Here is a 128261-nt window from a genome sequence, read left to right as displayed (position 1 = left end):
TAAAGAAACATTTTCTCTGGATAGGTGTATTACAGGAAAAATATTTTAAGATCCCATACAAGAACCATTTTTGTCCAAATGTAACCAAGGATATCGAAACAGTCCAACATGTGTTAATTTGGTATCTATATGGACATTTATAACACCCACATTTTATCCCTGCTTTGTAAGTACCCTGGAAGAACAGACCTTTTTTATATGATTGTATGTATAAAATCAATTATTTCTTCAGATTTCAATCTCTGTACAAGTTGAATTGTAGCAAAATACTGTCCAGCAGCAGTGAAAATAAGCACCAACTGATGCAAGGTCTCCCATAGTTATAAATCAGTTTACTTGCTGAGCACCTTGACGTTATTCAATCTTTTGTTTTATTGTACTGTTTTTAGTAGTATTTTCTGTTTCTGCCCCTTAACTGTACAGTAATGAAGTATGTATTTCTATATGTGATTACATGTATTAATGTATATTAATGATATTTTAGATTGGGCAGTAGTGCTACATAACGTCATGACTGTCCTTTGTTTGGTTGTTTCACAGCATAATGGCCAGCAGAAAGAAGGAATTAGCCCTGCAGGTTAGTATGAGAGATTAGTCTCCCAGAACAATTGCTCTGTATTTTATGCTTGTGTGGAGAAGAAAAAACTGGCCCACTGCTGCATTCTATTTTGCCAGTGAAACCAACATATAAAACAGTAGCTGTAAAATAGAAAGCTAAAGATTTCTAAATTAGCAATCTCCCCAACAAGCTATTAATTTTTAACCTCATTTGATGATTCAGAAAAGAAATGCAAGAACTAATGTTAATCGTGGCAGTGCACAAATTGCTGACAAACTACTGCTTAATTTTCAAATCAAAAGTAGATATTATTTTAAACAGAGCATTGTAGTTTAGCCAGTCTTAGCATTTCAGTGCAAGCATAATCTCTTGCTCAGTTTAACCCTCATGAAAAATAAATTGTCCTTCAAACTAGTTCTGCTGTTGTGCTGAATATTTACAAACTCTTATTTAGAGAGTTGTGTCAGGTATACACAGCTTGTTAAGCCATGGCTTGCTTGGCCATGGTGTACTGAATAAACCATACTTGGCTAGGTTCACACAACTTGCTAAGCCAAACCCAAACAAGCCATATTATGTTTAGCACAAATGGGTGAACCCGGCCCATGTGTCAATATTGAGGATCAATATTGAGGATACATGCATTCTGACATCAAATTGAGCTATTCATGAAAATAATGTGAGCCAAGATATTATAGCTACTTTTGAACAAAATGCTGGTTTGTTCTAGATATTGCAAGTCCTTTGAGTAAGATGCCCTTAATATGGGTCCTTGTCCAAGTATATACCCCATTCCTCCTCCCCACAAATATTATGGCTTTTTCCAAGCCCAGTCCTCCAAATCCTCCCCAACGAGAGCTCAGATACAGTATATTTGCTGTGCCACCTCCTAATATGAGGTATCATCAGTATGCCAATGATACCCAATTATACATCTCCATCCCAGGTGAGGTAAGTGATGCAGTGACTGCCCTTTCTCAGTGCTGTGGGGGTCTGGATGGGGAACAACAGGCTTCGGCTGAACCCTGGTAAGACAGAGTGGCTGTGGATTGATGGTTCCTCTGTATCCGGGAAGTTATCATCTTTAGTTCTGGATGGAGTTGCACTGCCCCATTCAGACCCGGTGCATAATCTGAGGGTTCTCCTGGACTCACAACTCCTACTCAAAGAGCAGGTGGCAGTTGTGGCCAGGAGGGCCTTTGCGCAACTTCGTGTTGTGCGCCAGTTACGCCCGTTCCTGGAACAAGAGGCCCTCCGAACAGTCACTCACGCCCTGGTCATCTCCCATATAAACTACTGCAATGCGCTCTACATGGGGCTACCCTTGAAGAGTATCCAGAAGCTTCAGCTGGTCCAGAATGCAGCTGCGCCAGCCATTTTGGGTGCCCTTAGGTCGGCACATATAACACCGTTGCTGTGTGAGCTGCACTGGGTGCCAGTTTGCTTCCAGGTCCAATTCAAGGTGTTGGTTATCACCTTTAAAGCCCTACATGGCATGGGGCCAGGTTACCTGAGGGACCGTCTCATCCCCATTACATCGCCCCCCCCACCTGATCATCCAGAGAGGGCATGTTGCGGACCCCGTCCATAAGAAAATTTCATCTGGCGGGGTCCAGGAAACGGGCCTTCTCTGTAGTGGCCCCCGCCCTTTGGAACATCTTGCCCCTGGAGGTGAGGCAGGCCCCTTCACTCCTGACCTTCCGGAAGGCCCTGAAGACTTGGTTCTGCCGTCTCGCCTGGGGCGGGAAAGTGTCATGAGTAAGGATGGCGAGCAGGGGGCTCCCATCCAGACTGTTAAGCGCATGCGTAGCACTGAGGAATTGGGCAGCCATTCAAAGAGACACAGATCAGGACCGCCTTAACCCTTTGGGGTTTATATGTCTGGGTTTTTCCCACGCTTCTTCAGTTTGTTAGGATTCCTGTTATGTACAAGCAATAAAACATTAGAGACCAGTTCCTTGTCTCAGCGTGGTTCCTGGCTGTTAGGACAGAAAGTGAGCAACCATTTTTGGGGGTGGCTTGCACCCTAGAGCCCCTCCCACCAGCTTGGATTTTTATACCCTCTTGGATTTTATATTTATTATTGCATTTTATAATAAGTGTAATGTGTCTGATTTTATGAGATTTTAATGTTTATGATCAGAGTTTGATTTTATTGTAAACCGCCCAGAGTCCCTCTCTTCTGGGAGATGGGCGGTAATTAAATTTGAATAATAAATAAATATCTCTTGTTATCAAGTTCAGGCCAGGTGAACAGTAAGAGAAGGCTAAGAAAAGGAACAAACCTTTCAGGGTGTTGGTGTGTGGGGTAGTGTAGTGGTGCCAAGGAGTGGCTTTTAGAGAATGTTAAATAACGCAAAAACTGATGGGATCTGTTTAGTCTGTGTGGCATTTTAATTATGTTTTATAGGTGTTTTGCCATCAATAGGCATCCATTTACATTTATTGACAAAACCTCTGAGTGATTTAACCCACTTCATTTCCATTTCAAAACTGTGGGAGAATAACTTCCAGGTGATTTGGAAATTTCTATTACAGGTCATACCTGCATAATACTGTTGTTAACTCTACATGCGCGTTTCCACAGATACCACAGTGTATTTGAAACAAGCTGGTGGGATTTAGTAAATTTGTATCTGGAGCAATATACATTATGGCTGAGCAGTGCTTCAAGCAAAAGATGCATTGGAATAAATGGGGGCACTCTTGTTGCACCAGTCAGGAGCTCCTTGAAGCAGCTATGTCCTTTCCCAGGGCTGCGCAACTGCTTAAAAATTGATATAAAAACCATCTTTAAATTACCACATAGAATCTTGTGTCATCTTGAAAGTTGGTTATGGCATAAAGATCCATAGGCTACAGTCCACTTATTCTGATAAACTATAGTCATTAAAAGTTATGATATGAAGTACTAGTTTTTAAGGTCCATGTGTCTCTTTATTGATTTTGCTTCAGCAGAATAACAGGGCTACTCTTCTGGAAATATTTAAGTATGGATTTATAGGAATATATTTGTGATTTCTTTATTTATATAAATGATTCCATAAGGGATATAATCTCTATAAATCCTGCCATCAAGTGGCCAGAAGAAGAAATTGATTATTTTTCAACTCTGCCAACTATTTCTATCTGAGAAGACCTGTTGGTTTTACTGGAATTTTTCCCAAGTGACTCTGAGCCAGCTACTTAGAAACTGACCGTAAAGTGATCTGCCATATATAAACTGCAATATTCAGATTGTCAAAGCTTTGAGAACTGAAGTTCAGAGCCTGAACATTTTTATTCAGAACAAAATGAGTTGAACAAAAATTCCTTCCTAAGTGAGGCACGGAGCTATAGCTCGATGGCCTAGCAACGTCATACAGTAATATAACTGCACATGTATTCTTTGCTTTTGATGCTTCACACATAGTTTTGGAACACTAAATCCTGATTGCTCAGTTCTTGGATGTGTCATTGTGTCTGTTCTGTGGGTCAGTTTGTAAACATGTTTCCATCATGTTCTTAACCCACATTTCCTTAGTGGTGTTTGGCAGCATACAATAATATTAACTTGCTCAAAACCCTCAGTTTTTTGGAACACAGAGCCACCACTCACTTTTTAGTTTTTATGTGCCTACTATCACATAATTCCTGCTGGCAGGCTTCCTAATCTCCTCAGGCAGGCAGGCAGCAGGGGAAGACGGTTTAACTGCTGCAGTGGGAAGCAGTGCTTTTGGGAAGCGGAAGTGTATTCTATGCTTGCTTTTTCAGTCACTCTTTCTGTCCTCTTTTTCTAGGAGGACAGGTTATTGAAAACTGGCTAGTTGAATTGTTTTGCTCTTTCCACGACATGCTTAGCTTACTCTTGTCAACGACTGGGTCTGTTGAAAAAAAGTAAGAGTCTTTCAGTATAGGATTAAATCTCCAAGACAATGAGGATTCTCGTATGACTCTATCCTGCATGTTGTGTTTCAAATATCAACATAAGTTAATGTATAATTCCTTTTAAATTATTAGTGATAATTTCATATGTGATATAAATTTAGGTATCGTACAATTTCATTAGCATGTTCTAATTTTGGATTTTTCCTATTATTTGAGTTTGCTAAACATCTTCTAAGTAATGTTTATACTTCAGAGATAGAAATTATTTCATCGATTTAGTGCTGCTTCATTGAAAAACAAGCATTTTGTAAAAGTCCCATAGACAGAGCCATGCATCTGACTGTGCAATTTAAAACTTTGTAACACAATAAATGTTTTATTATGTTATAGAGACCATTATATTCCATGTGGTGGCTCTGAAATCTTTTGTGGTTTTACAGATTAAATTTTTTTTTTAATATTTTAATTGTTAAGTTGCTGTCTTAATATAATAGAAATACTTGTTCTGAAAACAAAATTTTATAAAGTCAGATGTAATATTTGCTAGTTAAGACGTGGATTGATTCAGCACTAATCTCCTGCTTTTGCAATAGAGGTATGGCTATTGATATCTTTCATCAGTTTATCAGCAGCCTAGTAGTAGGCTTCAGTATATTCATTTTCTTCTAACAGCCTGGCCACTCAGCAAGAAAATTGTTCACGGATATTCTTGCTATGTACCCTATAATTTCCAATGATTTTTTTTTCTTCCTTACCAGTTTGTATTTTTGTCCAAAGAAAACTTTTTAATGTAATATAACTAAATTATGACTTGATCTTCTACAAGTAGTTTTTAGTAACACAAAATGCAAATTATTCTTGTATTAACCCATCAAATATTTTTTCAGGAAGCTATACTCTAAAAGGCTATTTTGCTTATTGCCGGGTTTCTTAGTAATATTGTTTAATTTTCATACAGATGGTTCTCAGTAATCAGGAACACTGGGAAGAACTGCTGGGGTCCAAAGGATTGATTGGTAAGATCTTTAATTACAATTATTTTATGGGGTTCATTTTCTCTATTGCTGTTCAGTAATATAAGTACACAGTACATTGACAATTTATATAAGGAAGGGAAAAGAAATTAAGGGGTATAGTATCTGCTTTCATTTGTTTTGTTCTGATTATATAGTATTGTAAAACATTCTCCTTACCTTATAAAAAACTCTTTTTGGCACATTTTTTCCTTCTACAAATCTAAATAAAAATGCTTCTATAGCAATAAAACTCAAGGTAGGAAGTAGCAAAAGAATTCTCTAACCCTGCACTAAGAGCACTTGCTAAAGAATCTCAACACCTATATCCTACATTGATAAATAATACCAGTAACTACACAGAATCTTTTCATTTCATTGACATCTTTTCCTCTCAGTGCTATTGCAGCACATTCATGTAAGTCTACTCCAACCAAGTTTCTCCAGATGTTTTGGACTTGACTTTTCATAAAGCAACTGAGACCACCATTTTAGAAGAGACTCATATAGATAATTGATATTAGTATTCAGCTCATCACAGCAGTATGAATCATCATTTTCCTAAGTGATACTACACATTAATGTCTCTGAATGGATGTGCTGTCGAATGGAAGAACTTCTTCAGCAACAGCTGCTGCTTCATGAAAGTCTATAATGTGCAGCCAAGTCTGGATGGCAATTGCCCAACTCTATTAGTACTTTGAGGACATCCATTTGAAGGCAGGAATATCAGCAAGAAAAGCTGCTTTGGGTTAATGCAGAATTTGTAGGTATTTTGTGTTGTATCTCCCAAACCATTAAAGCAACCTCCTATCTAAAAATTGTAGCAAATAGAAAACAGCATTTGTAGGCATTTATTAGTTCTATCAGATTATTATAATAATTAACTCTTTTCATTTCTAGATGTGTGATTAATTACTGGAGTTATTCTGACATGCCACAATTCTGCTGACATAGGTTAATCTCTTTATAGTAGTAGATGCTTATCAAGGCTGGTGTGGACCATGTAAAACAGTTGTTAATCTCTTCAAGAAAATCAGAAATGAACTTGGTGGTGACCTGCTGCATTTTGCTGTGGTAAGAGATAGCTTCAAATCTATTAAAACAGTCAGCTAGTTATAATCTTATGCTTATGCAATAAGGTTGCCATAATTTTATTTTATTTTTATTTCATTTAGTCAATTTCCAAGGCTACCCACTCACCAGTTACTTTAGTCCATTTATAGAGGATAAGAAAACAGGTAAAAACAAGCAAAAAGAATAATAATAAAAAGCAACCATTACTAGGGAGGCAAAACAACCTTTTGTAAGGAATGCCTTTCCCAATAAATGGCACAGACTCAAAAGCTAAGTTTAAGTTCTGGTTTTATTTAGGAATAGGTGCAAACACAAAGAAAGCTGAGAATGAGAAAAGCATGCCCAAAATCAAACTAAATAGCCCCGTTACAAACGAAGTCCCACCCCCCCCCTCAATCATCTCAAATTCACATTCCCAGGTGCTCCTAACGAGTTCTGCTGATCAACGGGTAAAAAGACCTTGACACAAAAAGATAACCCAAACACATTCCTGCTTAGCACAAAGAGATATAGCACTCGGTGCAAGGTTTATCAGAAGCTCCCTCCCAGCTAGGAACGCGCGTCAGCGCTCTGGCATGTGAACCGTTACGATGTACAGACACATCGAAACAATGAACATGACACCTTTACTACATCAGAATTTGCAGGTTCATATGTTATCCCTAACTCAATGCCTGTGGGAAGAACCAGGTCCTTGATGCCCTCTTAAAAATCAGCAGGGTCAGGTCCATACAGACTTTGGGGCCAACTGTTCCAAAAGGCAGGTGTGGCTGCAGAAAAGGCATGCCTCCTGGGTCCAATAAGATAACATTACTTTATAGATGGGATCAAGAGCCTTACCAAACCTTTGTATAGCATTGTACAATATAGCATTGTAGAGTATTATATTGTACTGTATTGTATTATAGATTGTATAGGACAGGCAGAAGCAATTAGAGAAAGGTGCTACTACAAAAGTTAAGGCCCTGTGCCACGAAGGCTTAATAGAGGACCACCTGCACTTCAAATTGCATCCAGAAGTCCACTGGTAATTGAGCCATTCAGTGTGTTTGTATGACGTGCTTACACATTATTAATTTAATCAAATTTTCTGGGTTCACAAGACGGTGAGCCATAAATGAAACGAACACACTGCGTTTGCACAATACACTAAGCTTAAATATGGTTGGCTTATTTGTGGTTCAATATGTTGTGCAAACACAGTCAACATATTGGTGGAACAGTATACTTAGTAGAAGAGTATTGAAAAGTACTTTCATGATACACTGATGCATTGGTAGCATGCTACACGATCATGGTTTTACTTATTAAGGGATATGTATTCACTAAACTTTGCTTGCAGTAGTTGGCAAATCTTGGGTGTCGTGGAGTTGTGAACATTTATTTTACTCTGTTTTCTGGTCTACTTTTCATTTAGGCTGAGGTAGATTCAATTGATGCTCTAGAGAAATATCGTGGAAAATGTGAGCCAACATTTCTGTTTTATGGTGTAAGTTTTATGGTGAAAAGCCAATTTCATTAGAAAATATTCCTATCAGTATTTTTTTCCTAATAAACTTTGCCAGATTTGTTTAAAAGGCAGTACATTTGCTCCAGAAATTTCTATGTAACATGCTAGTTTGATTATTCCCCATGAGCTCTTATGTAGAGATGCATATTATAACTTGAAAGTGTAGTATCTTATATGTATTATCCTGACAAGCAACTTGTATTTCATTATTATAGAGCTCCCAGTGCCAGGAATATTGTATTAATTGTAATTTCAACCTATATTATATTAGTACATATTTTATTGTTGCTGCATTGGCTGTTGCTGTTGCTTTTGTATACCATTAGGAGTTGCCTTGACTAAAGTGGTTAATAAATTCATAAAAATAATAAATAAAATATGTATATATAATGTAGGCTAACATAATTTTCACAGTTTTAAATTTTATGGACTATAATTTTATATTATTTTGATTATAATATTGAACAAGACAGATGTTAGGATGCTAGGAAGATTTGAGAGGATTGCATTTGTTATGTAATGTTTACTTCAAGTAATTTAGGTAAAGTCAATAAGGGAAAGAAACCTTAAAAATAGATGAGCAAGCCTTTGATTAGCACATCTAGACTAGGTTCACATAACACAGAAACTCATGATTTATTTAAATATTATTTTTTTGATTAAATGACAGTTGGCCGAGTTTGCATGCAACATGCAAACTTAACTACTGTTACTTAACTAACAAGTATTACAGAAGCAATATATTATGGTCATCAATACTCAGTGCTTATGCAACTGTTTCTGAGTACACTATATGACTCATACAACTAAATTAATCCAATATTAATAATACTGAAACCTTGATTTTACCATTGAGGTTTTTTGCCTGCTTTCTTGAGCTACGAATGGAATTTTGTTCAAAATTATACAGCTTGTAATCCCTTCTTAGAATATGGTATCATATACCACCGCTAGGGTCATCCATTATGTTGCCAACCCATGCTTTGTTGAATAAACTACAGTTGATTTGATTTGCACCTATGGTTACAAAACACAGTGAAGTGGATCACATTGGCTTGGGTCATACAGCACAGTAAGCTAAAACAAATCATATTATAACTTAGTGTGGTGTATGAACTCAGTCTACTGCATATGTTAAATGTCATGAACATAAGCAAATAATCCTTCTTTGCATCATTTATGTCTCCTACAATATGCATATAAAATTCTGAGTGCTCCGCTAAGCATGTCCTGGAAAGTTAAGGGAACACAGCCAAATATTGGTGATTGCTTCCTATAAGGCAGGAAATATGAAAATTGAGTAACATAATTTTTCTTAAGAGTGATGCTAGGTAATAAATTGTAAAATTGTGGAATGAAGCATTTGGTTTTTCTGAGAAAAACAGTCTAGATCTGAGAGATGAGGGAAGAAAGCATTCGAAGGAACTCCATCTTAATTCACTGTATGTGGCTGGGAATTTACTCTTACAGTTTTCATGATTCTGTTTTTACCCCAGGCTAAGAATAAAGTCACTTTTCTGAAATCCATTTCATTCTTGCTATCTTGATTTTTTGTCAGCTTGAGAAGAGTTTCCTGTATAGAATTGCACCCCTATTTGTTTATTTATTTGATTTACTGTATATCCCACCTTTATTTTTGTACAACTCCAGGTGGTATACATAATATTCCCACCTCTTTTTTTCCCTTACAACAGCAACCTTGTGAAATGGATTGGACTGAGAGATAGTGACTGGCCCAAAGTTACCCAGCTGGTTTCCATGCCCAAGGGAGGTCTAGAACTCCTGGTCTCACAGTTTCTAGTCCAGCACTTTAACCATTACACTGAACTGGCTCAAATCAATTTGCTTAATTTATTATGAGATTGTCAATTAGTTTATCACTGGTTAAATTTGAAGACATTTATATATCAGTAATTTTTTTAAAAATGTAGGAAAAAGATTTACATTCTTGTTTTCTTTCCATGCCTTATTTTTCTCAATCTGTTGCTAAATTTAAGACTTCTTTTCTCACTTGATGTCTGTACATGTTGAGAATGCAACTCTGTCAATATTTATAATACTATGTTTTCAACAGTAAAATAGAAAGTCTTCTAATGACAATAGCAGTGTATGTGTGTTGGCATGAACTGTGTTTGTAAAATAAAGTAACTCTTTTCTGTTTTGATTCAGGGTGGAGAATTGGTAGCTGTTGTAAGAGGAGCAAATGCACCATTGTTACAGAAAACCATTCTGGAGCAGCTACAAGCAGAAAAGAGAGTCTTGGATCATGGAGCGGCCAGAGTGGTGGTAATAACAAGTCTTGCCATTTAATTACAATTAGAATAAGAGAGTTGGGAGAGTCCTTAGCCCCCTCAAGTCCTGCCCTGCTATTCTATCATGGTGGTGTGGTGTTCCCAAAAGGAAGGAGCAAAGAATGCCAGGAGTGTATGCCAAGAGTATGTATACCCAGCAGGGTCACCCACGTTTGAAAGTTATCTCAGCTGTCCAGATAAAGCAAGCAGACACCTATACTGGGCAACAGTGATATAGGAAGATGCTGGAGTAGGATGATCACTTAAGTGATAGTAGCAAAGGCATCATTTCATACTGCATAGAAGACAATGGTAAACCACTCCTGTGTTTTACCAAGAAAATAACACGGTAAGAACAGATGGACTATATCATTCTGGTGATGGGTCCTTCAGGTTGGATGGCACACAACATGCTACTGAGAAATTGCTGAGGATCTCTCAGAGTATTAATGATGTTATGATGCAGCTAGATTAAAGACTTTGGGATGTTTAGTTGCTAATGTTCCCATGCAGGAAAAAAAATCCAAAGCTACAAAGAAATGTAAGAAGTATGAACATGAAAAAGCTCAACACAGTGAAATATGAAATGAATTGGCTACACATTGATATCTTAGGCATCAGTAAAGTGAAATAGACCAAAATTAAAAACATTTTCAGTCAAAAGATCATGTTGTTTACCATTCAGGATAGAACAACAAAGAAGGAACAGTATTGCTTTTATGGTTAGGAAGGGTATTTACTTGGCTACAATGAAATCAATGACTGAATTATATCAATTAGATTTCACAGACAAATCTTTAATATGATGATTATCCAAGTTTATGCTCCAACTACTGATACAGATGAAAAGGAGGTTGACAAGTTTTATGGTCAAATTCAATCTGAAATCAACAGAACATGAAAGCAAGATATGCTGCTTGTTGTTGGAATGTAAAAGTTAGAAATAGTAAGGAGGAAAACATAGTTGGACTGCATGGCCTAAGAAGCCAAAATAAAGCAGAAGAATGGTATATCAACTTCTGCCACTCCAGTGATTTCTTTATTACTAATAGAGTCTTCAAACAACCAAACAATGCCTATATATCAACAACACTAGAGGGAGTACACAGGAATTAAACAGACTATATTATTGGTACAAGGCAGTGGAAGAGCTCAATTATAACAGTAAAGGCTTGACCAGGGACTGACTGTGAAACTGATCACAAACTGCTCATGTACAAGTTCTGAGTCAAACTAAAGCAAAGGAAGAAAGCCAACCAGTTCTACAATATGATCTTGAGCATATGCCCACCATTTTCAAGGAGATCATTAGGAATTGTTTTGAAGTTGTGAACCTCATTGAGAGAGAGCCAGAGGAACTGCGGGATAAAATCAAAGATGTGAAAAGAGACTACCAAAGAACAGAGAAAAAGCAAACTAGATATCAGAACATATGGTAAAAATTGCCAAGGAGGTGAGGGAAGCCAAACAGATAAAGATCTCAGGAAGTGTCATGGGGATCTTGGAGTCCAAGTTGGAGGCCAAGGAAGGGCAGTCGGGCTCTGGGTTGGCCTCAGAGGGTGAGCAGGCAGCGACGGAGGCACTGGACGAATGGCTGCCTGGCCAGGCAGAGGAGACGGGGCTGACCAATGAGCAGCAGGGGCAGGTACCGCTGCTCAGTGAGGATGAGGATGCGGGGTTGCCACCCCCTCCCAGCCGAGAGCAAGGAGAGCAGAAAGGAGAGAGGAACAGCAAAGGTCGGCAAGGTTTGGTGCGAGAATGCGGCCCCGCCCTCCTAATGAAGCTTCACCCAGGTCTACCCCTATTTAAGGGGAGCCGCAAGCCCAGACCGTTCATTGGGAACAACAGTTTGTTACCCAGACTTCATGTACATTGGCTCCTGTCAGAAACCTTGTGACTTGACTCTGGACTGGCTGTCAGACCTAGGATCCCTGGACTCTGCTTGAATAATTCTTGTTTGAACTTGGAAACTCTAAGGCAAGCTTGTTGGACTTTTGGGAAGGGCTTGTTTCTCGTAGTGTGGGTGTGCTAACACTCACACTTCCTTTGCTGCTTGTGTGTTTGTTTCATAAGTTCCCAGTAAAGTTTGTTCTTTTTACAACTGCCTTCTTGGTGTATTGTGTGAAACTGGCCTGGGTCAGGACAGGAAGGAATTTAACAAATAAATTCAGACAGCTGTTAGAAAAGACAAGAAGCAGTATTACAGCAGCATCAGTAAAGACACTGAAGATAGAAACAGATAAAGAAAAACAAGGAAAGTCTTCCAAAATATTTCCAACTCAGAAGACCTTTCCAACCTTGAATTGGTATACTAAAGGATGCCAATGAACTTACAGTAACTGATTTAAAGAATATCAAACAAAGAGTAAACTGAAATTCTCTATAGTAGAGATATCAATGTCCACAATACTTATTTATAAGAATCTCTAGTAATAGAAGATGAAGTTAAATTGGCATTCTGGTCATTAGCAAGTCAGAAGGCTACAAGCATTGGTGGAATATCTACAGAAGTATGTCAAGCAACAGAAGAAGTATCTGTGCAGGTTCTAACCAAACTATGCCAGCAAATCTGGAGAAATATACAATGGCCAACAGATTGGAAGAGATCAGTCTACATAACACATGTGCTGGCAATTCTGACTGGGAATTCTGTGGAAAGACAGCAGACTTGAAAAACCTCAACTGTTACTTCCAAATAGACACACTGTGTAGCATTATTTTTCTCCTACCCTGGGGAAGCATGGATTTAGTACTTCTACAAGTTTTTCCTGAGACTATGGTGGCCTGTTCTGCTGAGGCCTTAGTCACTTTCTGGAATATGGAGGCAACATCTCCATTACTGCCCTCCTATGGAATAGTATCCTCCTGGAGATCAGATTGTCTCCTATGTTTCCGCAAGCCATTGGGGGCTGAAGAATTGGACAATTACATTCTGTAGGGAAATGCTTGTTGACGAAATAATTTCCTGGTACTAAGTTTTTTTCTTTTTGGATTATTTATTATTGGAATGTTGTTGTTATGGTGTTGTATTTTTAACTTTATCACTTAATGAGTAGGTCTATAAGCTGGTCAGAGACAGTTATTGATTTGAACAACATATCAACCAAATATATAAATAACAGAGGAATGGAGGTCCTTGAAAAAGTATTCTTCTGGTCTAGAACCCAGAACTTAATTACATCTTCATTAGTTTTTGTTTAGTATGTATCCTTAATTGTGAGCAGTTTGAAATATTAAGCCTTGGAGATAAACATGCCAGTTTTTTAATACTGGTCAGTATTGGAGCTGCAGTTCCTAGGGATCATGGGATAGAGATTCTTGAATTCTGGTAGTTCAGAATGTTGGATTGAACCCTGTCTCAGAGCATTAATTTAGTGCATCCCTGGGTAGAGATGGTGCTACTGACCCTATCAAATCTCCAAGTCACTGCTGTTATTCCAGGTTAAACGTTTTGCAGCCCTATAACAGGGATGGAAATCCATCCCAAGACCCAAGTGAGGTAATTACTTAAGCTTGTCAATAAAGCCAGTGCATTTTACAATAAGCATATGAAACACTCATATATCACATTCTGTAGGAGAAAAAAAGTAACTTATTACTAAAAAATAGCTACAGTAGATTGCTAAAAAAAACAATGTTTGCTTTCTAATACAGTCTATAATTTGCAATATCTTATATTATGAGGCTAGATCCATGATGAAGCCCTACCTAAGCAAGAAGAAAATACTATTGTTGGAGAAGGGCTGGAAGAAGACAGTGAGAATGAAGAAGCAGGTATGCTGTTCTAACATATACAGAGACATAACCAGCACTGTCATTAAAATTCTCCTGAGCTGAGGTGGTAAGCTCTTTCAGATACTTCAGGTTCCAGCAATGTTCTTGCTACTTAAGCTTTCCCCAGCCCAGTATCCTCCAGATGTGTGTTACATGCTGGCTGGAAATCATGGGTGTTGAAGTCTAAGACATTTATAAAATATGGAAAAAGCCATTTTTCTACACAGCAGTATTATTTCTGCCAGGGATCATATATGCAAAGAAATTAGTTTTGCATTGTCAGATAAGTATTTAGAGCTTTGAATGTTTTCTGCCAATTTTTCATTTAATTGTTTGTTCTGACTGAAAAGCTAAAACAATAGTTTCATAACTTTTAAAAAAAGGAAGTACCCTGTTTTTTGATATTGCTCTTAAGATTAACTTTTCTTTTTTCGTGTGTTGATTTCCTTTCATTCATCCTGGATTAATTAGAGTCATTTTGGGATGGGCAATATAAAAATACAATAAACAAACAAACAAACAAACAACCTGTTAGTTCCTACGACTTTTTCTATATATTGTGTGGAGGATTATGAACAAAATTATGGATTATTTTCTCCTTTGGAGAAAATAAATTGGGTCATATACAGTTCTCTTTAGTATAAGTTATCAAGGCATATAGATAACCTTTAAACAAGTATATTTCAGAAGTCATGTTATCAATCAGGCAAGTAGTGCATATACTGCAGCTGCTGTATTAGAATCCAGTCATTCACTGCTTAAAAGAGAAACAAATCTAGACTGAATTATTGGTTCTCTTAGGTGGGTTCTCTGGTAAGCATGATTGGATGTCACTGCCATAAAACACAAGAACCATGAAACAACCATTTAAAAAGCCAGCAGTGGCGATTAGTAAGTTGAGTTAGGCTGCCAGGAAAAACCAGCTGGAACCATATTCACAATCATAACATAAGAATCATCTGAATAGATCTTTAATTTGTGGAAGACATTGCCATTAAAATACTGTATGTTCTGTACAGGATAAACTGCTTAGAGCAGTGTTTCTCAACCTTGGCAACTTTAAGATGTGTAGATCTCAACTCCCAGAATCCCCTAGCCAGCCAAGGGGAATTCTGCGAGTTGAAGTTCACACATCTTAAAATTGCCAAGGTTGAGAAACACTGGCTTAGAGTGTCATCCCATGTAGCTTTAAAACAAAGGGTACAAATCTCCAGGGAGATTTGTATAAAGAATGGGGCACCCATTGTTTCCAGCAACCTTTGATTAATATTGAAAAAGCTGGAAAAAGCCACGAACTTTGAAGCAGAGACTCATTTTCTGCAAGAATTTTATTTCTTTGAAATAGGTAAAGGTTTAGCCAGAAATTTGCACTAGGTTTTTTATTTGTTTTCCCTGTTCTCGTGTGCTTTATGTCCCTGTAGAAGTTATGGAAATTGAATGTTTAAATATCAGGAGTTGGTGGGTGTGAGCACTTTGAAATAGGCAAAACAAGCACAGCAGGGATTCTAGGAATGCTCTTTATCGTTGCAGAATTTTAAGTCTGTCAGAGTTTCTCTCTATTCCATTTTATATTAAACAAAACCAAGATAGGGTTATTCTGAATTTCTTTCTCACCCTTCCTTCTTTCTCAGGACTGAATAATCTTTTCTGAAACTCTCTCCTTAATAGTTTGCTCGTTCCTTCCCCATTCCCAATATCTACATTCCTTCACAAAGAGACACATATTTTCTTTTCTCTTTTTCTCTCCTTTCTCTTTTCATAAATTTTGATGTTGTTTATTGCCTGTGAGGTTGGTTTATTTCCCAAGAGGAGGAAGCCTAAATACTGTACTCTATTCACCACACTTCTGTGCTATATGGCCAGGAGGTGGCACGTAGAAATGATTTCAACTTTCATGTTTTAACTTTTTAATCACCAGAAAGGCAGCACAAGATGTCAGAGTCCTATTTTTCCCACACACTGAGGTTTGGTGGTAGATGCCAGGAGACGTATCCCTGAAAGATAGATAGTGGCAGCAGAAACTAATAAGCTACTACCCCAATGCAGGGGCAAAATCAGATGTGAAGACCCAGAAGTCTTCTGGAAGAGTAGGTTTGAGTCCTCCTGTTCTATCTTTCACCCTGTGGGCCTTAGCAGTTTACTACACTTTCTAGCAATTTACTACAGTTACTAGCAGAATATATACAATATTAAGTGATTTGTATAAGCCAATTATCTCCTTAATGGTATTTTCTTGATAGCGTTTCCTTTCTTACTGATTGTCTGCTAGTGTGGACAATCATTTTTGTCTACTGAGAATGTATAAAACAACAACCATGTTGCTCCATAAAAATAAAATAAAAATCCATACTTGGAGAATATCCAAGCAACGGAATGTAGAAACAGAAGTTTTGTAGATCTACAAAAACAGAGCATAGGAAAGAAATAAAAAGTTATATTTATACATTGTGCTAGTGATTAAGCAAACCATGATATGTGAACACAATCAAAAAGTTAAAAAATCAGATCAAGTATTAGAGCAATGAGATATGCATTTTAATGCCAGCCTCATGATAGAAATAATGAACTGAATGCATTTGTTATCATTGAGAAAAGAGGTATTTGTAGATTTTGGAATACTGGTGTACAGATAGTCTTTCAGAAACACTACTATGATATTTTAATTCAGTTGCTGTCTTAATTCAGCAACTATTCTTTACTGAAAGTATGTCTTAGATTTTAATCACAATTCTAGCAAGTTATATACGGATATGTACCTGCTACAAGAAATTTATTCATTTTATAAATACTGAATTGTATCTACTATAACTTTTGGAAGGTCAGCTTATTTTATTGTCTATATTGTGCAACTCTCTTACAGACAACCAGGATCAAAGATTTTCAGCAGAACAGAAGTGATGTTGCAGTTTTGCAGACCTAATAGATATCCATTAATGAATCAAATTTGCTTTGCAGAACATAATTGTTATAACTAATCTCATATCATGTTGACTTTGTCAGTGGAACTAATTTTCTAACTAATTTTCTAGTATTACTCTCATAGGGACTAAAATATTGATCAAAATATAAATTCACAATATTCAACTATCATAATGGTTGTGGAGTCCTTGGTGCTCTCTGAGCTTGAGTGATTGCTTGCAAACATTTCATTACCTGACTAGGTAACATCATCAATGCTAGTGAGTGTGGGGTTTGCTCCCTGTTTATACACAGTAGCTTGCCCTGCCAGTGTTGGTGGGGGATGGTTTTTCCCCTTGGTATTTCCTTGATTAGGGTATGTTTTCTGCTTGATTGCTCATCTGGTGTTAATCCCTGCTTATCTGGGTGTTGGCTGCTGGAGGGGATGTGCAAGGACTCCACAGTTCAACCCTGAGCCACATATATTCTCTTTTATTGGTATCATAATTGTTTCATGCTCATCTGGACCTATATATATATATATTATTATTATCTATTCTCACAAATGTTTGGTGAGAGGCAGGTGTGGTCAAGGGGAGTTGGGGGGGTCAATTCCCTGGTGGAGTGAGGTAGATTGTTGGGAGAGGTTTGGGTATGTGTGGGATAAGTGGGGGTGTGGTTGGGTATGTGTGCCTGGCCTGGGAAGAGGGAGTGAAAGTGGGAGGAGGTGAAGGGAAGGTGAAAGGGCAGGCAGGAACATCCCAACAGTGACAGACAGAGGAAGGTATAGCAGGAATTCCAGGGCAGGCTACACTGGATATTGGGTTCACTGGCTGGCTTTGGTTTCTACCCTCAATGCATGGTTATTGGATCCTCAGTGGCCCTGGCTCCAGCTGCTGCTGCTGAATACCAGTCAGTGTGTAACAAAGCTGTTGTCATTCATGACCTTATCCTGGTGTGTCTAACCTGTGTGGGCCCAAGGGAAGGGGAATACCTCTCACGGAATTATATCCATACAAGTTTCTGGTTTTGCATTGGCCAAGACTCAAGGCGGAGGGAAAGCTGTTGTTATCTGTGAGTCCTTGCAGGCTCTCAGAGGCACTGCTTCTCAGATAACTGGATGTGAGATGCTCTGGTTAAAGTTGAGCTAAAGTAGGGAACAGTTGGGATTATTGCTGGTGTACTGCCCTTCCTGCTGCCCACCATCATTTTTGCCTGTGCTAGGCTGGGCTGGCAATAGAGTCCCCAGGGCTGTTAGTGCTCAGGAATTTCAATCTACCACCTGGTGGCATAAAGTCCAGGGTGGTGCAGGAATTCATGTCCTCCATGGCAACCATGGACTTCTCCCAAGATGCTGATGGCCCGACATATACCAGGAGTCTCATGTTATATCTAGTTTTTGTCTCAGGGCAGTTGCAATGTGATTTGTACTAGAGGACATTAACATCACTCCATTGCCATAGACAGATCACTTTCTGATTGCTTTCAAGCTCACCAGTGCCACCTTGCCCTGCAGGGATAGGATCTGTTCAGTTGGCTTGCCCTGGACAACCAACATACCTTATAGGATCTGGTGAATGGTTCAGCTGAGGTCTTGGTCACTGCCAGGAATGGTTGGGTGGCTGGGGCATTGGACCATGCCCCTAAGCAGCCCCTCCCTGTATGCCAATCCCAGGGCACACCTTGGTTTACTGAGGATCTTTGCAAGGTGAAGCACCAGGAGATGCCTGGAGCATCATTGGAAGAAGACAGAGTGAGTCTGACTGACATGGGTAAAAGCCCATACTAGGGATTACCTTGTGGCAATAAGGGCAGTGAAATGTCAATATTTCTCTGCCCTTATTGTATCCACCAATAACCATCCAGCAGCCCTGTTTAGGGTGACCTGGTCCTTATTGGGTAGTGATGGGCCACAGGATTGCCTGCAGGGCTGCTGTGAGGAATATTCTGATTATCTGGTGAATAAAGTTGCTCAGGTCCACTCTGACTTGGATTCTGAGCAACTTTATTATTTAGTAAGCCCAAGGTGCCTGTGCTTAATCTTGTGTGATGAGTTTGATCCTGTAACTCCTGAAGAAGTGGATAGGATTCTCTGCACTGTTATCACAGCACCTGTATGTTGGATCCAAGTCCCTCCTGTGTTGTTAATGTGGTCAGGGGTAATCAGTGTTTGGGTCCATGCTGTGGTATTGGCCATTTGAGTGAGGGGGAGGTGACTCTCCTCAAGAGGCTGTCCTTGGAACCCAACAATTTTAGATAGTTACCATCCTGTCCCCTGTTGAGAAGGTGGTTGGAATACAGCTGCAGAGAACCCTGGATGAAGTGGATTATCTAGACCTGTTTTAGCTGGTATACAGCCTAGGATTTAGTATGGAGACAGACTTGGTCATGCTTGTAGATTACCTGTGGTAGACCCAGGATAAAGGTGATGCATCTTTTTTGTGCTCCATGATCTGTTGGAGGCTTTTGAAACCATCCAGCACAATATTCTTCAGGACTGGCTCCAGGGATTGGGGACACTGTTTTAAAGTAATTCTTTTTCTTCCTTCAGGTCTAGTTCCAATTGGTGTTGGTTTGTAAGGGAGAGGTCACTCACTGGGCTCCTCCTCTCTGGGGTGTCACAGGGCTTGACTCTCCCCTCCAATTCAACATCTACATGAAACTGCTCGGTAAGATCATCCACTGGGTTGAGGTTATCTTTCAACCCAAAGTTGGTCAAGTGAGGCCGTCAAAGTCCCATCCCAGTGCCTGGAGGCTGTGTGGGCCTGGATGGAGAAAAATCGTCTTCAACTCAATCCTATCAAGACTGAGTGGCTGCAGGTATTGGAACTACCTTGTTTCAGGGATATTCTATCTTTGACCGTTCAAAGATGTTGTATAATCTGGGGGACTTCATGAACTCACAGTTCCTGTTTGATGAGCAGATGGCAGCTGTGGAAAGGAAGGCCTTTGTACAGCTTCATCTAGTGTGCCAGCTGTGCCTTTTCCTGGATCAAGAGGCCCAATCAAATAGTCACTCATGTCCTAGTCACCTCATGGCTCAGCTATGGCAATGTACTCTACATGGGACTGCCCTTGAAGACCATTCAGAAGCTTCAACTGGTCCAGAATGCAGTACCATGGGCAGTGATGGGCATATATTGGTTTGCCAATGTGACACCTCTGCTCCATAAGCTGCACTGGTTGCTAGTTTGCAATTCAAGGTGCTGGTTATGACTTATAAAGCCTTACATGGAATAGGGCCTGGTTACCACTGCTTATTTTCTAAGATATCTATCTGGCCAATTTGACCTGTAAGGCTTGGCATGCTCCAGGTTTCTTTGAACAAATAATGCAATCAGTCAGGACCCAGGAAACACACCTTCTCTGTCACAGGTTCTGCTCCTTCCACCCTGCTGGCATTCAAGAAGATCAAACACTTTGCTGTCTTCCTAGGCTTTGGGCTAGGGTGGCTAGCACCCTCTCCCCTGGATGTTAGATATTGGTGGAATGTTTTGGAGCGTCCACAAGATCTGCCATCCTGTTCTTCTTTTTTAAAAATATAGTTTGGTTTTGTTGTATGTGGTTTCTTATTATACTGTTTTTTTCTTGTTTTATATATTTTTAGTTGCCCACAGTCACTTGGAGTTGGGCAGCAACAAAATAAACAAATAAATAAATAAATTCATGTTTTTAGAGTTGTTTTTTCTTTGATACTTCTTCCGGTAAACAATAAACAAGTGCAAATATTTTATGTATGTGTTTTTCTTTTCTACATTTTTCATTTATTGTTATGCTACAATGACATAATTGTAGGGATCTTCCTATTATGGATCTTTATTAAGCAACACTCCCATAGTCAAGTGAACAATCAGGCCATAACAGAAAGGAAATACGATACCTCAGTACAGAAAAAAAAAGATGTTCTCCATTAGAAAGTTGGTAATGATTCCTGAATTTCTTTTATTCTCTCTAGTTAAGACTGTATTAAATGCTTGGATTTGTGGGAAACTCATTCCAAGATTACCAACAACTGGAGGGGATCCAAATGATCATTTTATTAATTCCAAAGCTAGCAGATAACAGTCACTGGTCTCCTGCATCCAGAATGCCTAGTATAAGAGCCACAAGGTTACATTGCTCTTATATAGAAGGTTGATCAAATATAGTTTGAGCATGCCTCAAATATCAGCAGAAGATCCTCACTACAGAAAGAATTGCTCTATAGCTGATAAGAAAACAAGATAACCAGAAAGAGAGACATGGATATCCTTCATGGTGTAAAATCGTTACATGCAGATTCCTAAAAAGGAAAGATAATAGCTCTGATTTTTGAGATGAGCCAAGGCTCCAAACATGGTTCTAACAGACTGACCCTGTGTTTACAGCAGAACAGGAAAGAGATAAGGCATAGCAGCCTGTATCCTTGAATCATGCCTTCTTTCAAGGCATGAACTCTGTCTAGTCACCACCCTGCTGAGATTCACACATTCTTAAAATGCTACATGAGAGACACAACAGATACGTACACACACACACACACACACACACACACACACACACACCCTAATAAATGTGTGTATATAACCATGCTTAAGCATGGTTATATAACTGATTCAACTTATGTTCTTAATCTAATGCAAATCCAAGATGTATTTGTCATGATCGCCGTTGCGATGTTTGCGACATCATAACGGCTCGCATGACAAAGCGCGGAGGCGTGTCAATGACTGGAGAGGTGCGGGCAATAAACCGGACAAAGAAGGTAATGGGTTTGGGAGATCTACAAGGTCTCATCACCCGGTAATCGACCATTGACACCATTGTCAAGGAAATGATCAGGGCGAGGTTCGGAAGGGCCCGTCTGGGCTTTTGAGGAATCTCGAAGCCTAATCGCCCGGCAATGGACCATTACCTCGCAGGAAGATAAACGGGACAATACCCAGGGTGAATGGGGCTGGACAACCTCTCACCTATCAAGTATTGATGACCTGTCACTCCGTGGAACTCATGGGGCACACCTGGGGAGTGTGGGGGTGGAGTGCTGTTTGGCGTGAGACTATTTAATTCAACTTTTGGCGCACTTCCCTCACTCTCAGCTTTCTACTGGTGTGCATTCTATTCTAAATAAAAGCCAGAGCTTAAACCTGATTTAGAGTCTGAGTCTTTTATCTAGTCTTAGGCATTCCTTACAGTATTCTTCAAACAAGAATTCTGCATAAAGAATAAGTGCTGTCCAACTATAACCCTAACACCTTTCTTAACAGATTGATCTGTACTATTATATCCATTATTTCTGTACAAAAGAGAAGGAACTACTCCATGTTTGAAAGACAGTAAAAATACCAGGTTTTTTAATCAAGAAAGGTTATCTAGCTCTATGGAGCATACTTCAAGTTCATACCTGCATATGAGATTTTAATTTCAATCGAACTTTTAAAGTTTAAAAGCATACATTTTAATTACACTTTTTAACCAGCAATCCTATCTAATAAAACCACTTATTATGTCACAATGTCAGCATAATTTAGAACACCAGCACAAAATTGCCTCCAGTTCAGAGGATGTATTTTAATTTCGTGTCGTTCAGATTTGAATGAAGGAGGTCTGGTCTTACAGAGTTCAGTGAAAGTGCTAGAATATGTTAGAAAATATGAGTTGGTGCCATCTATGTATTTATGAGTGCATACGAAAATAGGAATTCATAGGCTGGTGATAATTGCATGCTGCACTTCAGTGAATGGTGATAATGAAGAACCAGGGATGAGTTTAGGGAATATTGAATATGATCTGAGGGAAAGCGCTATTCTATTTGTTGCAATGAATGGGTGGGAAGGAAACAAGAAGTAGGAAAAAATGATTGGGTCATATGGAGGCCCAAGAGTGAAAGAGAATAGTGATTGTTTGGTTAGCATACATTTTTTAAAAAGTCTGTTTGGAATACCATGGTTTAAGCATATGTCTATTAACATGTACACGTGGCAATGGAAAAAATCTAAAAGCATAGTTGTTCATAATAAAAGATTTAGAGAATTGCTAAAGGTGAAAGGGTGATGGGAGGTGCTGAATGTGGAAATGCTCCTTAAGAAAAAAGAAACATATAAGAAAAGGAGAGAAGTGAAAGAAAATAGAATAACGGCAAACAGAAAAGGTATGAGAATGAAAAAAAATGCTGAGAAGATAGATCAATCTCCAAACCACATGACTGAAAGTGGATGTTAGAAAAGGTGGAAGATGCTTAAAAAAAAGTATGTTAGAAAGTATAGAGAAAGTAATAGGAAATATGAAAAGAGATGCTTTGTAGAATGATGAATTGAAAGGTTATGGATGATATTTAATACCATCTACCACAATATCCTTCTGGATCGGCTCTGAGAGTTGTGTTTGGGCAGCACGGTTCTCTTCCTTCCTCAGGGGCTGGTTCTAGTCAAAGTTGATCAGAAGGGAGAGGTTCCATACTTGGGTTTGGTATTTTCTCCATTCCTGTTTAACATCTTCAGGAAGTTGCTGGGTGATGTATCATCGGTACACTGATGATACCTGGCTTTATAGCTCCACCTCAGACCAACTAAATGATGCTGTGGAGATCCTGTCTTGGTGCCTGGAAGATGTTGGGGTATGAATGGGCAACCACAGGTTTCAGCTCAACCCAAGCAAGACTGAGTGGCTTTGGGTATTGGATCTCCTTAGTTAAGGCAATTTCCATCTCTTGTTCTGGATAGGGTTGCACTACCCCAAACAGAGTGTTTTGATTAATGTGATTACCTTGGCTGTGAGTTTTATGTATGTTATATTTTTAATACCCTTTTTATATGGTCTTTTCTTGTTTTTAAATTGTTGTATTGTTTCTTTTTTGCTGTTTTTATATTTGTTTTAATTCTCTGTAAGCTTCCCAGATTCATATATATGAGGTGGGTGACTACATAAATTTGAAGAATAAATGAGCAAATAAACAATAAATGAATGTGTATGAGAGAAGAGGAAAGGATTGTTGCTAAGAGCCAAAGAGCACAAAAACTGGTTAATTATTAAGAACTAGTAAGAGTGATTTGAATGAAAATAAAAAGCTGTTTTGCAAGTGGATGAAGAGGACCAAACAAGAAGCCTCCAGGAGAGTGAATAGAATTAAAAATAGAATCATGAAATGATTTGGGATGAGACCAAAGTGAAATAATGCTGGAAGGGATATTTTAGTGAATCATAGGGGAATAATAGTGATATGTTGAATAGTGGAATTAAAATTAATGAACACTATAAATCCAATTAAAAATTATGAAGTCATAAATCTGCTGAGGAATATTAAAAATGGCAAGGCTGCATGAATGGAAGAATTGGGTATGCCAGGAGAAACATAAAAGGTGAATGTGGTGGGAATGAGGTATTCAAGCAGTGTGTGTGATAAAACGAGAGATGAAGTCAAGAATGGTCAAGAATGAATGGGTGCTGAATGAATGTGGATTAAATCCCAAAGTGAGTGACCAACACAAAAGAAATACAGTATGTTAAGATGGTTTGGTGAAGATCTGAATCACAAAACAAACATATGCAGGAGGAGTGAATAGGTTGAGAAGGAGATCCTCAGATGACAGCAGTGTGCAATTTAAAGAACAAAATGCAATGTATGAAGTGATGAAAGCAAGGATGGTTTGTAAGATAGAAAGTTTGTAGTGGTATAGTAAATGGTGTTGGTGTAAACTAGATTGGTAACATTACTTTTCTTTTTCCTTATCACCTGCCTTTGACTAGTTTTGTAACCTATGGTCATCTGGACTTTTGGAGGCCAGAGCAGTTAGTCCTAGTCAGAAAATAACTCCCCCTATTATCTATTTATTAATATATTATTATACCATTTTGTGTTCCTAATAAGGATTCCTAAAGCACTTTATATACTGCAAAAAATTGAATAGAAGGAATAGAAGGAAAAGGAGGATTGCCTATTTTAAAATGTTGTTTGCTGTCTGAAATTGTTATAAACATTTGTATTAATAATGATTTATGTTTATGTACATGAATACATAATTTCAAAATGTGCCAATATATTAATTATGGCATTCTTTCAGTCCATTCCCATACTGAAAAATAACTGAAATTGAAATCCATTGAAAACAATGGGATATTCTAAGGCAATTTTAAGTATAGGATGGCATCCTGAAATGATTTTACGTTATCACTAAGATAAACAGAATAAGTTATGCAGCCCGAGGTGCGCCCCTTCCATTGCATACATTTTTAGGTACCCTATTACTGTATTACAAAAACTCTTTCGATGTCTTAGCGATGCTAGATTGACAACAGTTAAGTTTCACGCAAACACTTGCATCCTTCGTTGATGCCAGAAGAGGGTGGTATTTAAACGAGGCTCGGTTGATAGGAGCCTGGGTGGATGCTTTAAAAACGCGCCGGGGAAACAGGCTCTTCAGCTTTGGGCGGAAGTGAAGGCTGGAAAGGGGGAAGTGAAGGCTGGAAAGAGGGGCAGGGGGTGTGGCAGCCGCCGCCGCCGCCGCCACCACCACCACCACCACAACAACCCAGTGTTAAAAGGGGTTCCTGGAAAGTCGTTTGGTGAGTCTGCTTTCTTCTCTGCTCACTAAGGGTCAGGGAACGAAATGGCTCCTTGTCGTGGCAGGGAGCTTTGGCAGGAAGGAACCGTGAGTCCTTCTCCCGAGGACTCGATAGCAGTAGCTCTCTGTCGCTGGCCGGGGCACCCAGGAAACTAAGCCTTTCATGTAAAGCAGCGGACAGTCCTTTAAAGCGGCTGGAAATTCCAAGTCTTGCGTCGCTCTTTGTTTTATAGCGTAGTTATTACTTATTTTCTTGTAGCCTTTTCATCCTGCCTTTTCCTGGATGGCTCAAGCTGGCTTAGGCGTTGTTGATGCTGCAATAGTGGGTTCCTGCAGTGGGCATGTGGTTGGACCGAATGACCTCTAAGCTCCCTTCCGAGTCTTTATATTCTGTGATGAAATGATTCTGTAAAATGTGATATTTTTAAAACATGGTGAAGGATATCTGTTTATTTGAATGTGTTTAAATCTTTAAGGCCATATGAGTTGCATCCTAAGGTACTGAAAAACTTGCTAATGATCTGGCTGAACCTTTATGAACTACCTCTGGAAAATGGAGGAAGTACCAGGCAGATTGATGGGGGGGGGTTAATTTTTGTATCTTTAGAAAGGGGAAAAAGAAGGAACTGGGGAACTACAGACTTGTCAGTCTGATATCAGTACTTGGGAAGGTATTAATACGGTAGCTTCCTACAGAGATTGTGAAGATGTTGTGGACATAACATATATTGATTTTAACAAAACATTTAACAAAGTATCCATGACATTCTGATTTGTAAGCTATTGAAATGTAGGCCTGATGGTGGGATGTTTAAGTGAGTTCACAATACTGTAGTACTCAAAAGAGTAGTCATTCATGGTTCTTTATCAAACTGGAATGAATTATGGAGTGCAATCACACAAGGTTCAGTACTGGTACACTTTAGTGTTCCTTTATTTATGACCTAGGTAAAGAGATGAAGGAAAATGTGCAGATGATACAAAGTTGAGTGGCAAAGCTAGAAGATAGCAATACATTCAAAAATAACCATGAGAAGTTAGATAAACAGGGGAACAATTACAAAAAGAAATTTAACAGGAGTAAAATACAACAGTCTTCACTTAAAGAACAGCTATCAAATGCACAGCACTATAAGGTGTCTGCAATGTAGACTAAAGCAGTTTTAGGCTGCATCAGCAGAAGTATAGATTCAGAATCATGAGAAGCAGTTTTGTTTTATCCATAGTTAATCAGACCCTATCTTGAAAAATGTGACCAGTTCTGGATGCATTCAGGAAGGATTCAGACAAACTGGTATAGGTTCAGAGAAAGGCAACAAGCTTAATAAAGGGACTGGAAACAATCTAGAAGACGGATTGAACTGGGAGTGTTTAGTCTTGAGAAGAGACAATGAAGGGGGATGTGATAGCATTCTTCAAGTACCAAGGATGGCATACAGAAAGAGGTCAAGACATGTCCTTGCTTATTCTAAAGTGCATGATATAAAAGAATGGGAAGAATGGATTTATAGAGGCAAATTCTGACTGATACTACAAAAACCTTCATAAAAGCAAGAGTAGTTGGACAATGAAATCAATTATCAGAGAAACAGTTGGCTCAAGTAGAGCACTGTTTATCAAATTATGCAATCATGGATCACTAAATGAACATTCAGAAAATGAGACCAACGAGTTAAGCAAACACCTCCTCCTCATGTTTTTATCTAAGAGCAAAGGAATTGATGCTTTTCAGCAAATACAATATTTATAGTTGCATTTGTGCGGTCCTTCCCCTCCATTTTAAAATACATTTTAAAACTAAATTTTGTACCAAGAAAAACTATTTATTTAATTTATTGTATTGTATGCATCCCATGACATAAGCACAACAACTTGTAGCACAAACTTGCTAGTTAAGAATGTTCTTCAGTAAAAGGCTCTGAATATTAAGGGCCTGCAGGTGAGTGGATCTCAACCATTTTTAAGATATTAATCAGTGTATTTCCTATTCATACTTTTTGGCTGGGACAGGGTTGTTATGTATCACAGTTCCATTTAGCACAGCACTTGTAGTCTCAGTCAGTAACTGCACTTGAGACCTTTATTTCAAGACTCATGTTGCTACTTGTATCATCACTTTTTACTTCAGTGAACCACTTTTTGATCATGTAAACTTTGTGATGATGTAAACTAGCAGACTGATGGTGAAGGTCAAGAGGCAGGGGTTGAACTAGTGAGTGAGTTTTGACTAGCTGACTTGCTGTGAACATGGGGAGGAGGTGCTGAGGCACTGAGTAGGTGCTGACCAGTTTACTGGTACTGAGCACAGAGAGGTTGTGCTAGACTACCTGGGAGACCTCCATAGACTAGGCCACAGTTTAAGAATCACTGAAGAATCAGATATCATCAGTGGAGGATGTTCTGAGGAGAGAGAGGCCACAGAGTTGAAAGATATTAGCCAATCTGGCCCTTCCTATTGTAGGATTCTATTATTCTTTGTAGTAGGCATGATGTATGTGGGGATTTGAGGTAAAAAGGAAATTTTAGTTGAATGTCCAATTTGAACCCTAACTACCCAGGCATGATATAGTATTGATCTCTTTAGGGACCTGGATGAGGGGAAGACACCCCTCCTCGTCCTTTGTGAGTTTTGGGGATTGGAGTCACTATTCTGTAGCAGCTCCACTCCTTTAAAAAAAATGGTTTTAATTAGTTCTGGAGGGAAGGAGAGTTCATCCCAGTGGTGCTCCCTTGTGTTGTGTCTCAGGGTTAGCTTCTCTCTCCCTAGTGTTCAACATTTACATTACCTGCTGGGAGAGGTCATCCATCAGTTCAAGGCATAATATTAATATATTGATGATATCCAATGTTATAGCGCTACCTCAGGCTATGCTGGAGATGCTGTTGATGTTGTGTCATAGTGCCTGGAGTCTGTTAGGGTCTGTGTCAGCCCTTCAAGATAGGCCAGGTCAAGAAACAGAAATTGCAAGGATTCCAGAAATGCTACTCTGTTGTTGTAGGATATAGTAACAGGACCTTGAAAACCTGTCCAAGTTTCTTTCTGTCCCATCTTATGCTAAACAAAATCAAGATGGGGTTATTATGAATTACTTTCTCACACTTGCCTCAATCTTTGGACTGTGAAATCTCTTCTCTTTAACAGCTCATTCCTTCTGTCTGCTCCAAGTGGGTCTTTCGTATCTTCCCCAAGGCCATCTCTAAATGCCTTTGCAGTCTCTGTCAGCTCCACTGTTCTCTTGACAGGGAAGCACTATTCCTCAAGAAACAGGTTTGTGGTTTAGTCCTCCTGGACTCATTACTTTTGTTAATGGACCCGTTCTTTGGAGCTGCTTCTGTTGTAGGCAGACTAGGTCCTGCTTTAATTTCATTACAGAAGATGCTCAAAACTGGGTTCTTCCCAGTCGATTTGTTGATTGACCAGATGCCATTTGGGTTTGAAGGCTTAAGTGAATAAAGATTTTGCTATGCTTTTCATTGCTTCATATTTTTATTTTTACTGTGGATGTTTTATTGTTTATTATCTTGTCTATCATGGATATTTTATTGTTTAATTTACTGTAGATGTTTTATATGCTACAACATTGCTAATCACTAAGAGTCTTATAGGATTTGGTGATATAAAAGTTGAATGAATGAACGAAATACTCCATTTTTGCCTATGCATGCTGGTATTTCACCTGAGACCACTGCTGTGGGTGTAGTCTCACAGCTGACTTCTGGATATTAGTGCATGTCTGAATCACAATAATATGTATCAACTATTTGTTTGCATATTGTAGAAGTACTGATATTCACTTTTATGTTAGTTAAGGATGCCATAAATTATAAATTAAGTTGTTGTTTCAATATTGTTAATTGCAGGCTGTGTCAGTTACAGATTGTTGGGGAGAAACCCTTTAAACCTTCTATCAACTGGCTGATTATTATTGCTGGAAGCAGGAAAGATGGAAGAAGCTTTCAAAACTGGAACTCAAAGCCTCGATCCAGATCAAGGCTGTTTCTCTATGATAGATGAATCAAGTCAACAAGAGGCCCCTTCTCCCAAATTATCTATTACTGAATTGAGCAAAGAGTTAGAATCAAAGAGCGAGCTGGTAAGTTGTAGGTATCCATTTCCATTTGCAGAACAAATCTTAATTAGGGACCACTGTGCATTGGGTGTGTGTATGTGGGTGTGTGTATGTGTATCTATTCTTTCTGCTTTCAGATTATTAAGTGTTCATAATAATGGTCAGAATAATTTTTATTTGTTTGAGTAACTCAAGTTTCTGCAATTAATTACTTTTTAATGTTGCTGATTCTTTAAACATCTGAATCAAACCATAAATACACACATACACACATGTACAGTGCCGTGCATATAAAGGAGCTTTCCTGCCATGGCTCTCTAGAAGAATTTGAAATGTGATATTGCATATACATACTGCTTGTATGAGATTCATATAACAGATCAGAAAGAAGCTGATAAGTAGCTATAGATGTGAAAAGAAGTCTTAATAACCAGGGAATTAAAAAAAATAATGTGTGTTCATATGACATGCTACACCATGGTTTGTTTAAGCAGTTTGTTGCCTAAACTACAATCTCTTCAGAGAATTTTGTTTTCTTTTTTGGGGCCTTTGAGTCATTCTTGACATCTGGCAACTCCCTGGACTAGCCCCTGCAGTTTTCTTGGCTAGATTTTGGAAGTGGTTTGCCATTGTGTTTTTCCTAGGGCTGAGAGTGACTGGCCCAAAGTCACCCAGCTGGCTTTGTGCCTAAGGTAGGACTAGAACTCGTGGTCTCCTAGTTTCTAGCCTGGTGCCTTAACCACTGCATCAACTGGCTCTCTTAGAGAATGTCTTGAACCATAAGTCATTGTTTACTAACCAGAGTGCTGAATTCACACAAGACATGTCTAAACCAAGCAGCAAAATGACTTTGAATGATGTTTGAACCCACCCTTAAAAAGGCAAGCTGACAGTGCTTCAGGGTGCTATATGATCAGAAACAACCTATACCTAGTTCAGATTGTTTATTTTTTTTTAACTTTCCTTTAGGAAGTATCAGTTTTTAGGAAAAGTCATCTCCAGAATGAGAACAGTAAGGAACATGATAGATTGCATTACGGAAAGCTGATGGCTTATATCATGATAATAAAGTTTAAAGATACTGCTTTTCATTTCTTCATCTAGATTGATGACAAGGAATTTGATATTCCTCAAGTTGATACTCCTCCAACACTAGAAAGTATTTTAAATGAAGTAAGTTGCAAAGTGTGGTATCCATTTCCCCTTCACAAACATTCCCAGACCTGGTCTAACAATACTAGCTTAAATGATACTATTACTGTCTTGTGAGTATAGATATAGATTTACTAGAAAATTATATATATATATATATATGTGTGTGTGTATCATTTCATTTAGACTGATGATGAGGAAGAGCCATTTGTTCTTGAGGATCCTTCTCTTCTGAACATTGATAACATTGACACTCATTCATACGATACTTCTTCAGTAGCCAGCTCTGATAGTGGAGATAAATCACACCTAAAACGGTAACTGTTGGCAGATTAATTCAGATCTTTTGAGTATCAGAATTGTGCATATGTGGAACCAATGGACAGTGATTCTGGATTAGATTATTAGCAACTATTGAATCATAATTATTAACCTTTTAAACACTGTGGAAGTGCCTGAATATTGCACCATCATATTTGTCACTGTGATTATGTAGATGCAATTTCAGGGGTATGGCAGAGATTTTGTGATTTCTGCATGATTTTTTTTTAAAAAAACTTAGTCTCTGTCAAACTGTTGAAACCTGCTGCATTACTTGGTTTATTTTGAAAATAGAATAAAATACTATTCTGATTTTATTGCTTACATAGGAAGAAAAAACTTCGTGATTCTTTCTCCATCCATGGCTCAGTTATACGACTGTCACTTTTGAAGGGCATTTCTACCCAAATAGCATCTGCAGCAGTAAGTTCCTTTTGTCTTTTCCTTCATGCTTGCCCATTGTGGCAAATAAACAATATCAACAATACACTAATTTGGAGTAAAATAATTTTCTTTTTACTGCAAGTCCTGGGATTTTGTAGTCTTGCTGTTGTGGCAAAATGGAGCTGCTGTCTGTGCAATAAGCAACACTTTGCAAAAAAACAATAAAAGGCAGCTTCATTTATATCATTAATGTTTTTGTTTGAATGGTTTCCATAATAGAAGTTATTCCTACAGTTTTTGGCAGAGATACTTTATTGCTGTACAACATATTAGGTAAACTATGTTTGGATAAACTTATTTCTTCTGTACATTTTATTGTCCTGAAGGTGATGGGACTGGAGAGGAGGAATAACTGAACAACAGTGTAATTAAAAGAAGCAACATATTTTAATTGGGAGGACACTAATTTACTTCTGTACAGAATAGCTGTGGTTAGATCATGATTCTTGGAAAAGAGGCTAATTGAGCATCTTCTAGCTGCTAGCTGCATGACTATAGCAATAATTTTGACATCTATACAGCCTGCTGTAACCATTGAAGATGGTCCATCCTGTACAGTATGTTCAGCTCTAAATAAAAAATTGAACAGTTACATGGCCAGAGAGAGTAGATTTCAGAAAGCAAATTGGTAAACCTCAGATAAATTACTTGATATGAAGATAACATTTTATTTTCATGATAAGCCTCGTGATCCCCTAATCCATGTATGGACAGAAAATTAATTGGGTGTATTGATTAATACCTCAATAGTCAATGATTTTTTATTTCTAATTAGATAATAATTGCATCAAATATATTCTACACTGTCCTTATTTATGTTGCTAAAATAAAGGCTGGTATCAGGGATGGATGTTTATGTGAGAGCCTTGTTCAGCTTTGATACTAAGTTTTTTTCTTAGCCTCAGGATTCTTCAGGTATGTATATTTTGTTCCAGACTATGATTGGTAGATTTGGGAATTCAGATTTAAAAAAATGAAGTGGATCCCATAAGTCCAAAGTTATACCACTTTACTTATTCTGTATTTTGAAAACAATTGCTAATATTTTCATTCGCTCTCTATTTTTTGTTGTTGTCATTGTAGGCCAAAGTGGATGCAGGTTTACCCACTGCAATTGTAAGTTTGAAAAGAATTATAGAATTCTTTGTGGTTGATATTTGTTTAATACTAATTTCCAAATGCTATGTACACTCATTTTATAGTATTTGGAATTCATGTTACTAAGATATATCTGCTTTTCTCTTTGACAGAATATTTTGGTATACCTAATATAAATCAAAACCTTTAATCTGTATTCATAAATACAGGTTATAATTAAACTATATACAAAGCAAAGAATCTAAATGCTGAATTCAATTAATTTGTAGTATTCAAGTAATGTCATGTTGCTTATGACAAACAACAGAGGCCTTGTTTGGGGCATAACAATAATTTATGTTTTAGCAATATGTGAAGAAGTCTTGGGCTTATATACTCCTCTCTCCTCTAGCAACATGTCGGTGAAGAGGTCAGAAGCTTTCATTTCCATTTTTAAGTTGATGATCAACCCTGGACAAATTTTGGTTACAAATTTTTGTTTAGTTACAGCCAACTTCAAAATATGATTTATTATATAATCCATAATAGAATTAAATATGGTTCAGGATTTATATGAAAACAATTCTTAATTGACAGAATTAGTGAAAGCTTCTAGTAGAAATTCCTGCATTCCACAAAAGGAGATGTACATTCTCAAAGCTCATTTATATAATGGCAAATCATAGCTCAGCATTACATCCAAGTTAGTGAGCAGGTTTTCATAAAACAATTGTAACATGGTTACAATTATAAATTCTTTTGAGTCCGGTCTGCTTTTATAAGTTTAGTTCCTGCATACTTAAGTATCTTTGATTTAGCTGATGCTGAATCTTTATCATTCCCCCAGATTTGTAGGTTCTAGAATCAGTTCCTGCTTGTGGTTTTTAGTACTCATACACTGCTTGAAATCTCAATAAATTTTGCTTGGTTTAGGCAGCATCAAGTCTCATAGCAGTAGGAACATCCCATGGTCTAGCTTTGATATTTGGTAAGTATGAGTACCTGCTGATCTCTTACATACTAGAAGCTCACTCTTGTTCTGTTTACACAGCACACTGAAGCACAAATAAAAATCCTTGCTTTAGCCTTGAGTATTGTCTGCATCCAATCTTTAAGGTATTGAGTGTTTTATTGAGTGTTTTATTTATTGAGTGGTATATCATGCAACTACAGACATTTGAGATAAGTGAGCAAAATATGGTGCAGTTAACTATGTGTATGGTGTCATGTGAACACAACCTTTGGGAATCTAATCTCTGTGGAAGTCTTTGAATAACAATATCAGCAAAAATACATCTGAGCATATAAATTAGTATGCTCAGTTATCTGGAACTTCAGTTTAATAGGAAATGCTACATGGAAGTAATACAATATCTTATTGAATTATTTCTTGGTTTCCAGGAGTAAAAATAGACGTAAGTTGAAATAAGAGGTAGCTTTGGGCCATTGCTTCCATTAGTGACTCTGAAGATACCTTGTTTGGATGCATTATTTTCCTTACCTTACAAATACATTGATGTCTCCATGCCTCAGAGAAACTGATTTCAACAGACCTGTTACCGAACAGAGATATTTTACTGGAAATAACAGTATATGGATTCTGTCTATTTTTTTCCATATTTATTTTTGGCATTTCTCTTTCAATCTTTTTCCTCATGGACTGAGAAGGCAAAGGTATAGTATGATGCATTTTGCATGTAATCTGCATGAACGGCTGCACACATTAAACTGTGCTACAATAATGCTCTGAAATGCAGAGATAATAGGCTACAAAGGCCTTATATTCATTGCAAGCAGTAGATTCTGGCCTGGGGTGTAGCACTTTAAGGCAAAATCTATATGTAAGAATTGGAAACTATTCTGCTACTGGTAAAAATATGTCTTGCAGCCTTCAGTTCTGGAATTATAACTTAATTTCAGTTTTAGAAAAAGAATCAATAAGTAAAATACCAATTTTGTGCAGAGAGGGCATGTTGCGGACCTCGTCTGTAAGAGAATTCCATCTGGCAGGGTCCAGGAGGCGGGCCTTCTCTGCAACAGCTCCCGCCCTTTGGAACACCCTTCCCCCAGAAGTGAGGTTAGCCCCCTCCCTCCTGGACTTCAGAAAACAGCTGGAATAGTGAGGGGAAGAGCCATTCTTGGGGCTGGCTGATTCCCTAGTTCTGTGGGAACAGTTTATGCCCTTATGGTTTGAATTAGATCCACCGTGGCTTGGATTTTATTGCATTTTATTCTGATTGATTAATGGCTGTATTTATGATTTTATGGAATTTTAGTTGTTTTTATTGTGAACTGCCCAGGGTCCCCCATGTGGGGGAGATGGGCGGTGATAAAAATTTGATAAATAAAATAAAATAAAATAAATAAATAAAATACCAATTTTCACAGATTTCTATAGATATATTAGTGCCTTCTGGAAGTATATGAAATTCATTCCAATTAATTGAGCAATCTGATGATTTACCCAACTTTCTACTACATCAATACTTTTTGGTATGGAATATACATAATTATCCAGAAGACATAATGTATCTTTGGCATATAATAATTTGTGTTCAGTACTAGATGCTTCTGTGCTCAGAATGTCGCCTGATATGGTTCCAATGTTAAATATAAGATAATAAAGGACATCTTTTGAAGAGTTCTGATAGATGAAGAAATAATTCCACTTCTAATAAAATGGCAGTGGGATTGGACTACCACATAATTCAATTAATAATAAAAAATAAGGAAATCCATATTTTGTCAAAACTTGCATTACTGTATATTAAAGAGTTTTTCTGCATCCAGTAAAACTATCACTGCTGATCCAGTTTTTTAACTGTATTTCCAAATTATTGGCTAGTAATCTGATATCCAAAGCTTGTTGCATTTTTATAAAAGCAGATCATACAGAATAGATAATCAAAAATAGTGTCATCTGTAGTCTGTGTGCCAGAGCCACTAGGAAATATTTGGCAACATATTTAACAAAGAAATCAAGCCATAGTGTGCAGTATCAACAGATTTTTTCCAGTTGGAAAACAGCAAAATAAAAATCACAATGAAAGAAAAACCTATGAAAGAAAAACAACTTTTAGTATAGGGTCTTCCAGAAAGGATGTCCTGGAAGGGGTATATTACAGAAATTCCCCAAGCCATGTGGCCCATCTTCTTCTCAAGAATATGAAAAATATCTTAAGGGGAAAAAAAAGATTGCTAAATTGGTCCAAGACCAATCCAATTTTCTTCAGCCTCTGAATCAAAACATTTCTTCACCCCTTGAATTCGGGACAAACAAACAAAAAATTGTTTGAAAAAGAAAATAAAAATTAATTGCAGTCAAATGAGCCTTATTATTTCTACAAAGAGTGATCGTTTCCATCCTAAATATCTTCATTTGTTTTCAACATTGTTTCAACACCTGCAATACATTGTTGGTCAGAATCTTCAAACTGAATAATTCTTTTTTTCATGAGATCAGTAACTAAGGCTTTTAAGTCTACCATTTTCTGATTCAGAGAGTCAAGTATCTGCTTCTTTCCTATCGAGTCTGTTTCACTTGATCAACTGCAGTTTTCATCTCCTGAGATTCAGTTCTAAAAGGCTAAATCAGAAAAGCGAGATCTTTTAAAGTAAGAAGCAACTCTACAGAATTTTCTTTCTGCTTTCCTAGTGGCTCTCCTGTAGATCAGGAATACATTCAGCTTTTTCAACAGCAGCCTTTGTGGCTTCAGGAGCAGCTATTATCCCTTGGACATAGAGGAAGGAGTGAGAATTCCTGCTTTTGCCTGTCTTCTCAACTTTGTATCTATAAGTTATCACCACAGAATTATAATTTAAACCAAGAAAAATAAAATAAATAAAAAGGAGTAAAAAGTTGAGGAGATAACCTCTTGTGGAGAATCTGGAATTGTAAATCAGAACATCTCCATAGCAAACCAGAGGTCATTGTGATGGCTAAACTTGTTCTTTGTAGCCTTTTTATTGTGACTTCCCCACAGACTTCCCTGATGTAGATGTAAGTATTGGCATTTTAATAGCTTTTTTCTGGAAAACCTAAAAAAACTTCTAACATATACTTTATAAAGCAAGTGGTGATTAGGGACTAAAATGTATGCCTTGTGTGATGATTATGGACCTGTAAGGTTTGTGTGTTGTGTATTTAATTTTTGGTGGTGGCAATGTTTTGGTCTTTTAACAGTGTAAATTGAACACAACTCTTTTAGTTACCTTTGGTGTTAGCATACGCAAAGTCAAAACTTATTTTTGCATTTGAGGCTTCATGTACTTGCAGAGGAGCTGACTGAGAAGTAGTACCTGCAGTGTTCCTGTTCAATCAGCTTGTATTCCCCGGTGGATTTCTTTTAGTCTGATGGTGCTGTTAAGATGGTGGTGTCATTTTGAGTTAAAATATTAAGCCGTATGATTATATGCATCTTTGATCTATACTGAGTCTAAAATACATAGCATTTGCACATAAATAATATATTACTGAATTTTTATGATACTTCACCTTTGATGCAGTTTCATAGATACAGTTGGGTATATCTGATAAGGTTTCTAGGTCAATGGCAAGTTTAAAAAGATGCTGTGACTTTATAAAGATTGAAAAAGAGTAGACATTAGAAGAACTTATCTGAGGGACACTATAATTAATGGTTTTAAAAAATCTGCAGCAGGTCCAGGAAGAAAAAGTCCCTCTCCACCCCCTTCCCCATCTCTGTCCCAACAGAGTTTGTCCCACAGGGTGACTGGAACAGTTGTCATCCAAAATTGTCCTTGAAGCTTGACTGAAATGTATTTAAAAAGCAATTTCATGCAAAACTGTCAAGAGCTGATCATCTACTGATGGCTACTGATTTGCAGCTGTTAACTAACCTAATACCAGAAGATGTATTTTCGAAAAGTGTTTGAATTGAAAGGCTGGGATTATTCCCCCTCTCAATGATTTATATATCATATTCTAGTTATGGTTGGATTTGGCTTTCATCTTTAAATTGTATAATGTTTGCTTTTACTTTTTACCATCCGCATAAGCGTCTTTCACCACAGAGTTCATGCCCAGCTTAGATATCTTCAGAAACTATGATTATGCAAGCCAGAAAAGTAAAGTGTGAAAGCCCATAGCATGTTGTCAAAATGTTGGCAATTGCACCATCACTTTGCTCCTAGGAGCCTATATGATCAGTAGGGTAAAGGGTGACAGATAGATTAGAGGAAAGGTCTTCACATGCTGGCCATTTGTCTGTGTCTGACCTGGCCTGTTGTTAGTGAAATTAGTTTCTGTGTTCAAGAGGCAAACTCTCTTGCTTCCCTCTCTTCAAGAAGCAGTTTAGATAGAAGTGAGACCCTTCTTCCCTCATGTATGTCTTAATAAATCTAATTTTTACTTCAAACATAATGAATGTCTGTTGGCATTCACTGATAGATGGGCTAAGCCCATACTCTGCATCCAAGACATCTATGTTATGAGCATTTTTAATATAGTTGTCTTGGATGCGGAGTGTGGGCTTAACCCTATTTTCAGGTGGACTCTCTGCTACTTAGTTACTCAATATTCTTCCATCTCCCTGCTTATGTTCAAGAGCACTTGCTCCTGCTGAATTCAAATCTGCAACACCAAACCATGATTTGAGTAACTGAACATGTTTTTAACTGAGCCAATTCAATTTGTATGGATCTACTCTTTTCTAAGTTTCAAATGTTAATTGATTATAGAGTCTTTCTTTCTTTCCCTCTTGCTGAATAAAATTATGTTCTGTTTAGATCCTAACCAGGCACTTCGGCTTTGCCTGGGCAATACTGCTGTTGGTGCACAATATGGGGCTATATCTGCTCTTAGCATCAACAATGACTGTTCAAGACTTCTGTGTGGCTTTGCAAAAGGACAGGTAATAATATATATACAACACGGTTACACAGGTAAACATAATCCCAAATAATTGTGCAAAGGATTATACAGTCAATTTGTAGAGAAGGATGATTTCCAATACATAGTTCATTATTCCTCAGCATTTGAAAAATGCTTCCCACTGTTCTTTCTATTGTATCTATCATATTCCTTATTGTAGAGTTCTCTGAAAAGAAAGAAAAGGGATAATTTCATTCAGTAATCTATAGTTTCATAAGTTTCATTCATAGATGGTTTGGAAGATATCTTACAGTTCTCATGTTTTAATGCTAAGAGTTTGTATTACAGAAACTTAATAATCTTTTGCTTATAGATTACAATGTGGGATCTGGCCAGTGGAAAGCTGTTGCGATCAATAATAGATGCTCATCCTCCAGGGACTGCAATTTTGCACATTAAGGTAACAAATAATTTGTTCTGTCTTGTAAGCTACACTTGTGGCATTAAAAAGCTTACAGAGTATGAGGTCTTTTTCACTAAAATAAACTGTATCGTTACAACAGCTGCTATAGTTCTAATCTTAGAATGAATTCTATCATCGTAGTTGGCATCATACGTATATGCCTAGTATAAGGGAAAAGTCATGATGGGAGAAATGGAAAGAAAGTAACTAGGCTTTAGAAAGAATTGAGGAAAATAATATTTTCTTTAGTTTACAGATGACCCAACCCTCGCAATCTGCAATGACAGTGGTGGTTCAGTATTTGAACTGTCATTCAGGTAAGAATATCTGCTTTTATTATAACATTTATTTATTTATTTGTTTATTAGATTTGTAAGGCCACCCAACTCAACAGTGACTCTGGGCAGTATACACACCAATGGTACCTGAAAGTGAAACAAAAATGGAAATGATCAGAGAACAAACTTACCCCATAGCAAACTGATATAGTACAGTCTGGGTGGATATACCCCAACCTATTGCAGAGCTTGAGGAAAAACCTAGGTTTTCAAGGCTCATTTAAGGATCGAGGCAATTCTTTGGAGATGGTTGTTCCAGTGGTGCTGTGAGAGAGAAGACATACTTCCTGGGTCCCATCAGATGGAATTCTGTCATTTCATCTCTTGGAACTCCTTGAAAAACAGGGAGCCCCTAAGATTGATGTACAGGGAGAGGCTGCATAGGGGCAATCTGATCCAAGGCCCTTGTTGCATGCCCATTCTAGGCAGAGTAAGGCCTTAGTCAGACTGCCTGTCAGGCCTTCAGGAAAATCCCCAAACTTCCTCTGAAACCCTCAGGTCCTGTCATGAGTACTGATGGTGAGCAGGAGGGGGCCCCTATTCAGGCGGAAAAATGCATGCGTAGTTTAGAAGCTTTGAATCTCCCTTCAAAGAAACTCAGGGCAGACCCGCCTTGATTTCTGGGTTTAATTGGTGAGGGTTTTCCCATGGCCTTTCAGTTAGCAAGATTTCTGTCTAGTAGAGTAGAACAATAAATGCTAGAGACACAAGCTACTGTCTCAGTGTGGTTCTTCGCTCTAAGATAGGACAGGTTCGTTAGTCTCTTGGGACGGACTGATCTAATAGGTTCCTCCAGGGGGAGCAGTACCAGCAGGCTGAAAAGTAACCAGAGAGTGACCATGACCAAGGAGTGATGGTAATGACCTCCACCTTCAAATCACGTCACGATTACCCTGAGACAAGACAAGAGATCTAATGTGTAATCACTTGTGTAAGTCAAGCCCTTGACAACTTGACTCAGGTCCACAGTAGCCATAGTAGCCATGAACTCCTGAGCCACTGCAGAATGTATGTCACACAAGGGCAAGTTAAAGTCTCCCAGAACTATTAGACTCCATTGCCAACTCAGTGACAGAGTTAAGCAGTCCAGGCAGGGAAGTCACAGTGCAGCAGGAAGGCTGGTACAACAACAACAAAATCAACTGCTCCCTAGAGCCCAACTTTAGCCATAGGGTCTCACATCTGGCTATGAAAGGTGCTAAGGCTTCCTGGATAGCAATTGCCACCCCACTACCCTGGAGTCGTAGTTAGTGCCACACTCAAAACCTGGGCTAGGCATATTGCATCCTTACAATGAAGGTTTTGAAGAATTTAAGGTAGTAGGTAGATGGATTATTAGCAGGAAACACCAGCAAGTTAAACTGGAAGTAAAAAAAAAATCCTAGAAGAAGACAGTAGTAAATGTATTGTGGCCACCTTATCAAGTTTGCACATATTGTTATATGTGTCTGTCACCTCAGTAAATAAACATTAACAGCAGATGACATGATGGATAGGTTAGCTGATAATCTTGAAGAGAACAATAAAATTTAAGATGATCTTGATAGGTTTAACCTGTTTACCGGAACTAACAGAATGAAATGAAACAGAGAAATGACACTAGAGAGTCAATCTGGTGTAGGGCTAAGATGCTAGGCTAGAAACCAGGAGCCTGTGAATTCTGGAAAGGAAAGCTGGTTGGGTGACTTTGGGCCAGTCACTCTCACCCCAACAGACCTCTTGGGGCTGTTTTTCTGGGGAAAAACAAGAGGCGGGAGCATTTGATGTGTACATTGCCTTGAGCTGACCAAAAAATAAAAGCAGGATAAAAGATACTATATTGCACTGAGAGGTTGAGCTAATTGGCCTAAAAGCCCCTTTTATCTCTGATTGCATCATTATATTTAGAGAGAAGTTCGCTGAATACTAACATTATTATGTTAATTATTTGTTATGTTATCTTCTAAGATTTAAAATGATATTTGACAACTAATGAGGTAATGAGGAAAGCCAATTCTGTTTGGATTTCTAATCTGATCCATTCCAATTGCTTTGTTTTATTGTTCTAATCAAATTTAGTTTTGATTACAGTTTATGTTTACTAGGTGGCAAATAATGTTTTCTTTACTAGCTTTATTTTTCTCAATAGTTCTCTACTGCTTCCGTGTTCTTAGGACCATATAAAGTGCTCTCAGGACCATATAAAGAGTAACTACAGAAGGGAATATTGTCATTATATTAAGTGCAGGACTCACAAATGCAATTTTGCTATCATTCCTGGGATGATATGCACCCCATTTAAATCGTATGGCTTATACAGTTTTTAAAAACGCTATGATTATATAAGGTGCTGTATGACATGTGTCTAAAGTTGTCATGTTCTCTGTTTTAGGAGAGTCATGGGTGTGAGAACATGTGAATCTCGCTGTTTGTTCAGTGGTTCAAAGGGAGAGGTTTGCTGCATTGAGCCTTTACATGCAAAGCCTGAACTGAGAGACCATCCTATCACCCAGTACTCTCTGCTAGCAATGGCTTCCTTAACAAAGGTAACCTGCTTTCCATAACAACCAATTTTAATAGTAATATTTGAAAAAGATGGTAAAACACTGAACTTAAGTATGATTATTATGTTATTATTATTACTATTATTAACTTCAGATTCTTGTGATTGGATTGAAGCCATCTTTGAAAGTGTGGATGACATTCCCATATGGTCGTGTGAGTAATTCTTTTAATTTTTTGCTTTTGTTCTTAGTGCTATTAATTTTAAAAATTTATACCCTGTCTATTCTCCAAAAAATTGTTAAAATTTCTTTACAAATAAACATTTAAAGTGTGAAACTTACATTAATATTAAGCATAAAATTCAGCAGCAGTGAAATATGCAGCAATCCAAATGATTTAAAAATTTAAATTTTAAATGATTTAAAAATTTAAATTTTGAATGATTTAAAAATATAAATTTTGAATGATTTAAAATTTAAATTTTAAATGATTTTTAAAAATTTAAATTTTAAATGATTTAAAAATAGCAGTTAATTAAAAGATCTGAAAAGAATTAATTACCATCTTATTTTAAAAAATACTGAAAATGAAATGGGCCTCTGAAAAGGGAATTTCAGGACCTAAGTGCAATCATTATATCTCACAAAGGTTGTTTCAGGAAAAAGTAGCTTGAAAATCTAACAGCTTTCTGTAGGCTTGCTAGAACTTTATAAAGTACAATATTGTTATAGAACTGGCATAGTATGGAGAACAGAACTTGCAAGCCTGGGAAATGAATGGAGCATCACATGTTTCTGAAAATTCCAAAAAGCCAGTCTGTATAAAATTGTACTGATCCCTCCCCTGTAAGATTCTTTTTCTACTGTGCATTTTGTTTATATTGTACTCTAAGCTAATCTTTATTATTGGATTTATATGAAGGTCATTTGCTGTTAAGATCATTTGATAGTCTCCTGTCCTGAGACTTCTGTGGATATCCTGATCCTGTGCTGCTAGGCATACCTAAGTTAATTGGTCTCATCAATGGGATGAGAGCATCTTCTGATGTGGTTGAGCTACTAATATAGTAAACTCCAAACTGAGCATAGCTTTAAAAAAAAATACTGTATTTAAATAATTATATAGCTTTGTATAGAATAAAGCTACACAATTACTTAAATCAGCAAATCTTCCTAAAACTTAAAATATTTAAACATAAATTTACATGATTGGGCTCTAACCTGCTAGCAGCACCTACTTAATTTTGGCTGCTCTTGAAAACTTGGATTGAAGATCACCAAAGAATACTAGGGCTGTCTAGAAAATGCCAAAAGGTGGCAGTGGCAAACCCCAGCCCATGAAGTTGCCAAGGATTCAGCTGAACTCAAAGGCGACATGAAGGTCTTACATTTTTACATGCAGCACTTCTTTTCTTCTATGGTGGTGACAGTTGAATCTCCCCCCCCCCTTTTTTTTTTAAGATGGAACCATCTAGTGTCCCACTGCTTGCCTGGTATTTTGTTCCTGTCCAAACATCTGTGAATCCAGTGCTTGCCTTCTGTCGAGGAGACGTTGTCCATTTCCTTCTGGTAAGGCTCAGGATATCCATCAACTTTGAAATTTGCTTTTCTAAATACTTTCCATCAGAATGAATGGAAATTAATTTGTTGCACTTGGTCTTGAGGTGCAAATGGCTGTATTTTGAAATGAGTGTTCATATGTGCTAGTTGGTTGAAAATGAGAACATTCCTATTATTAACAAAGGCTGTTGCAAACCGTAAGATCACACTGTTAATGATATTTATGCCAATAATGCCTGGAACAATTGTTTTCTGGATGATTCAGAGTTTGCACTACAATTTATATTTTGCATTTGTCTTCTCTTTCCATTATGTAAGTGTAATAAATATAGTTATTTTTGAGTTATATTGTAACTTCTACTTGGTGTTGCTTGCAAAGGCTAGTAAGTTATAAAATGAAAAGCAAAGAATTTTTATTTGCAAGGGAGATGTCAAAGAATAATAGGACAAACTTCTCCATCAGGTAAAAAGAGATGAATCTGGAGCAATACATGTTACAAAGCAGAAGCAACTACATCTGCATTATGATTTAATCAATTTTACAGTAAGTATTCATATTCTGTATTTAAGTAGAAAACGCTAATATTTTCTAGCTTGAAAGGAAATCTGTATTTCTCAGATTAAAGAGACTTGAGATCTCTATCAAAATCAGATTGAGGAGATTTATTTACTCTCTTAATAATTATTTAATAATAAACCCAATGTTGAGATACATTTTTGCCACTTCCACTTTGCCATTTTTCCTGTGTTTCCAAACTCTACTTGGCAGCAATATAACAATTCCTCATGTTCATTATAGTAATAGAAAAGTAATCAAATTAAAATATTTGTAGAAAGTCTAGGATGAAATTATCTGAATATGCAAAAATACACATAATAAACAAGGTAGCCATGTCGACTGTAAGGGTGTTCAGAACCTGTGTTAGTGCAATACCTTTACTAGGCCAGTTTAAATCACAAAATTGAGTGTAAACTTTTGAGTTTTCAAGAATTAAATATAAGTTAAGATCAAGGAGATGGCTGATGTATATGTCATAAATCTATATTTAGTTATATTTTTGATGGAAACTGAGTGTAGTTTCCTCAGTTTCTCTCATAGGAATTAATTTCCAGTTCCCTGATCATCTTTATTGTCACTCTTTGCATCCCTTCCAGTTTGTCTGAATCCCCCTTAAAATGTGGTGCCTAGAATTCCACACAGTATTAGGTGAGGTCTTACTTCTGTACTTCTCTTGATGCAGCTTTTCTGAATCCCTTGGTGGTTGTGACATTACTGTACAACCTTCGGACTTAATTGTATAGTGCTGCTAGCTTGCCCTACTTGAATATTATGGTTTGGAAGTCTTAGTTAATATACAATGACATCACTGTTTTAATGCAAATTGCTATTTCTTCTTTTTGCTTTCTTCCAGTGGATAAATTCCCATACAATTGTGCTTCTAGACAGTGTGGAAAAGTTACATGTGATAGATCGTCACACACAGGAGGAGCTTGAGACTGTAGAGATATCAGAAGTGCAGTTAGTATATAATAGCAGCCACTTCAAATCATTGGCAACAGGAGGCAATGTTAGCCAAGCATTGGTATGGCCCAATTCTGTTTTGCTTTTGTAGCATTCTTTTCTGAAATTTGGGGTGTCTTGAAATTTTACAATACAAAGAGGTATAATTTTTTGTTTCATTCTATATATGATGTCTGCTCTATCTGCTATGTAGTGTAACCTGGGTCCTGCTGCACTGTAAGTGATATGCCACTTTATTACCCATTGTAATAACAAGGGGCATTCCTTTCTCAAGGTGTTGTATAGGAAATTGCTTTAATATAATTTCACACTGTAACTGCATGTATATACTTTACAATGTATTGCTGATACATAGCCATCATGTGGGACGTCACATCAAATGTACCCATGACAACAAACATAACTTTTGAAAGCCCCTCACCACAAAGGTTAACCCAGTTTTACTAGCCTTGTTGCTAGCACTGGCATAAAATTCTCTGTGCAGCTGGGTACATCCCCACTGTAAGTGACTTTCAAATGTTACTGTAGCTGTACTATCTACTTGAACCATGGATTTACAGGAATATGATTATCTGACATGTATAGCCAGACTAAAGAAATCAAACTCTACTTTATGTTTCTGAAATATAGCCTGCTTTTTAGAGGGTCAAGACATAGGCAGTTTATAGCTGCTACATGTTACAGAGAAGCTAACAAGAATTTCTTCCTTCCCTGTTCAAGTACAAACTCTTAAACCTGTGTTTAAATCTCTACCACTTTTCACTTACATATATACTGACAGAGATCAGAGGGATGAGAAATGAAAAAGGCATAGCAGTTAACATTTATTACATTAATTTTAAAAACTTATCTGTAGCTTTCTGTCATGTGAAAAAAATAGGTCTCTGTTCAGGTTCCTGCACTCTGAACTTCAAGAATGAAATTTAGTCTCCTTATTTAATAAATGCTAGTGGTCAATTAACCTGCATCCATTTATTTATTTATATTATTTATTTATTATTTCGATTTATATAACCACTCATCTCAAATTTATGACTCTGGGCAGCTAACAACAGTTAAAAACGAGAGAGCAGTAAAGCAATTATGCGTGTGTGCGTAAAAACAGTTAAAACTGTATGTACAGTGTGTATGTATGTATGTATGTAAAAACAGTTTAAAACAATTTTAAAAATTCCCTTCTCACCCCTATGGGTGGTATGTGTCTTCTTCAACCTCGGGTCCTCTACCAGAGGCCTGGGAGTTTGAGGGTTCTGCACAGTATCTTAGCTGTTCCTAGCACTGCACTCTTCTAGACAGAGAGCTCTGATGTTGCTCCTGGGATCTGTTGGAGCCACATTCCCAGCTCAGGGGTCACAGCCCCAAGTGCCCCTACCACCACTGGGACCACTTTGCCTTTCACTTTCCACATCCTCTCTAGTTCCTCCTTCAGGCCCTGGTACTTCTCCAGCTTCTTATACTCCTTCTTCCTGATGTTGCTGTCACTTGGCACCATGTTGCTGTCACGTGGCACCACTACATCTATCACCACTGCTGTCTTCTGGTCCTTGTCTACTACCACAATGTCTGGTTGATTGGCCAGTACCTGCCTGTCTGTCTGGATCTGGAAGTCCCACAGGATCTTAGCCGTGTCATTCTCCATGACCTCCTGTGGAATCTCCCATCTTTTGGAGGGTCTAGCCCACACAGTGCAGATGTTCCTGTACACAATGCCAGCTACTTGGTTATGTCGTTCAGTGTATGCTGTTCCTGCCTGCATCTTACACCTTGCCACTATGTGTTGGATTGTCTCTGAGGTCTCTCTGCACAGTCTGTACCTTGGGTCCTGTCTAGCGTGGTAGACCCCTGCTTCTATGGATCTGGTGTTTAGTGCCTGTTCTTGTGCTGCTATGATCAGTGCTTCAGGGTTGTCTTTTAGTCCAGCTCTTTCCAGCCACTGGTAGGATTTCCCAAGGTCAGCCACCTCAGCTATCCATCAATGGTACATCCCATGCAGGGTCTTGTCTTGCCATGGCACTTCCTCTGCTTGATCTTTCTTCCATGTCTGCTGCTACCTCAGGCATTCTCTCAGCAGCATATCTTTCGGTGCCATCTTACTGATGTACTTCTGTATGCTCTGTATGCTCTCATCCAGGACAGTGGCTTTGACACTCACCAGACCCCGCCCACCCTCTTTCCACTTGGTGTATAGTCTCTGGGTATTAGACTTGGGGTGGAAGCCTCCATACATTCTGAGGAGCTTCCGGGTCTTCGCATCAGCAGCCTCCATGTCCCTCTTTGGCCAGCTCACTATACTGGCAGGAAATCTGATGACTGGCAGGGCATACATGGCATGGATCTTGTTCTTTCCATTGAGCTGGCTCTTCAGGACCTGTCTTACCCTTTGGTGGTTCTTGGATATTGCTGTCTTCCTTGCCTCCTCATTGTGGTTCCCATGTGACTGTGGGATACCAAGGTACTTGTAGCTGGTCTGTGTGTCTGCTCTGTGGCCCGCTGGTAGTTCCACCCCATCAATCTTAACTATCTTCCCTCTCTTTAATACCATCTGGCCACACTTCTCTAGTCCGAGTGACATCCCAGTGTCCTCACTGTAGATCTGTGTCAGATGGATCAGTGAGTCAATGTCTCATTCACTCTTAGCATACAGCTTGATGTCATCCATGTAGAGGAGGTGGCTGATGGTAGTTCCACTCTTGAATTTGTATCCATATCCAGTTCTTGTGATAATTTGGCTGAGGGGGTTCAAGCCCATGCAGAACAGCAGTGGGGACAGTGCATCACCTTGCTGTATGCCGCACTTGATGGCCACTTGTGTGAGCTGTCTTGACTTCCAGTGTTGTCTTCTACAGTCCCACTGAGTTCTTGAGGAAGGTCCTGAGTGTCCTGTTGAATTTGCATAGCACCAGGCATTCACAGATCCATGTGTATGGCATTGAATCATAGGCTTTCCTGTAGTCAATCCAGGCTGTGCTCAGATTGGTCTGTCTAGACCTTGAGTCTTGGGCAACTGCTCTATCTATGAGCAGCTCTGGTGTTCCTAATGCCCTTATGAGCTGTGCTCATGTACTGACCCATATGCTCCCGCAGCTTGGTGGCTATGATACCTGTTGTGGGGACGCAGGTTATTGGCCAGTAGTTGGCCAGTGTTGTTCCCTTGTTGGAGTCTTTCATGATCAGCACTGTCCTACCTTGTATTAGCCAGTCTGGGTGGGAGCCTGCTGCTAGCAGCTGGTTCATCTGTGCTGCTAGGCATTCATGCACTGCTGTTAATTTCTTTAGCAAGTAGGTGTGGATCATGTCTGGGCCAGGTGTTCTCAGGCTCTTCATGTTCTTGACCTGCTGTTGGATGTCTGCTACTGTGATGGTGACTGGTCCCTGCTCTGGGAGATCTCTGTGGTCTGCTCTCAGGTCCTGCAGCCACTTTGCACTGGTATTATGTGCCTTCTCTTTCTCCCATATATTCTTCCAGTACTGTTCAGTTTCTGCTGGTGGTGGCTCTGCTGTTACTGTGCTGTTGCACTGCAGTTGGGTTAGGGCTAGGCATATTTGAGGTAGGCAGGTGAAGTGTTAGGGGATCTTTGCCCAAGGACCCCTACTGGTAAGGTAGGTACACCTGGGATTTGAACCCCAGTCTTCTGCTTCAAAGGCGGCATTGTAATCACTACACTATCCAGCCGCTCGATATACTGTATATATATAGATCTAGATCTATGTAAAAACACTTAAAAACGATAGATAGATAGATAGATAGATAGATAGATAGATAGATAGATAGATAGATAGATAGATAGATAGAGATCCAGCCGCTCGCTCGATCTGTCTAGATCTAGATATACGTAAAAACAGTTAAAAACTGTGTGTGTGTGTGTGTGAAAACAGTTAAAAACAATATGTAGATATATACGTAAAAACTGTGTGTGTAGTAGAAAAAACCTAACACACTTATAATCAGCAGCCAGGGTAAAAACAAACCCACCACCACCAAATCAACATGACAATTGCATGGGCTCTGGCATACATCTGGATCTCCAAACTTGGTGACAAAAACATGTCTTCAAGGCCTTGTGAAAGGCCTGCATGGTCAGAGCAAATCTAATCTCTGGGGGAAAGATGCTCCAAAGGGTAGGTGCCACAACAGAAAAGGGTCTCTTCCTGGGCCCCACCAAATGGCACCCCATAATAGATGGGAACCAGAGCATGCCTCTCCTGTCAGAACTGATGAGATTAGTAGATATAATTGTGGAGAAGTAGTCCCTCAAATAACCCAGCCCCATGCTGTGTTTATGGAAATAGTTTCAGTATATTAGCAGTTTTCAAGTGTGGAGTGTAAATTGATGTTAAACAGTTAAATGCTCTTCTTTGCTTTATGTATTATGCAGCAAAGACGCTAAGGATGAACTGCTGATATATTTGGCTTGTCCTGCTCCATTTATAATTAAATGTATGGATATTCTTCATACCTGGCTTTTTACCAATAACAATATAAGCCATGTACTTTTGCATTAAATAAAAATATTCTGTGTTTCTTAGGCACTGGTGGGTGAGAAGGCTTGCTACCAGTCAATCAGCAACTGTGGTGGTCAGATTTTTTATTTGGGTACAAAGGTAAGTCTGTCCATGTTAATTCTCCTTTATCACTGCACTTATTATTTACTGGGCCTGTTAGCTGAGTAAATCACCTGCTCTTTAGTCAGGTGATTTAATTCAAATATATTTTCATAACATGATATGAACATCTCTACATAGATTTGTTCAGTTCAGGTAACACAGCAAGCTTGAATTAAGCAAAATTAGTAATGAAGACTTTTGAACATTTTATCACAGCTGCTCTAGAGAAGGAAAGAGAAAGAAGAACATATGATTATGAGACTTTAGGAGGTTGTTATTGTCAGCAACTGAAAAATAGTCTTCTTTGACCTGGACACCTTTGAGATACATTGATTTCAACTCCAGTAATTCCCCAGCCACAATAGGAGAAAGCAAATTTAGCAGACGTGTGAAAAGTTGATTCACCATTCTTGTACTACTTAAGTTGCCACAATTATTGCTAATAGACTCTTGAATAAATGTGTGTTACTCACCCTTTTTCCTTTCCTCTGCTTTCAGTCTGTTCATGTTTTGACACTGAGGACCTGGAGGGAGGTAAGTGAGGAGAGAAGGAAGAAGTTACCTTTTTTTTCATGGCTTGATGAATATTGCTGTCTGTGAGAAACATTTTCAGATTAAATGTACAGATTGTTGAAGAAGACATCAGTATCCTTACTTCAGTGTATCATTTTTACTAATACAATGTCTTAAACCAGTGTTTCTCAAACTTGGCAACTTTAAGATGTGTGGACTTCAACTCCCCAGAATTCCCCAGCCAGCTGTTATCTCCAGTGATAACCTGTCAAGTTAATTCCATTTGGAATTTGTTGTGTAAATTTTATTTCAGACTGAAAGAACGCATATATAATTATTTTAATTAGTATTGGTGTACTATACATCTGGATTTTAGATTATATTACTTTTAGTTTAAAATGATTATTCAAAATTGTTTAAATTTCAATCTGGCTGGGAAGAGAAGATAGGAATTTTTTAGAATTATGCATCCTTAGATGATGATATGATCAAATAGTGACTGTTAAAACCAATTAATTTAAATCAGTTCAACAAATGGCAAAACAAAGCTTTTGATTTTATCATCCAAATCGGTCCAGATTGGTAACTGTTTTTAAAACAGAGTTAGCTAGTTGGTTTTAATTTGAATTTTAAACAAAATACTGCTTTCCTCAGAACAAGCCTTTAGAATGCTTAAGACAAAAATAGAATCATTACAACTTTGTGTTCAGTTTATATTATCCATGTTCTTACTGAATATTATTTATCTATATTTCTGTCAGCCTCCCAGGGAGACCAAGCATGACAAAATGAGCTAATTCTACTTTATTGTAAGGCTACATTAACAGACTCTTGCAAGTCTGAAAGTACAAATCTCCCGCCATCTCTTTTTAACAGCCTGATAAGTTAGGGTGGAACCTTTCTATGTTTCTTTCTCTACCTGTTAATGCAGCTGCAGACTCCTCTGGCTTTTATCTGATGATTCCCTAGGCAGCATCTCTTTCCCTTATCTCTCAGGGTCATTCCCACATACCAATAACAATTTCTGACATAATTTTTAAAATGGTTATTTTGTACTTTTTACTTTAGAGGATCGATCACCTTCTGAAACAAGAATGTCTTAATGAAGCATTGGCTTTGTCATGGTCCTTTCATGAAGGGAAAGCCAAAGCTGTTGTGGGTAAGTGTATTTACATCTAGTAACAGCAATCTTTTCTGCTCCTGGGTGCCATCATTTTGTTTATTTATTTATCATATTTTTATCACCACCCATCTCCCCCATACAAGGGACTCTGGGCATTTGCGCCCTTATGATAGTTTGGATGATTTCCTACGATCTCCCAAAAATCTCACACGGTTTTTTTATTATGAATCATATGTAGGTTTCTTGGTGCTCTCTGACCATAGTTGTTTTCTTGCAGACATTTCATTACCCCGTATTTCATTTCTTCTGCAAAAAACCGGCCAAGCTCAGACAGCCCAAGAACCCAACATTCAACCCTGAGTTACATGTATTCTGTACTATTATAAACATATGGTATTTTATTATGGAGGACCAGAATGCCTCTTCAGAGCCTAGCAAGCCCCTTGCTGCTGCTGCTGCTGCTGCTGTTGTTTTTTCCTTTTTATTATGTTGTTATAAATCTTGATACATTATATTGTTTCAGTACAGTGATGTTTATTTAATATGATTAAAGATTGTTATCATTCTAAAATTTAAATAGCTTGTAGTATTGAGAAAAGAGAAGAGAAAAAAATATTCTGTCAATATTAATTACAATTTAGGGTATCAATATTACAAACAAAATTATTTGGCTTTTTCATCCAGAGTTGAGTATAACATTGGAAAAAGCAGCACTATGACTCTTACCAAAGTATTTGTTGTATAATAGAAGTTTTGATTTTAAACTGATTACTTAATATTAAAGTCTCCATTGTATTGTTACTTGGTTTGTGTATGTGTGTGTGTGTTTATTTACATGTTAATAAAAGAAAAAAATAGATAAACAGCAAATTTAACAAGAATTAAAATACCAAAAAGTAGGGAAAAAAAGGAAAAAGGAAAATAAAAAAGAACTATTGGGTTTCTGACTCCCCCTTTTTTATACATCTGCTAATTTGCAATTCTTGTAGACATTTAGACCCCCTTAGAAAGCCAGACTGTAAGTGATTATACAACAAACACTTTGATGCAATTTGTAGTGGTTCCTTTTTCAATGTAATATTGAACTTTGGATGAAAAATTAAAATAATTTTATGCTTGTAATATTTACATCCTAAATTGTAATTAATATTAATAGAATACTTTTCTCTATTTTCAACACTCTAAGTTATCTAAATAATAGAATGTCAATAATCTTCAATTAACATTGTATAAACATCACTGTATTGAAACAACATATCAAGATTATCAACAACATATCAAGTGTATCAAGATTTATAACAACATAATAAAAAGGGAAAAAAGTCAATGAAATAATATTGTTATTCCCCTGGGTAAAGGGAAAGATAGCAAGAGTAATCGCAAAAACTACAGGGAAATTAGCTTGTTAACTGAACATGGAAAGCTGTTTGGCAGAATTCCAATCAAAAGGATATGAGAGATTTTATTTTTTGTTCTTCGTCATGTATGAATGTGGGAAATAATGTTTGTTAACATTTTGTTGACTTAGAGAAAGCATACAACACAGTGAATAGGCTTGAATTATGGTATGTTTTGCCTGCGTGTGGAATTCCAGTTGGTTGCTGAATGTATTGAGCAATATATAGTAGAAGTAAAGTTTGACAATAAGTGGCATACTTAGTGAATGGTACAATACTGGGCAAGGAGTAAATCTAGGCTGTTGATTTTCCCTTGGTTGTTTGAGTTATTTGTCAGTAAATGTTATAGTAGCGGTGTGTTGCTTGGGAACATTAATGTTTGTATGCGGATGATGCAGTGTTCTTGGATGGGAACCCAGATGATTTGGAGCAAATGTGAGATAGGTTATATGTGGCAACAAAGGGTATGGATCTGAAGATTAATGAATCAAAGAGAAAAGTAGTGGTGTTTGACAGGGAAAATGGAGTGAGCAATAGCAAATTATTCATAAATGATGAATTTGTGTACTATGGTAGAATGCTTGCTAAAGAAGGGAAAATGCATGGAGAAATGGACAGTATGTGGTAGGCATGTATGCAGTAAAACAAGTGTATGTGTGGCGGGAGAGATAGCCTGAAGAATAAATGGGTGCTGAATGAATGTGGATTGAATACAAAAGAAAGTGTGGAAGAAGTGCGTTGAGGTGGTTTGGTCATTTAGAGAGAAGGTACAGAAACTTGCACTTTCACTCCCCTGCATAGTTTCATTAGCTCCACTCCACAGTATCAGGCTCTCTTAGTTTCACAAGCATACATCTAGCTTTTTCCCCATTATTTGTTATTTTATGCACTGTACCATTTACTCATCTTACATATGAAGTCACAATCTTCCCCGTGCCATGGTTGTCATTATAAGGTTGTGTATAATGACTTTGGACAGACAAGGCTTTTACATACCACTTTTGAAAGGGCATAAAGTAAGTTACAGTATCTGTTGTGAATAGCTAGAGGTGACTGAAGCAGTTGCTATCTTGTGTGAAAGTTGTAAAAACTAGGAAGGCTAAGTTGTATGCAGCTGCTTCTGAATTTAGCATGCAAAATGTAAATGAATGTATACTGGCTTTGATGATGTATCATAATATTAAAAAGTCCAGTTTCTGAGCTCAATATGGTTTAGAAGGCTGTAAACACTTCCTGAACATAAGAAATAGCATATAAGTTCACTTCCACCATTGTAATTCAGTTATACCTGGATAGTTAGTATAATTATAAAACATTAAACATTTGTTATTATACTTAAAACTTCGTAGGAGGTAATAAGAAAATTGCTTTTGTTTGTACCCTGGCTTTGAAAATTAAAAGACTTTTGTTTTTGAAACAGGCTTATCTGGGGATGAACAAAAACGGAAGGCTGTTACTGCAGATAGAGTGAGTTTTTCTTTTGTTTAAGCTAAACCTGTGTTCAGCTTTAGAATTAAATTCCTTTTGTACGTTTTTTCCCTCTAAGAAATACTTAGGTGTGGGTTTCATTGTGAAAAAGCAAATTTTAACCCATGCAGTTTCCTATAACTGATCCTTATTTGTATAGCCACATCTTCATAAATGATATTTAAGCTATACTTTAATCAGAATGTTGGTCAACCTACTCATAATATGGATAGTTAATAATTTTCTGCATTTTTGTAAACAGCAAAGAGAATAAAACTGAGGCAATAGAGCTTAAGAATGTTTAATCCTGTACTCTCTGAACTTGCTGGCTAGTTCACTGAAGTAGAAAGAAGACTATTCTCTTTCCAAATAATTTATCTTTCAAGTCAGAGGACTGCCTTACTTTGAGAATATTATAAAGGAGAAATATGAGGGGCATTTTTTAATTGTTTGTAATCCAGTCTTCCTTTTATAAGTGGAGGAATTGTCTTAAATTCAGGATTGTCTTGCTTTAAGGTAATTTTAGTATACACCTGTTACAGGAATCCCGTGTACGGTGTTATTTTTGCAAGACTGCTAAAAGTCATTTAGGAGTTGGATGTGAGGTAACGTTGGATTAAATGGAAAAGCTTTAACACTTGAGTATTACTGCAGAATTAAAAACTGAAATAAAGGTGTTTTCCTGGAGAAGTATGTTAATACTGTAGTGCAGTTCCCTTTAGTTATGATTTTATGACTTAATATGCTCACATTCTGTTCAACATTTTTATTACTGGAAAGTAGATTGGGACAATTTCACCCAAACTCCCCAGACAGTTCTGAAATGATTTCAGAATTTTTTTCCCTGAAACCAGGAAGAAAAATTTCCAAATCAATACAGTCAGGAAAAAGTATCTATTTATTTATTACTGCCATTTATATGCTGCTCAATTCCAAAAAAGTCTCTAAGTAAGCTTATTTTTAATACAAAAATAAAATAGAATAACAAGAAAGAAAAGAAAAGATATAAAACATAAAAAAATCAAGAACCACTAAACCTACCAGTCCATGAAAACCCTCAGGAAAAACAGTTGTGACAGACACAATCACCTGCTGCCAGGAAGGGACACACTGTACTGCCAGTCCCTAAAGGCTTCCAGGAACTGCCAGGTGTTAGTGGCTTTCCTGAATGCCAACAGGGTTGGTGCTGACCTGACCTTACAAAAGAGAGAGGCAGCAATAGAGAAGGCATGGCCTTGTGGTCCTTCATTATGTCAATCCTTCAAGGATGGAAATTGAAGGGAAGATCTCCCTCCTAGATCTTATTAGATGCCAATTAGATAATTTTTCCCTCCTCCTCCCAATTCTCATTGGTCCTTTCTAACAGGAGAGGCCAGGCTGCCTCTCTGAAGACCAAGCTTGCTTTTGGCAGATGGATTGTGCTCTTTGATAGCTCTGAACTATCAAGGCTTGCAGTTGTCTTACCCCTGCTGTAAGGAATCTAGCCCGCTATATTTCCCAGTAGGAGAGATGAAGCTGCTTTATTCCTTTTAGCTTCTATAGAAACATTATGTGGGGAAAATGATCTTTATTATTAAGCTCTTTTTGGCCCCTGTCCTTTAGGATCCACTAGAATAAAGTTTCTTGATTAAGTCTCTCTCCTATGGGAGGGAAAGAGGTTTCAGTAGCAGACCTGAAGAGTGGGAATGGAACTGCATCTAGACTTCCGTCTGCACTCAGAAAATTGGTTCCTGCAGCCCCTTTCTTACCTTCCCCATTGGAAATAAAGAAGGGGAGAGGAGCATCCTACTTCTTTTGGAGATCAAGATCTGAGCCAGAAGAAAGTCTGGGGGATTGGTGAATCTTGCCTTGCCTTGCCTTTAGGTCTGCTTTAGTGAGCCCTTGGGAAATAAGTTCCAAATATGGCTCAAACAAAATTCTTCATAGAATATATATGTGTTTATTGGGCAAAAAGAAAGCCAGTATTGTACTGGTGTTTCTGTAGTACTTTTTTTTAATGATAAGTATCTTCTTATACAGTATTAGGACTATAGACATACTCTAATCTTTTGTCTTTATAGATGGTTGAAATTCTTATCCATTGTGCTGATCGAACCATGAAGAAATGTCCTGACCAGGGTAAAATCCAAGTTATGGAGCAACATTTTCAGGTATCATACTCTAAACTTGAAAACCAAAGGGAGTACAGCTAAAAAAAAGAAACAGGAGCAATAATTGATTATCTTCAAGAGGAAAAAGAAATTGTAGCCCTAAGCACTAATATTACTATCACATATGTTTTTTCTGGATCATGTCCAATTCATCATATAAACAGAAAATTCATAGAAGAGGTTTTATAAATATATATAGTTGGAGGAGGATGTAAAAAAACAGAAGAGAATAAAGGGGTGGTAAGAATAGATGCGTACAAACCACAAATTGGATTAATTGTGGTAACTGGTTGAGTTAATCATAGGTAGGCATGTCATATGAATAAAGTCTCTGTATTGTCAGTGGAGAAATAGAGGTTCATCCCTTCTGCTGTGAAAAAAAGTACAAAAAAAATCCTGCAGTCTGTCACTCTGACATAATTTACAAGAAATAGTGCCTTCCTAATTTGTGAGGAGAGCCAGTTTGGTGTAGTGGTTAAAGTACTGGGCTAGAAACTGGGAGACTGTGAGTTCTAGTCCCACCTTAGGCACAAAGCCAGCTGGGTGACCTTGGGACAGTCCCTCTCTCTCAGCCCTAGGAAGAAGGCAATGGCACACCACTTTCAAAAAAACCTTGCCAAGAAAACAGCAGGGACTTGTCCAGAAATTGGATGTAATTGAATGGATTTTTAAAAATTGTGAGAGATCCATCTTCAGTTTTAAGACACACCCTTCTTCTCAGGATGTTGAATATAGCTGTCCTAAAAGATTCAGTGGTATGTGCAAGTAGTTAGATTTTCTGTGTTCTTTTTCAGACTTTGGTCCCTGTCATTGTCAATTACTGCCTTCTGCTTCAGCGGACGTAAGTAAGAGCATGTCTCATGAATTCTGGCAGTTTTTCCAGTATGCTGCATCTGGACTGCAGTCTGTGACAGTCCTCTAGGTGGGCTTAAAAAGAGTGAGATCTGATGTAGCTGTACCATAGCACTTGGAGAAAGGCTTCATGCAATAATCGAGGTGCCCCTTTGAACCTGCTACTTTACCATTGGAAGTGTTATCTGTGCAGGCATGTGCATCTTCATAGAACCTAGGGAGGATGTTAGGGTGGCTAGGCCAATCTTCAAGAGGACATGGTGCTTCAAAGGCGCCTCGTTAATGGATTTACATAATCTTATTGGTTAAGTGTTCTATAGCCTGGCTTTAGGGCAAATGTATCTGTATATGTCCTGCCTACATAATTTTTAATAATAGTGCTACGTTTAGAAATTATTTTGTACAAAATGGCAGGTGACTAAAACAGGCGTCTTATTAAAAATTTACCTTAAAACTTGTATCTAAATAAAGAAACATGTATTTTCTTCTGGATATGTTAAGAACTTGTATCTAAATAAAGAAACATTTTCTTCTAGATATATTAAGAAATGGATTGAAACCAACTCAGATAAGTTAGTTTTTCAGAATTATCTCTGTTAACTTGCCATCTCTTCTTTTCCTCCACAGAGATATTTTATTTGGTCAAATGTATGACAAGATGAGTGAAAATTCTGTAGCAAAGGGAGTCTTTTTAGAATGTCTCGAACCATACATTTTAAGTGATAAATTGGTTGGAATCACAGCTCAAATTATGAAGGATTTGCTACTTCATTTCCAAGACAAGAATTTAATGGCAAACATGGAAGCTTGCATTGTACATATGGATATCACCAGCCTTGATATACAACAGGTGATATATTCTCAGTACTTTATAACATCTTGATGAGTAAGGAGAGTATTCAAAAAGTTCTGTGTTGCATATGTTCCCTAGTGCTATAAAGTATTTGGTAACCAGACACTATGTTTTAATCTGTTAGATTAATCCCAAATCTTATCTCAGGATGATTTGTAGTTATAACAAGAGGAAGCTTGTTATAATAATTCCTTAGTCATAGGAACTTTGAACTTTGTAGAACCTGTGTAATGAAGGTCCAAATAGTACCAGCTGTTTTTCAGGCCTGCTTTGATGAATGCATTAGACCAAATACTACAGATACCTGGTTCCATATATATAGACCTGATGAATGTAGATTATCTAACCCGTAAAGAAAACGATTCAGAGAAGATACAGATTTTAAAGTCATAGAGTTGAAGGCCTTTTTAAAAAGGCTGATATTTTTGATAGGTCTTGAGGAATGGGCAGGATTCACAAGCTATGAATTATCTACTCCTAGCCAAAGGAAGCTCTTTTATCTATTGTATCTATATAAATATTGCTAACAAAGTTTTATTATTTATTTATTATTTATTAAACACATTTATAAGGCCGCCCAACTCATACACAGTGTTTCCGGGCGGCTTACAGAATTAAAATCCATAAAAACACACACACCCCAGCAGCAGCAAACATATTCTTACCAGCCATTTGATTGGCTCCAAAGCAGCTTGGGGTCCCCAGGCCCATTGACAGAATCACACCTTCAGGGCCTTCCAGAACAGGAGCAAGGAGGGGGCCAATCTTATATCTGGGGGAATGATGTTGCAAAGGGAGGGAGCCACTACAGAGAAGGCCCTTTTCCTTGGTCCTACTAGATGTACCACCCTAACTGAAAGGACCCGCAACATGCCCTGCCTCCCCGCTCTGGAGGGCTGGGTGGATGTAACTGGGGAAAGGCGGTCCTGCAAATAACCCAAAGCCATGTAGGGCTTTAAAGGTGATAACCAGCACCTTGAATTGGACCCCAAAGCAAATCAGCAACCAGCGCAGCTCCCGCAAAAGAGGTGACACATGGGCAAGTCTAGACTTGTGCAAAACTGTGCAGACCGCTGCATTTTGAACCAATTGAAGCTTCCGGATACTTTTCAAGGGCAGCCCCACGTAGAGTGCATTACAATAGTCCAAATGGGAGGTGACTAGGGCATGGGTGACCATGAGAAGGGCCTGTTGGTCCAGGAATGGGCATAGCTAGCACATAACATGCACTTTGAGCAGGAGTCATGAGTCCAGGAGAACCCCCAGATTATGTACAGAGTCTGCCTGGGGCAGTGCAACCCCATCCAAGACCAAAGGTCATACCATGAAGTGAAGTATTTATTTATTTATTATTCCAATTTCTATCACCACACATCACCCCCTGAAAAGAGGGACTCTGGGCGGTTTACATAAAATTAACCATTTAAAAGCATCAAATTACAAAGTAAGCAACTGAGATACTAAAATAATAAATATAAATATAAAATCCAAGTGGGAGAGATTACATTTGATAGGGAAGACTCTATGACACCAGCCACCCCCAGGAAGAGCTATTGCCCTTCCCATCCCAAGCAAGGCTGCAGAACCAGGTTTTCAAATCCTTCTGGAAGGTCAGAGCGAAGGAGCCCACCTTCGTGGGCAGAATGTTCCAAAGGGCGGCTGCCACTGCAGAGAAGGCTCACGTCCTGGACCCTGCCAAGTGGAGCTCCCTTGCCAATGGGATCCGTAGCATGCCCTCTCTGCATGACTGGGTGGGATGGGTCGATGTTATGGGGATGAGACAGTCCCCCAGGTAGCTTGGCCCCATGCCATATAGGGTCATAACCAACACCTTGAATTGGACCTGGAAGCAAACTGGCACCCAGTGCAGCTTGTGCAGAAGTGGTGTCACATGTGCTGATCTCAGTGCACTCATAACATTTTGGACCAGCTGAAGCTTCTGGATACTCTTCAAGGGTAGCCCTACGTAGAGTGCATTGCAGTAGTCTATGTGAGAGATGACCAGGGCATGAATGACTGTCCGGAGGGCATCTCGATCCAGGAAAGGGCGTAACTGGCACACAACACGAAGTTGTGCAAAGGTCCTCCTGGCCATGACTGCCCACCTGCTCTTCGAGCAGGAGTCGTGAGTCCAGGAGGACCCCCAGGTTTCGCACTGGTTCTGGGTGGGGCAGTGCAACCCCATCCAGAACTAAAGATGACAACTTCCTGGTTACAGAAGAGCCATTAACCCACAGCCACTCCATCTTACCAGGCTTCAGCTGAAGCCTGTTGTTCCCCATCCAGGCCCCCACAGCCCCCAGGTACTGAGAAAGGGCAGTCACCGCATCACGTATCTCACCTGGGATGCAGATATATAACTGAGTATCATCAGCATATTGATGATAGCTCATCCCATGTTGATGGATGATCTCATCCAGGGGTTACATGTAGATGTTAAAGTATGTGCGGAGAGGCTGATTTGCATACAATGTTTAGCACATTTAAAAATCTTAAACTTTGTTTTGTTTTGTTCCTAGGTTGTCCTTATGTGTTGGGAAAACCATCTGTATGATGCCATGATATATGTCTATAACAGTGGAATGAATGACTATATTACTCCAATGGAGGTAGGAAGATGTATCTTGAATGCTAATTGATGGTTTTGAATTAGGATTATTCTTTTAAAAATTCCTTTTCTTCCCAGTGTAATTAGCTAGAATAGCTTGTAGGGTTCTGTATTTTATTGTTGAGAATAATTTTGTTTTGTGGTCATTGTTATTTAGAGAGAGAGAGGGAGAGAGATTTTTCTCTCTCAGAATAAATATATACCTCTTTCCATCCTTGCAGGATCCTTGATACCTGTTTAAGTTACTCTGTAGGCTTTTCTTTTTGTTTTCTATGTTACTGCCAAGTCCATTAATATCTGTATGTGACAATGTGCAAGAACGTTTTGTATATGATAATTCTCAAGAATGAAAACCAGAAATCACAAATGAATCATTGGTGTGCTAATTTTTTGTCCTCTCCCTTCATTTTTTTTTAGAAATTGTTCAAAGCCATTGCTCATCCACTTAGTGCTGGAAAATCTCTCTCAGGTATACTATGTTTTATCAGTACTTTTTATGTAGAAGGTTTTCTATATATAGAAGGTTTTGTTATATTGTGGGTACTTTTTTTTCTCTAATAACTCTTATGAAGAACCATACCACCCATTACTATTTTTTTATTCAATATATTCTCAGCCCATCGGTTTTCCTTCACTGATAATTGGCTTGCTGTGTCTGAGAACTACTTCACTGGGTAGCTCTGAGAATAACATTTATTTGAGAAAATAACTTTTATATATAGACTTGCATGAGTACCTAATCTTACTCAGACATACAAAAGTAAAATAACTTGCTAAACCTCATAAGAATCACTGTTACTAATTGGAGAAGATGCTGAGGTTGGATGGGCCAATATATAAGACAGTTTTGTATATTTATAACTCATGCACAAGGGTTTGTGTGTGTTCTATTGTAGTATAATACTTAAAAAAAAAAAGAGGATTATATTCTCAAGACTCAAAGCCCTCTGTGTTTTATACAGTGATAGCTATTTACTACATGTAAGAATAGAGTTCTTGACCTTATCAGTCAGGCTTGGAAAGTTGTGTTCTTCATAAACTTTTGGAAGCACTTTAATATTTTCATGCATTGAATTTGGCACAAACATCTCTCAATTTATCAAGTTAAAGAGGTAATAGAATTTTGATTTTGAAACATGGCCTTATGCATACATTATACTTTTTAGTAAATGTGTTCAATTTGAAAGATCATGCACAACTTGTTTATGTTTTTTTGTAGATGAGCAAGTCATTATGGGCAACAAACTTCTTGTCTATATAAGGTATAATTCTTTTAACAACAACATAAATTAAATATGTTACATAGCCATATGAAATAGAAAAATCCTGCTGTGCAGTTTATGCTGATGTAATATTTCAATAAGAGAACCAATTTGGTGTAGCGGTTAAGGCATCAGGCTAGAAACCGGGAGACCGTGAGTTCTAGTCCCACCTTAGGCACGAAGCCAGCTGGGTGACCTTGGGCCAGTCATTCTCTCTCAGCCCTAGGAAGGAGGCAAGGGCAAACCACTTCCTTTTTTTCTTTTAATAAATTTTATTAGGTTTCAAGAGAAGAATAAAAACTACAAAAAAACAAAAAACTACAAAGAAGGAAAAAAAGAACTAAAAAGGTACAGCAACACAAGATAGATTTTTTTTTCCAAATTTACAAAAAGATGGGCGTCCGCAAAGATACAGAAAAATTTCCATAATCAATCTCTATATTAAACCAGAATCACATTATTTCTATAAATCATTCCACTTTGGCACATAATAAAAATTACTGAGTACAGTTACTCCTCCCCCTTATATTAAAATTTTTAAAAAATCATATAAACCTCCTAAACATCTTTCTCCCCTCCAAAAGATAACACATATTTAATTATTTCCTCCCTACCACTATTCTGTACATTTCTGTCTACTAAAATAAGAATCAAATTAAAAAGCACATAGATTGTCTGTTATTATACTTGATAATACAACAATTTTAGTAATCTTAATAAACCCAAAAAACAAGGACAATTCAAAACAGTAATCTTAAATCAAATCCCTAAAATGATCCAGATGAACACATTTTTACCCTAATAATCTTAATCCAAATCTTTAAAAGCAAATGACATCAATCAGACCCTTAAAGCAAACCAGATGAACATTCTTCAACCCTTATCCCACTTCAAAATAAACCAAGTTACATATCCCCACAATGTGCACAGAGCTTTTCTCTTCAAAGAATCAAACAGCCTGACTGCCCCCCTCAAAGATTCCAGGTTCTTTACATGACATTCCACCAGAAGGTCAGTTTCACTTGAGGCTTGCAGATCTCTCTCTCCCTTAAATTTCTCGAAGTCCACTATCCAGTCTTCATCCAGCATCTCAATAAAAATCCCAATCTCACACTTAGAAGAAACATTTCTATCACTGTTGAATTCCTCAATTTCATCCACCACATCCCCAATCTGATGGCACATTTCAGACCTCATATTTTCCATGATGTCCTGAATATCTTGCATAAAAGCTTGGTAGAAGACAGAAGAAATCTGTTTAAAATCTTGGTGGAAGTCAGAAAAAATTCCTCCATATCTCACATAGTAGATTATGGCACTCCTTGGGAGCTCAATCAGCGAAAGTCAAGGATATGAAAAAGTTCTGAAATGTATTTACACAAGTGAAAGTGAGATAAACAGACAGTTCCTAAGGGGGGGAGATGGGCAGTGATAAAATTCAATGAATAAATAAAATAAATAAGGTAAAAACAGAAAGCTGAAGGTTTAAATCAGCTGATTCAGAGTGTAGGAAAATACTAATATCTTCAAGTTTAATACAAAAATAGTAACAGGGAGACAATTGTTTACTCTCAATCCTCTTTTATATTTGGAAGGAGAACAAAATCCAAAACTTAAAAAAGATTTTTTTTTAAAAAAGTAATCCCAAAAATAACGATAAGCACCAAGACAGTCAGCTTCTCCTTGCTGTAAAAAGCCTCTCTTAGGGTACGCATACTTGAAAAAAATATATAAATTGGTGATTTAGAAATGGGGTGGCCAGTCTTAGTGTCCCTTTAAGGGTACAGCGTGGCTTGGAAAGTGATGATGTCCCCGCCTCCCAGCTAGCTCTTACCAGTCAAACGCGATTGCTGTTTGCAATCTTCTGGCTGCAAGCAGCCATCCAGAGGGCAGATGGGGTGATTCCAGGTGTTTTCCTTTATCCAGAAAACATTTCTGGACTTCAGGAGAACCTGCCTGAGCCTAAAAAAAGTTGCCGTGATGTCAGCTCCGCCCGCTAAGCCCACGGGCACGGCCACTCAGTCCACCATTCCCCACCGGAAGCCAAGGGCAAACCACTTCCGAAAAACCTTGCCAGGAAAACTGCAGGGACTTGTCCAGGCAGTCTCCAAGAATTGGACACGATTGAAGAAATCTTCCTTCCTTCCTTCCTTCCTTCCTTCCTTCCTTCCTTCCTTCCTTCCTTCCTTCCTTCCTTCCTTCCTTCCTTCCTTTTACTGGGGTTGTATGTGTGTACTCCTAACAGTGTTATTGTTATGATTGTTTTAGACTGAGCTGCCCATGGTATTGTATGATTTTAACTGTTTCTGTTAGTTTTATATCTGTAAGCTTCCCAGAATCTACTGGAGTGTATGCCTATAATGAATTTAAATAATAATAAGTTCACAATTAAAAAATAACACTGGGAAAAACCCAACACTGGAGCAATTCAAACAACCTCCTGTACAATAATGATGCCATACCATTGGTAAGCACTGACTACAGGAAAGCTTCATAAGAAAATGAACATGAAAACAAAACTCATCACTGTGTTATGCTGGTGATGATTTCAGTGATATATAACTGTCTGTCATACTAATAACTTTATAGTCATTTCTGAATGGAGATGGGAAAGGGAGTCTGCAAAGATTCTGAGAGGGAAATACCTTTTTCCTTTAGTTATTCCAGGCTAGTCTGTTCAACATGCTGTATTATTTGTGCCAAGAGACTTTTCATGGTAGTTCCTACCACTAAAATCATAGCCTATATGTTCTGATTGTGCATGGCAGAAAGCTAAGGAGAGCAAGAACATGGTCTTATAAGCCTTGATTAAGTAATGGATTGCTTGACAGGATTATATACTGCTACAGATGTACTAGGAATGAGTGCTTCATCTTTCACTGACACACACAACAGTATAGAGCTGCAGGCTGTGTCTGAGATAATAAATTCCAATCCAAGTTTCTGTCCTTTTTCTGCTGATTATTTCTGTACCTTTGTTGGCTGAATTGGGAAAAAAAAAAAAGTTACACTAACAGAATATCTTGGTGTGTTTCTGATGACATGCAGCATGCAGTCCTGGAAATGATATTATTTCTAGCACATGACACTTGGTTGAAAGGTTAAATCTCTGTCAACCTAACTAGAGCGCCAGATGGCACTATTAATTTGCTTATTCACTGACCATTGCTATTAGCTATTAAAAATATTGATTGGATCCATTAGTAAATAATTAATGAATCAGTAAAAGCTGCTGAATCAGTCTCTGCATATTGGTCTAATAATAGGATTGGAGAAGAGGGGATTCTGTACAGGTTCAAGGTTAAAGAAAATAGCTAAAATTAAAATTATGCAAATCTGATGATATTGTTGCTATGATCGAACTGCCTCTGTCTTTGAACACTTTTGAGTGAACTATTCAAAGCCCTCTATGTTTTATACAGTGATACCTATTTACTACATGTAAGAGTAGAGTTAGTTTTCTTGATCTTATCAGTCAAGAAATTTTAAATGAATTTTAAATGAATATAGTAGTAGCTTAGAGATGCAAATATTTGTACTGAAGATTTTTGTGTCTGGTTGCATGTCATCTTCTAATGGTAAAAAACAATTCCAGTAATATTTGGATTCTTCAGCAAAGGATCGTTACCTTGTCGTGGTGCTGGAGCTTGAGCACCTCAATGATGCCATGAGCTAAACCGTGAAGGGCCACCCAAGACGGGAAGGTCATGACAGAGAGGTCAGACTAAATGCGATCCCTGGGGAAGGTAATGGCAACCCACCCCAGTATTCTTGCCGTGAAAACTAAATGGATCAGTACAACCAGAGATATGTCGGTATACCATCGGAAGATGAGACCCCCAGGTTGGAAGATGGTCAAAATGCTACTGGGGAGGAACAGAGGATGAGTTCAACTAGCCCCAGACGTGATGACGCAGCTAGCTCAAAGCCGAAAGGACGGCTAGCGGCCGACGGTGCTGGTGGTGAACGGCGAATCCGATGTTCTAAGGATCAACACACCATTGGAACCTGGAATGTAAGATCTATGAGCCAGGGCAAATTGGATGTGGTTGTTGGTGAGATGTCAAGATTAAAGATAGACATTCTGGGTGTCAGTGAACTGAAATGGACTGGAATGGGCCACTTCACATCAAATGACCACCAAATCTACTATTGTGGACAAGAGGACCACAGAAGAAATGGAGTAGCCTTCATAATTAATAGTACAGTGGCTAAAGCAGTGCTCGGATACAATCCAAAAAACGATAGAATGATCTCAATTGGAATTCAGGGCAAGCCATCTAACATCACAGTGATCCAAATATACACCCCAACCACAGATGCTGAAGAAGCTGAAGTAGAGCAGTTCTATGAGGATCTGCAGCACCTACTGGACAACACGCCTAAAAGAGATGTTATTTTCATCACGGGACACTGGAATGCTAAGGTGGGCAGTCAAATGACACCTGGAATTACAGGTAAGCATGGCCTGGGTGAACAAAACGAAGCAGGACATAGGCTGATAGAATTTTGCCAAGACAACTCAATGTGCATAACAAACACTCTCTTCCAGCAACCTAAGAGACGGCTTTATGCATGGACTTCCCCAGATGGACAACACCGAAACCAGATTGACTACATCCTTTGCAGCCAAAGGTGGCGGACATCTATACAGTCAGTAAAAACAAGACCTGGAGCTGACTGTAGTTCAGATCACGAACTTCTTCTTGCACAATTTAGGATCAGACTAAAGAGATTAGGGAAGACCCACAGATCAACTAGGTATGAGCTTACAAATATTCCTAAGGAATATGCAGTGGAGGTGAAGAATAGATTTAAGGGACTGGACTTAGTAGATAGGGTCCCGGAAGAACTATGGACAGAAGTCTGCAACATTGTTCAAGAGGCGGCAACAAAACACATCCCAAAGAAAGAGAAAACCAAGAAGGCAAAATGGCTGTCTGCTGAGACACTAGAAGTAGCCCAAGAAAGAAGGAAAGCAAAAGGCAACAGTGATAGGGGGAGATATGCCCAATTAAATGCAAAATTCCAGAGGTTAGCCAGAAGAGATAAGGAATTATTTTTAAACAAGCAATGCGCAGAAGTGGAAGAAGACAATAGAATAGGAAGGACAAGAGACCTCTTCCAGAAAATTAGAAACATTGGAGGTAAATTCCAGGCAAAAATGGGTATGATCAAAAACAAAGATGGCAAGGACCTAACAGAAGAAGAAGAGATCAAGAAAGGGTGGCAAGAATATACGGAAGACCTGTATAGGAAGGATAACAATATCGGGGATAGCTTTGATGGTGTCGTCAGTGAGCTAGAGCCAGACATCCTGAAGAGTGAGGTTGAATGGGCCTTAAGAAGCATTGCTAATAAGGCAGCAGGAGACGACGGCATCCCAGCTGAACTCTTCAAACTCTTGCAAGATGATGCTGTCAAGGTAATGCATGCTATATGCCAGCAAATTTGGAAAACACAAGAATGGCCATCAGATTGGAAAAAATCAACTTATATCCCCATACCAAAAAAGGGAAACACTAAAGAATGTTCAAACTATCGAGCAGTGGCACTCATTTCACATGCCAGTAAGGTAATGCTCAAGATCCTGCAAGGTAGACTTCAGCAATCCATGGAGCGAGAATTGCCAGATGTACAAGCTGGGTTTAGAAAAGGCAGAGGAACTAGGGACCAAATTGCCAATATCCGCTGGATAATGGAAAAAGCCAGGGAGTTTCAGAAAAACATCTATTTCTGTTTTATCGACTATTCTAAAGCCTTTGACTGTGTGGACCATAACAAATTGTGGCAAGTTCTTAGTGGTATGGGGATACCAAGTCATCTTGTCTGCCTCCTGAAGAATCTGTATAACGACCAAGTAGCAACAGTAAGAACAGACCACGGAACGACGGACTGGTTTAAGATTGGGAAAGGAGTACGGCAGGGCTGTATACTCTCACCCTACCTATTCAACTTGTACGCAGAACACATCATGCGACATGCTGGGCTTGAGGAATCCAAGGCTGGAGTTAAAATCACTGGAAGAAACATTAACAATCTCAGATATGCAGATGATACGACTTTGATGGCTGAAAGCGAAGAGGAACTGAGGAGCCTTATGATGAAGGTGAAAGAAGAAAGTGCAAAAGCTGGCTTGCAGCTAAACCTCAAAAAAACCAAGATTATGGCAACCAGCTTGATTGATAACTGGCAAATAGAGGGAGAAAATGTAGAAGCAGTGAAAGACTTTGTATTTCTAGGTGCGAAGATTACTGCAGATGCTGACTGCAGTCAGGAAATCAGAAGACGCTTAATCCTTGGGAGAAGAGCAATGACAAATCTCGATAAAATAGTTAAGAGCAGAGACATCATACTGACAACAAAGGTCCGCATAGTTAAAGCAATGGTGTTCCCCATAGTAACATATGACTGCGAGAGCTGGACCATAAGGAAGGCTGAGCGAAGGAAGATCGATGCTTTTGAACTGTGGTGTTGGAGGAAAATTCTGAGAGTGCCTTGGACTGCAAGAAGATCAAACCAGTCCATCCTCCAGGAAATAAAGCCAGACTGCTCACTTGAGGGAATGGTATTAAAGGCAAAAATGAAATACTTTGGCCACATAATGAGAGGACAGGACACCCTGGAGAAGATGCTGATGCTAGGGAGAGTGGAGGGCAAAAGGAAGAGGGGCCGACCAAGGGCAAGGTGGATGGATGATATTCTAGAGGTGACAGACTCGTCCCTGGGGGAGCTGGGGGTGTTGACGACCGACAGGAAGCTCTGGCGTGGGCTGGTCCATGAAGTCATGAAAAGTCGGAAGTGACTAAACAAATAAACAACAGCAACAACAATATTTGGATTGCTCGTTGAAATTTGTTTTACATACAAATGGTTTGTGGGTAGATATGTGAACAAGAACTATTTCAAGAAAGGATTATCTTATTTTTCTCTGTTTGCTGTTTTATTATGTGAGAATATACATCTGATACTACTTCACAAAAGTAGAGGTTATACAATATATAAACTAATAGCAGACTGTTCTTGAGTGCCTATCAGTACAGTATGCGTATTTTGGCTATAAATGCTATTAGCAGTCCTGAAGATCCTGAGTCTGTAGAAATAATAGTTTAAGAAAACCTTTGTGGGCAAAGCTTTCTCAAAGTAAGTTAACTTATGACTGGTCAAGTTTAGGGGACTAAGAACATTGGCAGTGAGTGGAGATACAAAGAGCTGTGAGAATCAAAGTGCCTGGAAATCTGAACAAGAATGTTTCAAATGTGAGTAACCAGAGAAGTAGCAAAGACAAGGACGTAGAGGGTCTTTCTCATCTATATTAAGGCTCACATAGTAAAACCAATTGTTTAACATGGTGTTGTAGCTCTTATTGTCTGTATTTCCTTACAGCTGCTGTTTGGCAGGCCGAGCTTATCCATTGGGCAATATTCCCGAAGATCTGGTACCGTTAATTAAAAACCAGGTGAGTTTTTTAAAAAAAAATCTATAAAAATCAGAGAAAATGTACCCTTAAAAAAGAAAAAGTTGTACGTGCTGATACGTTTGATGAGAAATTAACATTTCTTAGAGGTGTAATTTGTGGTACTTCTTCTTTCCTCTATGACTGAATAGTATTCTTTCTGACCCCAGTTATCACAGCACTAACGGTCTTCTAAGCTTAACCTTCTAATCTGCTGCTTGATGTTTAGAATTGTATCATATAGAAACAAGATGCTCTGAAACTACATGATGCTTGAGGGGCAATACTGCAGAAAGCATGAGCAGGGATACAGCACATTTTTAAAAATACAAAATGACAATTTCATCCAAATGGTCTATTTACATCTTTTTTTTTACTTTCTCTTTTTCTCCTTTTTATTGTATTATTGTAAATCTGAATACATTATATTGTTTCAACACAATGATATTTGTTCCGTATTAATTAAAATGATTAACATTCTATTGTTTAGATAACTTAAAGTATTAGAAATAAAGAAAAGAGAAAGAAATATTCCATCAGTATTACTTACATTTTAGAATACTGATATTACAAGCATAAAATTATTTGAATTTTTCATACAAAATTGAGTATAACATTAGAAACATTCTATTTATATCTTTTTCTTATTAGAGAAACGTATGAATGTATGAAATGTTTGATTTGGAATAAGTCTGCAATAAACTTAATAGGCTTGAATTATGGAATGTTTTGTGTGAATACCGAATTGAAGATTGGTTTAGTGAATGCGCTAAGAGCAATATATAGTAGAAGTAAAGCAGATGGGAAAATAAATTAGATGGTTAATAAATGTTTCAGCATTGAGCAGGAAAACTAATGTAAAAAACCATAAACTTCTTGTCCAGTGATTCATATTTAAAAAAACAAAATTCACTAGTGTTGGAAAATTCATTTCTGTTTCTTAAGAAAAATTCCTGGAACTGATGTACTTGGAACTGTTAATTCTGATATTTATACACAGATTGAGCAAAATATATATTCATTTTACATTTCAGGTCTTCGAATTCCTCATCCGTTTGCATTCAGCTGAGGCCCCTACAGATGAAGAAGTTTACCCCTATGTACGTACGCTGTTGCACTTTGATACACGAGAGTTCCTTAACGTTCTTGCACTGGTAAGTGGAAATGCTTACAAAAGCATTTTGTAGAGTGTCTCATCATCTCTTCCATAGGTTTAAACAATGGTGGACAATATTTTGGCAACTAGAGACAATTATTCCTTATAATACTGAGGATCATGGTGGGCACGGTATCATAATATCTTCCAAATGGAAATTGCTGAATTTTTAGAGTGGGTTCATACAAAGTTTCAAGGAGGTGGGGACCACTTTTACCAGTATTGTGAATTACCTTACTCCTTGCTTGTCTTTAAAAAAAACATAACAATGTACCATCTTCCCCAACCTGGATATTTTCCAAATGTGTTAAAGGACACATTAAAACAGCATGACCAAAAGGTGGGAAAGATTGATTTTAACACATGATAGGCTGGTGTTTTTGAAAACCGGAGGCTACCCTGTCATTAGATACAAGAATAGAAAAGAGACAGTCATGTTCTTTTAATTATCCTTTTTGATATTCAAGAAGAACTGATTAAGTCTTAGAGATTAAAGTCTCTAAGAGCTTGGAGGGATGGGACAGAAGGATGACATTTTTCTAGGTTCTTTCATGTTATTTTCATGAATGTACATTTTCTATTTGATTCCCTCTCTCTGATTCAATATTGTCTTTTACCATGATTTCCCCTTCCTGCAAGTAACTTACAGGACAACAGACAACAACATTATCCTTTGTAAATGTATATAGGTCCTTAATTGGGGCAAGACAAGGAAGTCCAGAGGAGAGTTATGATGCAGTAGCATTGCATCAGGCACAGTGGGATGGGACCTACTCTCCTTTGCTTACAGCTGCTACATGCTTTGCTTCTCCCCCAAAAGAAGAGTGAGGATAACATGATAATTAGGATAGGGAATCCCTGCCACTGAACCATACAGAGATGGTATCTAATTCTAGCCTGCACTACCTTCAACCAATTCTGTATCTCCAACTGTCTGCCAGTTACTCTCAGCTTCTCCATTTCACCAATAGTTGATACACTCTGCATATCTGAAATTAGTTTATTACTAACACATAGCATCAAAAGAATATTCTGATTAGCTGTGATGCAACCCAAGGATTTCACAATTCTAAAGACTATAGAATTATATATTAGGATATAACTACATTTTCATCAGGAAATATTTATGGCAAGTTTTAATTTTCTAATTCATTGTTTGTGTAAATTATTTGTTCATTTATTATAAGCTGGTGCCACATTTATGATCTAAAAATGTTCCTAAATGTCTTATTGAGCCTTCCAAAAAAAGGAACAATGTATCACAGAACAGATGTTTCCAAAAACAATAGCTAAACTGTGTCTAGACCAAAGGCTGACCAAAACACAGATGTCTTCAGAGCCTTCTTAAAAGAAAATAAAGGAGTGGCAAGATACAGATTTCTCCCATAAAATACACGGGAAGAAGCTATGATATACATACATTTTGGGAAGAAACTACAGTTAAGTCTGAATCAGCCACCCAAATCTGCTCTTTTCTAACCTCAATATAGCTGCTGAAAATCTATAAATAATGCCTTTGAAACCTACCTTGGGGGCAGGCTCACATATACAGTGGGTCCCACTCTTCTTCATGAGTAGCTTTGCAATAACTTTGACAAACATACTTTGGCTATAAGATTGTATGCAACCCTTTGGATTGAATGGAAAATGAAAAAGCAAGAGTTAACCAGTTGCTCTTGTTAATAGTTACCAAACAGTGTTGAATGGTTTCTATGCAACCCAATATATGAGTTCATATCAACTTGGCTTATAAGTTCTTTCTTAGTTGGAGGCCATCCATTGTTGCCCCTGATTCAGACATAACTGTAGCTTCTTCACAAAATTTATGTATATCATGGCTTCTTAAGCCAAGTTTTTATTTTGAATGCTATGGTGTATTAAAAAAAGGTTTGTTGTGCTGCTGCATCTTTGTCTTTTATGTTCCATTTTATGGCAATTTTGCTTTTTTTTTTCCTTCCAATGTTGTTTTCTGATAAAGACGTTTGAAGATTTTAAGAATGACAAGCAAGTTGTGGAGTATCAACAGAGAATTGTGGACATATTACTCAAGGTAAATTTCTTTTGTTTTAATGGTGAACATAGTGAAATATGGATGACCTTTGGACTACAGGTAGTCCTCAACTTACGACTATTCATTTAGCCACCATTGGAAGTTACAATGGCGCTGGAAGAAGTGACTTACGACCAGTCCTGACACTTACGACCATTGCAGTGTCCCCTGTGATCACATGATCAAATTTTGGGCACTTGGCAACCAGCAAGTATTTACAATGGTTGCAGCGTCCCAGATCATGTTATCATCATTTGCGACCTTCCCAGCCAGCTTCCAACAAGCAAAATCAATCAGGGAAACCAGATTCGCTTAACAACCATGTGATTTGCTTAATGACCATGGTGATTCATTTAACAACCATGATAAAAGGGTCGCAAAATCGGGCACAGTCATGTGATATCTCACTTAATGATTGCATTGCTTAGCAACCAAAGTTCTGGTCCCAATTGTGGTCGCAAGTCAAGGACTACCTGTATGTAATCTTCTATTTTAACCCTAGCATCATTCAGAACACTTTTTAAGGAAATGGGTAACAGGACTGCACAATTTGAGCACCAAAGCATTAAAACAGCTATGTCCTCTGGAAGTAACAACACTGAGATTTCCAGAGGAAATGGCTGCTGTACTGCTTCAAAGAAAGTGCTTTGTTCACACCACGGCACTTTGCAGAACAATTGTTTACATGCTTTACACAGCCCTAGTAAATGTATGTAGGTATGTATTCAGCACCCCATGCTATTGGATTCCAGACAGCTAAACTCCAAAAACATTTAAAAACCAGTTCCAATTACAATACCAAGATACAATTTATCTGTTATGTACTGTAGCTTACTTACTAGTAAGAAGTACTTAGGTGGACTTGCTTGCTCATCTTTACTTTGAAGTACTGAAGTAAAAAACATTTTCTACATCTTATTTATTCATTGTTACCTCATTATTTCTTTTCAATAAAGTATACTTTTGGTTGATGAAAACATGAACAGACTATGCTTATTAATACTTTATTCTTACAAATGTGCAGTATTGCCTCCGATCTGGTTGACCCTAACTGTTCCAGATGGCATCTCCATAAAACAGCCATGCCTTTTCCCGCTTGACTTCAAACTCTTATCAACCATATCACTGACAGGGCAGCTGTGGAGAAAAATTGAATAATGACGAACTACTGTATGTACTGTATGTCACCTTGAGCTCATGAATGATAGGTGGGATATAAAGTTAGTAAATATAATTTTTCAGAATCTGCACAACCCAGGAAAAGGTGAGACCCTTTTAAGGAGCTGACATCAGGTACAGTGAGGGTGCACATTTCCACGTTTCCAGTCAAAATACTTTACACCTCTTCTAGTCTGAGTTGGTTTACTTGTTGGTTCCACAACTACATATGGTTTTCCTTATCCCTTATGAAAATATAACGTAAGCATTTCAAGGTTTTGCTCCTTAAAATGTAGACATAATTATTTTGAATAAGTAAATAATTATTCAGAAAGTCAATGAAAATGGAGTGACAGAAGTATTGTGTGATACGATCCCGTTTCTTTTTTAGTTATGCTTCCCTCCATTGATGGGTAATTGAGAAGCCATTTTCAGGTGTGATTTGGATAGTTAAATAAACTGTTTCCCCAATAAATCTATATTATTATAACATTTAAATGCTAATGGGAGGGATGAAAAAGTGGTGCTGTTGGCTCAGAACCTGAATAGCTTTGCAGTGAGTGCTAAATAGACTTTATGATACAATGAGGAAAGTGGATTGAAAATTGATGTATTGAAGACCAAGAGGGTCTAACAGGGAAATGGAACAAATAATTTTAAGTTACACACAAACATGAAGAAAAAGGAGAGGTTGTTACAAATTATTCTAAAGTTTCATTCAGCGGCACTCTTTCTCCTTGGCTTCCCCTTTCAGTATAGGACATAATTGGATGAGTTCTTGATCCTCTTCTCTCCATTCTTTGTTTTCTCTTGAAAAACTGTATTTTTATTTTGGCTTCCAATATCATTCCACAAAAGAATCCTTCTGGATCTTTATGTTCTCTCATCTGCCCCCTCTTTCTCTGTAGCATTTCCAAAGATCTTACAACTGATAATACTCCTCAATGTCAGTCAATAGAAAGAATGTATTTTCTTTATAAATGTAAACACTTCCTTTTTTTGTTGTTAAATCTTTTGTTTCCCAATAAGTGAAAAACGTATGCACGAGGGAAGGTTGTTTTTAACTTCAGTCAGATAGCAAGGACGAGTGAAATTTTATTCAGAATTGTTGTGACAGTACCTTTTCTCCCTAGTCTACAAGAATGCTACCCATTTGTCTGTTTCTTTAAAAATATGGGCAAAATGCTTCTAAAAAAAATTATGATGAGAACCAGTTTGGTGTAGGGGTTGAGGTACTGGACTAGAAAACAGAGACCATGAGTTCTAGTCCTCCCTTAGGCATGAAAGCCAGCTGGGTGACTTTGGACCAGTTATTCTCTCTCAGCCCAACTCACGTCACAGGGTTGTTGTGGGAAAAATAGGAAGCAGGAACATTATGTACTCTACCTTGAGTTACACAAAATAAAGGTGGGATATAAATCTAATAATAATAAAAAAAATGATGATACCACTGGAGAGAAAATTGTTAAAATGTAAAATAAAAATAAATGTATGTTAGAAGAAGTGAAAAGATTGCAGGTGTGTCCTCATGGTGGCATTACAATAATATTTCAGTTAAAAGGCCTATCTTGTTCAATGTCCCCCAAACTACATTGTCTTAGCTTTTGTGTTTCTTCAAATTTTAACCAGATTGTATGCCTGTGTGTGCATGTGTGCATATTTTGGTGACATTGCAGAACCACTTGATGGAAATGGTAAGGTTGTCGACCATCCCAGGCCGACTGTTGCAGTAAGATTCAATTTCTAGCAAATAATCTATTGTTCGTATTGTATGCTATTTTTTCCCACCTTTATGTTCATGTAACCCAAAATTCTCTTGTTCACATTATTTCTCCTCTCTCCAGGATACAGCTATTTAACATCTATAATCTTAAAAAACACTGCTGACCTTACTGCAGCTATAGATATCTATTTACTGTATTGTTTTTGCCATAGCATGCTGGTTACCATGTAGAATGCAAATTGTTCATTATATCCATATCTCTAGGTATGATAAATAATGACCATTCCACATGATTACATCCACATTGCTGTTATGTTAACGATTAGAAATTGATATACAAAAACATAATTAGAAGATTTAGTGTGGTATTTATGAAATATATTATTAAATTCTATAACATTGTATAAGTAATAATAATGTTTGTGAAATGTAAAATGCATATAATATCAAAATATATTCTGCATAATAAAGGAATAGGTATAAGAAACATGTGTATATGTGTATTACAGCAAATTTCGATTTGTTGTAAATGAGTTGAAGAAATGTTGTGCTTCAAAAGATAAAATGCTTGGTTGCTCCTTAGTGAGAAAAAATTATATTTCCTCCCCTATTTATTCACTTCCATCTCCTGTCTACCTCTTCCCACTGTTCAATTATTTATGGTCGGCTGTTGAATTGTTTTGTAGATAGTTCAAGCAATACCCAGTGCTATCCCACTGATAAGTTCAGAACAATGTCTCTGTGACCTGCAAGATAGAATAACACTGCTTCTTTTCAGTGATGCAGCTATATCTGCTTACAGTGATAAGCTTTGGGTGAACATCTCCTTAGAAACCTTACACAAATTAAAATTTCCCTTTAGAAATTTTGGCTTGGTGGATCTGGGAAGACACAGTAATTAAGTTCTGAAATTTTTAAATTACTTTTTTGTACCCACTTTATCTGCTAACTACTAAATACTGTGTTTTGAGTTTTGCTGTTCTCTGCATCTCAGGTGAAGGTATGTACTAGCCTAATAAATTGAGATTAATACATTTATCTGTTTTGCTCCCTTCTAGGTTATGGTGGAGAACTCTGATTTTACCCCATCACAAGTTGGATGCCTCTTTACTTTCCTTGCACAACAGCTTGCTAAGCCAAACAACACATTGTTTGTGAATAGGATGCTATTTGACCAGGTAACATGGAGAACTGTAATTGGGATGGAATGGAATTTTTATTCTAAAATGAGTAAGATCTTCTACATTAAATTATAAAACAATTGCACTGAGTGTGATGGCATCTAGTTTGTAATTCCTCTATATACTGTTTCAGAAATTTTGAGATAAATTACAAAGATTTGAAGGCAATGATTTTACAAAGGATATGTGAGAGAACTAGGAATGCTTAGAAAGAGTAAATAACATGTATTGATTTCTTGATGCTGAATTTGCACTTCACAGCATTAAGGTGTTTTGGAAACTGGACTCCTATTCCAAAATGTTATTGTGATCTCTATGTCCTTTTCTTTACCTAGAAATGATACAGTAGATAAATTTCTAAGATGTGATAGTGTGCTTGAGAAATGGAGCAGAAATATGGGTTCTTTTTTGCCCAGGTCCTTGAATTTCTCTGCAGTCCTGATGATGATTCACGACACTCTGAAAGACAGCAGGTATGAATCCTTAGGGTAATAATTCATGCTGTGAAAATGATTCATGGTTAAGGAAAAAAGGTCATTACTAAAAATGATGATACTATAGAGCAGAAATGCTAAAACTGGAACTCCACACTGAGAAATAATCAGCAGCTAGAAAACTACCAACAGCTCATATACAGTATTTCATGAAGGCGTATTAACAGTTTTCAGAATCACAACATGAATTGTAGCAGTTCAGACACTTCACACCAAAACTACAAATATTCAGTATGATCAAATACAGCCCAGGATAACATAGTCTGGTGTTGCATTATGATATGATTTTCCATAGTTAGGTTGCTACTGTCACAGTTAATACTAAGAGAGTTTATTGCAGACAAGTAGGTTACATTATCAAGAGGTGTATATTTCTTTGTATATAGTGTGATTTTCACTTCAGCTTGAAGATGCCAAATCTCCTCTAGTGGAGAGAAAAGTGCTGCATTATATCAGAAAGATAGGGAGTTTAGGGCTCAATTACTCTCTTTCTAGACTTGATTATTCAATTGAAGTTCAGAAGAAGGAGAGACATGCAATTGTAAGAGGAATAGAGGGCTGAAGCATGGAAGTGAGATTGTGACAGTCTATATATGAGTGCAGAATGTGGTTGGGAGGAAAATCTTACATGATATTATAAGAAGCAGATAAATACCCTGATCATGCTTGGGAACAAAAAAAGCAAAGATGTTTAATCAACTCCTCCAAAATTATAGCTTCCTTTCATGGTTTCATATCTGATCAAGATACGGATCTAAGAATCAAAAAATTATAGATATGTTGTCCACAGGCAGTAGCTGAGAAATTCCAAAACTAAATCTTATCTTATGTAAATATATATTACAATGAACAAGCAAAGCTTGGCAGAACGTAGTTTATCCCTTGATGTCTGAAGCCTGTTCATATATAGGCATAATCTTTGATTGTACAGGACAAATGTTGTGAGGTCTCTGAAGGATTTTAACACAGTATGTATAATTATATTGTGCTAATAGGTTCTTTTAGAATTGCTTCAGGCTGGAGGCATAGTGCAGTTTGAAGAGAGCAGACTCATTCAGATGGCAGAAAAAGCTGAATTGTAAGTTTCTGTGTACCTTTTCTGATTCATTTTACTCCTTTACATCCATCCCTAGGGCCAGGATTTTTTAAAAAACATTTTATTGTATTATTAAAAAACACAAATAGTATTATTTTAACACACACATAATACATTGTATTATTGGGTACAGTAGTATTTATACAATGTTGACTGGAGTTTATTAATGCTCTGATAATTTTGATAATTTAAACCTTTAAAAATAAAGGAAAAAAAGTTAATATTAACTATGATTTCCAAAATATTAATGTTAATAAGCATAAGGTTGCTTCGATCTTACATCAAAAGCCAAGTGTGGCGTTAACCAGGATTGTACCACCAACATTTGGCAGTAAAATGACTTATTTGTGGAAGAATTTTTTTTCTTTTTTCTCAGAATTAAGAATAAGAATAAGAGTTAGAAGCCTCTTGGGGGCATGTTCACAGTTTGCGGGGGGGATTTAAAGGTAGAAATGAGATGTTTTGTCTTCCACTCCTGTTCCCACCCTTTATATTCCTTTAAAAAGCTGAAAGTATTAGTCCTGTTTATCTCCTGATATCATCATGTCATCTGAAGGTGTTCTGTAACCCTCACATTGGTTAGAAGAGCATGTTTTAGACCTGGTCAATAAATCGATGTCTGCCTGTTTTAACTACTTCTCAAGTCACTTTTTTTATATATTTACAGTTATATTCTTATATTAATGAACAGTAGTATATGTATGATTTGAGAGCTATCTAATTTTTATGTCAGGATTTTAACCAAGAGAATCTTGGATCTTTGGCTTTTTAGAAGGTGTATGTAAGCCTCTGTGAAGATGAGTGAGATGGGCGGTGACTAAATTTCTAAATTTCAAATATAAATATAAATAAATAAATATCTGATATTACCCTTCTTATAATTTCTTTTTTTTTGTGGGGATGGATCCTTTTGCTTCTTTAGCTTCATCCAGACTGAGGCTGAAATCCTTTATCTGCAGAAGATAGAACTAGAAGGAAAAAAAAATACATGAGGCAGTTGCTTGGCAACTGCTTTCAGCTGTGAAATCTGTGTTCATCCTCATTGCCTTGTCACTGCAGCTGCACCTCAGTACTTAGCACACTATATTGTATAGAATTGTGGCCATGAGATTAAATTTCTGGTGATTACAACTTGACCTACATCCTACTTCTCCAGATGTTGAAACATGTCGAACTGGTCTCAGTCTGTTAGCTTTAAGATTTGTTTTTATAACTATTTGATTCTGTTATCGGGCTGCTGGGAAATCATAGCAGCATTTATGCTGTAGACTTGTTCAAAATATCTGAACAAGTTTGACTGATTAACTCCCTATCCAGGTGCATTTTTACAACAGTAAAAAGCTTAATATAAACCAGAACATGTCTTGGGTTCAGCTCTTTATTCACAAAGAAGTTGGTCTTCTTTCCAAGTATCCTTTCCATAGGATTTCACTGGTATAGGCTAGCAAGGGCTATTTTGTTAATTTGCCTTTATCCATTTAACAATGCTATTTAAAGTCATTGTTAATATTTTTACATGGTACACATATGGTACTTTAATTATATTGTATAAACTAACTTATAAATAAAATTAATGAATAATGTTTATGTAAAAAATAGCTAACTCTTTAAGTTATCCCCAAAATAAATATAAACTGTAGAATAAAACTGCTCTTAAGCCTGAAATATCCTACTGTCCTCACTAAGGTCCTGGAATTCCATTGGTAATCTGGCCATATATTTCCATGATCACTGAACTTAAAGAGCATTTGTAACTCTTTTGCCCATTAAAAAACCCAAATCTCATTGAAGCAATGCTTTAATTATGCTAAACAAACTTTTATAAAATCTCTGCTTTGGAGTTTCAGGCAATTCAAGTTAGGAAAGCAAAAGGGGAGGAATGATTATTTCTATATCTATTTGTCTTGTATTTATTTTTTAAGGCTTATATACTGTTCTAGTCACAGCTGACTGAGCAGCTTATGTACCTCATTCAGTAATTAGGTTAAAAATTGTACAATAACCATAATAAAGAAAAATAACAACAACAACAATCAAAATCCTTAGCACCAGGCATAACACTTAACCAAACAATCATTCCCCTAAAGGAGTGGTCCATTTCATCCTTCATATACCAAAGGCTTGTTGAAATTGCCAAGTTTTAATGGCTTTACAGAAACCAAACCCTGTCCTTTGGGACAGCCTGATCTCTGGGAAGATGCTATATCAGAGACAGGAAGCTGAAATAGTGAAAGCCTGCTTCCATAGGGACATCATCTTTTAGATGTTAATGAGAGGCAGAATCCACTAGAAGTTGGCAGTTCTGAAGATACTGATTACATTATTAGATGGCATTAGACAGCCTCTAGGAAAGCATGTGCATCTTATCAAGTACAGAATATCATTAGATTAAAGTAAAAGCTCTCCCAAAATGTATTATTTAAAAAAAAAGATCCTTCTCCACTGTTTGGAAATACAAATTCTAGCTGTTAAGGTCAAAATGCATTTCATTCTGTAGAGAGACATACCGTGATGAGAGGAAGTTTGTGGACATTTTAAAACTATTTTTAATCCTGCAGTACTCCAGTGTGATCTGAGCTTCATCTAAATCCTATTAATTCATATTCTGGTTGAGCAAACAGTGCAAAAAACAGTGCATTATGTCATGTCTTTATCAAACATACTGAACCAACATTGTCTATCTTTGTTTAAAAAAAATGCCTCCAAACTATTATATAGGATTGATGAAGACGTATAGGAAATGTTTGGTTGAAGTCATTGCTGCTGAAAAAATGCCATCAGTTACTAAATCTAAACCCTCATATCCTTTTTCCAACGAACACAGTGCATGTTGGCTCAGTATATTTAATAAAGACATGACATAGTACACTGTTCTGCGTGTGTGATTTGACAATCTTTTTATCTTTTATCTTAGATGAAGTGCAGATTACATTGTGGATAACTGTACTGGATCATGGATAATTCTAAAAGATTTACAAATTCTCTTTCACCACCTCAGATCACTTAAGGATGGAATTGAGAAAAAGGGATCAAGGAAGAGAATAGGCTGAGTGGCCACATTCAGACATTCATCTATGATTCATGACTCTTAGTTTAAAAAGACATGGGGCAGTGCTATGACTAGGTGTGTCAGTGCGTAAGGGGAGAAGCAAATGGTCATGGCTTCATAAATTGAGATTTACAGCATTTTAAAATACATTTCCTGCTCTTCAGTGTTACTGACCAGTCATGATATAGATTGCATGGTTTCTAGGCCAACAGTATCAATGATTAGCTCTGTTGCACCCACATTTCTGTTAGATATCTCACAAAAGATGCTGTCCCATCTCAGTCCTGCAGTCTTTTTTAGTTTTAATTTATTTTACCTTAAGGATTTGATCAGATGTCTATATTGCTAGTGCCTTAGATTATCGATGGATTATCAGAGATTATGGGTATGCTGTGAAACTGTTTCCTCAGTGGTGGTGCTGATGACGATTAGCTGCTGTATAAAGATACTTCCATTTTAGGAGGGATTTGAGCTGCTAATCTAAAAGATTTGTTGTTCTTCTCTTTGGATATGACTGATTTTCAGGTCTGCCTCCTACTTTTTTTCCTTTTCATAGATGTGGTATTAGTGTTGCTTTAAATATGCCTGTCTTGAGTGTTGTTAATTTTAAATTTAAAAACAGGGTATAAATACTTTACACAGATTCAAATTCTGCATGTAATTAGTGTAATAAAGCTCTAGCACTAGTTGAACTCTCTCTAATTTTCTCTAGTGTTAAGTAACCAAGCTCCTTTAGGTCACAAAGATAATTAACTGATATTCCCAGCAGAGGATCAGGCAGGTAGAACACACATACTGTAGTTAAATTCTAAAAGAACTGGGTAGGGAAAGATAGGAGCAGCAGCTCCATATGTGAGACAGCTTAGATTAGATAGAGGAAGCATGTGTGAGTCCCCCTCCTTCCCTTTCTCTCTCATGTTAGATGTCACTGATTTAGAAGGCTTTGTTGTCTCACAAGATAAATTTCTGATTTTAAAAAATGACAGGCAATAAAGTTTATCAAGTATGACATTAAAAATTGCTGACACAGCTCAAGCTAATCTATTTATTAGTATGCCGAATATTATTATTTGTGCCTTCAAGTCAGTACTGATTCCTGGCGACTGCCTGGACAAGTTCCTGCAGTTTTCTTGACAAGATTTCAGAAGTGGTTTGCCATTGCCTACTTCCTAGGACTAAGAGACTGGCCCAAGGTCACCTATGCCCAAGGTCAAGGCTGTGCCTAAGGTGGGACTAGAACTCACGGTCTCCCAGTTTCTAGCCTAGTATCTTAAAAACTACACCAAACTGGCTCTCTTCTGTCTAATAAAGAATCTATACACTACTAAAACATGTCTGATTGTTTGTAACCTTCAATTGGGAGAAATGGTGCATCATAGGGCAACAGTTTTTAAACCAACATACCTCAAACGGGCTAATTTATGGAATTCGTCCAAAATCTGGGACCCATTACTCCCATGGGGTTAAAGTTTGGCTAAGTTGTGTCTGCTTCAGCGCCATTGTGTTGTTGCGTTGCTGCGGTTACGTGAACATCATTTCCTACACTCCCTGCCAACTTCCCACAAGGAAAGTCAATGAGGAAGTCAGCAGGGAAGGTCATACCTTCTTCCCCGGCCTTCCTGCACTCCCACACACGCATGTACTCCATGGCCTCCTTCGCAGGCCTCCCTGCACTTGCACAAACACCTACACCCAGCATCACCCTTCTTTCTGGGCCTCTCTGTGCTCTCATGTGCCCTGCATCCTCTTTCCCTGGCCTTCCTGCGCTCCCACACATGCAAACATGCACCCACCAGTGCCCTCCTTCCTGGGCCTCCCTGCACTTGCACACACCCACACACCCACCAGCACCTTCAGCACCTTCCTTACCAGCCTTCCCGTGCTCACATGCACCTATGCCCTCTTTCCCTGCATGCACTGCATCACCCTCCCACTAACTCGCACGTGGCCTCCCCCACCCCCCTGTGGCACCCCTGCGCTCCTTACCTGGGACTTCCTCTGCTTCCCCCCCCTGCAGCAGAGGTATCTGCACATCACACCAAGCCAAATTCAAGGGCAAAATACAAACACAATTTACAACACAAGTAAGTTTGTGTGTCAGAGAGAAAGGGAATGGCATTTAAGGGCATATACTACATATTTATAACAATGATTAAGAAAACAGAAATATTAAAAATGAAAAATTAATGTTTTAGCCTTCATGTTTTTCAATTGCTCTACTGTAAACAACAACTTTTTTCAGTCAGAGGAGCTGAAAAAGGCAGAAATCAAAGCATTTTTATTTAAAAGGGTGTGTATGGATTAAGCCATTCCAGGAATTCTGTAAAAATTAGCATGAATGATAAAAATGTTTTAAATAAGCAAGATAAATATTCAGCAGTGGATTTCACTGAATTTGATGGAACTTATGGAAAAGTGGTCAGCCGCAGTTATGTGATATCATTTCCAACACTCCCTGCCAGCTTCCCACGAGAAAAGTCAATGGGGAAGCCGGCAGGAAGCTGGAATTTGCTCCCGCTCCCACTGCTGCTTTGCCTACCCATGGTCATACTGTTTCTCTGTTTAGGTAAGGAAATACCTCTGAAATGACCCAATGGGTCACAGGTTGTCTAGTATTGTCAAATATTAAGATAGGAAAAACAGGACATGTTTTATGAAGCTGTTCTTTTTTTCAGGATGTTTATGTCTAAAAAGCACTTGGCTTTAATTCTTTTATTTCAGCTACCAAATCTGTGAATTTATGTATGAACGGGAACATCACTATGATAGGATAATTGATTGCTACTTGCATGATCCATTGAGAAAGGTAATGATACAAATTACAGAAGAAAATTCAGATGAAAACTATTTCATTTTTCAGCAGTTTTTGTATATGTTTGGGGATGAACTTAATGTTGAAGAATATTTTTTTAATATGCTAAAATGACACATTAATTATACATTTTCAGTGCCCTGTTGCTTTATTATAAAGTTTCAGCATATAATATATGGAGGATCTTTTAATTAGAATGTTTCATTTATTTATTTATTTATTTATTTATTTATTTATTTATTTATTTATTTATTTATTTATTTCTACTTTTCCCATATATTTCTTAAAGGAAGAAGTTTTCTCCTATATCCACAATATTCTCTCCATTCCTGGGTATAGCACAGAAGAAAAACAGTCTGTGTGGCAGAAAACTATGAAACATATTGAGGTATGTCTTAAATAAGATGAAAATAATAAGTTCTGTATGCGGTACAGTAATGTAGCTGGAGTATCCTAATAGATTAACATAAGTGAAAAACAACAAACAGAACAAGACCGTATTTCTAATATTTAAATTAATTTTGTGTATAAATGGAATGAATCTGATTAAGAATAATTAGTTCTGAGGATAGAAAACTTGATGCATAAACTGGCAGAAAGTGAATCAGACACTTTGGTTCTTCGGGTCTTTCACTGTGGAGAATAGTTTAAAGGCACTGGTAATCAAATATCCACAGATGAACAAGACTGTTCTTAACGGAATTAGCAAGATTCACTGTGAAAAACCATGGTTTGTCATCCTCTGTTGTTCTTCATCCTCTGAAGGAGTATTCAGAGTGGTCTCCTCAATCTCCACAATTAGTGTTGTTATGAAGGCATAGAAAAAATATGGTTACCGGTGTTTTCATTTGTCCAGCCTTAATAACTGTGTTTAATGTCCCAAAAGCTGAATGGCCAGTTTACAGATCAGTGCAAACTGTAAGAATATTATGTCATGTTGGATAAACAATCACACTTGGTTTGAATGTATCAGTGTTCAGGTAGTCCTTGGTTAATGACTGCTCATTCAGCAACCATTTGAAGTTACTGTAGCGCTGAAGAAGTGGTGGTTATAACCGGTCCTCAAACTTCTGGCTGTCCCAGCACCCTGTGATCACGTGATTACAATCTGGGCGCTTGGAAACTGGCTCGCACTTAACGATGGTTGCAGCATCCCACAGTCATGTGATCGCAATTTGTGTCCTTCGCTGCCAGCTTCCCACAAGCAAAGTCAGTGGGAAAGCTGACAGGGAAGGTTGCAAGTTGCCTGGGTAAGCCTTCCCCACCTGCGCACACTCCCTTTCCCACCTGGCACCAGTCACCCCAAGCCCTGCCATGCTAGTGCCCCACCTCCCCTGCCATTCACACACCCTCGGGCACCCTCTCCCACCTGGCAGCAGCTACCCCAGACCCGCCATGCTCACACCACACCTGCCCACCATTCACGCACCCTCACGCACCCACCCCAACCCTCGTGCTTGCGCCTCGCCTACCCTGCCACTAGCACACCCTCACGCACCCTCCCTGAGCCTTGCTGCACTTGCGCTGTGCCTTCCCCGCCACTCACACACCCTTGTGCACCCTCCCCCACCCAGCAGTAGCCACCCTGAGCCCAGTTCTGCTTGTGCCGCACCTCCCCGGCCACCCACGCACCCCCTCACTCCCTCTCCCACCCAGCAGCAGCCACTTGCTTGCCTGCCGGCCTGCTTGTGAGCTGCCTGGGACTTGCAACTTCCTGCCGTTTCCCCCACTGGCTTTGGTTGTTGGAAGCTGATAGGAAGTTGCGAGGAGGTGCATAAAATAAAAACCCTAACCAATTATACATCCGGTGCTTTTATCTTAATTAGATTATAGTCTTTCATTGAAATTTAATATAAAAATGTGTATGAAAACATTGTGGTAAATGCCATGTGTTTTGAAAACACTTTCCTACAGAATACTTATTTAGTGTAAAGCTAGAAGAAACTGCTTGAAGGTGTGCCTACACAGGGGGCAATGAGAATCTTACTGAAATTCAGAATAGAGAATTTGGTATCCTCAGGCAACCTTTATTCTTCGGTGAAGAAAAAAACAGAATCACAGAGATATTTATCTATGTCCTTTATCACCTCACCTTACTGTTTTTTTTAAAGAAACATTTGAAATAGAATACAGAATTAATTCTGAAATACCAGAAATTGAATTAAAGTTGTATATGTTCAACCCTGCATTCATGGATCTGTCAGGACATTTTTTTTCTTTTGCTTAGGAGCTGATATCAGTGAGTCCTTTTAAAGCCGCAGATCTTATTTCTATTCACTTCAGTGAGCAGATTGAACAAATAATTCAGAACCTACAGGTAAAGCTTTATTAAGCAACTAAACATCTGTGACACAAAAATGGCAATCAATGCGAGAGAGAACATGTCAGCAACACAGTCAAATAATAAAATTCAAGGATAAGTTAAAATAATACAGATTGGTCAGTTAACTGGCTCTACATGGGGTTGGTACACATAATTTCTGAGGAGAATTGTCACAGAGGATAGCAACAAACCTAATTTTGCAGAATTGTTAGTATCTAAGTACATGCTGCTTTTAAAAAAAAATTCTCAGCAACAAAATTTTGTATTTGGAATTTTGCAGGAAGATATTTAAAAGAAGTTTGCCCTTGATTTATTAAAAAGAATGTTTTTTTAAAAAAATGCACCGATAGATAGGAGTTTATTGGTGTTCCTCCAGCAAGAAAATTGGCAGTAGCAATCAACTTGCATTAAAATGGTCTGTTTTATTCTGATGCAATAAGGAATCTTTAAGGAAGATTAAACATGTTGTATAGGACACACACAGTGAGAGGCTGAACATCAGTTGAGAAGATAGTCTATCATATGTTCCAGAATCCCCAGCAGTATTCAGGTGTTTGGTGGCAGACAGGTGGCTGTAATAGGAAGTTTGAGTTACACTGCCATATACCTGCTGTTTGTGCCAATTTAAAATAGCTTGAGGATGTTGGATAATGTAATGTGCTTATCGAAGCAGTTGTTTTTGAATTTAGAAATTTTATTATCTTTAGCCAATTACACAGAAATACTAAATGGATTTAATGCTTTGGAATATTCTATTCTATAACTCCTAAATGTATTGTCATTCATATTCATAATAGACCTAGTATACTAACTTTGAGAGCCAGTTTGGCATAGTGGTTAAGGCACCAGGCTAGAAACTGGGAGACTGTGAGTTCTAGTCCCACCTTAGGCACAAAGCCAGCTGGGTGACCTTGGGCCAGTCACTCTCTCTCAGCCCTAGGAAGCAGGCAATGGCAAACCACTTTGGAAAAAATATTGCCAAGAAAACTGCAGGGACTTTCCAGGCAGTCTCCGAGAATTGGACACGATTGAATGGATTAAGAAAAACACTAAATTTGTAGGGAAGTCATATGTAGAGTGAACAAAAAAAACTAATCTTTTATCTGTTAAAATATTAAGAACAGTTGAATCCTAAATGAAGTGCTGTATTCACTTTTCTCTCCCACCTTTGCTTGTCAGGATGAACATTTGCTTTTCCAATTTTTGAAGAGTCTTCTTGATCCAAGGTATGTATACATTTTAATTCTTGAAATCTCAATATTCGTATTAGTGTTTGGCTGCAACCTATATACTTGCCTTTTAAAAATTAGGGAATTCTTCTTGTGAAGGAATAAATTTGTGGCTTGGAATGGGATTTTATCAAGTAGATTGGACTTTTGTGGTATCTGATAATGGGTTTCATTAATTAATATTTCATCTACAAGGAATCTTTAACAGATCTGCCATCTATTTTTTCTGGTCCCTGGACCCATTTTTATAGTGAAATCTACTGACTTTCCTTGTGACCCTCAATAGTGGCAAATGCTTCCATACTGTTGCAGGGAGTATTGAAGCAATTTTATTTATTTATTTTTAATAAGGCAGGTATAAATGTCACATCATACAGCCCACTAGGAGAGAAGAATCAGTCATACATTACTTTCTTCATATATAGTCTGCTAAAAATGGCTGTTCTATAAGATATCACAACTATTGCAGAGTTGGTTTGTAAACATCTCACTTTGCAGAGGAACCTGATTCTACCATGATATTTTGTTGCACTAGGCACTATAAAAACGTGATAGCTAATGGAAAGTATTTCATAAAACCACTTGGAGTCATTTCTGTGTCAGGTGTGCTCTTGGCTCTCAATTTTGTACATTCTTTGTTACAAGGAACCTCTTACAGAGATTGTATTTGAAAGAAAGTAGTGCATTAATAGTACAACTGCTCATTTGGTCATGGGCAAAAGTGCTCTTGGTTCTCTTTATATACCAAGGCAATCCTATAGACCCACATACAGTTCTCCTTGCCCATTTCAACTAGCCTTGTGTCTACTTTAAAACAGATCTCTAGTTAAATTAAATCTTGCAAACTAATCTCTTTGTAATTCCATTCCTTTCAGTATAATTACACCACAAAAAGGTTTTTGTTTTTGTTTTTTTGGCAGAATATGCTATCATTCTCTGCTACAAAGGCCATAGGCTGTTAGAATGAAATCTCAGTTTTAATAAAATAACATTTGGAATGAGAGAGGATTGTATACACTGAGGTGAAGGCAGATTTTTGCTTGGGTATATCTTCTGTTCTAATCATTGTTAAGTTTATCTCAAACAATAGCAAATAGTATGTACATGGCTAGGACTTCTAGCTGTTGTAATTACAATGTATCTGGAAGATGTCAGATTAGGGAAGTCTAGATTAAGTTAAAAATCAATTTATATTACTTCCTCACTTTGTAACTTCATTCATGCAAACATAACTAGCTGTATTTTAACAATTAAGTCACAATTTGCTTCCATTTTCTATTATTTGCCTGCCTTTTCTCTTTTTCACACATCCATTTAACGGTCCAAATGCTTTGGTTTCTCACAGTTTTAGAGAAATCAGTGGAAGCCAGTCATACTATTTTCTAAACCTGACAGACTATCAGCAACCAACCACTCCAAATTCAGTGCCATATAGCAAGTCCTCTCCCTTCTTCTTGTGCACCTCTGTGTTTTTGTGCATCTCTAAAGAGCAGCCAACCTCTATTTAGCTACCTCCCTGCTGCATTTTGGATGGATGTTACTGCTACTCACTTTGCCAATTTCAGCTCAGTTTCTGAGACAGGCAACTGAGCAAGGGTATATTGGAGAAGGTAAGGTTGTAAGTAAGAAAAATGTTACCAAGAGGAGTGGTTGACCAGGAGATGCACTGGACCCACCATGAACAGTCTGCTGTCTTCAGGGGGGGGGGGGGGAAGAAGGCAAGAGAAGCACAGCTCAAGGGGTTTGCCTCCAAAGACTCTTTATATTCCTCTCCATTTAAAAAGAAATGTTTCATGGAGAATGATAGATGGGGCTTGCTTTAATGGATTTTAGAATTCTGTGCCTGTACTTGTGTATTTTAGTATTTTATTGGAGATTGCCCTATGTTTTGAAGTGAAGAAACAGGCATCTGTGGGTCCCTGTGAGAACAGAATGCTGGCTTGATCTTGCAGAATAGTTTCTATATTCTTCGTTTAATGGTTCTTCAGTTGTTTGTGTGGGATGTACCAAAATGAATGACAGTAATGCCCATTAAGAACAATGAGAGTTCTCTGTTATCTTTTTCTCATAGGAATACAGGGAACAGAGAAAATTGTAAATAAATCAAAAGTGAATAATAGGGTGAAAGCAGGTTTTCAACAGAATGAAACCAGAAAGCAGTATCTTCATTATGTGTTTTTGGGGCATTTCAGGGTGATGGCATGTAATTATTCTTAGGAGTTCATCTAATTGTTGAGATAAAAAGATAGATCGACCAAAGTGTTCTCATTTGAAGAATTATGAACACTCCATATTCTATTAATCTAATAAAAATAATACTTTTTCTATATATGAATATGTTTCAATGTGGTTTTATGTGGTTATCACAATATATAATATGTGTATCTGAAGTGTTTAGGATATTTTAGGTAGCCAATCTTTAAAAAGTGGTTTGCTATTTGTTATTCCAGGGAAGGTATCAGTCAGGACTTGCTTCAGCTTTCTCCCTCTGTTACCGAACAGTTTATTGAGTTGCTGTGTCGGTATGATGCTGACCAGGTCTTAGAGACTTTGAAGTTCCTGGAGTCCTATAGGCTGGAAGAGACAGTTCAGGTAATGTTTGTGAATAGGATAAAACTAAAAGAAAAGTCAGTTTTGTAAGAACTGTTACTATTCAAATCAATTATATTCCTTTACACAGTTAAAGGAGCTGTAACACTATATCATAGGCCCCATCTCCACCACATCATACAGTTCTCTCAAGCCTATTCTGGTGTCTGTGCATTAAGCATGGCTTCTCTAAGCTTTAACGAACAATCCTCTGTGGAAGCTGGAACCCAACATTATCAGGGTTCTTGCTCCTGTAGTAATCCTGTGTACCAGCCTTTCTAGAAACTAAACTTCTGTATGATCAGTGTACATATGCAGACTTGCAAAATTCAGACATCCATCTCTAATAATGAGTAAAAAGAAACTGTGCAACCTTTAAGGTGAGGCCTACTCCTTCACTAAGCCAAACTTGGACTAGTTTACAGCTAAGTGTTTCTAAGTAGGAAGTTTCCAAGCCAACATGAACATGATCTGACCATCTGAGTTGTCAAAAATTCTATACAGGTACTCGTTAGTTTACCATTGTTTATCTTGGTATAGTTTTAGCAAGTGCTTCTTCTATTCAGGATGTAATTCCTTTTCTGCTTCAGAACTTTGTTATATTTTTTGGCAATCAAATGTTTATGTCACAATTCAGGAAACTACAGCTGCTAAAACATGAAGATAGGTGTCTGAAATGAGAAGGGGGAAAGACATTAAAGACTGTTGGGGTCTAGCTACTTATTTCAGAGTTCTCTATAACTTCCTTTTACTTTTTAAAAAAAAATGAAACAAAAGCAACTGAAAAGGGATCAAGCTAGAGCACGGTAGTTAACCTTTTGTAAACTGTTACTTTTCATCTGAAATTTGCTTCCCTTTCTTCTACTGTAGTGAAATATATATAGGGTTAATTGTGCCAGGATATTTTTAGCTTAGCAAAATGAGAGGCATGAGGTTCTATGCCCAAAGCTGATCCAGCATATCCAAATACTGAATGTTTTCTACATACAAATGGCTAAAATTAATGTTTGGCATTTTATGCAGGTCACACAAAAATATCAGCTCCATGAGGCTACTTCTTACCTGCTCGAAAAGAAAGATGACATTCCTGGTGCCTTCTTAATTATGCTTGAGGTATAATAGATTGGGAACTTCACTTTGAAATGGGGAGGGGAACTTTTTATTTTTTTTAACTAGAAAAAAAATAATCTGAACCAAAAATTGGCACTGGGGATGATCAAAGTTGTCTGCATTAAAAATCTAGAATTCATTCGATTTATATGTCTAATAAATTTGAATAAAGCTGCCATGTTTATTTCTATTTTTAGAAGAAGCTTTTTGATTATTATTTTTATTCATAGAAAATAACTGATCATAATTTTAAAACTGAAACAGACATTTGTGAGCCCTGCTAGAGGTATTATATATGTAGATATGATGATTTGCCACTTTATGTTTGTCACTGCTGTTCTTGTAACTGAGAGCATAATTCAGTGAGAAAGCATGGAAAGCACATACTGTGTTGGCACACACAGATGGCATGCAGGGTGCCTTATCTGGAGCAAAATTGCTGGTTGTGGAACAATCTGTTATCAGGAGTATGAGGTTCTATTCCTAAGTGGAAGTTTAGTGTAACTTCCCCTTAGCCCAGTTTACAAAATCAAGAGGCTGTGGGTTGTCCTATCAGTGTAGTGATATTAGGTAAGCCTCACTTACCTATTGTAATATCATGGAGTATAAGGTGATAGCTCAGTAAGGAGCAGCTGTTTTCTGTGGCAGACATATTTCTGATAACTTGTAGATCTGCCTTTAACTCAAGTTGAGGATTTATTCTTAATAAAGTTGTATACATTTTTCAAGATAAAATCCTTCCTCTGTGTACTATTAGTACAGCCAAGATCACTTTGGAGACTGTATGTGTACGTGGTTTTTGACCATCAGCATGTATGGCTCTTTGGTATAGATGGATGTGATATCAAGTTAATTGATCCGGTAATGGGAGTATATTAAGAAAAAGCCTGAAATAAAGCTTTTATGTCCTTTCTCTGTTCCAGAAAGTAAAGAGAAGAATTAACTAATTTAAAAATCTTTATGGGACCAATGGAAGGCAGTGAAGTAGTTTATTTGATTCTGCTGTACCCCATATATTGTCCTGTACAGAGAAATGACAAATTCCTACAGAAGTTGAAGAAACTGTGGAAGTCTTAGTGAAGAGAAGGGAATAGAATAGGTACTTATAGATACTTTATAAAATGCCTTGTGAACTCATGTGATACAAAATGAATTTTTCCTAGTGGTTGCAAAGCAAGCTTTCAGCATTGACTTCTGGAGATAAAAGTAAGTTTTGAAATATGTTTTTTTTATTTCTCATGAAATAATGTTATATTAAATATTTGTGTGATTCAGTCAGAATCAAGACCAGGCTTTCTAGCCATTTATTAAGTTTTACTTCTCATTTCCAAGGAGCTATTATGTGCACACACAGACCTCATTTATGTGATTAATACTCTTCTGTGTGGATTTTAATTGACTTAATTTAACTGACAGAATAATATCTAATTACTGTTATCTTCTTAATTCAAGTTTCAACAGAACTTCCTTCACTAAAAGATATTGAAGATACCTTAGCAAAAACAATTGCACTCTGCCAGAGAAATTCACACAAATTTAATCAGCAAGAGCGAGAAGTAAGTATTCCCTTAAGCTCTGACTTTAAAAAAGGGATGCTTTTAGTTTCCCGTAAAGCCCCTTTTCTGTGACATAGACTTGTAGCTACCATGACACATTTCATCTACTTTCTCACTCCCTTTTTATAAAGTCAAGTATAATATTTCCTGTTGTGATAAGTGCAGCCCCAAGTCTTTCTGATTTTCTATTGTTGGTAATCTGTGTTGTGGATTCACAAGTAAGAAACCAAGAATGTGAGTTAAGGTAATCCCACTCCAATTACCATAGAAGAGAAAACTGTGTGAGACCTTACTTTCTTTTAAGTAGCAGCCTTATAACATGTTTTACTCCTTTACTAGAAATACTTTTCTATTATCCTATAAAAAGCTCAGAGAGGGGTAATTTGTATTTTGATAAGAAATATTGAAAAGCTATTGAACTCTGCCACATGACACTTTATATTCTATATACACTGCATCCCCAGTGCACCTTAATATTACCATGCATTGCCCTCCTGTACCTGACTCCAAAAGGTGTGCTATAAAATGTGAACAGTGAAGTTGGCTGGTGTAGGGAAGTTGTGCTGAGACTGTCTGCCACCACAATTCCCTGTGTGTGTTGTGAAATGCTAGCTAGAAAGCAGGGAAATGGTGGTAGCAGCAAACTGAGCTCTCCCAATTCAGGAGCAGTGCATCAGAAGATGCCTTGCATCTAACTCTTAGGTGGGGAAGAAAGCCTGTTTCCCAAGGGGCAGCCAGGCACTCATGTTCTTTTCAGGTTATAGTGGTGTGGGTGCTGCTTTGCAGCAGATACAGGCATTGGCATATCCAGGAACAGAAGCAAATATACTCTCTGAGGCTGATGGAGGTATTTCTTGTGCAATTCTGAGATTCCTTTTTGCTTTTAGGCACTATGGTTTCCACTCCTAGAGGCAATGATGTCACCCCAAAGATCTGCAATGCTATTCCATTTCTCCGAATGTAAGTATGTTGGTCTTCTTTGTTCCAGATATCCAAGACAAAATAACAAAGAACAAAGGAAGCTGTGAATTAGTTTTGTTACTGAGCAATTCACTTGTATGTAATATCAGGAATATATCTGTGTATAACATAGATGCCTTTCCTTTTCCTCTTATGTGATAAAGTCATGAATTTGAACCTGGAATGACTTGATATGAAGGATAATTCTGGCAACATTTTTCATCAGTAAAGTTTATGGAACTATTTTCTTTTGCGTTTAAATGTAGATGTTGAGTTACTTTGCCCTCTGCAAAGGTAATTTTAATATTGGGAAATCATTTTGGAAATATCACTGATTTGAAATGCATTTAGCTAAGACAGGTGTGGGATGGCACTGTGAAACCCCAAAATTAAATACAAATTTAATTGTAAACATTTTTAGAAGTACACATCATCTCACAAGATCACCGTATCTTGCAATGTTAGTGTTCTCATATGAGATTGTGTCAGCATTTCAGGTGAAGTTCCATAAAACCTCAATAGTGGGAACACTGAAAACTTTTAAGTTTTAAATATTTAAAATTAGTTTTTGTGCTGCACCATTCTGTGAAATTGTGCTGTTTGCTGCCAAGAAGATTGCTTATGCCTGGGCTAAGACACTAAAGAGGTTATAATTCAATTAATCACAAAAGAAAAAATTCACCAGCCACAAACACCATTCCTATTAAATGTATTCACTATTGAAACAGAATTAACAGACTTGAATAGCATTCATTCCTGTGAGTTTTATTGTGATATTTGTTCTGTAGATTTGAAGAACTTGACAATGCAAGTATTGAACAATATGGCAACATTCATTGCTCTGCCATTAATTTTGCAGAGAATCCTACAGGTGAGCTATGGGAAATGATCATGTTGTTACCTTAAACTCTTTTCATATGGATCGCTGAGCCACATGTTATGTTGAATTCTCTTTTGCTTGATATGAAGCATGATACTGGTAATAACAAACGTATGCCAACATGATACTGTATACCTATTTTGCATCTGGTTTAGTGAGGAATGTGGTTAGTGAGGAGATTACATAAATTAAGTATTGTTTGTACAGTAGGAAAACAGAGTTAATCAGACATACTTGTACCAGACTGGAATTTTGAGGGGATTATGTAGGCTTTATAGAAATTAATTTCAGAGTTGGTCAAAATGAGAATTTTAATATGACTAAATTTTTAAAGGTAAATTTGGACTGAAACTCAGTGTACTTTTAAAGTTACATGTTTTGTTTGCCTTTTGGCATATGAATTTTCAAAGTAAATAACGAAGGAGCACATGTTTCCTGTTTCAGTTCCTGACATCTCAATTTAAAAAGAACATGTATCTGGCAAAGTGAAAGACCTCTGTATGAAGGCTTGAAAAGCCAAAGCTCATCAAAATGTGATAACACTGGAATGGGTAGACATATAGTCTGGCCTAGCATAAAGCAATTTCCTTTATATATAAAACATAAGATTGTCTTGAATAGCATCTGTGTTGGGGCATAGAAAGGATCAAAGAGACTGCTTAATCTCTTCTTTGAAAACTCAAAATATCTTTTCCAAGCAGCTTCTTTTAGTTGCTTTCATAACATTTCTCCAGTGACCACCCCACCTATGAGTTAAAAAAAACTGAGGTGTGTTTTTTTATATTTTTTATATGTTATGTATGCTTTTTATATTTTATAAATATATTTTTATATTTATATTAATAACTTGGCTGCTATTTGTATTTAATTTCTTCTTGTACTGTTTTAATTGTTTAACTGTGTTTGATTGTTAGCTGCCCAGAGTTATTAGTTTGAGATGGGCGGCTATATAAATTGAATGAATGAATGAATGAATGAATGAATGAATGAATGAATGAATAAATAAATAAATAGATTTAAAAAATGTTTTTTTCTTTTTATGCTGAACTCAAAGACAAAATAAACAGAACATATTTCAGTAAGCTCTGTTTGTCTTTTAGATGTAGTACAAGAATGATTATTTGTCACCTTTTTATCCCATAAATCCTTCATTTAAATATATTGTGAATAGTCACTTTTGTCAAAACTATTTTGTTTTATTGGAAAACTTTGCACTTCTAACTAAATCAGTGTTCCTGCTGGAGATAAAATTTTAAAAAGCATTTTTTTTATTGCCAGATTTGTGATTAAATAAATCTACTTCAACAAAAGCCTACTGGCTTTCCAGTTTATATTAGCCATATAATTGCCTTGTGGGGTGTTTCGGTTTCCCAGTGTGTGATTTATTATACTGAGTCTCATGACAACTGGGTAGATAATATCTTTGTAAAGTTGCTATTCATTTGATGCTTTAAAGAAATGAAACTCTGTGAGTCTAATCACAGCATTATAATCACTCTTTACCGTTGTTTTTCTGCAAATAAATTCTTGTATCCAAAAGAGAAGGGACATCTGTTATTCTGTCCTCAAACCTGAGCCTTCTAATTCAGTTGATTTTTGGTTATAGTTTTATTTTAAATTCTCATGCAGCTCTTTTTTCTTACATGCATATAACAAAGACCACTTGGCATACAAAAATAACCTTATTAGTTAAGGGTGCACAAGTCATAGAAATGCAGTTAAGTTAATTGTCTCCAGTTACATTTACAGAATAAAGCCACTGATCTTGCTGTTTACATATTTAATCGTAATACCTAGAAAACAGCATATGCCACATTGCTAAAGCATCACTTTCTGTTATTGCTATCAGCTGCTGATGGAAATAATAACTGGCACTTATCTAATATATTAAATGCATTCAGCATATGATGTACTGGAACACTATGCTATCTAACATGATTTGAATATTGTTCTGTGGATAAGGGAATGCTATATAGTAATTATCTATCTGCATCATATAAATAAGAAAGAGGTTTTATAATATGCATTTTTTTTAAAAAGGTAACCTAATTTTCTTATTGCATTGTGGGAACTATGATTCCCTGAATGCTGTTTGAACATTGTAGATGATCTATGTCTGATCTATGATTTTATATTCAATTGTTGTTTTACTTAACGTACATAAATACTTACCATGCTGTTCTCTTTCAAGTTACGCAGTGTTATGCAGAATATGCAAAAGGAGTAACAAATAACAAACCAAAGAAATTAAAAGCATTAATAAGAATCAGAAAAGGAAGCACAGCTAAAACTGGTTTCTGCCATAATTCAATATGCCTCTCCATATTTTCTATTCTTGAAAACCATCCTTGCTTCCACCACATGTATGCTCCACTTCATATATTAGCTTTTGTTCTTGAAATATCTCATCTCTCCCTTTTTCAGAACCTCATAGGAAATCTCATCTTACTCTTGATCCATTTTGTCTTCCTCCATTTATTGGTTTTGCAATTCTAACGTTATTCATTCTCTCTCCATAATTCAGACCACCTCAGCGTACTTCGTTCATATTGGTCCACATTCATTCAGTACAACACAGTATCTTTATTTTGATATTTGACCATCACAATGTAAAAACATTGAGATTATGAAGGTAACAACTATAACACAAATAATTTGTCTAGAATCTATGATGGCATGAGACAGTATGAAAGGAGCAGTAGAACTGCTATAAAACAAAAAAGTGAAAAGCTGTAGGTTAGGTAGAATTACAGCTTAGTTCAGGTGATGAATAAGATATAATGAATAACACATTGTGCTATCTGAAAAACAAAACAAAATTAAAAATTGAACAGCAGCAATAGCAGCTATAAAACTGAGTTAACTGGAGATTTAAGGCAGCAATATAATAATCAGGCATGTGTCAAGCATGATTTCGTTTACCTGGCAGCCAAGCAACTTTTTAAAAAGGGGAAAATGTGCTTGTGAAAAGTTGGAACTGGAAATGGCTCCTGCCTTCTACTGTTGCATCTTCACACTCTCTCTTGCATATGTTCGTGTACATGCAGTACATCATTGTAATAAGCAGCTCTCCCAGGTTTCCTTTTATAATTCTGATTTCAATTCTTCAGTAAGGTACAAATGATCAGTGCAATATCAGAAATTTGAATTAAATTCATGCTACTTAAAAGAGTCCTTTAGCTGATTTGCTTTCTGTTGGGGATTCGTTTCCTACTCTTTCTGTAAGTTCTTTCCTTTAAATCAAGCTTGATTAATGCTGACTGCGTGGGTACCTTTAATGTTTTCTTGCTAAGAATATGGAAGTAGTTTGCCACTGCCTTTTTTCAAGATCCTTTTTTTAATAAGAATTTTATTAAGTTTCAAGAGAAAGATAAAAGCTACCAAAAAAAACCCCTACCCCCCAAAAAAGAGAAAAACTAAAAAGATATGAAAAAAGAAAAGAAAAAAATCTTTTCGGAGTTACAGAAAGATGTGACTTCCAACTTTTAACAGCAAGGATATACAAAGATTTTCCATAATCAATCCCTTACTCTATATTAAACCAAAACCACATTATTTCTATAAGTCATTCTACTTTGGCACATTATAAAAAATATTAAGTACAGTTACTCCCTCCCCTTATATTAAAGTAAAGAAAAAAAATTATAGGAACCCCCTAAAGAATCCCCCGCAAAAGATAGCACTTATTTAATTATTCCCTTCCTACTACTATTCTATACATTTCTGTCTACTATAATAAAAATCAAATTAAAAAGCACATAAATTGTCTGCCATTATACTTGATAGTACAACAATTTTAATGATCTTAATCTTAATAAACACAAAACCAAAGCATTTTTACCCTAATAATCTTAATCCAAATCCTTAAAGATGAATAACATCAGCCAAACCCTAAAAGCAATCCAGATAAACATTCTTTAACACTTATCCCACTTCAGAATAAACCAGAGCATTTACATATCCCCACAATGTGCACAGAGCTTTTTTCTTAGGAAAATCAAACAGCCCAACTGCCCCCCTCAGAAATTCCAACTTCTCTTCAGAAAAAGCCTCCAGTACATAATAACCCCTTCTTTTTCATGGCATTCCACCAGAAAGTTTATTTCTCTTATTGCTTGTAGATCTCTCTCTCTCCCTTAAATTTCTCCCAATTCCATCATCCAATCTTCATCCAGCATCTCAATAGAAATACCGATCTCACTCTTAGAAGAAACTTTTCTATCACTGTTAAATCCCTCAGTTTCCTTGACTACATCCCTAGCCAGATGACACATTTCAGACCTCATATTTTCCATGATGTCCTGAAAGCTTGATAGAAATCAGAAAGAATCTGTTTAAAATCTTAGTGGAAGTCAGAAAAAAATCTGTTTAAGATCTTCCATGTCTCACCAGTAGATTATGATGCCCCCTAGGAGCTTAACTAGCAAAAGCCAAAGATATGGAAAAGTTCCAAAATGTGTATACACAAAGAGTGAGATAAGCAGACAGGTCCCAAGGGAAAGTAGAAGCAGAAAGCTGAAAGTTCAAATCAGCCAATTCAACATGTAGGAAAACGCTAATATCTTCAAATTTAGTACAAAAATAATAACAGGAAGACCATTGTTCACTCCCAATCTTCCTTAATATTTGGAAGGAGAATGAAATCCAAAACTTAAAAAATAATTTTTAAAAAGTAATCCCAAAAATAACAATAAGCACCAAGAGAACCAGCTTCTCCTCACTGTAGAAAGCATCTCTTAGGGTGCGCATACTTTAAAAAAAACAACACACAAATTTGGTGATTTAGAAATGGGGTGGCCGGTCTTAATGTAATTTAAGGCTACAGCACGGCGTGGAAAGTCATGAAGTCCCCGCCTCCCAGCTGGCTCTTACCAGTTGAACACAAATGCTGTTTGCAATCTTCTGGCTGCAAGCAGCTGTCTGGAGGGTAGATGGGGTGATTCCAGGTGTTTTCCTTCATCTGGAGAACACTCCTGGTCTTCAGGAAAACGCTGGAAGTCTTTCCAAGATCCTTTTTGATGATCTGGAGAAGTCTACAGTCCTGAGGTTTTCTAGTGGTATCCCTTTTGTGGGGAGGTCTTATTTTGATTAGTTTTTACAAGATCAGCGAGTGTTGGCCAGGTGTTGTTACCTTGTATAGTATAGTATAGTATACTATAGTAATCATACCCAAGCATTTTACTACTGTGTACTTTTAAGAGAAGCTTGAAATGATCCATAAGTGCAAAAGTCTGTCATAGATTTCCTAAGCAGCTGCTTCTTTACCTTTCTGTCTCCAATTCCCCTTCTAACAAGTCTATGTTTTTCTTTGATATACCCCTGTTCAAGAGAGTGTCTCCAAAAAGAGTAGCTGGCTGAGTAGCAGATAAAAATAGTTTGCTGTATGTTATGGATTAGGTACATGCTGCATTAAGAGCTCAGATTTCCCAGTTGTTCTCCATAATTTATATAGCGTTTCAGCATGATGTATTTTCTAAGATGCTGCTTTTAAATTATGCATGCTGAAAAAAATAGAAAGTATCTATTTAAAACCAAATATGATCCCTCCCCCCTTAAAAAGCCTCATGCATAGTGTGAGTAGGGTGTAGGGTGTCATTGGAATGTACTCAGGAATTAAAAAATAATGTGGTATTTTTAAGGAAAAAAAACCAGAATTGTTATTTGCTTGAACATGATTAGTTTGTTCAACAGGGGTATTAGGGATCTAATGGCCTCCCAAGTAAACAAGCAGTATAGTCATACTGATTACGTAGACATTTTGTAGCCCGTGGTCATTCATTTTGCTTTCAGCTGTCCCTTCTTTAGAGTCTGTTCAAGCAATAAGATCTATTATGTATGTTTTAATGCTGCAGCATTAAGTTATAAGTTGAGAGAAGATGATGCAGCAAAAGACAAGACATTTTGAAAGTATAAAGTCTCCTTTAGGTCATAGAATAATTATAAGGTAGGTTCCATGTACATTATAGTTTTCCAAATTAATCAATTCACATATGTTAAAATGCAAGCTTCATTTCCTTGCGTGTGTGGTAGGTAGTATCTGTTCCATTTCTCCAAAAATACCTCTCTCTTAATCATTTGCTCAGGTGGCTAAACCAACTTTATTTCACATTTTAAATTTGATTTTGCATCTATTGGCTCTTAGAATGCCTTTTGCTGTTCCATTTAAAGAGTTTACATGCTAATCTCAATTTTAAAACTGGGTCTCCCCATCAATAAAATGTAACAATAAAGGTAAGATTTGCTACCATTTCTTTAACTATTAGAACGTATTCCCAAAAAGAAATTATCAATCTATACAGTAATTGAAGAAAAAACTGAAGTAGCAATAAAAAAGCTGAAATCGAATAAAGCTCCAGGATTTGACAGCAATTCTGTAATGTAATAAAAGATTTTTCAATAAATTTTATTTAAACTTTAATTCACATAATGAATGAGATTCAGGAATGTGAAGAACTTCCTTCCTCTTGGAAGGAAGCTTTCATGTCTTTATTTACAAAGAAATTCAACTATTCAGAGTCACATTAGACCTATTTCTTTATTGAATGTAGATTATATCTGCAGAAAGAATAAATGGTTTTTTTATCTAATTGATGCGTTGTGACCAGATTGTATTTGTTCTGAAGAGATACATGAGGACAATATCAGATAAATTTTGAATGCTGTTGTTGAGATAAATCAGAAAAACAAGAACGTGATTATGATTTCTCTTGAAAAAATGTTTGACAGAATGGTCTTTCATGCTTGCAGTTTTGAAAAAGATCAGTTGTAGCTCTAATTTTTTTACATGGCTAAAGAGTATTTACAGAGAAAAAGAGGCCAAGTACATGTTTCTCTGTTAAAAATATTCTGATACTAAAGGGAACAAGACAAGGTTGCCCTCCATCTTTTATTTTTATTGGTATTAGAAACATTGGCAACAAAAATATGTCATCAAAGTAATATTTAAGGGACTTCCGGTGGGGACATGGTGGACTGAACAGCTGTGCCCACGGGCTTAGCGGGAGGAGCTGATAATGTAGCAGTTCTTTTGGGCTCAGGTAGGTTTTCCTGAAGCCCAGGAGTGTTCTCCAGATGAAGGAAAACACCTGGAATTACCCCATCTGTCCTCGGGATGGCTGCTTGCAGCCAGAACATCACAAGCAGCATTTCACATTCAACTGGTAAGAGCTAGCTGGGAGGCTGGGAAGTCACTATTTTCCAAGCCACGCTGTAACCTTAAAGGGACACTTAAGACTGGCCACCCCACTTCTAAATCACCCAATTTATCTTTTTTTAAAGTATGTGTACCCTAAGAGAAGCTTTCTACAACGAGGAGAAGCAGGCTGTCTTGGTGCTTACCATTATTTTGGACGTGTTTTCCCTCCAAATATTGAGAGTAAATAATTGTCTCCCTTTTATTATTTTTGTACTAAATTTGAAGATATTAGCATTTTTCTACGTTGAATCGGCTGATTTGAACCTTCAGCTTTCTGTTTCTACTTTCTCTTGGAAACTGTCTGCGTATCTCACTTTCGCTTGTGTAAACACGTTTTGGAACTTTTTCATATCTTTGACTTTTACTCGTTAAACTCCCAGGGGGTGTCATAATCTACTGGTGAGACATGGAAGATCTTAAACAGATTTTTTCTGACCTCCACCAAGATTTTAAACAGATTCTTTCTGACTCCTATCAAGCTTTCATGCAAGACATTCGGGACATCATGGAAAATATGAGAACTGAAATGTGTCATCTGGCTGGGGATGTAGTCGAGGAAACTGAGGAATTGAACAGTAATAGAAAAGTTTCTTCTAAGAGTGAGATTGGTATTTCTATTGAGATGCTGGATGAAGATTGGATGATGGAGTTGGAGAAATTTAAGGGAGAGAGAGATCTACAAGCAATAAGAGAAATTAACTTTCTGGTGGAATGCCATGATGTAATGATCCCAGTACCAAGGTTTTAATCTTAGAAATTCTCTAGACAGTCCATTAGAAAGCTTAAAGAATTCTTTATTAAAATCCAATTAACACAGGAAAGTTGCAAAGCTCCGAATAAGGTTTCGGCGCCAAAGCATTGAAACAAAATCATTCTGTCCTAACAGTCAGAAATCACGCTGAGACGAGGAGTAGGTCTCTAGTGTTTATTACTGCTACATAAAACAGAATCCTAACAAACTGAAGAAGCATGGGAAAAACCCAGACAGATAAACCCCAAAAGTTAAGGCAGGTCTGATCTGTGTCTCTTTGAATGGCTGCTTAATTCCTCAGTACTACGCATGCATTTCCCCCCCTGGATAGAGGCCCCTTCCAGCTCGCCATCAGTACTCATAACATCACCCTCCCCTCCAGATTCACATTCCATTTCAGCCCCCTCCCTTCCCGAGGTTTGATAAGAGTCTATGTCTCCTTCTAAGCTCCCATGGGAACTGGGCAATGATGGAAAGTCTTCAAAGGAAAACTCCTCCAAGGACGAATCAGTGCTGCTCTCCAGGTCTGATAACTCTTCTGGCCCAGGTGGCTGCTGCTGGAAAATAGCTAGATAATTAGAAGAGTCATCCCCCCTCCCCCCTGGGAATGCAAGCCCGAGGTGGAGGGCTGTGGTTCCCCCCCCCTCCTCTGTTACTGGTGTCAAGGCTTCAGGCGGGGGTGGAAACTGCAAACTTACGAACTCCTCTGCTTGGGATTCCTCTGCTTGCTCAGCCAAGTGAGGAATCTCTGGTAGAGTGCGAGGCTTGGGTTTGTGAGGGAAAAGCTGATGGAATCGATGAACCAGCGTTGGTGGTGTTGCAGGGCTGCTGCCAATTGTTGGATGGCTTGCCGAATTTCCTGGTTTTCCGAAGACATTTTCCAAATGTCTCTCTTTTATTTTTCTTTGTTCCTCCCTCTTTCGATGGGAGTAGGAGTTTGTTAGGATTGACGTCCTAACAGTCAGAAATCACACTGAGACGAGGAGTAGGTCTCTAGTGTTTATTACTGCTACATAAAACAGAATCCTAACAAATTGAAGAAACGTGGGAAAAACCCAGACAGATAAACCCCAAAAGTTAAGGTGGGTCTGATCTGTGTCTCTCTGAATGGCTGCTTAATTCCTCAGTACTACACATGCGTTTTCCCCCCTGGATAGAGGCCCCTTCCAGCTCGCCATCAGTACTCATGACACATTCCCTGTAACCTCATCCCTCCTCACTGTCTTGTAAACAAGCTCTTTCTCACTCCTGGCTTCCCCCTTCCAGTTTGTTAATTCGTTAGAGTGATTTAGATTCCAGGTGTCAGTCTTATCAGCAGTTCATCCTTGGCTCTAATGGCTTGGATAACGAAGGAATATCTGCGAAGCTGACATGGGTTTGCTCTCTATCTACTGATACGTGTAGCAGGCTGAAACGTGGCAGGCGAGCAGAGGGAAAGGAGCCTGACACATGAAAAAGAAGGGGTTATTATGTATTGGAGGTTTTCTGAAGAGAAGTTGAAGTTTTTGAGGGGGTCAGTTGGGCTGTTTGATTTTCCTAAGAAAAAAGCTCTGTGCACATTTTGGGGATATGTAAATGCTCTGGTTTATTTTGAAGTGGGATAAGTGTTAAAGAATATTTATCTGGATTGCTTTTAAGGTTTGGCTGATTTCATTTATCTTTAACTATTTGGATTAAGATTAATAAGGTATAAAAAATGTCTACTTGGATGGTTTGGGGTTTATTAAGATTAAGATCATTAAAATTGTTGTATTACTAAGTATAATGGCAGACAATTTATGTGCTTCTTAGTCTGATTTTTATTATAGTAGACAAATGTATAGTAGTAGGAAGGGAAAAATTAAATAGATGTTATCTTTGGGGAGGGGGAAGTTGTTTAGGAGGTTTATATGAAATTTTCTTTTTCTTTTTTTTCTTGTAATATAAGGGGAGGGAATAACTGTACTTAGTGATTTTTATTATGTGCCAATTTGGAATGATTTATAGAAATAATGTGGTTTTGGTTTAATATAGAGTAAGGGATTGATTATGGAAAATCTGTGTATATACTTGCTGTTAAAAGTTGGAAGTCACATCTTTCTGTAACTCTGAAAAAATTTTCTCTTGTGTTTTCACACCTTTTAGTTTTTTTCTCTTTTTTGTTTTTTCGTAGCTTTTATCTTTGCTTGAAATTTAATTCTTATAAAAAAAGAAAGTAATATTTAAGGAGTTAAATTAGCAACCTAAGAATATTGATTGAAATTATATGGTGATGTATTGTACTCATATTGCCAACCAAAGGACTCTTTAGTGTTAATGGAATATATACAGCAGTTACAACTTTGTGTCAGGTTTTTGGATTAGTGAAGATAAAACTCAAATGTTGACATGGAACTTAACAGTGAAGAAAAGCAACACCTGCATCTAATAACAGGATTCAACACTACTGCAAAAGATACCAAATATCAAGGAATTTATTTGACAAAAAATAATGAAGATCTATTTAAAAATTTACACATTTGTGAAATTGTCATAGTTAGGTGGAATTGTCACTGTTAAAATAAATATTCTACCAAGACTTAACTTTCCACTCCAAGTGATCCCAATTAATGTTGAAAATAAGGTATTAAATGATTATATCGCCTTATGGCTGACCACCGGTATGGAAGGAACAGGGTTTCCAGACAGCCTATGTCTATATTTCTGCTTGATACGGATAGAAACATTATTTTGTATTTAGTGGCAATGTTGTAAAGCTCCACAATTCTGCAAAATGATTTATATTGGAATGAATCAAATTTTAAAAGTTGAATTTCCTTTTCAACCTGTGATATTCTTGCTAAATTTTATCAAACCATATATTTGGACAAAGTGTACTGAATTAGTTTTGTATATGCTAAGTGCTACAAGGATTTTTATCTGTCTTATTGGAAAGGATATTTGATCCCCTCTATGGAAAAATGGTTAACTAAGTTGTGGAGATATGCTTTGATGTCTAAAGTAACTTTGTATCTTAAAAGTAAATTTGACATAGAATTTAATTCAATTTTGGGGACCATTTCTAGATTATAATTTTATATATGCATTTGTACCACCACCAATTTTGTACCATGGATTTATACATGGGTTTCTCTTTACATAAATCTTAATATTTTCAGTTGTGCAGGATCTTTAAATTAGACTAGATGTCAAGTAGTATGGATTGAATTTATCATAGTTTTCAGTTTCATGTTATAATGTATACTTTGCTGACTACAGTTTCTGATATTTATATACCATGTAAAATTTAAGAGCAATTTTCAGGTTTTATCATGATAATATGTACTCAGTTACTTATAATCAATTAATGCAATACTGAAAAATTTCTGTGATACTGGTAAATCCCTTGTTTTTTCACTTATAATCTATTCTTTACTCCTTTGAAAAATCTTTTTCTATTCCTACTTCTTTGTATCATCAAAGAACATATTCCAAAGCCGCTCTGACTATGGATATCCACAACAGCTACAGCTTTTAAAAATGAAAGCAGGGGACTATGCAGACTGAGGCAAGACTGCTAGACAATAATAACAAAAAAAGACTGGGGGGAGGCAACGTGCCGCCTTACTTTAATTAGCTCTTAAAGATGACTAAACCAAAACCTGGTTTAAAAAATATTATTACAGAAGGAAAGATTGCCCTACGGAATTTCCATTCTCTGCTAAAGCAATTTCATGGGAGACTAGAAAAACCCCTAAGTAAGTTCAGACAGAATTCTTCTAGAGCAGAATCCATTCAAAGCAGCCTTGTGCAGGATCTTGAACATTCCAGTGGGGCATTGTTTTGGTTACGGTGTTCCAAGAAAACCTTTACTAGTGGAAAACCATGTATATATCCAGGTCATAGGATTTAGCCTCCCTTCACAAAACCCTCCCCTTTTGAATTTGTCTTCTGCAGATTGTGAACATAGAACTATTTTTTTAATATAAATTTTATTAAACATTTTACAAAGAATATAAATAGAAATATTTTTGTTGAAAAAAGCTGAACTCAGTTTAGAAATTATAGCTCTGTTTATTTCTTGTGTTCTATCAGTTTTATTGGATAAGAGACATGCCAAACCTTCTCTTTATGTGTTGATTCGCATCAGCTTCTAATAATTTTCACACAGGATCCAGTATATGGAAGAGGAAAACTTGGAGAAATTCAAGGTCTTGTGCTGGGCATGCTAGACAGCTTTAACTATGAGCAGGTAAGTAGAATGTGGGTTTTTTTCTTGTTGATTAAAATTGACATTGTCCAAAAATTAGAGTTTTGACCCTCATTGATCCTTACCAACTTCTAGGAACTTTAACAGAGGAAAAATTAGCAAGCTAAAAACCATTGTGTTAGCTTTTCACTTGCACAAGCTTGTCCCATCTATTTTGTGCACAACTTACATACATTTTGAGTTGCAATTCCTCCCAATTCATACCATGTTTGATTGGAGAACTGTGGTGTAAAATTTAGCAATATAGCATAACTGTGTTCAGATGTATATATTTAGTTCAGAAAGTGTAAATTAGGTCAATTCATATTAAAAGGAAAATTAAGTGAACTCTGCCTTGATCCTTCCTGGACATCAGTTAAGCAAATAACCACAGGTTTGGAAGTTCTATATACTAAATGGCAGTACCATCAAGTATGTGTCTATACCCAGTACCGATCCCTGATCTCGGTGTGAGCACGTATCAGCAACTAACCTGGGTGCTTACACTGGATAACCTCAAGGTAAAAGATGGTAATGTCCTTTGTCAGCATCATCTCTGGTGAAAAGAACTCTGACTTTGCCTACCATCTTCTGTTTACCAAGATACTAAAGTTAGATTGAAAAATTGCATGCCTAGATTTTAGTTCAATTCTATTTCGCACTGTATCTCCCTTTGTAGTATTTGTAAATAAGTTGTCTAGTCATATTTTTAAAAACAAAAACAGGACAATAGTGTAGAAGAGCAAGGCACCATTATTTCTCTCAATCCCTAGCAGGCTGTTCTTCACTTATAGCAAAGTTATTATTCAGCCATCCAGTACAAGAAGACTGAACATTTTGTCCTTGCCATTGAATTGGGATTTGAAAAGCTGTCCTTGAAAAGACAAAATTCATTAAGCTTCAGTAGGTCATTTGGATAGTCTGTAAATATTCAATTCCTAAATGCAGCTTTCTGAATCTTGACTATTTTTTATTGCTTCAAGATATCTTTATATCTAAGTACAGCTTTCTATTATTTCCAAACATGATGGAAATTGATTGAAAGCAAAATGTTGTAGAATTGTATACTGTACCACATTGAACAAATATGATGTATATTTGCTTATGTTTATCTGCTTATAAACAATTTATGGGTTTTATTATCAGCTGAAATATTTAATCAGTTAAGGGCTGTTTTTCATCTAGTAATGTTTGCCTGGGATATATTTATCAATTTATTTTGAAAGAAGATCCCTGTCTCCCTTGAATGGAATGGATAGAGTTGAGGGAACCTTGAGCAAGATTCCCTTTAGAAATCTGCCAGTTCCCCCTCTTTTTCTTTCCAGATCACCCCTCTTTCTCTTCCTTCCTCCTCTCCAGCGCTCATTGTGTCCTTAGTTCTCATCCTCACTTAACAGGCTTCAAGGAGTCTGGGTACATTGCATCCTTGCTTCTGTAAAAAACTGAATTTAGAGTTCTTCTGAACTGTGGATCAGCTGCCTCCTCTTCAGTTCTTTAACAAGGATGGAACAATGCATTTATGGGAAAAAGGTCTAAGTTCATCTAGTAACATTTCGCTTTCATAACAAAGTTTCTGTTGCACCATGTTTTATTCTTATGTTGCTCTGATATTTAGGAATTGACTTCAGATGCCACCAAATTGATGCTTAATAGAAATTGTAGACTAGTAGCAGTTAGGAGGATGTTTGTCAGAGCCTCTACCAAGTGTGTTTGCATGTTTCCATAAACAATAGTGATATACATTGTAATAACACAGAAGTTGCCTGTTTTGTATTTGTGTAATTATTAGCTAGAGATGTCAGATGTCTAGCCCAGTACTATAGCAACCATATCTTTTAACTCTTCCCTTCATTTCTTTATATCTCTTGTCTTATCATCAGTCCTCCCATAATTTAGAAGTGGGTAGGTAATCCCCTCCTCTGACATGAGCCTCAAAGAATGTGGGAACCAAGCAAGAAAGCTAATCCTGTGTGAGCCATCTTGGGCACAAGGAATCAAAAAGCATGAGTAGATGTTTTTGAGGAGAATCTAGGCTATATCCTCTTGAAAAGGAAAGTAGGACAAGGACAGATAGCTATTGTGCCACTAATACATGAACTGGGATATGCTCTTTTTAATCTTGCTTCTCTAGGTCTCCTTCCACACTCCTGTTTTTTTATATATTAACATACAAACAGAGTTTCTAAAGCTACCTGAATCTGGTTTTAACTGGTTTGGTGATATCTGTTGTAGATGGTAAATAATATAGATGTGTAATATCATATACTGCATTACCTTCAAAACAGGAAATACATTTTAATAAAATGTCTATATGAAAATGAAAGGGAGAGAATGGAAAGTAGTTTACAAGGCCATGAGATTCTCTTGATTGTTGAAGCATTATATTTAGTGAATAAACATTATGACTGTGCTATGACACTTCTGTTGTAAGGATACTAGTAATTATATCCTCAGAATATAATAGCCCAAACTAGGGCAAGTATTGCAATAGGATCTCATGCAGTTATTAGAGTTAATGATGGTTTTGTTTATATAATCAAAAGACCTTTTAAATAATTTTAAATGAATTTATTCTCACCAATCTTGATGAATCCATCCATCAATCAAAGCACTGCTATGATTGGCAATCATTTTGAACTTTACCCCTACCCCCTTTTCATCTGCCACCTATCCCAGCCTGTGGATCAGTTGTCTGGGCTGTTGTCCTAACTGTCAGGAACCACGCTGAGACGAATAAATATCTAGTGTTTTATTACTGCTACATTAGACAGAAAATCCTAACAAACGGAAGCAGCGTGGGAAAACCCAGACAGATAAACCCCAAAAGTCAAGGCGGGTCTGTTCTGTGTCTCTTTGAATGGCTGCTCAACTCCTCACTACTACGCATGCGTTTTCCCCCCTGGATAGGGGCCCCCTCCTGCTCACCATCAGTGCTCATGACAGTTGTAAAAGACAACAGGAAAAATGGGAGAGGAGGTTCTTTCCCCACTAGATCTCTGAGCCAACTCCCAAATTAGCCCAAATATCTGACAGCCTGAACAGCTGACAGCTATGTGTGGAGATGTTGCGCAATGTAGACACAATTCTTTCCTCCTTTCTTCCACCCACAAAACACCCAACCTGTTGGCCTGCTGTGTTTTAGACTGATCCATAATTCTGATCCAGGGACTGACACAGAAACAATGTGGGAGGAGAGAGTCTGGGTTGAAAGAACCGGGCTCTCCTACTGCCCAGAGAATGGCCTTGAAGGACACTGGCCAAGGAATGGGGGAGGGGGGCACGGCCTGCATCAGCCTGGGTGTTAATAGGTGCCAGGCTTATTGCTCCCCCAGAGGTCATCTAATAGCCCCAGCAACCAAATGGTCTCAGACAAAAAAACCTGATATTTAAATAGTCATAGTATAAATATGTATCTGATAAAGAAGTTTCATGCAGATTTGTGAAACTGATTATGTTTGAATTTATCCATATTAAATAGAACTAAAACAGTAATTATTTTTCTTTTTCAAAATGTTTATTTATATATTTGTCAAATTTATATGGCCACCCATCTCACAAAGAAATGACTCTGGGTGGTGTACAACAGAGCTGTACAAAACAAATATATATAAAACAGTTGTTGTTAAAAACTTTAAAATTGTAAAAAAGCACAAGGCTAAAAAGAGAAGAAATATTGAGCAGAGAGGAGATGTTAATGATAATGGAGCCACCTCACTATTTCATCAGTCACCTGGGGTCCCCAGGCCTAATGGCACAACAGGTTTTGAGGGACCTCCAGAAAGTCAAAAAGGATGAAGGCAGTCTCACACTGGTGGGGAGGGTATCCCATAAAGCAGGTGCCACAGCAGAAAAGGCCCGCTGCTTGGGCCCTGTCAAATGTAGTTCCCTAGCTGATGGGACCCGCAGCATGACCTCCCTGCTGGATCTGGGAGATGTAATGTAATGTGATGTGGGACAGGCAGATGTAATGTTTCCTGTGTGATTGCTGGAAAAAATTCTTCAAGGGCTGTAGATATTTAATTAATTAAAATGGCAAGAGAGTAAAGCAGAAAACACAAGTAGTATGTATTATATTGGGTCATTGGAATAGTTCAAAATTTAAAATTATACTATTGGGATAATAAGCTATCAAACAAAAGGCATTTGATAGTATGGAAGATATATAATATATAAGATAAATAGTGAACTTGCCAGGAGGCTAGGCTAGCATATAATGTATATTAAGATGTGTAATTTCTGTCTTGTATTAATATTAATAAAGGATATACTTTTCCACATGCAAAACGTATATAATATGGCAACAAATTAAATTATTTTATATTATTCTTTTGCCTGGCTAGACTCTTTTGGAGACAACAACAAGCTTACTCAACCGTGACCTCCACTGGTCTTTACGTAATTTGAAAGCATCTGTGACTAGAGGGCTCAATCCCAAACAAGATTATTGCTGTATTTGTTTGCAACAATACAAGAGAAGGCAACAGACTGGTGACCAAATTATAGTCTTCAGGTAAGTCTAGGCTAGTGAACAGCTTGAACAATGAGTGGGTTTGGAAGGGAGGACTTGAAGGCTTCTGGAGATTGGTAAATTAATTTACTAATTAATGAAGAAGATAGGGAACTTTGATACTGAGCAGCTATCCCTATATCACTAAATAATTTGGTGTATATGTGCACCTTTTCTATTACTGACCAAACTATAGCCTTAATAATAATATTGATTATCAGCCTTTTCAGCTGAAAACAAAACTATGTAAAAACCAGTAATGGAAGTTATTAATTACAGGGCAGTCAAACCTTTATTCTGCAGACAAGGAAAATTATAAATGGGTTGAACCTGAAAACATGAAGCTTTCAGTTAACATTAGAAGATCATGGATAGCTGCTATAGTGTAGGATTTTCATTGTTTGGATTCTTAATTAATATAGAACTATAAAACCTCAGTTTGGGTTCTACTTCTAATTCATTTTGCATAAAGTTGAATGTCAACAATGTGAAAGAGCATTGAGCAAAGAGCAAGTCACCATGAAATAGAATCTTGGATGGATGTGAGAGGTGCTATACGGCCACTATCAACTAAGAAATGCAAGAAATATAAAAATTGCTTAACGTTTTCATTTACACAGCAGCAGGCAAGAAACACTCCTGTCTCGTATAGCTGAGAGAGACTAAAATATGGTCAGAGAACAGGCTTCTTACAGTGATACACTATTCCTGTTTCTTGTGTTGGAAAGCAGTAGGGCAGAAATGCTGTCTCCCTTTTTTTTTTTAAATAGAAGACATAACATACTTGACTGGGAAAGGGAAATGGTGTCATTTTTGCAGGGAAGAGGGCAGGGAAAAGGGAAATTCAGCATGGTAAGGCAGGAACTTCTATTTCCATACAGCTTTAGTTATTAATTGGGGATAAGAGAATTTGCTGTATATTAGGGTAAATTTGTATTTTCTGAGAGAAGGTCTGCTTCCAAGGAAGCCCACCTGAGGTGCCTTCAAAACTCAACTTTTATCAATTCTTGTCAATATACTGATGACAGTTCTATGAGTAATGCAATCAAATCTCTGTCTAGGATTATTCTAATGACTTAATTACCATAATAAAGATTTTGAAAATGAGATTTGGTACTATATGAGTGTAGCAAGCAATAAGTGTAGAAGGAAGGTTTCTTAGACTTTCTTAAGAGTGCATTCCATTGCTTACGTATGTTGTAGGAAGCTGCTTGGAACACAAAGGACTTCCTCCTGAATAAGGAACCATAACATTACACTGTTAATGTCTAAAAATGGTTTAGACATTAAGATACTTTTTAGAAGTATAACATTTGTTGTAAAAAATGTTTTTAGAATTGATTATGTTTTAAGATGTCCTTAGGTATTCGGTTTTATTTTTGTTATGTATGCATACAATGTAATGTATATAATCTGTTTTTATAACAGTTGTGGACATTTGTACCATTCTCTTTGTCTGCTAAGTAAAGAGTGTGGCACTGAAAAAAAAGGACAGATGAGATGGACTTGCTTTAAATGCAGCGCAAGTAATAAAGGAGAGAAAGTAAGTGTGACTTCCTTGGAGACAAAGAAAAGAACTCCAGTATCACTGGCTCAGGTAAGACTTGAAGAAGTGACCCATTCTTAAAAGGTTGATATGCTGATTGATTGATTGATTGAGTCTACCTCCTGAAACCAACTGGACTTTAGGCAGCTTTCAAAAGTTAGAATCAGAATAAATATTAATTAAAATAGCAACAAGGGTAAATGACTAAATTATGGACTTATGGAAAATAGCATCGTGGTGTACAGTTAATCCCCAGACAGCCATGCTTGCACCTGTTTCTTGAAGGCCATTAGCACAGAGCCATCCATACTTCAAGGGACAAGCTATTGGGGAGCTGTTGCTGAAAATGCCCACTGTCAGGCCCCTTTGTGCTATACTGACTCTTAGCAGGAGCTCCCTAATTGTGTGGGTAGGACAGGTAGAAACTATGGGGAAAGGTGGTTCCTAAGATATACAGGCCCTGAGCCATAATGGGCTTTATAGGTAGCAACCAGTATCTTGGACTGCACTCAGAAACCTACTAGTAACCACTGCAGCTCTGCAGCAGAAATGTAATATGAAGTACTGTGATTGACCACTGAGTATGGATGCTACTGCATTCTGGACCAGCTGAAGTTTCTAAATGGTCTTTAATAGTAGCCCAGTGTAGAGCAAATTACAGTAATCAAGAAATGACAGAGCAGAAATGACCATCTTCAGTGCATCCTGTTCCAGGTAAAGCCACAGCTGATGCACCAGCCAAAGTTCCTGGCCACAGGCTTTACCTGCTCTTCGAGCAGGAGCCATGAGTCCAGGAGGACTCCCAGACTGCAAGCTTGCTCTTTCTGGGGGAGCACAATTCCATCATTGATACAGTCCTGGAATAAGCCTTTGTTTCAAAAGCCACTCTGTCTTGTTCAGGTTGAGTCTGAACCTGTTTTTTTTCTTATTCAAACCCTGACAGCTTCCAGACAGAATCATAATTTCCAGAGCATCTCCCAATGGGCCCAGGCCCAGGGTGGAGAAATATAACTGAGTATCATCTGCCTATTAATGCTACTTCACTCTGAACCAATGGATGGCTTCTCTCAGTGGTTTCACATAGATGTTGAAAGGACAGGGGAAAGGAGTGAACCCTGAGGCACTCCATAATGAAGTACCCATGGAGTGCTCCCTCCCACCACAACCACACTCTGGACCTGCATACTCAGATAGGAATTGAGCCAATATAACACTGTGCAATATAGCACTTTGGTACTCCACTACCAAAGTGTTCCACTACCAAAGTAACAATCCAACCTCCCACAAGAGAAGCTGTGTAAGAACATTATTCAGACAAGCACCTACACACTGCAGCAACCCAGAACACAAGAAAAAGAACATCTGCACAGCATCTTCCAACAAAATGGATACCCACTCAACTTTATCAAAAAGTGCCTCACCACCCAACCCACTACAACCCAACCAATGGAAACTATGAAAAGGATAACACTGCCATACATCAGAAACATCTCAGAAACCACCAACAGACTGTTAAAACCACATGGCATCACTGTAGCACATAAACCAACTAAAACTCCTAAAAACCTATTAAGCAAGCCAAAGACCCAATAGCCTAAGAAGAAAAAACAGGAGTTATTTACAACATACAATGCAAAGACTGTAACAGCCACTATGTAGGACAGACAGGCAGAAGACTAGCAGAGCGCATCCAAAATCACCAACTAGCAGTCAGAAGACATGATGAGAACTCCTTAATCTCACAACACATGGACAGACTCAACCGTAGTTTCAACTGGGAAACTCTGAGCATCCTAAATCAAGCCAAATCCAAAAACACCAGAGAATTCCTGGAAGCCTGGCACTCAGACCAAGCAGCCATCAACAGACACATAGAGGTAAACAACATCTACATACCATTCAAAAGAGACAATAGAAAAGCCAAAAGACCAATACACTCCCTTGCCAGCATTCAACACCCAGATATGCAAAAATCAACACTAGGATTAACACCAGATGAACCATCAAACAGCACAATACATCCTAATCAAGGGACTATTAACTCAGGCAATCACCCAAGCAGCAAACAACAGCCCAATCAAAGAACTCCCAAGGAGAGAACAACACCCCCACCAATACAAGCAGGGCAAGCCACCGTATATAAACTGAGAGCAAGGCCCACTCCCTCTTTGCACTGAAGATGTTGCCTACTCTGGCAATGAAATGTCTGCAAGAAAACAACAAGGCTCAGAGAGCACCAAGGACTCCATATTGTGTATCTTTTTGGATACCACTAATAGATTTGGAGGAAAAGATTTCACACCACTTGCATCCAATCCCTGCTATAGGTCATCCAGTACAGTGGCCAAAGGGGTTTCTGATCCATGCCCAGATCTGTATCCATACAGACAAGAGTTCAGATAATCCATATCCTCCAGAACCATCTAAAACCACTTTTCCAATTACATTTCCAAACCAGAATGTTAGAGATAGGATGATAGTTGTCTAATTTTGTTGGATTCAGGTCTTGCCTCTTAAGTGGGCAACGGCAGGCAAACCCAATGCTTTTTTAAGGACCTCTGGCATTTCCCCTTCTCTCCAAGAGGTGTTGACTGCAGCCCAGATTCAATTCCTTGACTCCTTCCCAACTGCTTTAATTAGCCAGGTAAGGTGGGTGTCCAAACTGCAAATAGCTGAGCTAAGATTACAGAGGATTTCCTTGGTATCCACAGGTTCAACAGCCTCCTAGATAGCACTACAAGATATTTCTGAAAGCTTCAGGTCAGCTGCTACAGAATGAAGCTGTTCCTGTACTGTCAAACAGATGTTATACCAGCCATCCAAAAAGTTGTTGATTACTCCTTCCCATGTTTCAATATGAGTGTATTTGAGTAGGCAGTGTATACATTCCTGATTCAATGAAAACAAAATGTCTATTGTGTTTTCTTTACAACTAATATCTGCACCTCAAGAAAAAGTCAGGAAATGCTTGCTGGTACTTTGCCATTTGTGCATCAGCCAAGGCATTTGCTGTGTAACATTTGTACGCAGTCATGCTAGTTTTCATCTTTCAACATAATGGGATAACTGCAAGGAAAAATATCTACTCTTTCAAAATGACCATAATAGATGTTTTTAATTTTAATTATTATTTTTGAAAATTTTGAACTTTTTTAGAGAGGAATGCTCCTCACAGTGTGTCCCTTGATATGGCAAAAAATAATGTGGGGAATTAGAATCTCTTATTAAAACAAAACTTCATCATAAGGGACCTCTTCAGTAAGATGCAGCAGCTTTTGCTATATTCTTATTCTTCTAAAACTCCAAAATGATTAAAAGAAAAAATCTGGAATCAGTGAGCTTGATTATTCAGCCTTTTATAACTCAAAAGAATTTTTACAGACACCTTTGATGATTCTGTGAAGGACCAACAAGTTCATCTATCATAGCTGCCTCCCCATTTCTCTACTGGTCTTCCCCAAACCCTTGGTTAACTGGGAAATTAGAATTGACTCTTAAGCATAGTTAAATGTTATGAGTCTTTGAGTCATTTTTCCTTCATGTAATGTGGATGAGGGCAACCCACAAACATTCAAAATTCAAACAGTGCAATATTTTAAGATATGCTTTATTTGATGCAGTAACATACATTGTCATCACAGTTTCTTTCAAAGATGGCAAACTATTCCTGAGCATTTTGTGTTTATCTTAAAAAAGGGAAACCATAGGGATTTCCATCATACTTTTCTCTACAGCTTAAATTTGTACACCTTTGATCTTCATATAGTCAGTTATGGAATATGCAGCAGTCAGACCTTTTCTATGATGGCATTTTGCCTTTGGGATGTTGTTCCAGAGTGATCTGATAAAAGTGGCTTTTCTTTATGCCTTCTGCAAGCATCGGATTTCTCAAATTGTTTTTGTCATAACTATTTACTTGTTATTGTTACTCTGTTTTATTATTATACTTTTTAAATTCTAAATTTAGACTTATTTTAATGAATATAACTGATCTAAGTACCTAAAAGCCTCACAAAGCAACTTAAAAACTGCAAAAAGAAAATGAATGGGATCCTTCAGACATAACACTTAGAAAGACAATATTTGTACATAACAGTTACATATAAATAGAAGTGGGGAAGTGCCCATCCTGTGAAGTAACTGTTATATAGGAAAAGAATTGTACTTCGTTACTAGTGATGCACCAAGATTATCTAGTCACGTGCCAAAGAATAATAGGCATGTTGTCTGAGCAGAAATGTGCTGAGCTTTGTCCGGATTGTGTGCCTACTCACATCTGAATTTCTATAAACAAAGATAAATTCTTTCCATGAGTGCTTGTGTTTGTATGTGAGAGTATGAAGGAGAGAAAGAATATGCTTTGATTGAAAATTGGAACATAAAGAGGGATCTTGGAGAAGTGTTTCTTCTAAATGTCTTCCATAATTGCATTTGCATACTTCGTAGTTTTGTCACAGTGCTGACTCATGATTAGATTGCAAGCTTTTTAATATAATTCAGAAGCTTTAAGTAATCTAGCTGCTACGGCAAAGTTGTAGAAAATTCTGATTTTAGAATATCAATGTTCCTCGCTTGAATTGGATAAACAAGAACCAACAGAGAATGTAGGTTGATTACTTTAGTGGGGATGTTTTAACTGTAGATATTTAGCATCCATTTATTTTTGGTAAGTTATATTCATTTTATATTATGTCAAAAGTTTTTAAAGTATTACTAATTAATTATTTAAGAGTGAATATCCCATTTTCTGCTTATATTCCCCCCATCGCAAAAGCTTTTCCCTCAGTTTTTAAAGTAGTTATTCTTCCAAGTCATCAGTTTCTCACGTGTGTGTGTTTGTGCATGCCTTCAAGTCAGTTTGGACTCCTGGTGACTGCCTGGAAAAGTCCCTGCAGTTTTCCTGGCAAGATTTCGGAAGTAGTTTGCCATTGCCAGCTCCCTAGGGCTGAGAGAGAGTGACTGGCCCAAGGTCACCCAGCTGGTTTTGTGCCTAAAGTAGAACTAGAACTCAGTCTCCCAGTTTCTAGCTGGCATTCCTTTTATAGTTAGGAAGGGTATAGCAGAACAATACTTGGGTACAATGCAATCACTGACCAAATAGAATCTGACTGATGGACAGCCCTTTAATATGAAGATCATCCAAGTTTCTGCTCCAACCACTGATGCAGAAGAAGAGTAGGTTGATGAATTTTATGATCAAGTTCAATTTGAAATCAACAGAACATGCAAACAAGATATCCTGCTTGTGACTGGAGATTGGAATGCCAAAGTTGGGAATATTAAGGAGGAAGATATATTTGGATTGTTTGGCTTAGGAAATTGAAATGAAGCATGAGAACAACTTACCAATTTCTGCTACTCCGATGATTTTTTCATAGCTAACACTGTCTTCAGATAACCAAAACAGTGTCTGTATACATGGATATCACCAGATGGAGTTCATAGAAATCAAATTGACTATACAGTATTATTGATTAAAGGAGGTGGAGGCACTCAGTTATTACATCAAAGACATGATCAGCTGCTGTCTGTGGAACAGATCATGAACTGCTCATGTGCAAGTTCCACATTAAGCTGAAGAACACAAAGAAAGGCAACAAGTTTCCACAATATGATCGTGACTATATACCCACCATTTTGAAGGAGAATATCAGGAATCGCTTTGAAGTCCTGAACCTCATTGATAAACAACCAGAGGAACTGTGGAATGAACTGAAGGAAGTCAGGGATGAACGTGAAAAGACACCTCCAAAGATGAAGGAACAGAAGAAAGCAAATTGGTACAGCAGCCATGAAAGCCTTGGAAACTATATTCAGATGCTGTGATGTGTCTGTATCTACAAAGATCAGTATACTGCAAGCAATGGTATTCCCTGTGCATCTCAATGGAAATGAAAGTTGGACTTTGAAGAAGCAGGCCAGAAAGAGTATTGATGCTTTTGAATTTTGAAGTTGGAAAAGATTCCTCAGAATGCTATGGACAGCCAAGAAAACAAATGGATCATCGAACAGATCAACTCAGAGTTCTCACTTGAGGCACAAATGACCAGGATCAAATTTTGGACACATTTTGCAAAGACCTAGTTCTCTGGAGAAGGCCTAATGCTGGGAAAGGTGGAAGGAAAGAGAAGAGGACAACCAGCAACAAGGTGGATGGGCTCAGTTACAGTGGCAATGGGTGCACTATTGGAAGACCTGAAGGACCAGATTAGGAACGGATCGTCATGGAGAAAATCTGTGTGGTTGCTAAGAGTGGACGCTGATCTGATGGCATATAATCAATAATCAAGCTCTTGATACCTCATTTCAACAAAAACAAGATTGTCCCAGCGTTTCATTTAACAAGATTTACCTGAAAGAGGATAGGAAAAAAGTATAGAAATTTCAGCAACTAGAATCTAATTTATCTCCCAAGTTGCTAAGGCATATACTTTTTCACTTCTTTACTCAAAGCCTCCTTATAATCTGGTGAGGAGGCTATTCTCTTAACTAACAGTTGAGGAATGTCTTGCTTGTCAGCATGAGAATCTCTCTCAGGTTCGGAACATAGAATTGCATAACATTATAGAAGTTAACGAATATACATTATGGTATACTTTAAAATCAGGATAATTAAAACCAACACTGTCATAAGAAAGTTTTAAAAGGAAATTCCTAGATTTTTGACCGTTTTCTAAAAAATTAACCATTAATTTATCAATTGGTCTAAAATATTTCAGTGGAACTATGGTAGTGGAACTCTCGGAACATGTATTACTCTTTAAGCATATGTCTTTTCGTTGCATTTATTCTTACTGATAGACTGATAGGTATGTTAATCTATAACTTGAAATAGTCATATCTATTAAAGTATTTTCTTAGGAATAATTATCCCCAAGTATTTAATAGAATCAGAACAATAAACAAAACAAAACACAAAATAATTCTATTGGTAATTGGAATCATAGAATCATAGGGTTGGAAGTGACCTTGGAGGTCTTCTAGTCCAACCCTGCCCAAGGCAGGAATCAGTAACCTGTACAAAGGGACTCAAATAATAATAATTTCCAAGAAATAAATTCAATTGGAAACCAATGTTATTTCATAACTTGCTCCAAAATCTTAATTTGCACCTTATCAAAGGCTTTTTCTACATCTAATGAAGCCAAAATGGCTGTTTCATTAGTATCCACTTACAGTGCTACTATATGCTTTCAAAGTATGTTTTCTAACATATACATTCAAGGCTCCTTTATTTTTTTTTCCTTTGACCAAAAACGGATTGATGCTAAAAATGCCACCGAGCATCTGGGGTATAGTTCTTAGTGCCATTCTTGCTCTTCTGAAAAGTACTGTCAGCTTGAATTTTGAAGTAGTGTTGAGATTTGTATGTGAAGTGACAGCAGTGCAGCACCCTATCTCTCCCTTCCCCCCTCCCCCATTCTCTGCGAGCACCCTGCTCAGCAATCCTGCTGGAAAATATAGCATATACTCAGGGAAAATGATTGCTGTGAATATCATATGTAAGGGTATATCTTGAATAGAAGAACTTTATTTTAAGAGTATTTCTAAGTTTCAAATTCCATCTCATACTTCAGCATTTCTAGAATGGTTTCCTACAGATTTGACTATCTGCAGCTGAGTCTGTCTTTTGTATTTTTTTAAAAATAACAGGAAATGTATTTTTTACGCCTGGTACAAGCATATGAATCTTAACAACTTGTCCTCTCCAGTTCAGACCAAGAAAGGCAAAAAGGAAGTTGGATGGAACTAAAAAATTTAGAGATTGCTTCCAGTAACAACTGCATACAGTTAGGAAGAGTCAAGGAACAGTTTCAGAAATGGCAGGTGGCAGAAAATTCATTTTGGCCCAAGCCAACAGCGAAAGTAGCAGCAACAGCATGATGGACATGCAGAAGTCAACTTCTTTCCTCTGCGTGCAAGAATGATGACTGCCATTTTGTTCCTTGAAATGCATACAGTTATTGTGGAACCAGGCCTCTGGAGGGAGTTCCAGACTTTAATCTCTGAAATCTTTAGAAAAGCTTTTCCTGACACACAGTTGAGCTGAGTTTGATTCCAAGGGCCATCAAGATTGGCTTTGCTGAGCTTCAGACAATGAACTTTTTATAAGACCACATCCTCAGACCTAGAATGGTGTAACATCATGACCTATTTCTTATTCTCATGAAAAAAATTGATATATAATAGGGTGATTGGGCATAATATATAAGCATGTCTGTAAGTCTGAGAAAATAAATTTGAAAACTCCTTTGTGTTCTGAAATGCAAACCTTTTACAATTGCCATTATTCATAGAATTTAGAATAGAATAGAATAGAATAATAGACTTTTATTGTCATTCCACTATACACCAAGGTGCACATTAAAATGAAATTTTGTTACAATTGGCTCACAAAAAATAATTACTATAATATATAATATATATTCTCTACCATTCCACTCCCCTAATCATTATCCCTAATAAATATCACGGTCCTACATACAACATGTACCACCATGAAGTAAAAGGGGATTATTAAGAGTTCAGAAATCTAATAGCCCAGGGAACAATACTATTATCTAATCTAGCTGTTCTACATCAAATGCAGTGGAACCTTTTCCCAGAGGATAACAAGGAAAACAAGCCATGATGGGGGTGGAAGGGATCACTAACAATATTTTGGGCTCTGGACAGACAGCATGTATGCACTATATCCTGAATGAGAGGAAGTGAAATCCCAATTATCTTCTCTGCTGCCCTCACCACCCTCTGCACAGACTTCTTATCCAAGGCACTACAACCTCTAAACCAGATAGAAATACAGTTGGCCAATACACACACTATAGTTCCTCTATAGAAAGTAAGGAGGATGGGTGGTGGAAGATGTGTTTTCCTCATCCGGCGCAAAAAATACAAACCCTGCTGTGCTCGTTTAAAAGACCAAGTCAGACTATTCATTATCTGCACCCCAGATACCTGATGCTACTGACTGACTCCACAGCTACGTCATTAATAAAGAGTGGTGTATGGCTGGGCCGGTTCTTTCTGAAGTCAATAATAATCATCTTGGTTTTTTCAACATTTAGAACCAGGCTATTTATATTACACCAATCCACCAAACCCTTCACCTCTTCCCTATAAGCCCAATCATTGTCATCCCTGATAAGACCCACCACCGCTGAATCATCTGCATACTTCACAACAGAGTTGGTGGTAAACCTGGCACAGCGGTCATGGTCATCAGGGTGAACAGCAATGGGCTCAGGACACAGCCTGAGGAGAGCCAATGCTCAAAGAAATAGGCTTGGAGGTATTGTTTCCAACTCGCACCAACTGGGACCTATCAGTGAGGAAGTCAAGTAGCCAGTTACACAAAGGAGTACTAAAACCCAGAGAGCCCAATTTGTTCACAAGATGCTGAGGAACGATTGTATTAAATGCTGAGCTGCAATCAACGAACAGCAATCGCACATAGCTGTTCTTTTCCTCTAGATGTGCCAAGCTCAAATGGAGAACATATGTATGTCTCAGATTATTTGAGCAAAAGATGGTTCCTAAAAACAATTTATAATTTACATTCATAATGCTGTTTCAGCTTTTACATGCTACTGTAGTTTTATTTGTAAATTTCAGAAAAGATGTATATAGTGTAAAAATGATCATTTTTACAAATAGGATTCAATCTAATTCAATATAATATATAAATATTCTGAGCAAGAATATTCTTGGGTGAAACTATTAGTTGCTTGGCCAGCTGATGGTGTTTGAAACAAAAATTATATATATGTATGAAGGTCTGAGCATTAATATTTGGCAGAATAACATAGATGTTAGATATTCTAAGGGGTTCCCTATAGAGTTTTCCTTTAGTTTTAAAAAAAGAAAATACCCTGCAGCACTCGTTTCCATGGCAATAAGAAAATTACTTGCAATAAATCATCCTCAAGAATTATCTGATTGATCAATATGTACAAATAAAATACAGCAAAGGGGAAGAAGTTGTGTCATGTCTTAAGATAGGAACCAATTATTCTATATTATTGTGTATAGACTGTAAAGAAAAGGCATGGTATTGCTTAACTACAGTAGTTTGGAGCCAACATATACATTAAGTTATGTAACTTCAAAACTTACTTGCACACTGAGAGTTAAACTCACATATTCACTTGCTTTTAGTTTTTGGAGAATAAATTGGGAGAAATATAAAATGAAATGTCAGTTCAGAAGTCTTTTACAATTTGTGCGGGGGTTACATTAGCTACTTAAAGATTTTTTAAAAGAGGATTGCTCAAAATATAGCAATCAGAGCATTAAGGATTGTTCAGAACATTAGTAAAGATCTAAAAACAAACAAAATATACAGGAAATGGAAAGAGGGCCTGATCACAAAGGAAAAGTATGGACAGGCAGCCTTGAATTGCAGAGCTGGTGTTGGGAAAAAGACATTGCAGAATGAGTTGAGATTAGCAAAGGATGGTAATGAAAATGGCTTCTTTAGATATATTCAAAAGAAAAGGAAAAGAAGCAATATACCAGCTGCTCAATGAAGATAGCAAAATGCTAACGTGTAACCAAAAAAGGGGAGGGCGGCAGAGCCACTCAGTATTTTATTTGATCATCCTCTTCAAAGGAAAAACAATTACGTGCTCCATCAGGAAATTGTGAAAAGCAGGACAGATTAAAAATATGGTCAGGGAATATCCTTTTACTCTGAGTTAAATCCACAGGACCAATTGAATCGCATCCTAGTGTACTAGAAGAACTAGCTAGTGATCTGGATGAACCCTCATGTAGTATCCTTGAAAAATCCTCTTATCGTTGGAGGAGCCCCAAATGACTGGAAATGTCCCTCTCTTCAAAAAGGAGAAGTGGAGTCCAGGAAATTGCAGACCATCTAGTCTGACATGGATACCTGGGAAGATTCGAGAGCAGAACATAAAGAGATTGATCTAAAAGTACCTTAAACAATACAGTAGTTGCCAGAAGTCAGCATGGAATTGTCAAGAACAAATCTTGCCAGAGTACTCTTACCTCATTTTTTGTTCTGGTAACTTTCTCAATAGATGGTGGGAATCCTATAGGTGTATTTCTTGACTTTAGCAAAACATTTGAGACAGTAACCTATGACATGCTGCTTAGCTGGTTAGTTAACAGTGGGCTGGATGGCATGACAAGTGGATACATAGCTTTCTCAAAAATCTGACAAAGAGCATTTATCAATGCTTTCTTGTCAGAGAGTGATATAAAGTAGGATGCTTACAAAGATTGGTTCTGAGTCCTCTACTCTTCAATATATTTTCATTAATGACTTAGATGAAGAGGTGCAGGAAATGCTTATCATGTAGATGACATAAAATTGGGTGGAATAGCTAATACCAGTAGATAGAAATAACATTCAAAAAGATATTGTGGATAAATGGGCTGAAAGTAACGAAATGTAACCAAGCAGCTACAAAGTCCTTCATTTAGAACAAAATAAAATGCACAGCTGTAGGGTAGGGGACACATGGCTTGGTAACTGTACTTATGGAAAAAATCTTGGGAAAGTAGTTGATTGCAAACTGAAAATGAGCAGCAGTGTGACATGGTTGCAAATGATGCATGCCCTTTTTGGCTGCATCAACAGAACTATAATTTCCAAATTGTTAATCATTCCACTTTGTTTTGGTCAGACCTTACCTCAGATATTGTGTCCAGTTCTGGGCATCACTCTTTAAGAAAGATTGAGACAAACTTCTGAAGGTCTAAAGAAGGGCAACAAGGTCAATAAGGAGATTAGTAACACCTCTGAAGAGATATTGATGGAGTTTGAATGTTTAGCCTGAAAATAAAAAATGGATATTGTAGCACTCTTCAAACACCTGAAAAAATGGCAAGCTTATGACATTCATTATTCCAGAAAAGAATCAGGAATCATCTGATAAGCCTCTTCCAACTGACAATTTTATTTAAAAAGCATAAATGTTTGTGAGCTGCATTTCACTTCAGATGTGTAGTGTGGCTAAACTGATACAGGATTTAAATTGGGATGAGGCGGAAGGAGAGAAGGGAGGGGAAGACAGGCTTCTTATTCAGATGCAGGTTACATGTGAGACAGATTACAGGCATCTTATCAATTGACAATTCTAACATGTTAAAAAAACATTGTTTTTATTGAGATCTTTTGAGATAGATTGAAACCTTTTTGTATATGTGAGTTCAGCAATCTCTCATTTAGTGGTGCTGTTGCTGTCTTGTTTTTCAGAATGGTCACTTTGAGATCACTTGTTGCTGGTGAGAATCTGCTTCAGGTTGGGTGGTTGTCTGTATGGAAGTATGGGCCTGCCACCATGTGCCTGAGAAAGTCCAGTGTCATTCTCCAGTATGGGCTGTAGCTTAATAATAATGCTTTTGAGTGGCTTCAGCTATAAGCTGTAAGTGACAACCAGTGGTGTTCTGTTGTGATCTGTGTAATAGGTTCTCCCTGGGAATCAATCTAGCTTTATTGATTGGTTTATGGTCTCATTGGGTAGGTAATTTGGTTTCCTGAATGCTGGGCTTAATTCCATCAGTTGAGCATCTCTGTCAAGCAGGTCAGAACAAATGCAGCTATAGATGATTAAATGTGGGGATGTGTTCTGGATGGAAGTTGGAAGCACAAAGGTATGCCTGGTGATCTTACATTTCCTGTATAATGTGGAATGTATGTGTCCTTTGTATTGTTTTACCATGACATCAAGGAAATGAACTTGTTCTGTAGGTAGGTTAAGGCTGAGGATGATGGTGGGGTAGAAATTGTTGAAGCCATTATAGAAGTTGATGAAAGATTCATTTCCATGGATCCAAATGAAGAAGATGTCATCAGTAAATCCCAAGTAAAGGAGAAGCTTCAGGGTGTAAGAGTTGAGAAAGTTGTTCTAGATTAGCCATTAAGAAGTTGGCATATTGAGGAGCCATGCGTGTGCCCATGGCTTGCCACTGATTTGCAGATACATGTTATTGCCGAAGATGAAGTAGTTATGGATGAATACGAAGTCACACAATCCGATGGCAAGGCGTCTGTTTTGACATCAGTGATGATCTTAATAGCTTGAGGTTTGTGGAGGATGTTGATGTACAGAGTGTCAGTATCCATGGGCTAAAATGGAGTTCAGGCTGCAACTTCTGGGAGTCGTGCAAGAGCAGAGTCTTTAGCTTGGCTGACTATGCAGCTGGATAAGCTTACAGTATTGTGGAAAGTCTGTGGAACTTGCCCATTACAGTAAATGGATGCTTATAAAGGCTTGGATAGTGTTTTCTTTCTTTTTTTTCAAGGAGGTAACTTTTGTAATTCACTGACTTACAGTAACTTGGCAAATGGATTTCCACTCCATCCAACTAAACTTGGTGTTTCTCATTATTTCAGAGTACATGATACAAAATAATAGACAAATGTTATAGAAAGACAATTCGCAATTGAATATTGGAAATAAAACTTCCTAATTATAAGAGCAGTTTGACAGTGGAACTAATTACTTTCATTGGATAGGTTCAAGCAGGGATTGGATAGTGTGGGATACTTAATTTGGATTCGTGCACTGAGCAGATGTTGGGCTCAGTAGTCTAAATGTCCCTTTCCAGCTCTGTGATTTAAGTTAATAATGTTTGTTTTCTAGACTAGTTCAGAGTGTCTGTTGGATCCTCAGCAAGCTCAAGCTTTTGACCAGCTCTGTCGTCTATATCGTGGAACATCAAGGGTAATGTAATTTTGTATTTTTAATGTAAACTCAATCCAACTTCTAATGTCTGTTGATTAGATATCTGAAATATCATAAAGGTTATTGTTGTGACTGTGTTTTTCTTGGATGGAAAATAAACAATGTAAGGACATAAAAACCACACTGAAATCAATGTCTTATCAGGTTCTGCATCTTTTCTTTTGGTGACCAACCAAATGCTTATTTGATGCCCAGAAGCAGGAAATGCAGAAAGTGTGACTGCATTGTCCTGCATATCTTCAACAACTGCCGTAGCTGTTAGTTCTGTAAGAGCAAATGAAAAATTTCTGTTTCTTTCTTTAAACCATGCTCGATTTTTTTCAACTTTACCATGCTTCATTTAACTGACTTTTTCCTGAGCTAAACAGCACCAGATTAGAACAACCTTTTCTCAGAGGAAGGTTCTTCCAGTACCATTTTGATTGTCCTCTTCCATGCCTTTTGATGCACAATAATATTGTTAATCAAATATTCAACTTTCTGGATCATGTGCTCACTGAAATGGCTCATACTTTCCTAAAGTATATATTTACATTTTTATTCTTAAACACTATCCTTGTTTTCAAAACAATCAACCTGAAATGCCTCAATATGTAAATATGTACCTATATCCTAAGGGATATTTACCTATATCCTAAGGGATATGGTCATAAAGCTATTTTTGTCCTTTCCAGCTATACCTATTGTTCCCATCTGACTTCTAAAAGGCATTTTTCGTATATATGTGTAATTCACATGCATGTTCATTGTGATGTGGCCAAGAATGTTTTAACACAATTGGTGAGAAGGGTGCAGAGGTTTGTGACTTTAATGAAAACTCAGTGTTGATCGTTCCCCTTTGAAATAATTTGTTTCTGCACTGCCTACATAACCTCAGTTTTTCTTATCATTTACATTATCCACATTGCATAAATGTATTTTTCTTTTATTTTGTAGTTGGCACTTTTGACTGAACTGTCTGAAGATCATGGTGGTGAAAAACATGGTTTCTTCCATGTCTCCCAGGGGGATCCTGCCCTGAATAGTATTTTCCAGAATGAGACTTTTCAGCTTCACCTCAGTCCTCCTCCTCTTCTGGAAGACTAATCCTTGGGCATCAAGCATTGTGACAAAATACTTTTAATGTTTGCTGGGGGATCCAAAGTGGAAGGTATGAGTATGTATGATATAAAGGACTGCAACAATGCAGAGTCTTTGTGAGAACCACCTGCTTTGATCCTTGTGATTTGCTTAACAAAACAGAACATCAGTGTCAACAGTTCTAATCCTCATCTCCAGTGGAGTTTGCTGAAAGCTATAAACTGCTCTACTAAGCCTATGCTTTTCTTCATTTAAATTTAGAATGAAGAGTGGAACTTCACATTTGGTATTGGTATAGATGGCTAAAATGCAGAGTGAAGCACGACAGACCTGGCAGAACTTTTATGAGATTGCTTTCTCTAATGCACTTCTTCTCTCAGTTACTCTGCAAAATCTGTTAGCTCCTCCAGTTGCAGCTCAAGAAATGTTGCTGTGCCAGATGCTATTCCTGGGAAATTTAACATGCTAACATCATAAATGAGAAAAATCTGTTAATGAAGCACGTTGGAATACACCACTCAGCCAACTAGATATTTGATGTCAGATTGTGTATATTCTGAGGCTTTTATGAGTATCAGCATTTCCACAGAGAGCTTACTGTTTCCACTGTACCAAAAAACATCAGCACATTACTCATTTATAATAGCTGCTCTCTTGCTGCCAAGTTGCATGGAAAAGATACCTTCTTCAATTATATATTGCCAGCTTCCCACACCCTAGCCATTTTTCTATATGAACTCACTAAATCAAAGGATTACAATATTGTTTTTTTCCTCCTTATTTGCACTGTAGAATATGAGCAATCTGGTACAG

At 37.5% G+C, this 128261-nt stretch overlaps 1 protein-coding gene across 1 annotated transcript; it reads left to right on the top strand.

The window, feature by feature from the left end:
• The first annotated feature begins 29399 nt into the window (after positions 1-29399).
• VPS8 (VPS8 subunit of CORVET complex) lies at positions 29400-127773 on the top strand. Its single transcript, XM_063306859.1, has 45 exons — positions 29400-29623; positions 30704-30772; positions 30938-31068; positions 31402-31495; positions 32600-32632; positions 33527-33581; positions 38342-38466; positions 38800-38886; positions 39139-39206; positions 41599-41752; positions 41865-41924; positions 43172-43279; positions 43734-43814; positions 44683-44853; positions 49320-49394; positions 49896-49931; positions 50979-51069; positions 53851-53897; positions 55958-56047; positions 56842-56888; positions 57527-57749; positions 60272-60361; positions 60778-60829; positions 61580-61622; positions 69009-69081; positions 70113-70232; positions 72213-72284; positions 76224-76343; positions 76763-76819; positions 77836-77918; positions 83707-83791; positions 84087-84185; positions 86025-86114; positions 87300-87346; positions 89800-89941; positions 90962-91051; positions 92212-92254; positions 92501-92604; positions 93492-93564; positions 94353-94435; positions 106520-106600; positions 110938-111107; positions 112533-112701; positions 126267-126347; positions 127305-127773. The coding sequence occupies exons 1-45, from the start codon at positions 29474-29476 to the stop codon at positions 127452-127454; spliced, it is 4212 nt and encodes a 1403-aa protein (XP_063162929.1). The 5' UTR covers positions 29400-29473; the 3' UTR covers positions 127455-127773.
• The last annotated feature ends 488 nt before the right edge of the window (positions 127774-128261 follow it).

Source organism: Candoia aspera, chromosome 6 (genome assembly GCF_035149785.1).
Source record: "Candoia aspera isolate rCanAsp1 chromosome 6, rCanAsp1.hap2, whole genome shotgun sequence".
In the NCBI taxonomy this organism is placed as follows: domain Eukaryota; kingdom Metazoa; phylum Chordata; class Lepidosauria; order Squamata; family Boidae; genus Candoia; species Candoia aspera.
The sequence above is the reverse complement of the archived record's forward strand: the minus strand, read 5'-3'. Positions and strand labels throughout refer to the sequence as shown.

Bases quoted from the DNA above. Each gene is read 5' to 3' on its own strand.
- VPS8 (XM_063306859.1), top strand. From the start codon at position 29,474: ATGGAAGAAGCTTTCAAAACTGGAACTCAAAGCCTCGATCCAGATCAA. The intron at 57,750-60,271 runs GTGATATATTCT...TTTTGTTCCTAG, and splicing joins CCAGCCTTGATATACAACAG to GTTGTCCTTATGTGTTGGGA. The intron at 126,348-127,304 runs GTAATGTAATTT...TTTATTTTGTAG, and splicing joins TATATCGTGGAACATCAAGG to TTGGCACTTTTGACTGAACT.